General features: G+C 41.7%; 3 protein-coding genes and 1 long non-coding RNA gene across 9 annotated transcripts; all 4 read right to left on the minus strand.

Moving 5' to 3' along the window:
• Positions 1-11,505: 11,505 nt before the first annotated feature.
• On the minus strand, positions 11,506-14,432 carry LOC110498852. 2 transcript variants are annotated; one of them, XR_002469884.2, is made up of 4 exons: positions 14,175-14,432; positions 13,847-13,943; positions 13,518-13,756; positions 11,506-13,403 (listed from the first exon to the last, which is right to left on the minus strand). It is a non-coding gene; the product is annotated as an uncharacterized LOC110498852 (long non-coding RNA). The 2 variants fall into 2 exon arrangements; XR_002469883.2 differs by having other exon boundaries at positions 13,847-13,963.
• An 8,126-nt stretch (positions 14,433-22,558) lies between these two features.
• On the minus strand, positions 22,559-47,648 carry LOC110498853 (SUMO-conjugating enzyme UBC9-B). Of its 2 annotated transcripts, XM_021575512.2 has the most exons (8): positions 47,493-47,648; positions 43,293-43,532; positions 31,224-31,302; positions 24,506-24,589; positions 24,122-24,194; positions 23,867-23,976; positions 23,694-23,773; positions 22,559-23,406 (listed from the first exon to the last, which is right to left on the minus strand). In XM_021575512.2, the coding sequence occupies exons 3-8, from the start codon at positions 31,287-31,289 to the stop codon at positions 23,343-23,345; spliced, it is 477 nt and encodes a 158-aa protein (XP_021431187.1). In that variant the 5' UTR covers positions 31,290-31,302; positions 43,293-43,532; positions 47,493-47,648; the 3' UTR covers positions 22,559-23,342. The 2 variants fall into 2 exon arrangements, with proteins under 2 accessions (XP_021431187.1, XP_021431191.1); XM_021575516.2 differs by lacking the exon at positions 43,293-43,532 and having other exon boundaries at positions 47,493-47,635.
• A 692-nt stretch (positions 47,649-48,340) lies between these two features.
• LOC110498856 (BTB/POZ domain-containing protein KCTD5) lies at positions 48,341-92,364 on the minus strand. 3 transcript variants are annotated; one of them, XM_021575518.2, is made up of 6 exons: positions 92,039-92,358; positions 63,965-64,073; positions 63,722-63,813; positions 58,188-58,283; positions 55,422-55,547; positions 48,341-50,640 (listed from the first exon to the last, which is right to left on the minus strand). In XM_021575518.2, exons 1-6 carry the CDS (start codon positions 92,258-92,260, stop codon positions 50,611-50,613), a joined length of 675 nt encoding a protein of 224 aa, XP_021431193.1. In that variant the 5' UTR covers positions 92,261-92,358; the 3' UTR covers positions 48,341-50,610. The 3 variants fall into 3 exon arrangements, 2 of the variants coding, with proteins under 2 accessions (XP_021431193.1, XP_021431194.1); XR_005037914.1 differs by lacking the exon at positions 48,341-50,640 and adding an exon at positions 55,878-56,046 and having other exon boundaries at positions 92,039-92,363; XM_021575519.2 differs by lacking the exon at positions 48,341-50,640 and adding an exon at positions 57,920-58,011 and having other exon boundaries at positions 92,039-92,364.
• A 342-nt stretch (positions 92,365-92,706) lies between these two features.
• LOC110498855 (3-phosphoinositide-dependent protein kinase 1) lies at positions 92,707-102,481 on the minus strand. Of its 2 annotated transcripts, none has more exons than XM_021575517.2 (14): positions 102,289-102,481; positions 99,796-100,074; positions 98,041-98,083; positions 97,752-97,889; positions 97,463-97,607; positions 97,174-97,271; positions 96,940-97,015; positions 96,743-96,811; positions 96,473-96,569; positions 96,136-96,309; positions 95,730-95,953; positions 95,499-95,556; positions 95,071-95,223; positions 92,707-94,911 (listed from the first exon to the last, which is right to left on the minus strand). In XM_021575517.2, exons 1-14 carry the CDS (start codon positions 102,310-102,312, stop codon positions 94,798-94,800), a joined length of 1,692 nt encoding a protein of 563 aa, XP_021431192.1. In that variant the 5' UTR covers positions 102,313-102,481; the 3' UTR covers positions 92,707-94,797. The 2 variants fall into 2 exon arrangements, with proteins under 2 accessions (XP_021431192.1, XP_036811547.1); XM_036955652.1 differs by lacking the exon at positions 102,289-102,481 and adding an exon at positions 102,061-102,079.
• Between the last annotated feature and the right edge of the window lie 4,527 nt (positions 102,482-107,008).

The following is a 107,008-nucleotide window of genomic DNA, read 5'->3' on the forward strand; positions in this document are numbered from 1 at the left end:
GTAAGCTTTACAACACTCCAGCCGATGCTTGGCATTGCACATGGTGAACTTAGGCTTGTGGGCGGCCATGGAAACCCATTTCATTAAGCTCCTGACAGTTATTGTGCTGATGTTGGTTCCAGAGGCTGTTTGGAACTCTGTAATGAGTATCACAACCGAGGACAGATGATTTTTACGCGCTTCAGCCCCCGGCAGTACCGTTCTGTGAGCTTGTGTGGCCTACCCCTTTGTGGCTGAGCCGTTGTTGCTCCTAGACATTTACAAATTTCTGCCCTGCTAGAGCTGCCCTGGTCAAAGTTGACCGGGGCAGCTCTAGCAGGGCATAAATTTGACTTACTGACTTGTTGGAAAGGTGGCATCATATTACGGTGCCATGTTGAAAGTCACTGAGCTCTTCAGCAAGGCCATTCTACTGCCAATGTTTGTCTATATAGATTGCATGGCTGTGTGCTCGATTTTATACAACTGTCATCAACGGGTGTGGCTGAAATAGCCAAATCCACTAATTTGAAGGGGGTGTCCACATATATTATACTGTATATACAAAAGTGAGTTAGCCTGCCCCAGAGGAGATTAGTTCCGAATCATTCGTTGCCATAGAAATGTACCTGGTTAAAAGGTGAGCCATTTTCGTATAACCAAGTTGAACTTAGAGTTTACCAAAGTTACCCCGCTAACTCCTCAAATCTGCTTCGTAGGATACCCCTCTGTTCATCAATAACTATTCCCTGAGCATCCTGCCAGAGGTGGCTCATACAGACACGTTCTCTTATTGACTGGGCTTTGAGGCCACCATTTACTGGACAGGATTTGACGGGTGAGACCCCCACCATTTCATATTGCTGAAATTTGTGTACATTCAAAAAATGTATTAGTAAAGGGGTTCAACCTTTTTGGTTACTGTACTCCTAATCTATCCCCTACCGCATTTGCTCTGCCTGTAGTACCGCCTAAGTAACCCCTCGTGAATTTTACCAGTAGGTGTATGTTCTTATGAGTCTTCCCATATACCCCAGGTTGAGAATCACTGTGTTAGTACACAGTACATATCGAGGCAATGTGTACAATATATTTCAGAACTTTTAATTGATTCCTGCTTATGTTTTTTCCTGCTCACTTCTATTCATTACAGTGTGAAGTATGTGTGTGCTGAGGATAACAGATGGCTATTACTCCTGTTCATTGGACATACAGTGGGGGGGAACAAGTATTTGATACACTGCCGATTCTGCAGGTTTTCCTACTTACAAAGCATGTAGAGGTCTGTAATTTTTTTATCATAGGTACACTTCAGCTGTGAGAGACGGAATCTAAAACAAACATCCAGAAAATCACATTGTATGATTTGCATTTTATTGCATGACATAAGTATTTGATACATCAGAAAAGCAGAACTTAATATTTGGTACAGAAACCTTTGTTTGCAATTACAGAGATCATACGTTTCCTGTAGTTCTTGACCAGGTTTGCACACACTGCAGCAGGGATTTTGGCCCACTCCTCCATACAGACCTTCTCCAGATCCTTCAGGTTTCGGGGCTGTCGCTGGGCAATACGGACTTTCAGCTCTCTCCAAAGATGTTCTATTGGGTTCAGGTCTGGAGACTGGCTAGGCCACTCCAGGACCTTGAGATGCTTCTTACGGAGCCACTCCTTAGTTGCCCTGGCTGTGTTTCAGGCCGTTGTCATGCTGGAAGACCCAGCCACGACCCATCTTCAATGCTCTTACTGAGGGAAGGAGGTTGTTGGCCAAGATCACGCCCTGATACACAAAGGAGTGGTTCAACAATAAAAAGAGGGCCCTTAAAGCCTCCCGTTCTTCATTTCAGCATATACCATGGATATTCATACAACATACCAGGCCTCCGATACGTCATGGGGGCCAGACCCTAAGGACTCTATGCCTCGCAGCCCACCATTCTACTCCCCCCAGGCAAGACCCACGACACCCCCTACATGTACACATCCTGAGGATGTGTTTGATGGGGTGGTCAGTACTATTTTTGTGAACACCATCAAGTCCTCTGTAGCCAAACTTTTAGACAGTGTGATTGGAGAGTATATAAGAGAAAATTGGTTGTGAGTACAATCACCCCAGCCAGCGCCGTCATCCGTGCCTATACGAGCCCCCAAGATACTACTTCTTCAACCATTTTGAGGAGCTGGTGAAAAGACTGTGGTCCTGCAGGTTCATACCTTTGCTGGCCAGAGCCATGGAGTCAATGGGTCTTGTGCCGTCTATTCCCAGAGTTTACGGGCTAACCGAGGCTTTCCTACATGAACTGAAGGAGGCGATCTACATCCACGAGAAACTCAAAGAAATCCGACACACCCTGGTGGATGACAACACATACAGGGAAGCTGTGATGGCTGATGTGATGACTTTCTGTCTCAATAAACCCCAAGAGACTGAGTGACAATACATATTTGTTATTTAGATGTAAAGCAATTGGCAACTATATGCATACGATGTTAGAGAGAATAAATACATTTGTTATGCATCAAATGATTGAATATAAAGTGAACACACAACACACAATGCCTGGGCTAATGTAGAGCGTGTGCTACAAATGGAGCAAATCATCAATCATGTACGACATGCGGGCGAGAGTCTACAATGGACACAACTGGTATCCCGTCTTGTGGATGATTCTGAAGAACTAGAAACAACTTTGTCTAAGATTTTACTTTATTTGTTTGAAACACCATTTTATTGTAACATGTATCATATTTGTTGTTTATATACTTTTATAGCGGATGTGTGTGTTTTAAAAATTCAGCGACACAAGCCTGTAAATCTAAACCAAATATACAGGGTGTTGCAAGAAGGATGGTGGAGAAGATGTTGAAAAACATTTATTATACCCCCTCTAACCCCGGGTCTTATGGGGGTAAGGAGCGTTTACAGAGAGCTATAGCCGAAGAAACATGTAGCCGGTTAAGCGATGCTAAAGTGAATGAGTGGTCATCAGAGCAGGATGCAGAGCAGGATGCTCATACTCTACATGAACCTTTACGAAAACAATTTCCAATAAATAGTTTTTTCTATTCATCCCTTGTCCCAATTTCAGGCGGATCTATGTGACATGCAGGCCCTTGCAGATAAAAATTATGGAAATCACTACATGCTAACGGTTATAGATTTTTTTCTCTAAAATAGCATTTGTAAGTGTCTTAAAAAATAAGAGTGGTGCAGAGGTGACCCAGGCCTTTGACTCTATCTTGGTGACTTGGTGCTTATATCCAAGTTGAGGGGTGTTTTCGACAAAAAATGAGCAAGGTTACAGAGATGAGGTGTTCACCGTTACCGAATGTCTACCGCACATACCCCCTGTCAACAAGTTAAAAGATTGAGACGGGGAGCTTATAGAGGGATCTTTTTATGAGAAGGAATTACAGAAGGTTCAGTTGGGTAAAGACAAAGTCTTTCACGTGGAGGAGATTCTAGATCAAAAGAGAGAAAAGGGTAAAAATTGGGTGCTGGTCCGCTGGAAAAACTGGCCCCAAAAGTTCAACAGTTGGGTATTAGAGCAGGATGTGGTGGAGGCAGCGGGAGTTAACTTAAACCCTCATGTATGATAAATACATCATCATTCGCGTGTACACAGGAGTACATCATGGAACACAGCGGCTTCTACCTGACTCTCCCCAGTAATGCGTCTGCACATATCGTAATAACCAAAGTTCAAATTATACAACCAATTTTCCAAAGCCTATAGAGTTATCAGAGGCCTGGGAAGTAGGTCTCAGCGAGATTACATACCCCCATAGTTGGTATAATATCAAAAGATAAGGACCGTGATTTTTATTGCAAAGGGATATCGGAACCTGCAAAACTTATTAAGCTTAAAAAAGGGTTCTATAGAACCGTCGACAGGATCGTCTCAGAGTTGAATGAACTCCTAACCCAGAACAATATGGAAATACTCAATCTACAACCCTATACATAAACGTGTACAAATCTCAGGGGATGCTGACGGGGGTATAAAGACCAGCGGTAAGTTAGCCTACATGTTGGGGATGGGTCCCAATTCAATGGACGTATGTGAAAGATAAATTGTTTCCATTCCCCGCGGATATACATGCAGGATTTTACAACATATTTGTGTATACCGACATCATATCCTATCAAAGGGTCGGAGACAGTTGTGTGCCCCTCCTGAGAACAGTTCATATAGACTGAAAGGATGGCGATACAGACACTGACAACTATGACAAGCCACACTACGTACCTGTTCATATAGACTGAAAGGATGGTGATGTAGTCACTGTTAACTACTACAAGCCACACTACGTACCTGTAAGCAAGAAATATATTGAAAACATTCTGGTTGAGCTTAAAACGGATCATAACGAAAACATCGAAATTTACTTATGGTAAAACGATTGTAAAACTCCACTTTAGACCTACCAAAACCTACATGTATTATATATTTTTATAAACATAATACAAATAATTTAAAAGGGTTATGGACCACCAACATCTCGACCCTAACCGCTATGTCTCATACTATGTTGCTCAAGTGGGTAATGGGTTACCAGGCTATCATGGATCCCCGACCATGTACGGTTTGGGGATAGGAGGTATATTTCATAATCTCTTTAGGATGGTTTTACGTTTATGAAGAGAGGCCTCAGCATAGCCAAACCACATTTAAAATCAGCGGCTAAAAATATAGTAAGTGAGGTTGCAGCCAATGCTATGACCAGAAGGGCATCACCAGATGCCGAGCATCAAGAAGCCTCGGGGCTTATGATGTTGTCTCGAAGACCAAAAAAGAGACCTCCAGGTGTAAGGCGCAGGCCTGCCCCTAAAAAGCGGAGGTTAACCGTTAAAAGAAACTCAGTAAGTCAAAGACGTGGTAAAGTGAAGAGGTCTGGACCAAAAACGACAAAAATATCTAAAAGAACAAGCAACATGGCTCTTTTACACCGCATGTCCTCTTAAGCTATAAAGACAGAGCTCAATCTTTTCACGGCCCCCTTAACCCAACATTCAGTAGAGAGGTCCAGTTATGAGATAGCCCCACTCTCTGCCATTACAGACAACGGTCCCATAGAGTTTTTCATACCGGGCCACGGTGACAACTATCTGGACCTCAACAACACCTTGGTGCATTTACGTCTAAAAGTGACCAAAAGAGATGGTGCTGATATTGCACACAATGCTAAAGTGAGTCTCATTAATTACCCAGTGGCCACCATCTTCTCCCAAGTGGATGTGACTTTGGGTGAATGCCTAATCAGTCAGTGCCACATACCCTTATAGGGCCATCATGGAGTGTTTACTCAACTACTCCGAAGACACTCTCAAGACACAATTCAGCACCGGGCTGTTTAGCAAGGATACTGCAGGAGTCTCTATGGAAACGACAGACCCTTCCACCGGTGCAAACAAAGGACTGGAGGCACTTGCTCGCTACTGTGCCGAATCTCGAGAGTTTCATCTGCTAGGGCCTATACACTCTGAGATTAAATTCGGATTGATTTAAGACTAAAATTAACCAAGGCCAAGGATGAGTTTTGCCTGATGTCTGCCCAGGACGGGGACTTAGTTTTAAAGTGTTGGGGGCATCGCTTTTTATTAAAAAAGTGTCTATCTCCGGCAGTTCATCTGGGTCACTCACAGGCTTTGTTGAAAGGAAATGCCCTTTACCCTCTCCAAAGAATTACCATGAAAACCTTTAGCATACCTGTGGGCAGTAGAATCTGCAGTCGAGAAAACCTTTTTTCTAGGCCCTTTACCCCGATACATTGTTATAGGTTTGATTGATCACGCCTCTAATACGGGCAGCTTACATAAAAACCCATTTAATTTTCAACACTTCAATGCAGAGTATGTAGCTCTCTGTCAGGGCGGACATCAGGTCCCTGCTAAGGCTTTCCAACCGCAATTTAATAACATATCTGTGCAAGAATTTTACAATCTATTCCTGACTACCGGGAGGCATCTAAAAGATCTCTGTTTACCTATTGACAGAAATGATTTTGCAGAGGGTTATATGCTTTCAATTTAGCACCTGATGATGACACCTCAGGAAATCTGTCTGTGGTGTCCCAAGGTAACTTCAGGCTGGAAATGCGTTTCCGTACACATTTAGCCTGTACAGTTAGCATGATTGTTTATGCCTGCTCTGATTCAATCTTGGAGGTGAATAGCCGAAGACAGGTTTTAGTAGATTATTATTAAGGATTGTTGAGCAAAGACATGAATACCCAAGAGTTGGAAGTGCTCATGAGCCGATGGATTGGAAAACAATTTTGTCGAGTGTTGAGAAATGGCCGGAGCGGCCGGCCATGTTTATTGTCAATACCCATCCTAAACACATGCCGGGTGAACATTGGCTAGCTGTAACATTAGAAGACAAAGGAGGAAGAAAAATCAAAACTTTTTTTGGCCCCTACGGCTTTCCCCCCCAGTTTTTCACATTTCTCCAAATCTATTAAAGAATTTTTGACCAAAAACAGATCAAAGATATACTACAGCATCAAAGAAGTGCAAGATAACCTTTCCACTACATGCGGTCACCACTGTGTATTCTACCTATGCCAAAGAGCCCGGGGAGTTTCTTTTGAAGATGTTATGTCTCTTTATAATGATGATTTAAGAAGTAATGATAACGTTGTAACTTGTTTTGTTAGAAAATATTTTAAAAAAAGATTTCAAATATGTGTCCTTTAAGACTGTGTAATCAAGGCGTATGCTCATGTGAAATGTTTCAAGAATGCCACAAATGTTAAATTGCTTAATTTTTCAAATAAAATATATTGAATTTAAATCACAGTCATTCAAAAGTCTAACCACCCTGAGAGATCGGGATTAGGAAAAGGTCCGGAGACGTTCAGGGGGGTAAATGAGTTATCATCATCCCATTCATAGGGGGGAGGGGTTGTTGGGACATCTTTAGGGGTGCTGTAGCTCGTTGAAGGTTTTTGTTTTAAAGCTTGAATCTGTTGACGAAGCTTATAGTTGGGTACCCCTAAGAGGGGAATGTTGAGGATTGCCAGGGCCTTAAGAAACTGACGCCACCCGGGAGGTCTTCTGTCATCAGCAACCTTGTGGGCAGCCATGGTACTTTTTAAGCAAATCAAGCATATGTGAACCCCCGACAACAGAAGGATAAAGGATAAACTCTCCTTTGTCATTCCAAGTAGCGGTCCCCTTTGAATCTTTTATCTTGTTCATAATGTATCTAACATTTTTCCTGTTACGTGCCGGAACATGTGTCAACATGTCATGCATAACTGTATCTTCAACAGACATTTTGATCTTCAGCCGGTAAGATCGCAGGTACAGGCATTACAGAGGCTTGGCTCTCGCTAGGCTCGTCATCTTTTAAAGGGTCAGGTATGGAAAGCGTTAAATGGTTGGTCTCTCTCTCACTGTGTTTCACCAAGGCCAAATACCTTTGCAAGAGGTTTGTGTATTTTTGGACCTTATCATAGGGGTTCAATCCTTTTCGGGTCAAAATATCCTTCATGGCCGTATCCAAATCATTTCCCGCTTTTTGTCTGATATTTTCAGGACCCTGCATTTGTTTTTTAAGTCTATCCAACTCTTGTTGTGGCACCAGATACATTTTGTTGGCCATCACACTCTGTGTTCAATCCCCACGTCTGGCTGCAATAAGGCTGGGGATGAAGGGCACGGCTATACTTAGTAAAGGTAGAAGAAAGCATACAACAGTCTGGGGGTTATGTATTTTATTTTGAAGACGGGCCCTTTTATTGCCAAAGAGTTTGATCGCGGTCTTTTGTCTCTTTATTTTTTTCAATTGGGTCAGGGTGAGTGGAATGCGTCCTTTGAGAAGATTCAAAGCAATCTCACATAGGGATAATAAGAGATCTGAAGAACAGTGACCCAAGATGGCCTTCCGTTCATTAGCTGTAGCCCCACTAGGATTCTCAAGAGGGGCAGGTTTCTTTTTAAACGCAGAGACATAGCGATTACTTTTTAGGAATGTACGCAGCCGGCCACTCCCATGGTAACAGACCGGTTCGTAGCCTCAGGTGTTCTGGAGTATTTGCTTTTAAAATCCACGATTAAATAATAAAATAGCGCTTTGGTAGCATCCTCATAGCTCTCCATTAAGTAGGATTTCCTTCCTGGGTACATCTGCTGAGCTACAGTGTTAATTTGTAGTTTGTCTTTTTGAACAAAACCATTTAATTGGCGTTCAAACTAATGGTACGACTATTTTTACCTTGGTGAAACACATTCTGCACCAAGTAAAGCACGGACAGGTTTCTATGATGAGTATATTGGGTAAAAGCTTGTGCAATTTCGGGATGTTCGCTACCTGCAAATAGCACAATGTCCAAAACCAGCAGATTGTTTTTATGAGGAGGGAGAAGTTCATCATCAGACAGAGATTCAGGTATTCCTTCAACAAACTTGATTTTTATTTTCTTCAACAATTCATCATACAAAGGTTGATAACACGAATAACATCACACAATATTATCAGGCTTTTGAGATATCACATGTTCAGAATTCTCTAAAATACTTTTTACAAAACAAGTTTTACCACTATTAGAAGGCCCTGCGATTAAGGCCGAAAATGGTAGTTGCAACCGGGGGTCAAAACCTTCTACAGCAGTCATTATATCTTAAGCTTTAAGACACACTGGGACTTGTAGCACAAGTCAGTAGCCAAAGGACAATGTGGTCCCGTCAGGCAAAAGCAGTCTCTTGTCATAGACTACCCTGAATATTTTAGTAAGTGGGGCATTCCTTAGATGGAAGCACTTTTTATCCCTAACAATTTTTTTGTAGGAGCTCAATCTCCAAGTCACTATTCCGGTCGTTTATGAACCCCTTGACCAATCGTGTGATTGATTCCAAGTTTACATGCGGAGCATTTGCATAGTTTTGAGTCACGCCTTTGGCTTTCAACACCATGTGATTGTCTTTAGTCCTAAAGGCATAGCTTTTGAGACCACAGGAGGACCATTCTGTGACATGGTCACCATCTTCGAGTTCACTCGTTAAACCTCCCAGATAGTTGCTAAGTGGGGGGTTCCAATCACCCTGTTTGCTTATATAGACCACAGAGTCTGTGTCGTGGTAAAGAACCCGCCTCTGAAGCTGCTCCATGAGGGTGTACAGTTCAAGTTGGCCATAGGCCGTGGTAAATGCTGCAAGAAACATTTACATTACCCGGGGGTAGAACCCACTTCTTGTTACGTCGCCATTGCACCAGGGCAATGTCTTGACTCAAGACTGAAAAATGTGAAATTTTGTATTGGTCCGAAAAAACAAATTCCCAAAATTCTTTGGGTCTTTAATGATCGACGTTGTTAGCATATTGCATAATCTGCGAAAGCTTGCCCCAAAGCGAGTTCAAGTACAATTGACACATTTTTGGGGGTTTTGTTGACCTCTATTCTGTCAGGGTCAAGAAGTATACCTTCTCTGTCGTGATAGTCTTGAATTTACTTGTCTTTGCTCTCTTGATCTGTGACCGATGCAAGATAGCCTGAAGCCATTTGCTTGCATCTCAAGAAGGTCTTGATGTACTCTTTAAAAAGAGTGTCTGATTTCCTGGAAAAGTTCCACACTTCAAAGATTTTGGCCACACGATACCCCATCTCTAGAGCCTTAGAGAATTCAACTGTGACCCATACACCTGTCAGGGCTCTTTCTTGATCCGAGTGATCACAAGGGTTTCCTGGTTGTTGTTTTCACTGCAGGTGCGACAAAGGGGAAAGAAAAGTTTTCCTTGAGGTCCCCTTGTAAGGCAACACTGGTATAAACAAACCCCTAGGAGAGTTGATTTGATCAGACCAAAATAGTTTTGGGGTAAGTCAAAGTCGCGGTGAATAATTTCAAGATGCCCCATAGGATAGCATGAGGAACTCATGGAGGATAAAGGGATGTAAAATCTACATATCCTATTTTCTCGTCAGGTTGCGCTACATACCTCAATGTCAAAGCATTGGTACGGCCTCCTACAAGGCCTGTTGTGGTTCCAAGGGTTCTGGTGTGTCAAAGCTGGAAAGGAAGGCTTGAACATGAGGATCAGACTTTTTGAGTGCGGTCCACTCATGCTCCCACATCACATTCACTTTTAACCCGTAAGTAGCCTGTAAAGAATCAAATTTGTCTTGACACTCTTGGTACATTTCCCCAAAATTATTTTGGGTTAGGACACATGGCCTGGGGCACAAAGCAAGATTTACAACCATGGAAGAAACAACCGTTGTACTCAAACACGGTCTCAACCCCGTCAATCTGTGTGTATCCATCTACATGATAAGACCCACACGCCTTCTCATCCCTATTCAAAGCATGTTGAATAAAAATGTCTTTATCCTGGGCCAAGTACTCCAACCATTGAATGGACCCACTAGAGCAGGACTTGAATTGGCGTCGGTAGTTGTCAGGCGAGGGGATAGCTATAGATGCTGTAGGTAGAAAGTGTGTACAATAGGTTTTCATGCATGCCGATGCAATAGTTGTACAACTCCAGGGGTTAATGCCTGCATCTTTGATGACCTCTTCTCTGAATCTGAGGCATCCTTCACGAAGTATAACCACATCATTGTCACAGTATGATTCCATCTCTTTATGGAAATCAAAGGTGCTTTGTCTTACTGTCTCGTACCACGTCATGAATCTCTCACGCTCTTTGGGAGACATTTGATCACACCCGTACATTTCGGGGCTGGGATAAGATACAATATAATGTAGATTCTCCTCAGATGTGAAGAAGTGGGAAAAACAACCTTTCACAGTTTTCAAAACCCAAGGCCTCTGGCATTTGAGCCAATATCATGGGTAAGAAGCTTAAACTATCAATGTATCTCTGGTTGAAGGCGGGGTCTACAAAACACAAGATTTTACTACCTTGAAATATGACACTGGGTGCAACGCCTTGCTGTATCAAGGGGTTCAGAAGAAGGTAGGAGTCATAGGCTCTAGAATTGTGCGCTGTAAACGTGAAGTTTCTGTACTGGGGTTTTCTAAAGTGTTTTAGAAAGAGCAGTGCACAATTGGGGCCCTCTGCCGACCACTTATCACCCTTGAAAGTCATGGTAGATACAAAAATTGGCAAATGAACCCCTGATTGCTGATTTGTCTCAAAATCATAGAACACGTATTTCTCTGAATGTTCATCTTCAGCCAAGGGCTGAATATAACACTTGTGTGGCACTTCTTGAACCACATCAGCGTCTCTGTTTCTCAAAGGCCCTTTACAGTGTGGGCAATGTATGATTCCACACACAAGGTTTAGGGCTGTCTATTTTACGGTTGTAATTGCAATGGCATGTTGGATATTTCTTGTTAACGGGATTGATATGACAACAGCCAGTGAAAGTGCAGAGCGCCAAATTCAAACAACAGAAATCTCATAATTAAAATTCCTCAAACATATATGTATCTCAACCTCAGATTTCCCACTTCCTGTTTGGATTTCTTGTTCTCAGGTTTTGCCTGCCATATGAGTTTTGTTATACTCACAGACATCATTCAAACAGTTTTAGAAACTTCAGAGTGTTTTCTATCCAATACTAATAATAATATGCATATATTAGCAACTGGGACTGAGGAGCAGGCAGTTTACTCTGGGCACCTTTCATCCAAGCTACTCAATACTGCCCCTGCAGCCATAAGAAGTTAATGTCACAACTGCTTACAGATTTACAGGCCTTGGGGTGCCATGTTTCAATTTTGTGTTTTTAGTAACAGTAGGCCGAACGACATTTGCGGCGACAATCCCCACAGGGTGTCAGGTTTAAGGGCTGCATCGGACAATTTTCATCCAGACATACTGAACAGTTATAACACCTTTTGGGTGTAGCTGGTATGGCACGATGTACAGACATATGGTGCGTCTAAAAACACGGTGATGTTGGTAATAGCATAACAGTGGGCGTTTTGCACATAAAAGTACAGAATCTGAGGATGAGGGTTGTTTTGGAATTTCAAGAGAGCTGCATTAGCTCTACTGTGGTACAAAACCACAATCTTGATGTTCAGAAGGTTTTCAAACTTGACTATGTCCAAGAAAGCCACCGCATCCTGTATACCTAGACCCACGGCCGTTTGGAGCTCTCTAGCCTTGTGTAGTAACGCCGCTAGATCTGTACACCCAGGGTTGAGTAAATGTGCTAGGCCTATTGCAAAGCATAGCTTTTTACCAGGCAGGATTGTGAACGTTTATGAGATATTTCTGATTGCATTAGGCTATCTAGTTTCCTTCTCTGACCCTCGCCACCCAGGGGTTGACGTATTATTTGCACTACAAGCTCGAGGGTCCTATTGGCTATGACGGATGAATTTGACTGAACAAGTCGTTCCAGCAGGGCTATAAATTGTTCAAGATCTGCTTCGCCATTGGGTAAAATAAGAGATACCGTGTTATGCAAGCTATCTCCACAAATTTCCAACTGTAAGACATCACGAGGTTCGCCATAATCTCTTGCCCTGTCTAACAGATCGGTCAGAGTATCCAGTATCATCACATAAAACACTGCATAGTCAAGATTCTGATTCACCCATGTGAAATTGAAAAATTGTCGAATCTCTGTATTGCTGAATTTATTTTGGTACACAACCCGGACACTTCTATCAATACCATCTCCCTCCTGATTTATTAGACAATTTTGTAATTCCTCAAAAACATTGTATTGCGTTTCAGACTCTTCGGACATGGGCGTTAATGGCGGGGTTTGTGGGGTGTCCGGTGTAGAAGATCTTATGCTTTCATTCATCTGGTTAATTGACGATATGAGGAATTCAGTAATCTGGGATAACAGTTTTTCATTGGTCGTCCCTGACTCATTCATAGGATTAATTATTTCTATGAGTTCGGGGGTATTGGGGATAATATGTTTTCATCTATCGGTATTATGTCTGTTACCCAAGCCTCATTCATCTGGTTAATTATAGCTTGGGATAACAGGGTTTCAACTGTCTCAAGTATGTCTGTTGGCTCAGCCATTTGGATAATTAATTATGTGTGTTCTTGTGGTATTCTGGAAGGATACATGTTACATATGTTTCTAGCGCCTGTATTTGCGTTTTTTAAATCGGTTTTGCTGTTTAACAAACATGACATTGTTCTATGCCTGAAGGATAGATGCTGACGGTATTGTTGCTCGAGTAAAGCCCCCATTCGTTTGTGGAGCAAAACCTTTCGGGATATTAGAGCCCTGGAAAAGGCTGTGAAAAACCTAGCTTGTTCTATTTCAGGTTCGGGTGTTTCCACCAAAGAATTGGCTGAATCAAGAAGGTTGGCCGCCTCCCATAATAGCAGGTCGTCTACCTCTGAAATGTCATTTAAAACGATGAAATCCTCCGGTTTCGTTGTTTCATTTTGAACGTCTGGTGAGCCGAAATCCTCTTGCGTGCTCTAGGTGTGTGAGGTCTTCTGTGCCGTTATACGCCGGGGAGGAGTCTGAAAGAAAATAATATATACAAAATACGTTATTAAACATAAAATATGTTAGATATAAAAAAGTCATACATTTCAGGTATAATACTATATATTAACAATACATAATTAAATTACCTCAGCTTTTTTGACGAGGGCTGTTCTGACCGATCGCGGAAACCGGGGGCTCTTTCACCAGGTATTCCAGATTCTGCTGGGCATGTCTCGTCGTTTTAACATATCGACTCATCAAAACATGTAAAAAATAATAAAATATGTATAACTAATAATATATATATATATATAAATAAATAATTCTCCTCGGAAGTCGTTCAGGGTCCATAAGGAGGCCGTTATCCTTCTTGGTGGTATGTCAGCTGTAAACACAAAAATAGCTTTTAATATAGGGTGCACACTTTTTGTTTTTAATGTATAAATATTCTTATGTATTTTATTCTTGGACTTACGTCTACAATAATGTGATGGGGACTGGCTGCATGCGTTTTGCTCCTCTGAACCCCCTTCTAACGAAGGCTGTTCCAGATCATTTATTCCCCTGAGCAACTGCGTAAAGGATGGATACCCTACAAACGTTAGATAATATTAACATATATTTATCCGATATATATATATACATTTTAAATTATAAGAATACGTGCATTTGACATATTACCTAAACAATCATTGCCCCCCGTTTAAAAAAACATATCACGCCGGTTTAATATTACAATAATATCAATAATATCCATACCATTCCCCGCCTCCAAATCTAATATATTATTTTCACTAACTCACCTTCAGAAAGCTCCATTAGGACGGATTCACTGATTATCTTTGAGCTGTTCTGGGCTGTTGGCCAGGTGTCTGGCGCTTTTGGTCGTTCGTACAGAGGGGATAGTATCTGTTTCACTAGCCCTCGCTCCGCAGTCTTGGCTCAAAGGAGAGATATTCTGTAATGATCTTACAGCGCGGGGGTGATGTTTTTTCGGGCGGCAGGACCTCTGAATGTTCAGAGAACCCAAAACCACAGGTGGTTGTCTCGACATATTGTGTCTGCCAGTATTTCCTTTTGATTTCCTACAACATCATGGGTAGCAGCGTAGGGGGTGTCCGATATAAATTTATAGACCTGGGTGGAGGGGGACCGTTTGTGATTACAAATAACATATGTTTTAAACCGTAGGAGGTTGTCTAGACAAGATATATTCTGCCGGGGTTGTTTGACTTTTTAGCCCCCCACGTCCTTGGGGGTGAGATAAATACGTATTTGAAAGGCATGTGTTGTAAATGAATCGAAAGTGCCCATTTGAAGAGTCGCACAAAACACAGCCCCCATACAACCAAACACACTTTTTTGATTGGGGGTAGCCAGATATCTTGACAGAAAGAGAGAGATAGAGCCTTGAGTGCAAATTCCATGGCATTGTTGAACACACACCCCTCCCCTTTGTTTTTGAAACACACACACCTACACTCGCACGCACATGTCTTTCCGGAAAGCCTTTTTTCTCAGGGACAGATTGGGAGAGAGGGCGCGTGATATTCCTTTCGTTAAACCGTGAGATAACATTTAGTTAATTCATAATATTTAGTACAGACCTTTTTAAAACAATTTTACTGCGCAATATAAAAACATGCACATGTTTTATTTATAAACAGTGGTTGTACAACACTTACACTTACACCAGACAGTACTAAACTTGTATTAACCTTTAATGTTTATAACATAGCTTTGTAGGAAAGACTGTATTCGTATAAAATAAGACATTGCATTTCTCAGCGACAGACCGGGGCGAGAGAGAAAATACAGCTTCCCCGTTCGTTAAGGGTTAAGGGTTGAGATATAGCATTAATCCCCTTTAAATCTAAATATTTAGTACATACAGTTTAAAACATGTTATAATTAAACATTTTTACTATTAATTTATTACAGATAAAGGGCCTGGTTAGCCCCGACCCCCATCCGTCTCCAATTCACCCGCGTCAAGACAGGCTCTCTTGCTCGCAGGATATCCCACACATGCTCCGTCAAGGCTCCGTAAGTTTTCACTCCAGGGATAGATCAAACGTCAGGCATGTCGATCCTGGGTATGTCTTAAGGATATCAAATCAAATCAAATTTTATTTGTCACATACACATGGTTAGCAGATGTTAATGCGAGTGTAGCGAAATGCTTGTGCTTCTAGTTCCGACAATGCAGTAATAACCAACAAGTAATCTAGCTAACAATTCCAAAACTACTACCTTATAGACACAAGTGTAAGGGGATAAAGAATATGTACATAAAGATATATGAATGAGTGATGGTACAGAGCGGCATAGGCAAGATACAGTAGATGGTATTGAGTACAGTATATACATATGAGATGAGTATGTAAACAAAGTGGCATAGTTAAAGTGGCTAGTGATACATGTATATACGCGGCCAGCGACGTAATTGTTCATGATTTTGGAAAAGACTGTCCAGCTTATTCATCAGGGTTATGAATATAGGGTAATCAATCCATTTAAAGCTGAACACTGGCATAAAAAAAAGTTTACATCCTTGCAGGCTTTGGAAAATACATATGAACTGACAGACTTCGTCGCATTTGTACTATCAAATTGTTCACATGCTAAAATTGTCACTTTGGAGTCAGGGCTATACGCCATTGAAGCGATTCTTTAGGGCCTTCAAATCACTGCGCCGCACACAAGTTCTTCCATTGCATATCCTGGCAGGGTTGTACCACTCAGGGCCTGTTCAATTTGACAGAGCGCTAGCCTTATCTTAAGCCATTCTCTCATACGCAGCACAGGAGAAAAACTCCTGGGTTTTGCATGATAAAGGGGTTTGGGTCCGCTGTCTGTAAATATCTTAATAGTAGAATCCTCAGGTTGGAATATGTCAGACATATGTCCTTCACTTGTATCCAAAACTCCTTTAAAACATTCAGGGGCCTCACCCAAAACATCCCCGATGCTTTTATCATTGGGTTCGTGACAAGAGTGACGCATAGCACCCCAAGAATTGGCCTAGGAGACATCATTTTCTGTTCAACGTTCTGGGTTTTATTTTTAAAATCTTGTTTACTGTTCTGGGGCCGCATGTGTTGTTCTGGGCTTTATTTATAAGGCGTCTTCGCCAACACAATCCCCCCCGGACATTCCTGTTTCATAGACAACAACCCTAAGGGGCGATAAAATAGGGTGGGTGTGGGGTCATCCTCTTTGAAAATTTCAAACACCCACCCCCCAGTTCAACCAGGTCCCTACACATCAATCATTATGACAACTTCAAAGGAATAGATGCAATATAGATATAAAATAACACACGTGACAACACGAACAGGATATCCTGGCCGGATGCCCATATTTGGACATAGGGTCATAAATCAGACGTTTGACCCGCACCATCTACTTTATTGTCTATTGTAATTAGCCCAATGTTCCTTGTCCCCTGTTGCAGAATTTCCAATGAACACAACATTTTGTGCCATCTTATGTGTGCTGGTTCCAGTGCTGCTAATTCTGTGCTTACATTCCAATTGTAAGGTTAGTTTGGATTACCTTATTTTAGTGACAACATCTAGTGTGAGGTAGAAGAGATCATGTCATTCTTGGACTGTGGAAAATTAAAGTTACCTAATATAATCACAGTTCTTTGATAACATGAAAGGTCTCTCACTTTTGGGTAACGTCCCATTAGGGGCAGAGTCTAGGAAGATCCAATCACACAACGTCTGTCGTAGACAGACAGGAGCAACGGCCAATAGTGGACCTATCCACTTCCCATATAAGGGGAAGTTGTCCGCTCCCATCTTCACTTCTAAGTACAGTGCCTTGCGAAAGTATTCGGCCCCCTTGAACTTTGCGACCTTTTGCCACATTTCAGGCTTCAAACATAAAGATATAAAACTGTATTTTTTTGTGAAGAATCAACAACAAGTGGGACACAATCATGAAGTGGAATGACATTTATTGGATATTTCAAACTTTAACAAATCAAAAACTTTAAAATTGGGCGTGCAAAATTATTCAGCCCCCTTAAGTTAATACTTTGTAGCGCCACCTTTTGCTGCGATTACAGCTGTAAGTCGCTTGGGGTATGTCTCTATCAGTTTTGCACATCGAGAGACTGACATTTTTTCCCATTCCTCCTTGCAAAACAGCTCGAGCTCAGTGAGGTTGGATGGAGAGCATTTGTGAACAGCAGTTTTCAGTTCTTTCCACAGATTCTCGATTGGATTCAGGTCTGGACTTTGACTTGGCCATTCTAACACCTTGATATGTTTATTTTTGAACCATTCAATTGTAGATTTTGCTTTATGTTTTGGATCATTGTCTTGTTGGAAGACAAATCTCCGTCCCAGTCTCAGGTCTTTTGCAGACTCCATCAGGTTTTCTTCCAGAATGGTCCTGTATTTGGCTCCATCCATCTTCCCATCAATTTTAACCATCTTCCCTGTCCCTGCTGAAGAAAAGCAGGCCCAAACCATGATGCTGCCACCACCATGTTTGACAGTGGGGATGGTGTGTTCAGTGTGATGAGCTGTGTTGCTTTTACGCCAAACATAACGTTTTGCATTGTTGCCAAAAAGTTCAATTTTGGTTTCATCTGACCAGAGCACCTTCTTCCACATGTTTGGTGTGTCTCCCAGGTGGTGTTTAAACAACACTTTTTATGGATATCTTTAAGAAATGGCTTTCTTCTTGCCACTCTTCCATAAAGGCCAGATTTGTGCAATATACGACTGATTGTTGTCCTATGGACAGAGTCTCCCACCTCAGCTGTAGATCTCTGCAGTTCATCCAGAGTGATCATGGGCCTCTTGGCTGCATCTCTGATCAGTCTTCTCCTTGTATGAGCTGAAAGTTTAGAGGGACGGCCAGGTCTTGGTAGATTTGCAGTGGTCTGATACTCCTTCCATTTCAATATTATCGCTTGCACAGTGCTCCTTGGTATGTTTAAAGCTTGGGAAATCTGTTTGTATCCAAATCCGGCTTTAAACTTCTTCACAACAGTATCTCGGACCTGCCTGGTGTGTTTCTTGTTCTTCATGATGCTCTCTGCGCTTTTAACGGACCTCTGAGACTATCACAGTGCAGGTGCATTTATACGGAGACTTGATTACACACAGGTGGATTGTATTTATCATCATTAGTCATTTAGGTCAACATTGGATCATTCAGAGATCCTCACTGGACTTCTGGAGAGAGTTTGCTGCACTGAAAGTAAAGGGCCTGAATAATTTTGCACGCCCAATTTTTCAGTTTTTGATTTGTTAAAAAAGTTTGAAATATCCAATAAATGTCGTTCCACTTCATGATTGTGTCCCACTTGTTGTTGATTCTTCACAAAAAAATACAGTTTTATATCTTTATGTTTGAAGCCTGAAATGTGGCAAAAGGTCGCAAAGTTCAAGGGGGCCGAATACTTTCGCAAGGCACTGTACATCTTCCTTACGCACACCTTGAAGGGTAACATGGGGAGATCTGACTCGTAAGGTCATAGAACCGGGGCTACATTAGGTAGCTTTAAGTTCTATTTCAATTACCTGTTCGGTCTCTCACTTTGGGGAAATAGACAACTCCCGTAGCGCTTGTATACTATCCGAAGCCAAGTCTAGACCAATGACTGTATATACAGTTGAAGTCGGAAGTTTACATACATTTAGGTTGGAGTCATTAAAACTAGTTTTTCAACTACTCCACAAATTTCTTGTTAACAAACTATAGTTTTGGCAAGTCGGTTAGGACATCTACTTTGTGCATAACAGAAGTAATTTTTCTAACAATTGTTTACAGAAGGATTATTTCACTTCATTCACTGTATCACAATTCCAGTGGGTCAGAAGTGTACATACACTAAGTTGACTGTGCCTTTAAACAGCGTGGAAAATTCCAGAAAATTCAATTTTAAAAAGTTCTGAGGCTAATTGACATCATTTGAGTCAATTGGAGGTGTACTTGTGGATGTATTTCAAGGCCTACCTTCAAACTCAGTGACTCTTTGCTTGACATCATGGGAAAATCAAAAGAAATTAGGCAAGAACTCCAAAAATTATTTTGTAGACCTCCACAATTCAGGTTGGGAGCAATTTCCAAACGCCTGAAGGTACCATGTTCATCTGTACAAACAATAGAACGCAAGTATAAACACCATGGGTCCACGCAGCCGTCATACCGCTCAGGAAGGAGACGTGTTCTGTCCCCTAGTGATGAACGTACTCTGGTGCGAAAAGTGCAAATCAATCCCAGAACAATAGCAAAGGAGCTTGTGAAGATGCTGGTGGAAACAGGTACAAAAGTATCTCTATCCACAGTAAAACGAGTCCTATATCGACATAACCTGAAAGGCCACTTGGCAAGGAAGAAGCCATTGCTCCAAAACCTCCATAAAAAAGCCAGACTACGGTTTGCAACTGCACATGGGGACAAAGATAGTACTTTTTGGAGAAATGTCCTCTGGTCTGATGAAACAAAAATAGAACTGTTTGGCCACAATGACCATCGTTATGTTTGGAGGAAAAAGGGGGAGGCTTGCAAGCCGAAGAACACCATTCCAACCGTGAAGCACGGGGGTGGGACTGGTGCACTTCACAAAATAGATGGCATCATGAGGGGGTTAAATTCTGTGGATATATTGAAGCAACATCAAGACATCAGTCAGGAAGCTAAGGCTTTGTCACAAATGGGTCTTCCAAATGGACAATGACCCCAAGCATACTTCCAAAGTTGCAAAATGGCTTACGGCCAATAAAGTCAAGCTATTGCAGTGGCCATCACAATGCCCTGACCTCAATCCCATAGAACATTTGTAGGCAAAACTGAAAAAGCGTGTGTGAGCAAGGAGGCCTGCAAACCTGACTCAGTTACACCAGCTCTGTCAGGAGGAATGGGCCACAATTCACCCAACTTATTGTGGGAAGCTTGTGGAAGGCTACCCGAAATGTTTGACCCAAGTTAAACAATTTAAAGGTAAACTTCTGACCACTTGGGAATGTGGTGTAAGAAATAAAAGCTGAAAAATCAATCATTCTCAACTATTATTCTGACATTTCATTCTTAAAATAAAAGTGGTGATCCTAACTGACCTAAGACAGGGAATTTTTACTGTGATTAAATGTCAGGAATTGTGAAAAACTAAGTTTAAATGTATTTAGCTAAGGTGTATGTAAACTTCCGATTTCAACTGTACATACACACAGAGATTATTTATAAAGCCAGGCACAGTTAATAGTTAGGCTATTGATTATAGACCTAATAAAGTTGGTTCCCCTCTCCTCACTTTTCTTAAGACAATTAAGGTAAGGGCCGTTTGTCATCTTGTTCTCAACACCAATTTGCTGGTTAACTTTGCTATTAGGTACATAGCAACATGATCTAGGAAAAGGTGCCAATTCAACAGCGCACTGATGTGTTTCAGAACCGCCGACAGCGACCACTACCCAACGTGGGAGAATGCGTGTTAGTTATCAAATATTATTTGTGTTGCACCATTGTTCTTAAGTACTATAACCGTATACAATTTCACGCAATGGATCCATCGCCTCGGACAGGAATGAATCAGACAGGTGTCTTGAACGCCATTTATTTTTTTGTTGCTACTGCTTGACTAAAGAAATCAAGCAGTAGCTTGACCAACAGCCTATCGACCAAACTATTGACCAGTCGACTAAATGGGGTCAGCCCTTGTCCGGATTCCCTTCTGCAGCGTTATATTGAATGGTGGCCTACTGCAGTTAACCTCTAACTAGCCAGGAAGCAAATCTAAAAAGGAAATACAAACAGTTAAGCATAACAAAACAAATCCTAAACATTTTCCTTTTTCAATTTTCCTAATAAGCTACCTGGCTATGATTTATGAAGCCAGCAAACACATTCCTCACACACTAGGAAGACATTTCCTCAAACTCATACTGAAAAAAAAAGGTGCCTCTCACTCCCAAAACACGTGTTCTGGAAACGTGTGGGCAAAGTGCTGATGACTTCGCCCACTGTATGGATTTTCGGTTGCCTGACTGCGTCCCGACCTATATAACAAATACGCATTCTTCCGCGTTGGATAGTGGTCGCTGTCGGCGGTTCTGAAACACACCAGTGCGCTGTTGAACTGGCACCTTTTCCTAGCCAATGTTGCTATGTGCATAATAGCAAAGTTAACCAGCAAATTGGTGTTGAGAACAAGATGACAAATGGCCCTTGCCTTAATTGTCTTAAGGAACAATCTGCACACTGAGTTCCTGACCACCTCCTGAAGTTGTCAGCCAGATCTGAACACAATCCAACCACAATGCAACTTGTGTGTCTAGACCGGTCATTTCAATTAGATCTTCACAGTTTGATAGCAGAAGTCGCACGTGACATGGTAGACATTTAAAACGTAGGTTTATGTTCATGACGTGTCCGCAATTTCATGATCAGAATACTAAAGCTGCATGAACTGTCAAGTCTAGACACTGCCTCAGACACACTCTCCGGTGGGCCATCTGTGAGCCAGGAGCAGTGCCCCAGAAACGAGGCATAAGAAATTCCCAGGACAAGTGCATCAGATGCTGGGTTAGACAGGTTGTCTTTGGGGCCATCCTGGATCATGTGTACAGGGCAGTCGGAAAGTATTCAGACCTCCACTTTTTCCACACTTCTTACGTTACAGCCGTATTCTAAAAAAGTATTAAATCAAACAATTTCCTCAAATCGACACATAACACCCCAAAATGACAAAGTGAAAACTGAATTTTTGTCCCCTAGAATGGATAGGCATATTGTGCCCGACTTCCATTCCAACATATGAGGCTGGAAAACGGATTGTAAATAATCCGCATTTGCGCTTCATCTACAGAAAAAGTTATTAATTCTTACTCATATGGAATAATATCCTTAAATTGTTTTTCAAATGTTGTTTTTTTTAGTAAATAAGGGGCAAATATCCTTTATTATGACCATTGTTTTTCTTCTTCACTCTCAAAAGATGGAACTCAAATGTCTTACCAGTTGATAAAGCGAGCGGTCTTACTCTGTATCATGATGTGCAAACAAACATGTTTTAATATACTATTTGTACAAAATATGGTATATAGAAAGTGTCTTAAATAGAGTTTCATGGGGGGGACAGGGGTGTGTCAGCTATAGCTATTAGAACATTTCTATGCCAACATTTGTTAACCACTAGTTTTACTGCTCGAGACAGTAACAATGGCTTTATAGAAACAGTTTATTTACTCTAACACATACATGAACAAAGCACCATATAAACATAAAGACTGATACAGACGTAAGCCTACCTGCCTGGCGAGTCAATGTGGCCATTTTCTTTTTTCATAGCAAACACTCCAAATAACAAAAAGACAGCAGACTTTCTTATATTACAGCATGCCGAATAGAAAACCTGCATAAGAGAATCAGACAGAGCAAACTAGAGACAAATGTGAGATGACAGTATAAAAGTGCCATTCATTCATTATACAGCAGTTGAAATACTGACAATTAAGTAATTAGCACATTTTACATAATTAAAATCATGGAAATCTGAGAGGGGAGGGGTTTAAGGAATAGACCATATTTGAGAGCAAAAACAACCCAAAAAAACCTAAAGACAACTAAGACGTTCTCTTCCTTTAAAGAGGATGAAGATCGGATTATTTTTGAGTCGATGGTGTAACCGGTACTTTGCCGTGTCCCTCGCACCATAAGACAAGTAATACAGCTAAAAGGAAGCGGCCGGGGTGCTACGGCACCCATTTCCTCCTTGCCCCCGCCACACACCAGCCCAGCAGTTTAACAAAAAGGGGGGGGGGGGGGGGGGGGGGGGGGGGGGGGGGGTGGTCAGAGTAGAAGATGGCACAGAATGCCTGTCAAGAGTTTTAAATAGAAGTCCTTATAAGCGAGTCCCGATGTGAGAGGGGCACATTCATAGAGAAATAGGGGCGGTGATCCACGTTTGATCCATTCCTTCTGCCGAAGCCGAACTATCTTCACCCTTATGAAGGGGAGAATTTTTTGGCCTGTGCTCGAACTCTTTTTTCATATTCTACTCTGTTTTGGCTGGGGAAAAAAGAGGGGTTTAGTAAAACAACTGAATGATCGAAATATAGTGTTACATCCACCATATCCCTATCCAAAAACAAGACTGCAAACTGGAAGAAATTCCCTCGATTTTACTGCTGTGCTTTAATTAATTGTTACTTTTATTTCTTATTATTTTTTAGGGGTATTTTTAAAAAACGACATTGTTGATTAGGACTTGTAAGTAAGCATTTCACTGTAAGGTCTACCAGTTGTATTCAGCACATGTGACAAATACAATTAGATTTGATACTAGCAGGACTCACCAGTAAATTGTGTATGCCTCTGCTTGGGCTGGATCCTGGATATTGGGCTCATTTAAGAGTTCCTGTATTCCTAATAGGATCTGTAAGATATAAAAAATACATAAAGATCACGTTAGTTGGACATAGCCATTTGGTGCCCATAGTTTGTAAGTCAATCACCAGGATATCCTAACCTGCTTGATGGTGATGGCTGGTCGCCAGTCCTTGTCTTCCTCTAGAATGGATAGGCATACTGTGCCTGACGGATATACGTTAGGATGGAAGAGTGGAGGCTCAAATTTACCTAAAAATTTGAAAAACAAGAGGGAATCATTATGGGGAAAATAGGTGATGAGATAAGTTCTAAGTCCTGTTCCAACACATCCTTCGTACCTTTGATCACCAATTTCACCTGAAATTCCGAGGGGGAGAAAAAAAAACGAACGTACACTTTGGTGGCGAGGAAGGATAGTCATCCTTGAACAGCATCCGCAGTTTGAACAAGCCTCCTTCCCATGGGGTCTGGGGATGAGTCATAAGCATTTAAAATGTTTATTTATTTAACTAGGCAAGTCAGTTAAGAATAAATTCTTATTTAATAATGGATCACAAACGCTTGCGAACTATGTGAGGGTCAAGGATGAGCCATGACCCATCCTAGCAATCTTTGGTTTCATACAAGATATCCACTTTTCAGTGTTGGTGTATGAAACTACTACATATGCAGGTGCAAAACATTTCCTCTCAATGATCTACTACCAACTATGCACGTATGGAGTGCTATAAACAATGACTATTTTTAACTGCATGTGTAGAGAATTGGCTGTACCTACCCCCTTCTTCCCAGGAATAGCACATTCCCAGTTCATCAAGTTCATCGTTCCATCTGGGTTTTTCGTCGGCACAGCCACAAAGCCCTGAGAAAGAGGTGCATCAATCAGTAAAATGCTGAAACATGGAGGTGACGGCAGGTAAACGCACAACAAGGGGCCTCAGGATCACATCACAGTATCTCTGTGCATTTAAAAGTTCATCAATAAGATGCAATTGTGTTCGTTGTCCGTAGCTTATGCCTGCCCATACCATAACTCCACCACGAGGCACTCTGTTTACAACATTGACGTCAGCAAACTGCTCACCCACACGACGCCGGTTGGACATAGGGCTGTTTTACCCGCCACACCGGCGGTCAGGAGTTATGACCGCAGTCAAATTCCACGTGAATATTTAGTCATGGTAACCCTTTGGCCACAAAAGGCATGGATTTGTTTTAGGGGGCATTACGGCCACACAAGGGGGATGTTGCCGGGAAATTAGAGGCCTGGTGAGAATATTATCAAGTGCTTGTCAAAATGTGAATGAGAGACTGATAAAGTGTGTACAAGAAACAAAGCAGAGCTCATGCCTTTCATGCAACTTTTTTCAAATCATTGGTCGCATCATGCAGCCTTAAAATGGATTTTATTATAAAAATATAATCTAAAAATAGGGCCTCCTGAGTGGCACTGCATTCCTCAGTACGAAATCCTCATCGACCCACTGTACTGTCAGACTCAGCATGCTCATGGGGCTGACGTCGCTGGTCCAAATGTCAGCCGTGAAGCTAATAGCAGTGACGCCCATAGCAAATAGCTCATGGATGTGTATTTCAACAATACTGTGTAACTCCGGTAGGGCAACATCTGAAAAATAGCGCCTACTTGGTAGTGTGTACTAGTGCTTGACCAGTCGGCGAAAGCCACCATCATCCACGACAGAGAACAATTGATTTTGAAGGGCAATGAATTCCAATACCTTGGCATTAATGGATTTCGCCTTTGAGTTGTCTTGTTGAAAATGTCTTACTCTTTCAAATGACTGCTCGACTTGAACTTGTTTAGTTGGAAGTGCGCTTAGTGTTCTTCTGCTTTTGTTCTGTGTAGTGCCGTATTTTTCATGGCATCATCTGCAAACGTTATATTGGTATGCACGTCAGCTTTGATATCGGTTTTGCACATCGGAGTTAAACTAGACATTGGGCCGATGCTGATGTTGGCATTTTTTAGCTAATATCGGCCAATTACGATATGATCACCGATATATTGTGAATCCATAGTTACATCCTTCTTCTAAAATGTATTAAATAGCCCCTCCCCCAAATCTACACACAAAACACCCCATGACAAAACATGTTTGTTTTTTTGGCAAAATATTAATAGAACTGAAATATCACATTTACATAAGTATTCAGACAATTTACTCAGTAAGTTGTTGAAGCACCTTTGGCAGCAATAACAGCCTCAAGCCTTCTTGGGTAGGCCGCTATCAGCTTGGCACACCTCTATTTGGGGAGTTTCTCCCATTCTTTTCTGCAGATCCTCTCAAGCTCTGTCAGGTTGGATGTCGCTCCACAGCTATTTTCAGGTCTCTATTTTCATGTTTGATCGGGTTCAAGTTCAGGCTCTGGTTGGGCCACTCAAGGACATTCAGAGACTTGTTCCGAAGCCATTCCTGCTTTGTCTCGACTGTGTGCGTAGGATCGTTGTCCTGTTGGAAGGTGAACCTTCGCCCAAGTCTGGTCCTGAGCACGATGGAGCAGTTTTTCATCACGGATCTCTGTACTTTGCTCCGTTCATCTTTCCCTCGATCCTGACTAGTGTCCCAGTCCCTGCTGCAGAAGAACATCCCCACAGCATAATGCTCCCACCACCACGCTTCACCGTAGGGATGGTGCCAGGTTTCCTCCAGATGTGGTGCTTGGTCTTCAAGCCAAAGAGTTCTAGCTTGGTTTCATCAGACCAGAGAATCTTGTTTCAACTGGTCTGAGAGTCTTTTGGCAAACTCCAAGCGTGCTGTCATGTGAGGAGTGGCTTCTGTCTGGCCACTCTACCATAAAGGCCTGATTGGTAGAGTGCTGAGAGGTGGTTGTCTTTCTGGAAGGTTCTCCCATTTCCAGAGAGGAACTCTAGAGCTATTTCAGAGTGACCATTGGGTTCTTGGTCACATCCTTGACCAAGGCCCTTCTCCCCCGATTGCTCAGTTTGGCCAGGGCGGCCAGCTCTAGGAAGAGTCTTGGTGGTTCCAAACTTGTTTAATTTAAGAATGATGGAGGCCACTGTGTTCTTGGGGACCTTCAATGCTGTAGAAATGTTTTGGTACTCTTCCCCAGATCTGTGCCTCAACACAATCCTGTCTCGGAGCTCTATGGATAATTCATTCAACCTCATGACTTGGTTTTTGCTGACATGCACTGTCAACTGTGGGACCTTATCTAGAAAGATGTGTGCCTTTCCAAATCATGTCCAATCAACTTAATTTCTCACAGGTGGACAATCAAGTTGTAGAAACATTGAGGATGATCAATGGAAACAGGATGGACCTGAGCACAATTTAGAGTTTCATCGCAAAGGGTCTGAATACTTATGTCAATAAGGATTTTCAGTTTTTAATAAGTTTGCACAAATTTAAGAAAACTGTTTTTTTTCACTTTGTCATCGTGGGGTATTGTGTGTAGATTGAGTTTTTTTTTATTTATTTAATCAATTTTAGAATAAGGCTGTAATGTGGAAAAAGTCACGGTGTCTGAATACTTCCGAATGCATTGTTTCTGTACGTACATATGTATGTACGTATGTATGTATGTATGCATGTATGTACGTACGTACAGTGGGGAGAACAATTATTTGATACACTGCCAATTTTGCAGGTTTTCCTACTTACAAAGCATGTAGAGGTCTGTCATTTTTTATCATAGGTACACTTCAACTGTGAGAGACGGAATCTAAAACAAAAATCCAGAAAATCACATTGTATGATTTTTAACTAATTAATTTGCATTTTATTGCATGACATAAGTATTTGATCACCTACCAACCAGTAAGAATTCCGGCTCTCATAGACCTGTTAGTTTTTCTTTAAGAAGCCCTCCTGTTCTCCACTCATTACCTGTATTAACTGCACCTGTTTGAACTCGTTACCTGTATAAAAGACACCTGTCCACACACTCAATCAAACAGACTCCAACCGCTCCACAATGGCCAAGACCAGAGAGCTGTGTAAGGACATCAGGGATAAAATTGTAGACCTGCACAAGGCTGGGATGGGCTACAGGACCATAGGCAAGCAGCTTGGTGAGAAGGCAACAACTGTTGGCGCAATTATTAGAAAATGGAAGAAGTTCAAGATGACGGTCAATCACCCTCGGTCTGGGGCTCCATGCAAGATCTCACCTCGTGGGGCATCAATGATCATGAGGAAGGTGAGGGATCAGCCCAGAACTACATGGCAGGACCTGGTCAATGACCTGAAGAGAGCTGGGACCACAGTCTCAAAGAAAACCATTAGTAACACACTACGCCGTCATGGATTAAAATCCTGCAGCGCACGCAAGGTCCCCCTGCACAAGCCAGCATATGTCCAGGCCCGTCTGAAGTTTGCCAATGACCATCTGGATGATCCAGAGGAGGAATGGGAGAAGGTCATGTGGTCTGATGAGACAAAATAGAGCTTTTTGGTCTAAACTCCACTCGCCATGTTTGGAGGAAGAAGAAGGATGAGAACAACCCCAAGAACACCATCCCAACCGTGAAGCATGGAGGTGGAAACATCATTCTTTGGGGATGCTTTTCTGCAAAGGGGACAGGACGACTGCACCGTATTGAGGGGAGGATGGATGGGGCCATGTATCGCGAGATCTTGGCCAACAACCTCCTTCCCTCAGTAAGAGCATTGAAGATGGGTCGTGGCTGGGTCTTCCAGCATGACAACGACCCGAAACACAAAGCCAGGGCAACTAAGGAGTGGCTCCGTAAGAAGCATCTCAAGGTCCTGGAATAGCCTAGCCAGTCTCCAGACCTGAACCCAATAGAAAATCTTTGGAGGGAGCTGAAAGTCCCTATTGCCCAGCGACAGCCCCGAAACCTGAAGGATCTGGAGAAGGTCTGTATGGAGGAGTGGGCCAAAATCCCTGCTGCAGTGTGTGCAAACCTGGTCAAGAACTACAGGAAACGTATGGTTTCTGTGCCAAATATTAAGTTCTGCTTTTCTGATGTATCAAATACTTATGTCATGCAATAAAATGCTAATTGATTAGTTAAAAATCATACAATGTGATTTTCTGGATTTTTAGATTCCATCTCGCACAGTTGAAGTGTACCTATGATAAAATTTACAGACCTCTACATGCTTTGTAAGTAGGAAAACCTGCAAAATCAGCAGTGTATCAAATACTTGTTCTCCCCACTGTATGTATGTATGTATGTATGTATGTATGTATGTATGTATGTATGTATGTATGTACAGTGCCTTGCGAAAGTATTCGGCCCCCTTGAACTTTGCGACCTTTTGCCACATTTCAGGCTTCAAACATAAAGATATAAAATTGTATTTTTTTGTGAAGAATCAACAACAAGTGGGACACAATCATGAAGTGGAACGACATTTATTGGATATTTCAAACTTTTTTAACAAATCAAAAACTGAAAAATTGGGCGTGCAAAATTATTCAGCCCCTTTACTTTCAGTGCAGCAAACTCTCTCCAGAAATTCAGTGAGGATCTCTGAATGATCCAATGTTGACCTAAATGACTAATGATGATAAATACAATCCACCTGTGTGTAATCAAGTCTCTGTATAAATGCACCTGCACTGTGATAGTCTCAGAGGTCCGTTAAAAGCGCAGAGAGCATCATGAAGAACAAGGAACACACCAGGCAGGTCCGAGATACTGTTGTGAAGAAGTTTAAAGCCGGATTTGGATACAAAAAGATTTCCCAAGCTTTAAACATCCCAAGGAGCACTGTGCAAGCGATAATATTGAAATGGAAGGAGTATCAGACCACTGCAAATCTACCAAGACCTGGCCGTCCCTCTAAACTTTCAGCTCATACAAGGAGAAGACTGATCAGAGATGCAGCCAAGAGGCCCATGATCACTCTGGATGAACTGCAGAGATCTACAGCTGAGGTTGGAGACTCTGTCCATAGGACAACAATCAGTTGTATATTGCACAAATCTGGCCTTTATGGAAGAGTGGCAAGAAGAAAGCCATTTCTTAAAGATATCCATAAAAAGTGTTGTTTAAAGTTTGCCACAAGCCACCTGGGAGACACACCAAACATGTGGAAGAAGGTGCTCTGGTCAGATGAAACCAAAATTGAACTTTTTGGCAACAATGCAAAACGTTATGTTTGGCGTAAAAGCAACACAGCTGAACACACCATCCCCACTGTCAAACATGGTGGTGGCAGCATCATGGTTTGGGCCTGCTTTTCTTCAGCAGGGACAGGGAAGATGGTTACAATAGATGGGAAGATGGATGGAGCCAAATATAGGACCATTCTGGAAGAAAACCTGATGGAGTCTGCAAAAGACCTGAGACTGGGACGGAGATTTGTCTTCCAACAAGACAATGATCCAAAACATAAAGCAAAATCTACAATGGAATGGTTCAAAAATAAACATATCCAGGTGTTAGAATGGCCAAGTCAAAGTCCAGACCTGAATCCAATCGAGAATATGTGGAAAGAACTGAAAACTGCTGTTCACAAATGCTCTCCATCCAACCTCACTGAGCTCGAGCTGTTTTGCAAGGAGGAATGGGAAATAATTTCAGTCTCTCGATGTGCAAAACTGATAGAGACATACCCCAAGCGACTTACAGATGTAATCGCAGCAAAAGGTGGCGCTACAAAGTATTAGCTTAAGGGGGCTGAATAATTTTGCACGCCCAATTTTTCAGTTTTTGATTTGTTAAAAAAAATTGAAATATCCAATAAATGTCGTTCCACTTCATGATTGTGTCCCACTTGTTGATTCTTCACAAAAAAATACAGTTTTACATCTTTGTTTGAAGCCTGAAATGTGGCAAAAGGTCGCAAAGTTCATGGGGGCCGAATACTTTCGCAAGGCACTGTATGTATGTATGCACGCACACAGAGTGTAAAAAAACATTAGGAACACCTGCTTTTTCCATGACATACTGACCAGTTGAAAGCTATGATCCCTAATTGATGTCACTTGCTAAATCCATTTCAAACAGTTTAAATGAAGGGGCAGAGACAGGTTAAAGGGTTTTTAAGCCTTGAGACATGGGTTTTGTGCCATTCAGAGGGTGAATGGGCAAGACAACATATTTAAATGCCTTTGAACGAGGTATGGTAGTAGGTGCCAGGCGAACCGGTTTGTGTCAAGAACTGCAATGGGCTGGGTTTTTCCATGCTCAACAGTTTCCCGTGTGCATAAAAAATGGTCCACCACGCAAAGGACATCCAGCTAACTTGACAACTGTGGAAAGCATTGGAGTCAACATGGGCAGCATCCCTGTGGAATGGTTGACACCTTGCAGATTCCAGTCCCGACAAATTGAAGCTGTTCTGAGGGCAAAAGGGTGAAACTCAATATTAGGAAGGTGGTCTTAATGTTTTATACACTCAGTGTATATATATTTTTTACTAAAACCACCCATGGACCGGATTGGACCCCCTTGGTGCTGGATGTGGGCTGTATGTTCGACACCCCTGGTCCAGAACTACACACTGAAAATGTGACGCTTGACTGGCATAAATACTCACGAAAGGGTGGTCTTTCCGCCACGCTTTGCGCTCCTGAGCAAGCCGGCTCAATGCAATGCCAGACATGACTGGTGGGCTCCTGAAACAGCAGAAGTAACAAACAAGTGTGCTTTCAAAGACATGTAAATACAAAATCTAAGAAATTAGGTTAAATGTATCATTTTGTCAACCTACACAAAATACTCCAATGCCAAAGTAGAAGAAAACAAATGTTTTAAAGATAAAAAAATAAAACACCTTGATAAGACAACTATTCACCTTGAATCAATACATGTTAGAAACACCTTTGGCAGCGATTACAGCTATCAGTTCATGGGTAAGTCTAAAGGCGGCAGCATGCTTTAGTTTCGGACGGAGCCTAACCGAGAACCGAACAAATGTGCTTTTATACTCCCTTAAGACCTTCGGGGGAAAAAAGTGCCAACTGTACGGTTTGTCCACTTTGAGACGCCATAGCCAGTATATGCTAACAACATTTTTTTATAAAAAAATACTAAGATAACTCAAGAAATCTGTCATTAATTGACGTTTTTGCCGAGTTCTTAGTCGCCTAATTTGACATCTAACTAATATGTTGGAACAAAAACATGTTTGAACAAAAACATCAAAATGTAGTCATAATATATGCACAAACTCTCCCGAACTGTTTCGGCTGGGAAGCATGCAAACACCTTAAGAGCTTTGCACACCTAGATTGTGCAATATTTGCACATCATTCTTTTCAAAATTGTTTCAAGCACTTTCCAGGAACATTCAATGTGTTCTTGGTAATGTTCACTTTTATTCCCAACCATTCCCACACAGAGAGACGTGATCGCATACAAATGTAAGCAAGGTTTGAAATGATTATGTTTTAGTCAAAAAATATCTGCTTGGTGTTTTGCAATCAATTTGCAGTCTACAAATTGTTTGTAATTATAAACTTGGTGGTTCGAGCCCTGAATGATGATTGGCTGACAGCCATGGTATATCAGACCGTATATACCACAGGTATGACAACATGAATTGACTGCACTAATTACGATTATAATAACAATAAGGTACCTCGGAGGTTTGTGATATATGGCCAATAGAGTTGCAAAAGGTCGGAAACTTTCCTGATTTTTTCCGGAAATTTTCCATGGGATGTTAAGGCCGGGAATTGAGGAATTTTCCTTACATTTTTTTTTTTTTAAAGTTAGCTTATAACAGTGAATTTTTTTTGTGGGATACACAAGGAAATTCTACATTGTGGCATATTTTGGTTAAACTATCCCCAATTCAATGGAATTGCAACCTGCATGCACAGTGCATTCTTCCATCACATGTGCAGTGCACTCTTCCATCACATGTGCAGTGCACTCTTCCATCACATGTGCAGCAGATTCTCAAGATCTTGCACACTAATGAGATGCTATTGAGCCCACACTACTACACTGTATGAGCCAATACTGGGTGGGGTGAATATATTTTATAGGACATACATCATTTTTGGTTAACTAGTAAATAGTAACCTACAGCAAAGTGTGTTTAAATCATTTCTAATTTGTTAACAATTTCTGCTAGTTAGTTATTTCTACCATGTGGGTTTTAGCTTGCTTGAGCCTCCCAACTGAGGTGTGTAAACTGTTTCCATACATGTTTCATTTTAAAACATGTATCTTATCTAATTGCTTAACTATTTATCGGCACATGGAATTGTATTTTATTTTTTTCAAACAAATGTTTCTCATCTTTACAAGAAAATGCCACAGCCACTATCTGATGTGTGGAGACATTTCACTGCAGCTAATGTAGAAGGAAAAGCTGTGTACATTTGCAAATACTGTGCCAAATCATATGTGAAGAAAGCAACAAAGATGCAGAATCGTCTGGCCAAGTGCATAAAGTTCCCTCAGCCCTCTCAACAAGCAACCTCTGACAAAAGTTCCTCTACTTCTATTCAAGGTTAAACAAATGTATCTGACACCTCATCGATGACAACAGCTCATGGTCCTCCTGGAATCAGACACCTTATCGATAGCAACAGCTCATGGTCCTCCTGGAATCAGACACCTTATCGATAGCAACAGCTCATGGTCCTCCTGGAATCAGACACCTTATCGATAGCAACAGCTCATGTTCTCCTGGAATCAGACATTCTTTTGACTCAATGGAGGAACGTAGTCAGAGAAATGCTGATGAATGTCTTGCTCGAGCTGTGTATGCAACTGGTAACTGTGATGCTCACAGGCAATGTGTACTGGAAGAGATTTCTGAATAATCTTCACCCAGCATTCACCCCTCCAACCAGACATTACTCATTTGCTGGATGCATAGTTCAAGTGAAGGTCAAGCAAATCATTGAGAAAGCAGACTGTATTGCAGTCATTTCTGGTGGGTGGTCAAATGTTCCTGGGCAAGGAATAATTAACTACATCATCTCCACCCCGTAACCAGTATTCTACAAGAGCACAGACACAAGGGACATCAGACATACCCGTCTCTACATTGCAGATGAGCTGAAGGCAGTCAATGACCATGGACCACAGAAGATATTTGTACTGGTGACAGACAATGCTGAAAACATGATGGCTGCTTGGACAAAAGTGGGGGAATCTAACCCTCACATCACACCCATTGGCTGTGCTGCTCTTGCATTAAATCTGCTCCAAGAACATCGTGGCACTGAAAACAATGGATACACTCTACAAGAGAGCCAAGGAAATGGTTAGGTATGTGAAGGGTCATCAAGTTATAGCAGCAATCTACCTCACCAAGCAAAGTGAGAAGAGCACCACATTGAAGCTGCCCAGCAACACCCGTTGGGGTGGTGTTCTCGTCAAGTTTGACAGTCTCCTGGAGGGGAAGGAGTCTCTCCAAGAAATGGCCATATCACAGGCTGCCGATATGGACAGCCCCATCAAGAGGATACTCCTGGATGATGTATTTTGGGAGCGTGGTAAGCAGACAGAAACCTATAGCAGTAGCCATTGCATGGATTGAGGGAGACAATGCCATCCTGTCTGATGTTCAGACTGCTTGCAGATACAAGAGGAGAAATCCATACTGCCCTGCCCACTTCACTGTTGCGCCAAACTGAGAAAACTGCAGTTCTGAAATACCTCAAAAAGCGTGACGACATCTGCCTGAAGCCCACACAGAGATCAACAAGGCCTATGGTGTCATCACTATTGTGTCTCGCCACCTTGGCCTGGATGAGGGCAAGGTTCTTGCCTGTCTGGCAAAGTACACTTTCAAGCAAGGGCTTTGGGATGGAGATGCAATATGGCAGTCGTGCCAACATAGCTCATCAGCCACCTGGTGGAAGGGACTTTGTGGATCTGAGGCTCATTCCACTGTTGCCTCCATCATCCTCCAAATCCCACCAACATCAGCCCCCTCAGAGTGCAACTGGTCCTTGTTTGAGAACACACCAGGCTGACCAATACAAGGGTTGGCAAATTTGAGGCTTTTTGAGCCTGACAACGAGCAATCCTCAACAAGTTTGAAAAGTGACAGTGAAGATGAGGCCTCAGTCTGATGTTCAAGAGTTGGACATTGAGGAGAGGTCCAGGGAAAATACATGGAAGCCTGAGAGGAAGACAACCAAAGCTTTAGTTTCTAGACTATCATTTCACAGATGTATGCTGAAAATGTTTTTTGGAGATGCGATGGATCATTGGGGATCATTCCTTTTTGTTGTTCAGTCAAATCATCCCATGTGAAGAGTCAACTCATTTAATTAAAGTTCAATTCGTAGCTAAATCGTTTCCCCCCCCTATTGAAATATTTAATCATTTGTAATTATGTCTACTTATGATGAGGTAAAATGTTTGGTTTATGTTTCTGTCTCCATATGATATGGTAAATATATCCAATGCAAGAAACATCTACATTTAAATGGTATTAATATGCATATATTTCCATATACAGTTGAAGTCGGAAGTTTACATACACTTAGGTTGGAGTCATTAAAACTCGTTATTTCAACCACTACACAAAATGTATTGTTAACAAACTATAGTTTTGGCAAGTCGGTTAGGACATCTACTTTGTGCATGACAAGTAATTGTTCCTAAAATTGGTTTACAGACTGATTGTTTCACTTAACTTCTTGGTGACTGGGGGGCAGTATTGAGTAGCTTGGATGAATAAGGTGCCCAGAGTAAACGGCCTGCTACTCAGCCATAAAAGCTAGAATATGCATATAATTAGTTGGATAGATTTGGATAGAAAACACTCGGAAGTTTCTAAAACTGTTTGAATGATGTCTGTGTATAACAGAACTCATATGGCAGGCAAAACCCTGAGAAAAATCCAACCAGGAAGTGGGAAATCTGGTTTTCAACTCATAGCCTATCGAAGATACAGTGAGATACTGGTCATGTTGCAGTTCCTAAGGCTTCCACTAGATGTCAACAGTCTTTAGAACCTTGTTGGATGCTTCTACTGTGAAGGGGAGCCGAATGAGAGGGGATTGAGCCAGGTGTCTGGCAGATTGCCATGAGCTCGTGACGCGTGATGCAAAATCACCGCATGTTTTGGAACTACTGAACATAAAACGCCAATGTAAAATTAGATTTTTGGATATAAATATACACTTTATCGAACAAAACATACATGTATTGTGTAACATGAAGTCCTATGAGTGTCATCTGATAAAGATCATCAAAAAGGTTAGTGATTCATTTGATCTATTTCTGCTTTTTGTGACTCCTCTCTTTTGCTGGAAAAATGGCTGTGTTTTTCTGTGACTTGGTGGTGACCTAACATAATCGTTTGTGGTGCTTTCGCTGTAAAGCCTTTTTGAAATCAGACATGGTGGTTGGATTTATAAGAAGGGTATCTTTAAAATGGTGTAAAATACTTGTATGCTTGAGGAATTTTAATTCTGAGATTTTTATTGTTTTGAATTTGGCACCATGCGAGATTTGTCGCTAGCGTCCCACTTGTACCAGAGAGGTTAATTTCATGTAGCCTAGGCCTACTGATTGTATGAATTTGGGACTCATCATCCCACAACTGTCCCAGAGTGTTTGGAATAGGCTATTTCTTTTTCGACAAGCTGATCATCTTTAAAGCTTTTGAAAAGCTCTGGTCTTTGTAATCGAATCTGTGCTTAATATTCAACACTTGACAGAGACCGTACAAAAGTATTCAGACCGCTCGGATTTATTCACATTTTAATGTGTTACAAAAGTTAGATTAAAATGGGTTTAATTTCCATTTTTCCAACAATCTACATGAAATACTAAAATGTTAAAGTAATACACCTTTCGGCCTAAATGCAAAGCCTTAGAGTTGATGGATTTGACCCAACCAGGAGTAACTGCCTCCTTTTTAAGCATGGTGGTTACTGCATCAGGGTATGCTTCACAAAAGGCAAATACTGGGGAGTTTCAGGATAAAAATAAAATGGGATGAGCTACGCATAGGCAAAATCCTAGACGAAAGCCTGCTTTTACATCAGAGACTGGGAGAGGAAATGCACATTTCAGCAAGACAATATAACCTACAACACAAGGCCAAAATATACATTGAGTTGTGTACCAAGAAGACAGTGAATGTTCCTGAGTAGCCAAGTTAAAGTTGACTTAAATCTGCTTGAAAATCTATGGCAAGACTTGAAAATGGGCATCTAGCAATGTACCCCAACAGAGCTTGAATAATTACGAAAAAAAAGGCTAACATTGCACAATCCAGGTGTGCAAAGCTTACCCATAAGACTCGACTGTAATCGACACCAAAGCTGTTTCTAACATGCATTCCGCTCCCTGAGTCAATACAACTATTAAAAAAATAAAGTTACATTTTACTTCCACTTTGCCAAAGTATTTTGTGTAGATTGTTGACCAAGAAATTACAATGACATTTATTGTAATCCCACAGGGACAGATGAAGGGTTAGACATTCAAAAATCATGTTAACCCATATAATTTCACAGAGTGAGTCCATCTATCGTAAGTGACTTCCGCTAAATACTCCTAAACTAATTTAGGCTTGCCTTAACAATGGGCGTGAATACTTCTGAAACTATATTATAGTTTATTTGTATGAATTTGTCAACATTTATAGAACTCTTTTCACTTTGACAAAATGGAGTAGTTTTGTCTAGATCAACGATAAATAAAAATACAACTCAGTTAAATATATTTTAATGCAACAAAATAAAAAGATCCCAAGAGAGTTGAATACCTACTGTGTGTGTGTGTGTGTGTGTGTGTGTGTGTTACACAGGGGCAAGAAAAAGTACGTGAACCCTTTGGCAAGACCTGGGTTTCTGATAAATTGCTCATACAATTTGATCTGATCTTCATCTAGGTCACAACAGACAGTCTGCTTAAACCAATAACATACAAATAAACGTTTTCATGTCTTTATTGAACACACCATTCACAGTCCAGGGTGAGAAATGTAAACTCAGCAAAAAAAGAAACATCCTCACTGTCAACTGCATTTATTTTCAACAAACTTAACGTGTAAATATTTGTATGAACAAGACTCAACAACTGAGACAAGCTGAACAAGTTCCACAGACATGTGACTAACAGAAATTGAATAATGTGTCCAACAGAGATTGAATAATGGGGGGGGGGGGAACAGAACGAGCAGTATGCTGGAGGGTCATGTCAGGATGAGCCCGCAGGAAGGGTACCACATGAGGGAGAAGGATGTCTTCCCTGTAACGCACAGCGTTGAGATTGCCTGCATTGACAACAAGCTCAGTCCGATGATGCTGTGACACACCGCCCCAGACCATGACAAAACCGCGACGTCAGTGAAGAGCACTTATTTCCAGTCCTGTCTGGTCCAGCGACGGTGGGTTTGTGCCCATATGCGACGTTATTGCTGGTGATGTCTGGTGAGGACCTGTTTTACAACAGGCCTACAAGCCCTCAGTTCTGCCTCTCAGCCTATTGCGGACAGTCTGAGCACTGATGGAGGGATTGTGCATTCCTGATGTAACTCGGGCAGTTGTTGTTGTCATCCTGCAACTGTCCCACAGGTGTGATGTTTGGATGTACCGATCCTGTGCAGGTGTTGTCACATGTGGTCTGCCACTGCGAGGACGATCAGCTGTCCGTCCTGTCTCCTTGTAGCGCTGTCTTAGGCGTCTCACGGTACAGACATTGCAATTTATTGCCCTGGTCACATATGCAGTCCTCATGCCTCCTTGCAGCATGCCTAAGACACGTTCGCGCAGATGAGCAGGGACCCCGGGCATCTTTCTTTTGGTGTTTTTCAGAGTCAGTAGAAAGGCCTCTTTAGTGTCCTAAGTTTTCATAACTGTGCCCATAATTGCCTACCGTCTGTAAGCTGTTAGTGTCTTAACAACAGTTCCACAGGTGTATGTTCAGTAATTGTTTATGGTTCATTGAACAAGCATGGGAAACAGTGTTTAAACACTTTACAATGAAGATCTGTGACGTTAGTTGGATTTTTACAAATTATCTTTGAAAGACAGGATCCTGAAAAAGGGACGTTTCTATTTTTGCTGAATTTATGTGATCCCTTGGATTTAATAACTGGTTAACCCTCTCTTGGCAGCAATAACCTCAACCAAACATTTTATTTAGTTGTGGATCAGACCTGCACAACGGTCAGGAGAAATTTTGGACCATTCCTCTCCACAAAACTGTTTCAGTTCAGCAATATTCTTGGGATGTCTGGTGTGACCTGCTCTTGAGGTCATGCAACAGCATCTCAAATTGAGTTGAGGTCAAGACTCTGACTGGGCCACTCCAGAAGGCGTATTTTTTTTCTATTGAAGTTATTCGGTTGTTGATTTACTTCCGTCTTTTGGGTCATTGTCCTGCTGCATCACCCAACCGTTGAGCTTCATTTGGCGGACAGACATTCTCCTGCAAAATGTCTTGATAAACTTGGGAATTCATTTTTTCCAACGATGATAGCAAGCTGTCCAGGGCCTGAGGCAGCCCCAAACTATGATGCTCCCTCCACCATACTACCATAGAGTTGGGATGAGGTTTTGATGTTGCCGTGCTGCGCCTTTTTTCCCTCCACACGGTGTTGTGTGTTCCTTCCAAAGAACTCAACTTTAGTTTCATCTGTCCACAGAATATTTTGCCAGTAGCGCTGTGGAGCACTTTTGCAAACTTCAGATGTGCAGCAATGTTTTTTTGGACAGCAATGGCTTCTTCCGTGGTGTCCTTCATGAACACAGTTCTTGTTTAGTGTTTTACCTATTGTAGACTTGTCAACAGAGATGTTAGCATGTTCCAGAGCTTTCTGTAAGTCTTTAGCTGACACTAGGATTCTTCTTAACCTCATTGAGCATTCTGCGCTGTGCTCTTGCAGTCATCTTTGCAGGACAGCCACTCATAGGGAGAGTAGCAACAGTGCTGAACTTTCTCCATTTATAGACAATTTGTCTTACTGATGATGGTTTTTAGAGATACTTTTGTAACCCTTTCCAGCTTTATGCAAGTCAACTATTCTTAATCTTAGGTTTTCTGAGATCTCCTTTGTTTGAGGCATGGTTCACATCAGGTAATGTTTCTTGTGAATAGCAAACTCAAATGTTGTGAGTTTATGGGGCAAGGCAACTAACCAACATCTCCAATCTCGTCTCATTGATTGGACTTCATGTTGGCTGACTCCTGACTGCAATTAGCTTTCGGAAAAGCCATTAGCCTAGGGGTTCACATACTTTTTCCAACCTACACTGTGAGTGTTTAAATTATGTATTCAATACAGACAGGAAAAATAAACTAATATCACACAAATTATTGTAAGCACACTGTTTGTCTATTGTTGTGACTTAGATGACGATCTGATCAAATTTGATGACCAATTTATACAGAAATCCAGGTAATTCAAAAGGGTTCACCATACAGTGGCAAGAAAACGTATGTATGCATGCAAGCACACTACCGGTCAAAAGTTTGGGGTCACTTAGAAATGTACTTGTTTTCTTTAGAAAAGCAGCAAAAAAAAAAAAGTCAATTAAAATATTAAAATTGATCAGATATACAGTGTAGACATTGTTAATGTTGTAAATGACTATTGTAGCTGGAAATGGCTGATTTATGGAATACCTAGGTAGGCATACAGAGGCCCATTATCAGTAACCATCACTCCTGTGTCCAATGGCACGTTGTGTTAGCTAATCCAAGTTAATAATTTTAAAAAGGCTAATTGATCATTAAACAACCCCTTTGCAATTATGTTAGCACAGCTGAAAACTTGTCCCGATTAAAGAAGCAATAAAACTGTCCATCTTTAGACTAGTTCAGTATCTGGAGCATTTATGGGTTCGATTACAGACTCAAAATGGCAAGAAACAAAATAACTTTGTTCTGAAATTCATCGGTCTATTCTTGTTCTGAAAAATGAAGGCAATTCCATGCGAGAAATTGCCAAGAAACTGAAGATCTCGTTCAACGCTGTGTACTACTTCCTTCACAGAACAGCGCAAACTGGCTCTAACCAAAATAGAAAGAGGAGTGGGAGGCCCCAGTGCACAACTGAGCAAGAGGACAAGTACATTAGCGTGTCTAGTTTGAGAAACAGACGCCTCACAAGTCCTCAACTGGCAGCGTCATTAAATAGTACCCGCAAAACACCAGTCTCAACGTCAACAGTGAAGAGGCGACTCCGTGATGCTGGCCTTCTAGGCACAGTCTAGTGTCTGTGTTCTTTTGCCCATCTTAACCTTTTATTGGCTAGTCTGAGATATGGCTTTTTCTTTGCAACTTTGCCTCTTCACTGTTGACTTTGAGATTGGTGTTTTGCGGGTAGTCTTTAATGAAGCTGCCAGTTGAGGATTTGTGAGGCATCTGTTTCTCAAACTAGATACCTCTTGCTCAGTTGTACACAGGGGCCTCCCACTTTTTATATTCTGGTAAGAGCCAGTTTGAGCTGTTTTGTGAAGGGAGTTGTACGAGGTCTTTAGTTTCTTGGCATTTTCGCTTATGGAATTGCCTTCAGTACTCAGAACAAGAATAGACTGACGAGTTTCAGAAGAAAGTTCTATGTTTCTGGACATTTTTAGCCTGTAATCGAACCCACAATTGCTGATGCTCCAGATGCTCAACTAGTCTAAAGGCCAGTTTTATTGCTTCTTTAAAATCAGCACAGCCATTTTTAGCTGTGCTAACATAATTGCAAAAGGGTTTTCTAATGATCAATTAGCTTTTTTAAAATGATAAACTTGGATTAGCTAATACAACGTGCCATTGGAACACAGGAGTGATGGTTGCTGATAATGGGCCTCTGTAGATATTCCATAAATCAGCCGTTTCCAGCTACAATAGTCATTTACAACATTAACAATGTCTATAATGTATTTCCGATTAATTTTATTGGACAAAAATGTTTGCTTTTCTTTCAAAAACAAGGACACTTCTAAGTGACCCCAAACTTTTGAACGATAGTGTATATATACACACACACACACACAATGCCATCGGAAAGTATTCAGACCCCTTAACTTTTTCCACATTGATACATTACAGCCTTTTTCTAAAGTGTATTTAATTGCCCCCCCCCACATCTACACACAATACCCCATAATGACAAAGCAAAAACTGGTTCAGAACTTCTGAAAAAAATATATATATAAATCACCTTTACATAAGTATTCAGACCATTTACTCATTACTTTGATGAAGCACCTTAAGCAGCGATTACAGCTTGGCAGAGTTCCTCCCATTCTTCTCTGCAGATCCTCTCAAGCTCTGTCAGGTTGGAAGGGGAGCGTTGCTTCACAGCTATTTTCAGGTCTCTCCAGAGATGTCCGATCGGGTTCAAGTCCGGGCTCTGGCTGGGCCACTCAAGGACAATCAGAGACTTGACCCGAAGCCACTCCTGCGTTGTTTTGGCTGTTTGCTTAAGGTTGTTGTCCTGTTGGAAGGTGAACCTTCACCCTAGTCCGAGGTCCTGAGCGCCCTGGAGCAGGTTTTCATCAAAGAACTCTGTGTACTTCGCTCCTTCCATCTTTGCCTCGATTCTGACGAGTCTCCCAGTCCCTGCCGCTGATAAACATCCCCACAGCATGATGCTACCACCATGCTTCACTGTAGGGATGATGCCAGGTTTCCTCCAGATATGAACCTTGGCATTCAGGCCAAAGAGTTCAATCTTCGTTTCATCAGACAATCTTGTTTCTCATGGTCTGAGAGTCTGTAAGCGTCTTGACAAACTCCAAGTGTGCCGTCATGTGCCTTGTACTGAGGAGTGGTTTCCGTCTGGCCACTCTACCATAAAGGCCAGATTGATGGAGTGCTGCAGAGGTGGTTGTCCTTCTGGAAGGTTCTCCCATCTCCACAGTTGAATTCTGGAGCTCAGTCAGAGTGACCATTGGGTTCTTGGTCACCTCCCTGACCAAGGCCCTTCTCCCCCGATTGCTCAGTTTGGCCAGGCGGCCAGCTCTAGGAAGAGTCTTGGTGGTTCCAAACTTCTTCCATTTAAGAATGATTGAGGCCACTGTATTCTTGGGGACCTTCAATGCTGCAAACATTTTGGTACCTTTCCCCAGATCGGTGCCTCTGACACAATCCTGTCTCGGAGCTCCAAGGACAATTCCTTCGACCTCACAGCTTGGTTTTTGCTCTGACATGCACTGTCAACTGTGGGACCTTATATAGACAGTTGTGTGCCTTTCCAAATCATGTCCAATCAATTGAATTTACCACAGCTGGACTCCAATGAAGTTGTAGAAACATCTCAATGGTGATTCATGGAAACAGGATGCACTCAAGCTCAATTTTGAGTCTCATATCAAAGTGTCTGAATACTTATGTAAATAAGGCATCTTTTTTAATAAATGTCTAAAAACCTGTTTTTGCTTTGACATTATGGGGTATTGTGTGTAGATTGCTAAGGATTTTCTTTTTTTAATCCATTTTACAATAAAGGCTGTAATGTAACAAAATGTGGAAAAAGTGGTCTGAACATTTTTCGAAGGCACTTTATATAATTGAGCATAATGGCGCCGGAAGGGATAGCTGCCGTTTTACGGGCTCCTAACCAACTGTGCTATTTTGTGCGTTTTTGCATTGTTTAACTTATTTTGTACATAATGTTGCTGCTACTGTTTCTAATGACTGAAAATAACTTCTGGATATCAGATCAGCGATTACTCACCTTGAACTGGATGAAGATTTTTTCTTTAATGAGTCCGATGCGAAGGATATACTGCTTCTCCGAGACCAGGCCAAAATCCCCGTTGTTCGCGTGAAGAAAAGATGGAAATACAGGGGGCGGAGATCGGGGTGACTTGTTAGAATTCTTCGTCGAGTGGGTAACCCGCCTTTACCATCCGTTCTATTGGCCAACGTGCAATCACGGGGGGAAAAAAATGGATGATGTCCGTTCAAGACTATCCTACAAAAAGGAACATTGAAAACTGTAATATCTTATGTTTCACCGAGTCGTGGATGAACGACAACACAGACAATATACATTTGGCTGGGTTTTCCTTGCAACGGCAGGACAGAACAACCACATCTGGTAAGACGAGGGGTGGGGGTGTGTCCATTTGTCAATAACAGCTGGTAAGCAATGTCTAATATTGCTCACCTGAGGTAGAGTACCTGATGATAAACTATAGACCACACTGTCTATATTTTTCGTACCGTCTATTTACCACCAAAAACTGATGCTGGCACTAATGCTGCTCATTGAGTGCGGTCTAAGGCCATAAGCAGGCAAGAAAATGCTCATCTAGAAGCATAACTGCTAGTGGCCTGGGGATGTTAATGCAGGCAAATCCATTTGACCTAATTTCTACCAACGTCACATGAAAAAAAAAAACTATAAACCACCTTTATTCCACACACAGAGACACATACAAATAATGATATCCTCCTGATTCCTGCTAACAAGCAAAAACTAAAGCAAGAAGTACCAGTGACTCGCTCAATAGGGAAGTGGTTAGATGACGCGGATGCTACAGGACTGTTTTGCTAGCACAGACTGGAATATGTACCGGGATTCATGCAATGGCATTGAGGGGTATACCACCTAAGTCATCGGCTTCATCAATAAGTGCATCGACGACGTCGTCCCCACAGTGACCGTACGTACATATCCCAACCAGAAGCCATGGATTATAAGCAACATCCACACCGAGCTAAAGGCTAGATCTGCAGCTTTCAAGGAGTGGGACACTAATCCGGACGCTTATAAGAAATCCAGCTATGCCCTCAGATGAACTATCAAACAAGCAAAGCATCAATACAGGACTAAGATTGAATCCTACTACACCAGCTCTGACACTGATGTGTACCTACCAGACGAGCTAAATGGCCTTCATGCTCGCTTCGAGGCAAGCAACACTGATGCATGCATGAGAGCACCAGCTGTTCGGGACGACTGTGTGATCACGCTCTCCATAGCCAATGTGAGTAAAACATTTGCAAGACCGCTGGGCCAGACGGATTACCAGGACATGTACTCAGAGCATGCGCGGACCAACTGGCAAGTGTATTCCCTGACATTTCAACCTCTCCCTGACCGAGTCTGTAATACCTACATGTTTCAAATAGACCACCATAGTACCTGTGCCCGAGAAAGCAAAAAGGTAACCTGCCTAAATGACTACTGCCCCGTAGCACTCACGTCAGTAGCCATGAAGTGCTTTGAAAGGCTGGTCATGGCTCACATCAACACCATCATCCCGGAAACCCTAGACCCACTCCAATTTTCATGGTATCCCAACAGATCCACCGATGACGCGGTTGAGAATTTGTCACCTATGTGAGAATGCTGTTCATTGCCTACAGCAGTGTTCAACACCATAGTGCCCACAAAGCTCATCACTAAGCTAAGGACCCTGGGACTAAACACCTCCCTCTGCAACTGGATCCTGGACTTCCTGACAGGCTTCCTCTAGGTGCTAAGGGTAGGCAACAACGCATCTTCCATGTTGATCCTGAACACGGGGGGCCCTCAGGGGTGCGTGCTTAGTCCCCTCCTGTACTCCCTGTTCAGCCACAACTGCGTGGACAAGCACGACTCCGTGGACAAGCACGACTCCAACTACATTAAGTTTGCTGACGACACAATAGTGGATGCCTGATCACTGACAAGACAGCCTATAGGGAGGTCAGAGACCTGGCAGTGTGGTGCCAGGACAACAAACTCTCCTCTAACGTGAGCAAAAACAACAGAGCTGATCGTGGACTACAGGAAAAGAAGGGCCGAATACAGCCCCATTCACAAGGCTGTAGTGGGGCGGGTTGAGAGTTTCATGTTCCTTGGCGTTCACATCACCAACAAACTATCATGGGCCAAACACACCAAGACAGTCGTGAAGAAGGCACGACAACACCCTTCCTCCCTTAGGAGACTGAAAAAGATTTGGCATGGGTGCCCAGATCCTCATCTGAGCATCCTGATCAGTTGCGTCACCGCCTGGTATGGCAACTGCTCGGCATCCCAGTGCATCATTAGGGCCAAGCCATTCAGGACCTATATACTAGGCGGTGTCAGGGGAAGGCCCCAAAAAATTGTCAAAGACTCAAGTCACCCAAGTCGGACTGTTTTTCCTGCTACCGCATGGCAAGCAGTACCAGAGCGCCAAGTCCAGGTCCAAAAGGCTCCTTAACAGGTTCTACCCCCCAAGCCATAAGACTGCTGAACAATTAATCAAATGGTCACTGGACTATTTGCATTCACCCCCCCCCCCCCCCCCCTTTGTTTTTACACCGCTGCTACTCGCTGTTTATTATCTATGGATAGTCACTTTCTTACATTCATGTACAAATGATCTTGACTAACCTGTACCGCCACATATTGACTCGGTACCCACTGTACACAGCCTCGATACTGTTATTTTCTTGTTACTTTTTATTTTATTTAGTAAATATTTTCTTTACTATTTTTCTTTCACTGCATTAAGGGCTGTAAGTAAGCATGTCACAGTAACATCTACACCTGTTGTATTACACGCATGTGACAAATATCATTTTATTTGATCCTGTACACCGGGGTAAATACCTGGTTTACAAAGTCTAGCCTATATTAGTCAAAAGACAAAAACATGTATAAACAGTGGCCCTCAAAGATTAGAGTTTTACATTCATAGATAGCAACTTCTATTAATGATTTCTACCATGTTGACTTCCCTAGAAAAGGTCCTGGTGTGTACTGTAGGTTATGTATCCAAAATTTAGGGTGTCCACCAACTCTGCCTAGAGTGGGTAAAAACGCGCTATGGTGATGAAATATAACTTCCTTATGTTATTAAAAAAATACATTTTACCAAGACAAATATGATTTTTCATGTTCTGAAACGTTCAGTGGTCTCTAACATATCAACATTATATCCAGAAAGTGTTATTTCGTAACCTAATACATCCATAATAAGCACCTAACTGTTGACGTATCGGTGCAGGTTTCTCATAACTTTTAATAATTTTACATTTTGTGGTCGTCTTCAAGTGGTTTTCGCGGATCGCAAAAAGCTAAATTATCATGACACGAGCTGAATTCAAATGTAAAGGCTTTGAAAATAAAAAGCTTGGTATAGACTCATTTCTCCGTTGACATTTCAGAGATTTTTTGAGAAAGCTTACAAAAATAACAGTGATTTTGAATGAATATGAAAATCGTATATTAAAATATCTCAAACTCGATATCCCTCTAACCTCTATATTGCTTTATTCGTGAAGATGAGTTCAACAAGAAAATTAGCCAGCAGACTTAATTATTGCACAGAATCCAGCCGAATTGACGCGATTTTCCTGATAATTTGCCACTTTTGGGTTTGCCACTATGATATTGTCATAGACTGAGCACACAGCAATCATTATAGCTAGCTCGCATCATAACATCGGGCTGTTAATCTGCGCAGAAACTCCCAACATTTTTGCGCAAAATTCTGGTCCACTGTCTGCTCGTTAGCTGGTGGTAGCTATGCCAGCGACAATACAAATTACGTACGAAAGAAATTACTCATGCTGCAAATTCCAGGTCAGAAACTGGCCAACAACATGTTCGACTACCCTGGCCATATGTGGAGCGCGGTTGGCGAACGGAGTCTGCTTGAGCACTTGTCGTTGTTTTTTCGCATATTGTTGTGGCAACGAGACTCGTTCTTATCATCTGAAGCCCATAAATAGGTGATGCTATGTTTGTCCGCTTTCTTTAGTTTACAACAGAAACTCACAAATGTGTAATAATATCACCCATGACTGAGCAGGACAAAGGACCGAGGGCTTCCCAAACTGGCGCACATTTACGCATCAACCAACTAACGAAAATGGCGCAAACTCAGGCAGATTATATAACCTCGTATTACATAAATACATAATTGTAAGGACACGGGCGACATTCTCTTACCTTTCAATATGGCTATAACGACTCGTATTTTTTTAACTGGATGAATTAGTCGTGTTTAAATCGGGATAAAGCCCGGTGAAGTTTCCCTCCTGAAAAAACACCCGTTCCTGCCCAAGCCAAATAACAGGACCAGTAACATAGGCAATCTCCCAACCGCCTGAAAATAATTATAAATTAAGTGGGGGTTCTGCAGGGATCGACGTACCATAATCACGTTACTAGTTTGTGTTAATTGAAATAACTAACAATTAAGTGGTACAACGTTCATAATGTGGTCTGCATTGATTTGGGCACAATTTGCATTCGTAAGTGACAGCTGATGAAGATGGCCTTTTTACTATGTTATGCAATATGTGCATATCAATTAGATAATTTTAGACTTAGTCCCAAAAATTCAATAACAAATAAGCGCAAACCGGCAATTTCGTAGACCACTAAAGATTTAAAAGGTGCAGTACGGGCATTTTTTAATAAATAACACCAGAGGGCGCTATTTGTTTACGTTTATCAGTTCCATAAATTGACGCTTGATAAAACAAAATGTTCTTTCGAATCCATTGCTTATGTTTAGTCTACCACACAGGGTGCTATGACGTTTGTAGGTTACCTTCTTTCTTTCTCCATTTAAGACAGTCTTTTGTCACGAGTGAGTGTCCTACTTTCCTCAAGTTTTTGGACTTGTCTTTTTTATACCTCATCTCAACTGTGTATCTTTAAGTTACAATTGATCCTTTTATTGAAAAACTGATGTCTGCTGATGTGTAATTCAGACAATCGAACAAAACAAAATAAATCTCCTGAGTGCACTGCTACAAACTGCATTAAAATACACACACACATACCAAATGTGAAAGACAAACCATTTTATTGGACTTACCCTAAGCAAGACCATAAATCTATCCCAGTAACATTAGTTATTTTAAACATTGCATAAAACATGGTATTAGTCATAAGTGACTGATGTAGTGATGACATGATAATCTTTGATATCAACAGCGTCATCATTCTGATTAAGGAATAATAGACCTAAATGTGACCATCTTCAATCATGCATTGCAGTATTCTGTGATCAAATAACCAGCTGACTCATAATATACTGGGAACTTGACTGGATACTTTGGTGCACAAAATATAATGGTTATTTCTCCATGGCATGTAGTCTAGCAGTGAGGAGAAGGATGCTGCTGAGGAAGTAGTGCAGCCAGTTTATACAGGCCAGACCAAAGTACACAGACTGCTAAGGTTAAGATGGAACCAAGTAAACTAAACCAAAAAAAAGAATCTCACTGCAACAAAACTCATTAGACCAAAACTAGTCTCATCGAGCTGCCTGAACGTGTCACCATTCCACTTATAATCACCATCACAAAAAAAAAGTCTCAAATTAAAATCTCACATAATTTGGGCAGTACCATTTAAGTTTACATAGTCTGTCCTCAAGAGATTACTAGCACTTTGAAATGTAAACATAAATTAACAGTAACTATCAACATGTGTTTAAAATGTATCTGGAGTGGGGAGTGCTTGTTTTCTTTGTGCCAGTCAAAACAAGTCAGGATCTGTTAAGGTATGTGAGGGTGTGCAAGATATCTGGAAGGCTTCAGAATACTATAGCAAATGTAAACATAGCCAAGCGCCGGCAAAAACACCCACTCTTATTTGATTGGAAATTATGAAATCTGCAAAGAAGTTCACTTTATAAGCCCTTGTGTGTATATATAACAAAAATATGCATCCATCCAATAAACTTTAATTATATAGAATTATTACGTGAAAAGAGAGTGCGGGTGTGTGTGAGAGAGGAGTTGTGTCTGTGTCCTGCTGCACAGTGTGCCTGCAGCCAGAAATGTTGTTGTTTTCTTATCTCGACACTAAAAGTTAATGTGTAAGCTGCACATAAGACATTGTATTTGGTCGTCACTGCATGGGAAAAGGCAACACTATCAAAAGTTAGAAGTTCATGAAATATCGGACAGCACAATGCCACATCTCAGGCCAGAAACAACTCAGTGTGTGTGTGTATATATATATTTAAAAAAAATAAAAAGTCCTGAAATGCAGTATTTCCCCTTAACAGTGTTGCAGGATAAGGAAAGCATTGTGCACAGTGTTCCTCCTATTGTAGAGCTTGAAATGCTGTGTATGAAGTCTCCACAATACAAAATGCCTCAAAGAATGTGTAGATTTCCAAGACAAATACATCTTTGTACAACTTAACAGTCAACGTCTGAGCCAAGGTATATTTCCTCTTATTGGATATCAAAAAGACGTTCCAGGTGTGTTCTAACTAAAGCAGATATTGAGCATCAACAATTGAAATCCTGATTTACAAATCTTAATATGCAGAGACCTCTGTACAAACGTTGCAAAACTCGAGTCAACATAATTTAATTGTCAAGACTTTCTAGCTTGTAAGATCCAGTACAACAACGTACATTTGTAGTTGTGTTTAACTATACAGTGTACAAAACGTGCAGTTCGAGTTAAATATGAATATTGGAATTTTTAGATTATGTACATCAAAAAACCTAAGGATATTAAAATATATTCCTTCACCGTTAGTCCCCCAAAAATATTAGCACACCCCAACCTTTCCCTAAAATATCTTACCCCCAAATAGACTTTATTAAACTAAATGTACCCTCTAAAAATACAAAGGATAAACCAGTTAAGGAAGTATTAAACGTGTTTGAAACCTAAATGAATTTCTCAAAAAAATATTTTAATCTACTGACAGTACAGGTTTAAGCTTGATAATATAGATAGACCATCATGATCCCTTACAAGATTCCCTTGAGTTAGAAGGTGTAAGAAACTCAAAAGTAGCCCCTGAGTGAATCATTGGCCGTGTATGACCATGTTTTATAGCATAAAATATTTAAATGATTATAATTCATCATTTGTTGGAAAACTTGTCACTAATTTAAAAAAATCCAGTTTAACTGTACAGGCACAAAAAGTATGTAAACAGACTTATTTACATAATAAAATATAAAATGGAGTAAAAACAAACAAATGTAAGTCCCTCTCGACTAATGTCTTCTCTGTTGAGTGAAAGGTTCTTCCTCGTCAATGATATGTTTGCATCGTTATACCTGGAGCTCGTAATACTGATCCGTCACATTCGGGATCCCCTCTCCTGAAGAATCTGCAAAGGCAAAAGGCATTCAAATCAGTTAATGTTAAAATAAAATGTTATTCCTGCAATTACCTAACTGTAAATGAGAAACTATACTACACTACAACAGGCTCATATCTAAATATGACGGGCATACAGTATGTTAGAAGTAATGAGTGTGATCATTAAGTCTGGTATCTGTGAATGGGTCACACACACACAGCAGTAGAGGGAAAGGATATGTTTAGGGGTTTTCTAAGCTAACCACACCATCCAGGCCAGCATTATAAAGCAAATACACTGAGTGTACAAAACATTAAGGATACCTGCTCTTTCCATGACTGACCAGGTGAAAGCTATGATCCCTTATTTATGTCACTTGTTAAATCCACTTCAAATCAAAGTAGTTGAAGGGGAGTAGACGAGCTAAAGAAGGATTTAAGACAGGAGACATGGATTGTGTGCCATACAGAGGGTGACAAAAGATTTAAGTGCCTTTGAATGGGGTATGGTAGTAGGTGCCAGGTGCACCGGTTTGTGTCTAGAACTGCAACGCTGCTGGGTTTCACACTCAACAGTTTCCTATGTGTCTCAAGAACAGTCCACCACCCAAAGGACATCCAGCCAACTTGACACAACTGTGGGAAGCATTGGAGTCAACACGGGCCAGCATCCCTGTGGAACACTTTAGACACCTTGTAGAGTCAATGCCCCGACGAATTGAGGCCGTTCTGAGGGCAAAAAGGGCTGCAACTCAATATTAGGAAGGTGGTCCTAACGTTCGGTATGATCAGTGTATTTGCACATGCTAAATGAAAAGCTTGACAGGTGTAGTCAACCTTGGTCCTAAAGAGTGTGTTGAACCAGATGATGTCAGAGGAAGGCCCTAAAAATTGTCAAAGACTACAGCCACCCTAGTCAGACTGTTCTCTCTGCTACCGCACGGCAAGCGGTACCGGAGTGCCAAGTCGAGGTCCAAGAGGCTTCTAAACAGCTTCTACCCCAAGCTATAAGACTCCTGAACAGCTAATGAAATGGCTACCCAGACTATTTGCATTGCCTGCCCCCCCCCACCCCCCTACTCTGTTATTATCTATGCATAGTCACTTTAATAGCTCTACCTACATGTACATATTACCTCGACACCAGTGCCCCCACACAGACTCTGTACCCCCTGTATATAGCCCCGCTATTGTTATTTACTACTGCTCTTTAATTATTTGCAATTCTTCTTACTTTTTTTGTTGGTATTTTCTTAACTGCATTGTTGGTTAAGGGCTTGTAAGTAAACATTTCACTGTAAGGTTGTTGTAATCAGAGCAGGTGACAAATAACATTTGATTTGAAAGACGAAGTGACTGAAAGCCTGACAGGACCAAAATCCCAGACACAATCCTCTCATGGACCAGGGTTACAAGCACCAGGGCGAAGACACATGGTGGAGTTATGGAAAGAAAAACGTAAGAATACGAGAGTCGAAAGAAAGGAGGGGCAGGAGTTAGGAGGGCAGCAGAGCTGAGCTCTCACCGTTGAGTCATAAGTGCTCAACCCTAATCAGAGTCATTCATTTCATAATCCGTCTCTTCATCTTCACTCTGAGCAACATGCAGCATGCAAATGGCACAGGAAGAAGACAAGTCTTTACAAGAATGAAAATGAATGGGGAGAAAATGTCAAGGGTAAAGTGGGGTGGGGGGGGAACAACATATGGGGTTGTGTAAATGTTACAAAAAACATTCACCTTCCAACTAACTAACATCAGTCCAATGAAGACTCTCCGACTGGGGATGCATCACTAACCAGGTTTCCATCCAACCATTCCATGCAAATGAATTACCTGATGCATAAAAACTCACAACAGGACTGATGGAAACAGCAGATGTGTGTAAAAATGTCCCATTGCCGACAAAACATTCTAGACAAAGTGGGATCATTTTTTGGTCGGTGAATTCTTTTGTGACAATTCGATGGAAACTCCTTTATGTGCAAATATTGATATAAACTAAACCATCGTGTATAAGTAAACTTGGAGTCACGCAATTATATGTTAGGTTGTACTACCAATACCACATGGAAAAGCATTAAGAGTTCATATGCAGATGAAATAAGGTTTGATGAACTTCATGGTGGTTAAGTGATGGACAGTGATGAGCTTGATGCAAATGTTCTAATAAATATTGGAGGGTATTATTTGAATGCTGGTGACATGATCTGTTTGGCTGCCAATTACAAATGATACTGCTCTTATCCATCCCTCATCATATAACCTATCCTGTCCACTTTATCAGTTGAACTGTTGTCAAGAGCGCATACACCAATTTTTTAATGCAAATTTTGCACTAAAATCTGTCACCAATTGGATAGAAACCTAGCTGACTACTATTACACCTCTTGGACTTGATTCTCAAAAGTGCTAGCCTCCAACACTCTACTCAACAAATTGGATGCAGTCTATCGCAGTGCCATCCGTGTTGTCACCAAAGCCCCATACACTACCCACCACTGCGACCTGTACGCTCTCGTTGGTTGGCCCTCGCTTCATACTCGTCGCTAAACCCACTGGCTACAGGTTATCTACAAGTCTAGGTAAAGCCCCGCCTTATCTCAGCTCACTGGTCACCATAGCAGCACCCACTCGTAGCACGCACTCCAGCAGGTGTATCTCACCTGGGCACCCCCAAAGCCAATTCCCCCTTTGGTCGCCTTTTCTTCCAGTTCTCTGCTGCCAATGACTGGAACGAACTGCAAAAATCACTGAAGCTGGAGACTCATGTCTCCCTCACCAGCTTTAAGCACCAGTTGTCAGAGCATCTCACAGATCACTGCACCTGTACATAGCCCATCTATCTACCTCATCCCCATTCTGTATTTATTTATCTATCTTGCTCCTTTGCACCCCAGTATCTCTACTTGCACATTCATCTTCTGCACATCTACCATTCCAGTGTTTAATTGGTATATTGTAATACTTCGCCACCATGGCCTATTTATTGCCTTAACTCCCTTATCTTACCTCATTTGCACACACTGTATATAGACTTTTTTATTTTTTTTTTACTGTATTATTGACTGTATGTTTTGTTTATTCCATGTGTAACTCTGTGTTGGTGTGTGTCGAATTGCTATGCTTGATCTTGGCCAGGTCGCAGTTGCAAATAAGAACTTGTTCTCAACTAGCCTACATGGTTAAATAAAGGTGAAATAAAAATGTAGCAAATATATATATATATATATATATATATATATAATCCTTTTTTACATTTAAAAATATTTTTTAATCATTTGGACATTGACGGGTCGGAGGGAAGGCTACTTTCACATCTAGTAAGATTCACTTGCAATCGAGCTGATATGCCCTCTCTTAAGCGGTCTCTGTGATTGCTTTGCTCCGTACCAAAGTGACATATAAATCTGATTTAATCTAAGACTTCTTGGGGGCTTTCACACCAAATTGTTTTGGAGCAATTTCCCCCTTAGTTTGGTTCGTTTGGACTGGTGCGAACACTATCCGGAGTGCACTAAACAATGCACCGTGGTTCATACAAAAATGGAGGTCTTGGTCAGATTCCATTTGCACCATGGTACGGTTGGCTGCAGGTGTGAATGCAGTCCGGACCAAACAGAGGAAAATAACCAGAGGCGTGCAGTAGGCCGATTATTGGTTGTTTGACTGTAAGCTTTTGATGAAATGCAAGCAGAAGCCTATCATAACTTAATATTCCTGAAACATTGTAAGTAGCACTGCATTTATGGGCACATCTGATGCAGATTAGGGAAGACTGCAAGTGAATCTTACTTGAAGGCTATATCTCCAATCGAGCCGATATGCCTTCTCTCATTGCCTGCCTGCCTGCCCACCTCCCCAACCCCCATTTACCTTGTGCCATTATCTCCCACATGTTGTTGGAAGACCAAAGCGAAAGACATATGACGTTTGGGACACACAAGTTATGCTTCTTGATAGTCAGATGGATTTAACGTTAGAATTTTTCCCCAATAAACAAATTACTTGCATGAACACGTGTTTTTTGGTGGGGCATTTTAGTTTGTTTGACATTTGGCAATATGAAACCAAATGAACCAAAATGAAAAAAATACAACACAACAAATAATCCAACTGATTCAAACTATAGCTCAAAACTGTGTGTGAAAACACCCTTAAATCGCAGCCTATTTGCAACAATTCAATAGAATGACCAAATCTGGGACTAGAAGGAGCCTGATGAAAATAAGTGAGTGAAGCATGCCCTGGAGGACTGGGCACCTGCAGATGGGACTAGTAATTCCCACAGCTAGGCCTGCTAATTTGATCCAAAAGCCCTCAGAGAATGAACTTCCCCACTAATAGTCCCAGTAATCCTCAAGCCCATGTTCAAGGTCCTACTAACATGGATATTTGATTTTTTGGGGGGGGAGGGTGTAGTCTGACTGATAGCTTTACACTAACAGAACTGTCCTTTTTATTTAGACACCAAATTGTTGAAAGTAAATGTTAACTGCTATGAAAAAGGACTTGATTCAATGAAGGCTAATTCAATCGCTAACCTAACTAATTGACCAATGTTTTATACTTTTCAGAAAATACAAAATTCGCATTTATCAATTAATTACTCTGTGCAGCAGTCCAAACCCATCTTCTTTAAAATTGACTCCTCTATGAGCGTTTACGTCAGCAAACCAGGGCCATTTATCACTGTCCCATAGAAGCAAGGTTAGTAAATGTGGTACATTCAGACATCCAGAACAAGCCACTATTCAGACAAGCTTGTCATGGAATTCTCACTTGCCTGACTGCCGGTGTTCACACTCACCTTGGCTTTCTCACTGGGCTCACTGTTTGTGCCGTATGATTGGTTGTGCAGCTCCTTGGAGACCACACAAAGGAACTCAGATTGGTCTTCGTTTCCGTAGTTATAAGAGGAGCCAATGCTGACCAGCTGGGGGGGTGAGAGGAGAGAGAGAGAGAGAACCGAAATAATTAGCTTCAGAGACAAAATGAGGACAGAAAGTGGGTTACAGTGTACTTAGATAACAGAAATGTGATGAGTTTGAACAGTAATAAAAAGCATTAGATAATAGGTAGAAAACATGAGCTTGAAACAGTTCAGAACACAATGTGAATTGGCTATAGGCGTCGGTAATATACCGTACACCGGGGTATTTGAAATTAGCCACTAGATGGTTTTCCAATACCGTCAAAACTACTACTAATTACGTTTATTTAGAATAATAAAAGTTCATATTTATAGCTACATTCAAGTAAATACCTGCAGTCAACTTGTGTGATACGTAAGGAGATAAAGATTGCGTTCTTCATTTCACCAGTCACAACTTTTCATTATGAAGCTTACAGGTAGTCCCCAATCACACGGAGTTTGTTTACAAGCACGACGAGACCAGAGCCTTGAGTCACTCACTGCTGTGCAGCCAGGTGATCTAGTTACAGTATGGAATGCACAACTAAAATGTCAGAGTGCACCAAACAGACCAACTCGTCACCTAATGTATTTACTATTAAGTGAGAGTGCTGTATTTATACCTGGAATATCAGTTTTCAACAGGAAACGTTCACAAATAGCTGGAGTGGGTCTTTAAAGGGTTAACTTTTTAAGGACAAATAACACAACTTAGACAGGGACAACAGATTGTTAAACAAACATGCAGACGGTGGTGATGTCATGCAAATTAACGCGGAGTACTTCGGCCTACAAAATACATATGACATGTTCCTCCTCTTAGTCGAATGCGTTTAACGTGTGTTCAGCCAGTCAGTATGTGTACAGTACAGAGTACTCTGTGGGTGTGCATGTCTCGACATGCCCGGACTCATTAGCCACTTCTGCAGGAGCCGTGTTGTTCCCAAGAGACGTCTCACACAGGAGGCAAGAGTATTTTGCTACTCTATATTGATTGCTAAATGTTATAGCTACCAGCTACTGTACCAAGTACAACCAGTGTCAGTTCTCACCCATGGCGATACCCATTCAAGTCCAACGATATGGTCAAAACCTCAACTGAACCCAAATGTGTCTTCAAGTGCAGTCAACTTGCAGATCACTTGTTTTCTGAGGTAACTCTGAATAAGCATTCATACACCACACCCCGCTGCACCACTCGGCAGCCTAAGGCACTGCATCTCAGTACTAGAGGCGTCATTACAGATCCTGGTTCGACTACAGGCGCAATTGCAACTGGCCGTGATTGGGAGTCTCATAGGGCGGCACACAATTGGCCCAGCGTCGTTCGGGTTTGCTCGGGGTAGGCCGTCATTGTAAATCATTTTTTGTTCTTAACCGACTTGCCTAGTTAAAAAAATAAAAAAATAAACCTGAAGGCAGCCCAGGATCGGGTTCAGTAGCACAAATTGAAGAAAAATATCAGAAAAGGGTGTGAAACTGGGCAGTACTCTCTGAACTTCTCCAATAAAAAAACGTCTACATTTTCTGTTGGAAAACGTGCCCTAATGAACAACCCAGGACTGAGTGGCTCTGAATGAGGAGTAATTGGTTACATATCCCCAGACGACTAGACTCACTGCTGCTGAGCCTTAAGCTAAGGTCAAGTATGTGTTTTAAGGTGTTTCCCGTCTGACCCTTGTAAGACTATTAGTGACATTCCAGCTGTCTGGGAGATCCAGTGATCCTCTCCCCACAGGGACAGTGGGGCCAGGGGAGACTCAATACTCTTGGGATCTGTAATGCAGCAGAAATGTTTTGATGAATGTACCACAGGTGGACTCCAATCAAGTTGTAGAAACATCAAGGATGATCAATGGAAATAGGATTCGCCTGAGCTCAATTTCAAGTCTCATAGCAAAGTGTTTGAATACTAAGGTAAATAAGGTATGTCAATTTTTTATGAATAAAAAAACATTTTGCTTTGTCATTATGGGGTATTGTGTGTAGATTGAGGATTTATTATTAATTTATTTTTACTTAATCCATTTTAGAATACAGCTATAACGTAACAAAATGTGGACAAAAATCAAGGGGTCTGAATACTTTGAATGCACTGTATGTTAAAGATTAAACATGGTCCCAAAAATGTCCTCTTAAGACAATACATTGTCAAGAAAAACATGTAAATAACAAGGAGTATTACCAGAAAACTGACAACATAGTCAAACAGACACAAAGGGTGCAGTGTTCATTTGGGTCTTGGTTGGACAAACAGTACACATCTTAAAATCAACTCAAAATGGCCACCTTGTGTGCATAAAGCTGGGATACACAGAGGCCAAAAGGGTTATGAATGGGTACATAGGAGACATGCAGTCACCAGCCCAAGGACAGAACATTGTGGGACACACCTTTCCACTGTGGTTTGGGAAAGTAGACTCCTCCCCTTTCACAATTCAGCAGAAACTGACTTCTGGGCCCACCCATAACCTATACTGACAAGCTACAACAACCAATCAGAGCAGAGGGATGCCTAGATTACATATAAGACACTGAAGAAAAAAGAAAAAAGAAAAAAAAAAGACTTTCAAATTAATGGATTGTATTGGTTTGGGTGATAGGGTGAGGGAAGTACAAATAAAATAACATTTTTCTCCTTGTGATGGGAGTCAGCGTTACCTGCTCAAACTTCCAGCCGTCTGACATTGTGGACACCATCTGGGTGAGCTCCTCCTCTTGGCACTGCAGCACCCGGTACACATGCTTCACTGGAGCCTGGGGAAAGAGTGGGAGCTTTACCCGACCCATATGCATTGGGTGTATAACCCATTAGGACGTCCACTCACGTTGCTCAAAATGACAAAATAAACATTTCGATAATGCATCGAAACAGAACATGCAACTTAAGTAACGAAGCAGCCAATAAAAAGTTATATTCGAAAATTTGCCAACATGCACCTCGACACTGGTGCCCCCGCACATTGACTCTGACCGGGTACCCCCTGCTATTGTTATTTACTGCTGCTCTTTAATTATTTGTTATTCTTATCGCTTACTCTTTTTTTTCTCTTTTTATTCGGTGCATGTGACAAATAACATTTGATTTTGATTTGAAAACTCCATTCTAAACAGGCAACTGGATATCGGTTCCATATGCAACAACTAGGATGGGTTGCTAATATGACTAGGATTGTGCCTTTGGCTTCTGGACAATGAAATAAAGTTGATATGAAAACCAATAGAACAGGATATAAATGGCATAGCGGTGAGTCCATTAGGGAAGTAAAGGTACATCTGTCTACACAGAAATATAATCATTCAAAATACTGAAACAGAAAGCATGACTGCCACAAAAAAAATTGCTGTGGATTGTTTCAAATCACAATAGACCTAGCTGATTATTCAGTTGCAGCTGTCAGTGAAAAGCATCTAAGATGTGTCTTGATTCTAATTTAAAGTGTTGAGAGAAAAAGGGGAGGGGTGTGTGGCGAAGATATAGACGAGTCTCTCTCCAGAATGGGTCAGCTGTCTCCCACCAATTCTTGCACATTCATTGGGCGACTCGTATACCCTTGGATGATTTGCCATTTTTGGAGTGGAAACATTATTTGCAGAGTTCACAACCTGCTACACTTGTGAGAGAAACAAGTTTTGGTTTAGTTCATAACCATTTACCAGATTTGTCTTTTGTTTGGAGTGCTTCATGTGAGCAATGAGAATGTCTGCTTTCTATGTCCTGATAATGTTGAGGGAGCATGCGTGCCTGAGCACGCATAGAAGTACCTGGCCTGCTACACGGAAATGTAGGAAAGTGTTTTTTTAACATCCATTGCGAACAATATTAAAAAAAGATATAGTTCCTGGGCCTCCCAAGTGTCACAGCGGTCTAAGGCACTGCATCGCAGTGCTAGATTCGTTACAACAGCCCCGGGTTCATTCCCAGGGGGTGCCACAACCGGCCGTGGCTGGGAGTCCCATAGGACGGCACACAATTTGCCCAGCATCGTCCGGGTTAAGGGAGGGCTTTACTTGGCTCATCGCTCCCTAGCAACTCCTTGTGATGGGCCGGGTGCCTGCAGGCTGAACGGTGTTTCCTCCGACACATTGGTGCGGCTGACTTCCGGGTTAAGCTGGTGGCTGTTAAGGAGTGTGGTTAGGCGAACGCATGACTCCACCTTCGCCTCTCCTGAGCCCGTTGGGGAGTTGCAGCGATCAGACAAGATGGAGAAAAAGGGTGGTAAAATACAATACACACAGTCAAGTCTGGACACCTACTCATTAAAAGGTTTCAATTTATTTCCACTATTTTCTACAATGTAGAATAATAGTGAAGACATCCACACTATGAAATAACACATATGGAATCATGTACTAAGCAAAACAAGTGCTCTTCAAAGTAACCACCCTTTGCACACTCTTGGCACTCTCAACCAGCTTCACCTGGAATGCTTTTCCAACGGTCTTAAAGGAGTTCCAACATATGTAAAGCACTTGTTGGCTACATTTCCTTCACTCTGCAGTCCAACTCATCCCAAACCATCTCAATTGGTTTGAGATTAGGTGATTGTGGAGGCCAGGTCATCTGATGCAGCACTCCATCACTCTTCTTGGTCAAATAGCCCGTACACAGCCTGGAGGTGTCTTGGCTCAATGTCCTTTTAGAAATAATTGATTGTCCCACTAAGCGCAAACCAGATGGGATGGCGTATCGCTGCAGAATGCTGTGGTAGCGATGCTGGTTAAGTGTGCCTTGAATTCTAAACAAATCCCTGGCAGGGTCACTAGCAAAGCACCGCCACACCACCTCCTCCATGCTTCACGATGGGAACCACACGTGGAGATAATCCATTCACCTACTCTGTGTTACATAGACACGGCGGTTGGAACCAAAAATCTCAAATTTGGACTCATCAGACCAAAAGGACAGATTTCCACCGGTCTAATGTCCATTGCTCATGTTTCTTGGCCCAAGCAAGTCTCCTCTTCTTATTAGTGTCCTTTAGTAGTGGTTTCTTTGCAGCAATTTGACCATGAAGTCCTGCAGTCTTCTCTGAACAGTTGATGTCTGTTACTTGAACTCTGAAGCATTTATTTGGGCTGCAATTTCTGAGGCTGGTTATTCGAATGAACTTATCCTCTGAAGCAGAGGTAACTCTGGGTCTTCGTTTCCAGTGGCGGTCCTCTTGAGAGACAGTTTCATCATAGCGCTTGATGGTTCCACAAATTGACTTTTAACAAGGCACACCTAATTGAAGTTAGGTTAATGGAAATGCATTTTAGGTGACTAAATCATGAAGCTGGTTGAGAGAATGCCAAGTGTGCAATGCTGTCATCAAGGCAAAGGGTGTCTACTTTGAAGAATCTAAAATGTATTTTGATTTGTTTAACACCTTATTGGTGACTGCATGATTCCATGTGTTATTTCATAGTTTTGATGCCTTCACTACTATTCTTCAATGTAGAAAATAGTAAAAATAAAGAAAAACCCTTGAATGAGTAGGTCTGTCCAAACTTTTGACTGGCACACACACACACTTGAAGTCGGCAATTTACATACACTTAGGTTGGAGTCATTAAAACTTGTTTTTCAACTACTACAAATTTTTCTTGTTAATAACAAACTATCATTTTGGTAAGTCAGTTAGGACATCTACTTTGTGCATGACAAGTATTTTTATTTTTTTTATCTCAAAAAGAAAATAAGCCAAAACTGCAGAAAAAAAATTGTAGACCTCCACAAGTCTGGTTCATCCTTGGGAGCAATTTCCAAATGCCTGAAGGCACCACGTTCATCTGTACAAACAATAGTATGCAAGTATAAACACCATGGGACCACGCAGCCGTCATACCCCTCAGGAAGGAGATGTGTTCTGTCTCCTAGAGATGAATGTACTTGTGCGAAAAGTACAAATCAATCCCAAAAATAGAACTGTTTGGCCATAATGACCATCGTTATGTCTGGAGGAAAAAGGGGGAGGCATGCAAGCTGAAGAACATCATCCCAACCGTGTGCTTGGCAGCATCATGTTGTGGGGGTGCTTTGCTGCAGGAGGGACTGGTGCATTTCACAAAATAGATGGCATCATGCGGTAGGAAAATGATGTGAATATATTGAAGCAACATCAAGACATCAGTCAGGAAGTGAAAGCTTGGTCGCAAATGGATCTTCCAAATGGACAATGACCACAAGCATACTTCCAAAGTTATGGCTTAAGGACAACAAAGTCAAGGTATTGGAGTGGCCATCACAAAGCCCCGACCTCAATCCCATAGAAAATGTGTGGGCAGAACTGAAACAGCATGCGCGAGCAAGGAGGCCTACAAACCTGACTCAGTTACACCAGCTCTGTCAGGAGGAATGGGCCAAAATTCACCCAACTTATTATGGGAAGCTTGTGGAAGGCTAGCCGAAACCTTTGACCCAAATGAAACAATTTAAAGGCAATGCTACCAAATACTAATTGAGTGTATGTAAACTTCTGACCCACTGGGAATGTGGTGAAAGAAATAAAAGCTGAAATAAATCAATTTCACATTCTTAAAATACAGCGGTGATCCTAACTGACCTAAGACAATGAATTTTCACTGGGATTAAATGTCAGGAATTGTGAAAAATATACGTTTAAATGTATTTGGCTAAAGTGTATGTAAACTTCCGACTTCAACTGTATATGTCTTTATTTTAGTTTGAAAAATCTGTCCAACAATCTCACACTTGATAATCACCAGTCCTCAGTGTGAAAGAGCAATGATAGTTATAGGCCTACTGCTGCATTGGCCTACAGTCTGAGTTCCATGCGCTCATTTCTTTAGCCACCAATGGATCAGTGTATCAATGTTAACTGAGCTTTTTGTAATTCTGATTTCTATGATAAACTACATGACAATGAATTTGCGAAACGAAAACGTTACTATTGAAATGAAACTGTTCCACGAAAATGGGCACATGAAAATCATAACTGGCACGCATAACGGTAGGATAAATTGTAAGCTTCCCCAAACTTGAAACTCATGAGCCGCCTATGAAGTTTTTGCCTATAGGCTACTTTGACGGGAGGTAAGACATGACTCATAATATGAAATAAAACATTCAGGTCTAAGTAGTTTTCAAAACGCACACTGCCTCCAACTCACATTGTAAAGTGGTGGGTGACACGCTGGTAGGCTGCTTCCTGCAATTGAATGGGAGGCGTGCTTCAATTACCAGTTGAGAATTAAAAACAGTAGCTCTTCTTTATCACGCACCAAAACGTTTAACACACGATTTCATTTAAAAATGGTTGCACAATGAATGTGCTTATAAAAGCACACGTTTTACTCCAGCAGCAACCAGCTGAGGCACTGCAGGAGAAATCCTGCTCAAAATAGGCTCGGTATGCTGTGCGGGTGTGACAGTTGTGTTGGATAAATAAGGTACACACGAAAATACAGGCCAAATTAATTCAACTAATGATGCAAATTAACCTATAAACCAATAAGCATGATGGTCAAATGTATTTCCATCGACTGGTATTGCCATCAATTAATAAAAAGCATTATTTAGCAATGGGATTTATTTTCTCCCGGCCCTTTTGGCCTACAGTTTTATTTATCGGCTTTTTTTTGTTGCTAGCAATTGAAAGTCAACGGAAAGTCAACAGACAGACATGTGCACAGAGACAGAGGCACAGAGAAGAGGCACAGAGACAGAGGCACAGAGACAGAGGCACAGAGACAGAGGCACAGAGACAGAGGCACAGAGACAGAGGCACAGAGACAGAGGCACAGAGACAGAGGCACAGAGACAGAGGCACAGAGACAGAGGCACAGAGACAGAAGCACACAGACACAGGCACACAGGCACAGGCACACAGACACAGACACAGGCACAGACAAAGTCACACAGACACAGGCACACAGACACAGGTACACAGGCAGAGAGATACTGAAGCATGGGATAGAGCAGGTGCATTTACTCTAACAGTGGACTCAGCCAAGGCCAGGAACCCCCAAAGTGATAAAAAAATCACAAGATGGCGCCGAAAGATAGGAGCTAGAAGCAGAACTGCCCTAAGCAACTTTGCAAGATTTTGTTTTTTTGTGCACAAGCATTTCACTACACCCGCAAAACATTTGCTAAACATGTGTATGTGACAAATAAAATTGATACGGGTTTAAAATAAATGAATATAAAATCAATAGAGCACAATGTGTCAATTGAGAAGTTCACCTACCTGTAATGTTTTGCAGTCACGTTCCCTGATCTTGTCCTTGAGGAGCTTTATTAATGATGTGATATTGTAGAATTCGGCTTCCTCCAAGACACCTTCAAAAACACACATTTAGAATCTATCCTGGCAAGAATGATCAACATACTGAATGGACTGCTACGGAGAATACTTGAAAGCTGACATTGGAAACCAACTGCTTCACTGTGCACCTTGGCAGTAATATGCATATCACATGCCCAGTCTTACCTTCCTCAGCCAGGTCCCTGTTGAGCACCAGCTTGCCATGCCTCAGGTAGTTCAGCACCGGCCCAAAGTATGTGGGGTCTCGGTCTATAAGATATGCACCAGTGTCATCCTGAAAATGGAACAGAAAGAAAATAAAATGTAGTCAAGACTCACAATTCACCGTTGTTGGACGATGAAGACCAAGTTGAGTAAAGAAAGGAAATCCACTGGCCAGCTGTTAATAGAATACATAAAACCACACCAAGTATATCAGGAAACAGAAGCCCTAACATCAGCCCATATAAATGAAGAAAGCGCCTGGGATCATAATCCCTGCATGGGTTGAACTTGTCACAAACGCTGTGGCCTTCCACAGTCGATTCTAGCCTATATTCCCACAAGGACTTGGGGTTTGAGCCTCATGCGCTCAAACAGCGAGCAATCCCATATTCCTGTAAGTACTGTGATTAGAACAGCATTATCTCCTTGGGGAATAGGAGGTTAAAACAATTAGAGCAGAACAGAATGAGATTTGGAACAGGAGGCCGAATCCAGAGGGGACCAAGAGGAAAACACTACTGCACCCTCTTCAATGCAAAACAATTACGACTGCAGAGTGCAACACAATCTTACATACTGTAGGCCTACAAGACGTAACAAATTACACAACAAATTACACAACTTCGTTCCATTAAAACACAGAAATCATTGAGACAGTTTGTCAGCAACCTGCAAGTAACACCTGTCCCCTGAGAAGAGAATAAAAAGATAATTCAAGTAAGGATTAAATGGAAATGGTGTATGGATGTCATTTACAAAAACAAACTTGGTGGGTGGGGGGTGAAACACAAAACAAATGTTGTGCAAATCCACTTAATACAACAGGATGTGTGAGTTTGCATGAAGTTGAGTATTTGACTTCAGGAGTGATCTAGACAAATTGTCTGAGGCACTAGAACACACACTTCATTTTCATACTTTCCAGGCCTTGGTCACAGCCTAACAAACCTAGGCAAACTCCAACTGACACACATGCATCTATTCACAGCTACCGTCACCAGATAGACGGTCACCAAATGTTGTGAAACCCAATTAGTCTTTCCTATAATGAGAAACTGTCTCAAAGCATTCTCTATAGTGCTGAACCGGAACCTTTTTGGCTGACTGGCCTCCTTTCCATGGCAAAAATACCCCAGTGGAGCCCATGGGTTATGAACTAGCCTAAATGCTCAGAGTCAGTTTCTTACTCTTCTGCAGGCACTAAAGTTTAACCACAGGTACACTACCGTTCAAAAGTTAGGTGTCACTTAGAAATGTCCTCATTTTTGAAAGCAATAAAACTGGCCTTCTTAAGACTAGCCTTCACTTCTCAGAAGAATAGACTGCTGAGTTTCAGAAGAAAGTGCTTAGTTTCTGGCCATTTTGAGCCTGTAATCGAACCTGCTGATGCTCCAGACACTCAACTAGTCTAAAGGCCAGTTTTATTGCTTCTTTAAATCAGCACAACAGTGTTCAGATGTGCTAACATAATTGCAAAAGGGTTTTCTAATGATCAATTAGCCTTTTTAAAATGATAAACTTGGATTAGCTAACACAACGTGCCATTGGAACACAGGAGTGATGGTTGCTGATAATGGGCCTCTGTAGATATTCCATAAATCAGCCGTTTCCAGCTACAATAGTCATTTACAACATTAACAATGTCTACACTGCATTTCTGATCAATTTTCTGATCCATTTGATGTAATTTTAAATGGACAAGAACTGTTGTTTCCTTTAAGTTAAAAAATGAGGACTTTTCTAAAATGACCAAACTTATTAATGGTAGTGTATATGTGGAGAGTACAGGAGAACAGAAATAGGTCAGTTAAGACTTCCATCTTCTGGTGTAGAGGCACCTCCACAACACTTACTGACTAAAGTGCTGAGCCAGGTCCATAGTGAATACATCTATTGCCATGTTTGTACTTTGTCAACGTTCAACAATGAGGGGCCATATAAAGTTTCAGTACAGACATGCCACCTAGATGTATATGCCTCAGTGATGCCATATCTGTACATTGTCTCTTGTCGGTGTGTCAGCTCTAAGCTGCACATCTGCAAATGAGGTGAACTCCACAGTCCTCTTTCTGTCTAATCCTTTGCCGGGACCCCCTTGAGTTGGTTCATTTGGGCTGGGATCTCTGGGTGCTCATGGCCCTGTGGTTGAGTCCCCACTTGAAGTAACCCTGTTTTTGGGAGAGTGGTGATGAGAGGAGCAGTGGCTCGTGATTGATGTGGACCAACACACAAAGGGCACAGTGTTTTAATGAAAAACAAGAGCCTCCCTCTGGGGGAGCACCGGTCAACAAAACACAGGGAAGTGGACGAAAGGACAAGGGAGAAAACCATAGGGAAATCGAGAGAGGGAGTAACAGAGTAGACAAGTAGTGATATAGAATGGGATAGGAGAGTAAGAAAGGGGAAACAAATTGAATCAGCTAAATTAAGTGATCACAAGTGGAGGTTGTTGTAAGACTAAGATGCTGATGGGGAGCATCCAAGAATGTTCGCGAGGGATACCATAAAAGTCACTTATGATATTTGAATGAGCTCAGGTGGAAGACACACAAGGATATTCAAAGAAAGACTGACAAGTCTAATGAATAATGCAACATGCCATTGTGGGAGAAACTTAAAACTCCCATCAAACCTTCTTGAAGGACAGAAAACATCATTAATTTATGCCCAGTCCATTTGAGGTCCCCAATGGCTGCACTGTCATCTAAGGCCAGATATAAAGCTAGAACCACAGGGATAGCTAGGTAAAGACTAGGTAAAGCCTACAGCAGCTAGATCAGCAAAGTGAACATACTGTGGTTGTAACGATATGCGCTGAGAGTCGGGAAGCAAGTGTTTTAATAAAATAAACAATCCAAAGCAAGAAACACGGACGCACAGACAGGAAACTGAAACAATAATGCCTGGGGAAGAAACCAAAGGGAGTGACATATATAGGGACGGTAATCAAGGAGGTGATGGAGTCCAGGTGAGTCTGATGACGCGCAGCTGCGCGTAACGATGGTGACAGGTGTGCGCCATAACGAGCAGCCTGGTGACCTAGAGGCCGCACACATGACAGTGGTGAATATAAAATCGACAGTGGATGGAAAATGCCAAACCCTACACCGAAGATGGAAAAATTGCTCTTAGTTCATGAGCAAGATATTGGCAGCAAGATATACGGTCTGTTGCCAGATACATTAGCTGGGGCTGTGGCAGTCATGAAATTTGTCAGCCGGTTATTGTCATGAAAAAGACTGCCAGTCTCACAGTAAGTGACCGTTAATTAACAAACACATTAGAATCTTCAGGCCTCCACACATACAAGCCTGATGCGTGCCTTTGAAACATCTACATTTTCTATGAATACATTTGATTTAATATAATATATTGTACACCATCACAGTAAATCCATTAGTCATGTCTAAAGAAACATTTAAATTAAGAACATTTCAGAAGAACACAATGAGCTGGCCTATGTTATAGGCTTGTTAATTTAGCTGACAAGATATGCCATTTGTCCCTTGACATTTTATAGTAGGTAGAATTGAACTTGTCAGCTTGAATAAAATGATATTTTTCCCCATTAGGCCTAATGTGCAAGTGAGCATATTAAGTGGCTATTTTGAGCTTAAGTGAACATTTAAAACAATAATAAAATCGATTAAAAACTGGTCCTATATGCTAGTTTTAGGAGTTATTTGGCAACTTTAGATGTCCCGATACAAATCTCGTCTTAACAAATATCCAAACATGAGCAGCATGGTGCGACTACAGGCTATTGATTAGAGAAAGTAGAGAGAAAAAAGCTTGGGCTCTGTTCCTTGCCTCAGGCTGCACTCTCATCAGTGAACATATTTTCACCCATCACACTATTCTCTTTCCTGAATATGTACTATTTGTTAAGATTTAGAATGGACTATTATCAAATGGGCAGGAACAGAGGCGGGGGGGGGGGGGGGGGGTATACATGACATCTGTATGCACAGATGTCTGGAGGCCATGCGTTCCCAGCCGGTCCGTTTTTTAGGCTACTTCGGGTTTATAGCAGAGCATGTGCATAATGAGCAGCTGAGAAATAAATGACACTTATTTCTCTCCACATATCAACCACTGTGTGAGATGCATGCTCTTGCTGCCAGACACGTGATATTCCGCCCAAACTCTGAACGCCATGGGCTCTCCAACCTTGTTCCTGGAGCTACCCCGTGCTTAAATTTGGGAACCAAGTGAAATCTGTTCGGGAACATCGATAGTAACATGTATTCGCAACTAAACATATTTCACAAAACTGTTGACAGCCTTTCTGCGTGCTCGAGAAAGTTCTAAAAGAGAGATGGAAACGCAAGGTGTGGAAATATTTTGTATAACTGAAGGTAATTAATTATGAAAATATAAAATCCTCTTATTATGCTATTCAAATTTTTTTTTTAAATCACTAAATATAGGCTAATTGTAAGCCTCCCTGCAAAACAACCAACAGCATTGCCCAGGCTATACGTTCTCTCCCAGACTCATGGATAATTTAAAAATATATATATATATATATATATATATATATATATATATATATATATATATACACACACATTTGAGCGTAGCATAAGGTAACCAGTCCATCCAGTATGCATAATAATAAAGTCCACGCTCAAAGGCGATTGCTCAAATTTAAATTCATGTTGGAGTAAAGGCTTGTTCAATTATGTACCAAAATACATCTTAAAATCAGTTTTGTTTTAGGTTTTTCCTGCCATGGGTAATAATTACAGTGTTTATTTTTTCCCCCACAGGTTTGGGCTAATAGGTCTACACATAAGACCTATGGGTCTTAGAGGGACAAGAGCCCTGAGTACCAGTCCATTAGGACCTTATGGTAGTTGGGTACTACCAAAGCATGTCCAGAGTAGAGGTCGACCAATTAAAATCGGAATGACTGATTAATTAGGGCTGATTTCAAGTTATAACAAATCGGTAATCGGCATTTTTGGACACCGATCATGGTCGATTAACATTGCACTCCGAGGACACTGCATGGCAGGACCTGTTATGCGAGTGCAGCAAGGAGCTAGCTAGCATTAAACGTATCTTATTAAAAAAAACTATCAATCTTAACATAATCACTAAGCATGATTGATAATATTACTAGTTTATCTAGCTTGTCCTGCATTGCGTATAAATCGATGCAGTGCCTGTTAATTTATCATTGAATCACAGCCTACTTCGCCAAACGGGTGATTTAAAAAGCGCATTCGCGAAAAAAGCACCGTCGTTGCACCAATGTGAACCTAACCATAAACATCAACACCTTTCTTAAAATCAATACACAGAAGTATATATTTTTAAACCTGCATATTTAGTTAATATTGCCTGCTAACATGAATTTCTTTTAACTAGGGAAATTGTGTCACTTCTCTTGCATTCTGGGCAACAGAGTCAGGGTCTATGCAGCAGTTTGGGCCGCCTGGCTCGTTGCGAACTGCATGAAGACCATTTCTTCAAAACAATTACAGCCAACTCACCAAACGAGGGATGATTTAACAAAAGCGCATTCGTTGCACGAATGTACGTAACCATAAACCTCAATGTCTTTCTTAAAATCAATACAGAGGTATTTTTTTAAACCTGCATATTTAGTTAAGAAATTCATGTTAGCAGGCAATATTAAACTAGGGAAATTGTGTCACTTCTCTTGCGTTCATTGCACGCAGAGTCAGGGTATATGCAACATTTTGGGCTGCCTGGCTCGTTGAGAACTAATTTGCCAGAATTTTACATAATTATGACATAACATTGAAGGTTGTGCAATGTAACAACAATATTTAGACTTATGGATGCCACCCGTTAGATAAAATACAGAACGGTTCCGTATTTCACTGAAAGAGTAAATGTTTTGTTTTCGAAATTATATGGTCAAATCCAGAAACTAAGGCTCGTATTTCTGTGTGTTATTATATTATAATTAAGTCTATGATTTGATAGAGCAGTCTGACAGAGGTGGTAGGCAGCAGCAGGCTCGTAAGCATTCAAACAGCACTTTCCTGCGTTTGCCAGCAGCTCTTCGCAATGCTTCAAGCATTGCGCTGTTTATGACTTCAAGCCTATCAACTCCCGAGATTAGGCTGGTAATACTATAGTGCCTATAATAACAGCCAATAGTCAAAAGGTATACGAAATACAAATGGTATAGAGATAAATAATTCTAGAATAACTACAACCTAAAACTTCTTACCCGGGAATATTGAAGACTCATGTTAAAAGGAACCACCAACTTTCATATGTTCTTATGTTCTGAGCAAGGAACTTAAACGTTAGCTTTTTTACATGGCAAAAAATTGTACTTTTACTTTTAAAAAATTGCATTATTTAAACCAAATTGAACATGTTTAATTATTTATTTGGAGACTAAATTCATTTTATTGATGTTTTATATTAAGTTAAAATAAGTGTTAATTGTTCATTCAGTATTGTTGTAATTGTCATTAATATACACACATATATACAAATATAGTCTGATTAAATCGGTATTGCTTTTTTTTGTTGTCCTCCAATAATGGGTATCGGTGTTGAAAAATCATAAATCGGTCGACCTCTAGTCCGGAGTCCATAAAAGCAGATTAGTGGCTCAGTCAAGTGGAATTTTACTGCGGTCATGACTCACGACTGCCGGTGTGGCAGTAATATAGTCACCGCAACAGGCATACCCATAGAACTATACGGCCAAGCACTGACAAAGTCTCTTCAACAACTGTTGGAACAACTTCCATTGCGTCATAGTGGATGAACTATATTGAACAAAATTATAAAAATGCAACATGTAAAAGTGTTGGTCCCATGTTTCATGAGTGAAAATAAAAAGATCCCAGAAATGTTCCATAAGCACATGAAGCTTATTTCTCTAAAATGTTGTGCACAAACTTGTTTACATCCCTGATAGTGAGCATTTCTCCTTTCCCAGATAATCCATCCACCTGACGGTGTATAATAATGTATAATAATCAAGAAGCTGATTAAACAGCAGGATCATTACACAGGGGCACCTTGTGCTGGGGACACACAAAAAAAAGACTACTACAATGGGCAGTTTTGTCACAACACAATGCCACAGATGTCTTAAATTGAGGGAGCATGCATTTGGCATGCCGACTGCATGAATGTCCACCAGAGCTGTTGCCAGAGGATTGAATGTTCAGTTCTACCGTAAACCACATCCAACGTTGTTCTAGAGAATTTGTCAGTAAGCTCAACCAGCCTCAACTGAAGACCACATGTAACCACGCCAGCCCAGGACCTACAAATCCAGCTTCTTCATCTGCATAATCATCTGAGACCAGCCACCCCTCGCACATTTGCTGAAACTGGGTTTGCACACCCAAAGAATTTTCACACAAACTGTCAGAAAGTCTCGGGGAAGCTCATCTGGGTGCTTGTCGTCCTCACCAGGCTCTTGGCCTGACTGCAGTTCGCCGTCATAACCGACTTCAGTGGGAAAATGCCCACCTTCAATGGCCACTGCCACACTGGAGAAGTGTGCTTGTCACGGATGAATCCCGGTTTTAAAAAATTAACCGGGCAGGTGACTGACAGTGTATGGAGTCGTGTGGGTGAGTGGTTTGCTGATGTCAACATAAGCTACAGAAAACTAACACAATCACATTTCATCAATGGCAATTTGAATGCACAGAGATACCGTGACGAGATCCTGGAAGCACATTATCGCACTATTCATCCACCTCCATCACCTCCTTTTTCAGCGTGATATGACATGGGGCTGTGCATTAAGGTTCTGTAGACAATTCCTGGAAGCTGAAAATGTCCCAGTTCTTCCATGGCCTGCATACTCAACATACCTGTCATCCATTGAGCATGTTAGGGATGCTCTGGATCAACGTGTACGAGAGATAGTGTTCCAGTTCCCTCCAATATCTAGCAACTTCGCACAGCCATTAAAGGAGTGGGACAACATTCCACAATCAACAGCATGATCAACTCTATGTGAAGATGTATAGCACTTCATGAGGCAAATAGTGGTCACACTGGTTCTGATCCATGCCTCTACTTGCCTCTGATCCATGCCTCTAAAAAAAAGGTTATGTGACCAACAGGTGCATATCTATATTCCCAGTCATGTAAAATCCATAGATTAGTGCCTAATTAATGTATTTCCTTATATGAACTGTAACGCAGTAAAATGTTTTAAAACTGTTGCATTTATATTTTTGTTCTGTGTAGTAGACCAAAGTGCTTAACAAAAACCCAAATACATGAGGGTAAACAAGGTGTAATTAGAAGGGGGAATACACATCTGAGAGGGGAAAGCCTTAAAGCGTTCCCTAATCGTTCTCCCATACACAATACAAATCCTCCTGCAGGAAATACCACGGTGGCCCACCCTTCAACGACATGAAAGTCAAACGTTTGCTGGAGCTTGAAAATGCCTAGCACTTGAAAGCTCAAAGTAGAGGTTCAAATTTCACTCCAACATTTTAAGCATTAGTTGTAAAAAAAAAAATGTTTTTAAAGGGTAGCTAGGGAACTTGAATTTGAGTAAGCAGCTATAGATAACAGAATTGAACAGAGGAATAGACCTTCCAGAAGTCAAAAGACTGAAACTAGCACTTAGTGGAAGTCTGATCATTGTAGGGTTGGAGCAGATGCCCCTTAGTTGTACACCTAAGAACACACTGTCAAATATAACTGCTAAATAATCCACACCCATCTTATTTTTGTTTTACTACATTGATATTGATCAAAGCATCATTGGGTTTAGAGCTTGCAAGAAAGACTTCACTGTACTTGTGCAAGTGACATTAAAACTTTGTGGAACCGTCGCAATTTTCAAAACCATTAAAAACTGTGTCGTTTTTTTTTTGTGGGTCTGACCTTTCCTCTGGGTTTTTTCCCCCTCTGCTTTCCTTGACCATTTTCAAGGTACAGATCATTCACCAGGTTCATTCACAATGTTTCAAATTAACAGCTCCTTTTAGAAACCCCTGAAAGCTTTCCCATCATAAGAGGCCGTTAGAGTTTCATCACTGCTGGGCTGGCAAAGGGGAAATCACTGCTGTCCAGAGCACTCTAGGTGGGGAAGAGTACTGTATCGAGGAAGAGAAAGCAGCACAATGTAAAATATTTACCATCAGTCGACAGGGAGACGGTAACAGCTGACACTGCTTCTCTATCACGTGACCAACTGAGCTGGATAACTTTCGGAGCGTTACATCACCGGGCCAACATGGCATGTTCAGTCATCCATAATTATTGTTTTTTTGTAAGTTGCCAGTGTGTAGTGTGCCATCACCACAGAAGTGGTGCTGACTTTTAACTCGTTCTGTCAGTGACAGCAGCACTGTGGCATTGTGTTGAGCGGTGGCAGTTTGAAGGCAGAAGTGGAGGAACAGGGAGATGATAATGTTAAATATTTACCCAGCTTCCCTCACGCAGTGTGCTCAGGTGTGGAAAAAGCATGAACCCAGCACTAAATGCGCACCATGCTTCTCACACACTGTGACAAGGGCCTTCTCAGCCAGCAAATGGAGAGGAATATGAAAATAATTAGATGTGAAAAGAACAATAATTTTATGCCATGTAATTCTTTAAATATTGATGTTTGATCAAAACCAGAGAACTGGAACTTAATTTGAGTGGTCCTGCATTTGGTTGAGAGGAGTAGCCTGTTCTTACATTAACAAAGGTAGAAGTGATAAGGTCCTGTAAGCTTGTTATGGTCCTAAAGTCATTAGACAGCAGACCATCCACAGATCGGGTGCACAAATCTCAAGAGATGTATGTAGGTGTAATAACATTAATTTAAGAGAAATAAACAGGAATAAATGTCACACAAATAAAAAATTGCATATATTATTACACACGCAAATATTTGGCCCCTTTCTTGCATGTTTTTTTATATACTGAATGTTATCAGCTCTTCAACCAAAACCTAAATATTAGATAAAGGAAACCGAGTTCTCAAAAATTAAAAAGGATGCTTATTTAATTAACAAAGTTATGCAACACCCAATTATCCTGTGTGAAAAAGTAATTGCCCCCTTACACTGAATAATTGGTTGTGCCACGTTTAGCTGCAATGAGCTGGAAGGTAGACCATTCCATTCTTGTGGGCCGGCCAACGAGTATTGGTGTCTGAGGGGTCTTTAGCCTGATTTGCTAACGAAGGGAGTACCCCAAGGCTTAATCCTAGCTCCCACGCTCTTCTTGATTTACATCAACAACATAGCTCAGGCAGTAGGAAGCCCTCTCATCCATTTATATGCAGATGATACAGTCTTATACTCAGCTGGCCCCTCCCTGGATTTTGTGTTAAATGCTCTACAACAAAGTTCTCTTAGTGTCCAACAAGCTTTCACTACCCTTAACTTTGTTCTGAACACTTCCAAAACAAAGGTCATGTGGTTTGGTAAGAAGAATGCCCCTCTCCCCACAGGTGTGATTACTAGCTCGGCGGGTTTAGAGCTTGAGGTAGTCACCTCATACAAGTACTTGGGGGTATGGCTAGACGGTACACTGTCCTTCTCTCAGCACATATCAAAGCAGCAGGCTAAAGTTAGAGGAAACCATGGCTAGATTTATCGTAGTCACTCTTCTTTCACCCCAGATGCCAAACTAACCCTGATTCAGATGACCATCCTACCCATGCTAGATTACTCTTGAGCAGCTAGATGTTCTTTACCAGTCAGCCATCAGATTTGCCACCAATGCTCCTTATAGGATACATCATTGCACTCTATACTACTCTGTAAACTGGTCATCTCTGTACACCCGTCACAAGACCCACTGGTTGATGCTTATTTATAAAAACACTCTTATGCCTCACTCCCCCCTATCGGAGATATCTACTGCAGCCCTCATCCTCCACCCGTCCTGCCAGTCACATTCTGTTAAAGGTCCCCAAAGCACACATCCCTGGGTCGCTCCTCTTTTCAGTTCGCTGCAGCTAGCGACTGGAACGAGCTGCAACAAAACACTCAAACCGGACCGTTTTTTATCTCAATCTCTTCATTCAATGACTCAATCATGGACACTTACTGTCAGCTGTGGCTGCTTTGTATGATGATGTATTGTTGTCTCTACCTTCTCAACCTTTGTGCTGTTGACTTTGCACCATGTTTTTGTACTGTTACCATGTGTTGCTACTATGTTGACGTGTTGCTACCATGCTATGTTGTCATGTTTTGCTGTTGTCGTCTTAGGTCTCTCTTTATGTAGTGTTGGGTCGCTCATTGTGATGTGTGTTTTGTCCTATATTTATATTGCATTTATTTTTTTAATCCCCGGCCCCCGCAGGAGACCTTTTGGTAGACCGTCATTGTAAATAAGAATTTGTTAACTAACTTACCTAGTTAAATAAAAGGTTAAATAAATAAATAAATAAATACCGCAACCAAATGCTTCCTGTAGTCTCTCACGTCGCGGTGGAGGAATTTTGGCTCACTAATGCATGCAGAACTATTTTTAACGGAGCGACATTTGTGGGGTTTTAAGCATGAACTGCTCATTTCAAGTCCTGTCGCAACATCTCAATTGGGATTATTTCTGGACTTTGACCAGGCCATCTGGGAATTTGACATGGTCTGCCAAGAGTGTGCAAAGCTGTAATCAAGGCAGAGGTGGCTATTTGAAGAAGGTAAAATATATTGATTTGTTTAAAACTTTTTTGGTTTCTACATGATTCCATGTGTGTCATTTCATAGTTGTGATGTCGTCACTATTATTCTACAATGTAGAAAATAGTAAAAATAAAGAAAAACCCTTGAATGAGTCAGTGTCCAAACTTTTGACTGGTACTGTAACACACTTTGCTGGCTCAATCCCTCTGGAAACAAGAATCTGGGAGTATCTGTCAGTTGTCCTGACTGCATGAGTGTACAACTCCCCCCTCCAAGCAATCTGTCCCTGGTTTACCCCAGTCTCGCCAACAACATGAATAATGCAGATCTCATCCTGAAGCAAGTGAGCCTGCGTGACTGAAGACCAAGCAACTCATTTCCTGAGGTGGGAAACACTACTGCTTCGGCCAAAAAACAGAGCACTTGAATTAGCCATCAATCTTTGGCACTTCCTATTCAGGGTTGGGTTGTGTAACGTGACAGAAACACATGCCTCACACTAATTCATGTATTAACATTTTTAAAAAGGTGTTGGCTATAGGCTGACTATGGTTGTCCAGAATAGATATTTTTATATCGAAGGCGACTATTAGTCAAACCTGCCGCCAGACAGATATCTAGAGCATTAGCGTAAGAGCCCAATCTGCATTTAGGCAGGGGATTGGGCCGGGCAGGTCCCTTTATGATCAGCTGTTCACGTTTGGGTAAACCACACCGATTTAGGCTATTGAGAGATTAGGAGATTTGGATGAATACATATAAATATGAAAGGAACTGAGACAACAGCAAATCCAGGGAATGTAGGGTAATGATAGAGATTAACAGTGCTAGTAGGCTAGATGAGAGCAGTGGACTGTGATGGAGCAGTAAGAGAAACACACAAGGATGCTTTTAAAAACAGACAAAGCAGTGCTGGGAGAAGTGAAACACACATGGTAAAAGGCTGGAACACTAAGCCAGCAGGACTAAGCCAGTTTTTACAGGCTGCTCCTTACAGACCAGACACACAGCCAGAGGGTAAAAGGGACTGAGGATGGTGGTAATTGTATACGTACGAGAGCTAAAGTGGTAGAAAGGATAAAAGACAGTCACATAGATATGGTGGCCCAGTGCAGGCAAAAACATGATTTTCCTGTGATTTCCCTCCCCCACTACTGTGAAGATTAAAGCCCTTTTAGTGTACCTGCTGTTTGAAAAGACTGAAATTTCAGCCTGTTTTGGTGAGATGGAGTGTTGGTGACATTAATAGACAAATAAATAATTTAGTGAACAGCTAGTTTTCCCCTCCCCACTCAGACAGACCAACAGGTAATAAGCTGTTTCTTTTTGACCACTTTAATTGAAAACTATCACAGCAGGGTACTAATTGTTACCAGGAAATTATTTGATTGAGATAAAAATAGCGGCATTGGACATTTAACTCAAGTTAACCTCGAAAAACAGTTAAATCATCATCATCATCATCATCATCATCATCAGTAGTATCACACTAACTGGTGCTGCCCATGTACACAATTGCCCAACGGATTAATAGGAAATTCACAGCACTTGCCCAGAATTTTCATTCATGTAAGCTCTCAAAAACTAAAGTCTATCATCAGGTTGGCTGACAAGGTCACGAAAATGATGCACACTCGATGAGGCAGATGGCCTTATAGCGTTATGGTTCTGAACGGTCAGATAGAGGCAATAAAAAAAAGTAAATGGAACTCAACCAACAACTGAAACAAGATGCTGTGGCCCAGCAAAATTAGCCTATGTTTAGGCTGTTTTTATGTTGAGACAAAAATGGGAGTGTAATGCTTGTATGGATGTCAACCCCAATACATGTTCATGCCATCGTCACTAATCAACAGCAGTTAAAACGACTGACTACTACCACAGATTTCTGTACGCTAGCTATGCTACCAGCTTACAGTGCATTCAGAAAGTATTCAGACCTAGACTTTTTCCACATTTGTTTACATTACAGCCTTATTCTAAAATTGATTAAATTGTTCCCCCCCCCCCCATCCATCTACACAAAACATTTAAATATCACATTTACATAAGTATTTCAGCCCCTTTACTCAGTACTTTGATGAAACACCTTTGGCAGTGAATACAGCCTCAGGTCTTCTTGGGTATGACGCTACAAGCTTGGCACACCTGTATTTGGGGAGTTTCTCCCATTCTTCTCAAGCACTGTTAGGTTGATGGGGATCGTCGCTACACAGCTATTTTCAGGTCTCTCCAGGCTGGGCCACTCAAGGACATTCATGGTCACAAAGCCACTCCTGCGTTGTCTGGCAGTTTGCTTGGTCGTTGTCCTGTTGGAAGGTGAACCTTGCCATAGTCAGGGGGCAGTTAATCTTTCCCTTGATCTTGACTAGTCTCCCAGGCCCTGCCGCTGAAAAATATCCCCACAGCATGATGCTGCCTCCACCACGCTTCACTGTAGGGATGGTGCCAGCTTTTCCTCCAGATGTGACGCTTGGCATTCAGGCCAAAGAGTTCAATCTTGGTTTCAGACCAGACAATCTTGTTTCTAAATGGTCAGAGTCCATTAGGTGCCTTTCGGAAAACCAAGCGGGCTGTCAAGTGCCTTTTACTGAGGAGTGGTTTCCGTCTGGCCACTCTACCATAAAGGCCTGATTGATAGTGTTCTGCAGAGGTGGTTGTCCTTCTGGAAGTTTCCCCCATCTCCACAGAGGAACTCTGGTTCTTGGTCACCTCCCTGACCAAGGCCATTCTCTCCCGATTGCTCACTTTGGCCGGGCAGCCAGCTCTAGGAAGAGTCTTGGTGGTTCCAAACTTCTTTCATTTAAGAATGATGGCACCCACTGTGTTCTTGGGCACCTTAAATGTTTTGGTACCCTTCCCCAGATGTGTGCCTCGACAGAATCCTGTCTCAGAGCTCTACGGACAACTCCTTCGACTTCAGGACTTGGTTTTAGCTCTGACATGCACGGTCAACTGTGAGACCTTATATAGACAGGTGTGTACTTTTCCAAATCATGTCCAATCAAATGAATTTACCACAGGTGGACTCCAATCAAGTTGTAGAAACATCTCAAGGATGATCAATGGAAACAGAACACACCTGAGCTAAAACTTCAAGTCTCATAGCAAAGAGTCTGTATATTTATGTAAATAAGGTTACTTTTTATTTCAGATACAGTGCCTTGCGAAAGTATTCGGCCCCCTTGAACTTTGCGACCTTTTGCCACATTACAGGCTTCAAACATAAAGATATAAAACTGTATTTTTTTGTGAAGAATCAACAACAAGTGGGACACAATCATGAAGTGGAACGACATTTATTGGATATTTCAAACTTTTTTAACAAATCAAAAACTGAAAAATTGGGCGTGCAAAATTATTCAGCCCCCTTAAGTTAATACTTTGTAGCGCCACCTTTTGCTGCGATTACAGCTGTAAGTCGCTTGGGGTATGTCTATCAGTTTTGCACATCGAGAGACTGAAATGTTTTCCCATTCCTCCTTGCAAAACAGCTCGAGCTCAGTGAAGTTGGATGGAGAGCATTTGTGAACAGCAGTTTTCAGTTCTTTCCACAGATTCTCGATTGGATTCAGGTCTGGACTTTGACTTGGCCATTCTAACACCTGGATATTTTTATTTTTGAACCATTCCATTGTAGATTTTGCTTTATGTTTTGGATCATTGTCTTGTTGGAAGACAAATCTCCGTCCCAGTCTCAGGTCTTTTGCAGACTCCCTCAGGTTTTCTTCCAGAATGGTCCTGTATTTGGCTCCATCCATCTTCCCATCAATTTTAACCATCTTCCCTGTCCCTGCTGAAGAAAAGCAGGCCCAAACCATGATGCTGCCACCACCATGTTTGACAGTGGGGATGGTGTGTTCAGCTGTGTTGCTTTTACGCCAAACATAACGTTTTGCATTGTTGCCAAAAAGTTCAATTTTGGTTTCATCTGACCAGAGCACCTTCTTCCACATGTTTGGTGTGTCTCCCAGGTGGCTTGTGGCAAACTTTAAACAACACTTTTTATGGATATCTTTAAGAAATGGCTTTCTTCTTGCCACTCTTCCATAAAGGCCAGATTTGTGCAATATACGACTGATTGTTGTCCTGTGGACAGTCTCCCACCTCAGCTGTAGATCTCTGCAGTTCATCCAGAGTGATCATGGGCCTCTTGGCTGCATCTCTGATCAGTCTTCTCCTTGTATGAGCTGAAAGTTTAGAGAGACGGCCAGGTCTTGGTAGATTTGCAGTGGTCTGATACTCCTTCCATTTCAATATTATCGCTTGCACAGTGCTCCTTGGGATGTTTAAAGCTTGGGAAATCTTTTTGTGTCCAAATCCAGCTTTAAACTTCTTCACAACAGTATCTCGGACCTGCCTGGTGTGTTCCTTGTTCTTCATGATGCTCTCTGCGCTTTTAACGGACCTCTGAGACTATCACAGTGCAGGTGCATTTATACGGAGACTTGATTACACACAGGTGGATTGTATTTATCATCATTAGTCATTTAGGTCAACATTGGATCATTCAGAGATCCTCACTGAACTTCTGGAGAGAGTTTGCTGCACTGAAAGTAAAGGGGCTGAATAATATTGCACGCCCAATTTTTCAGTTTTTGATTTGTTAAAAAGGTTTGAAATATCCAATAAATGTCGTTCCACTTCATGATTGTGTCCCACTTGTTGTTGATTCTTCACAAAAAAATACAGTTTTATATCTTTATGTTTGAAGCCTGAAATGTGGCAAAAGGTCGCAAAGTTCAAGGGGGCCGAATACTTTCGCAAGGCACTGTAGCGTGTCCTGCGTTGCACATAATCAATGAGGTGCCTGTTCATTTATCATCGATTCACAGCCTACTTCAACTTCGCCAAACAAGTGATGACTTAAAAGCGCATTTGCGAAAAAAGCATAATCGTTGCACAAATGTACCTAACCATAAACATCAATGCCGGTCTTAAAATCAATACACAGAAGTATATATTTTTAAACCTGCATATTTAGTTAAGATACTCATGTTAGCAGGCAATATTAACTAGGGAAATTGTGTCACTTCTCTTGCGTTCAGTGCAAGAAGAGTCAGGGTATATGCAGCAGTTTGGGCCGCCTGGCTTGTTGCGAACTGTGTCAAGACCATTTCTTCCTAACAAAAAGCGTAATTAATTTTCCAGAATTGTACATAATTATGACATAACATTGAAGGTTGTGCAATGTAACAGCAGTATTTAGACTTCGGGTAACCACCCTTTCAATAAAATACAGAACGGTTCCGTATTTCACTAAAAGAATAAACGTTTTGTTTTCGAAATGATCGTTTCCGGATTTGACCATATTAATGACCTAAGTATTTCTGTGTGTTTATTATAATAAGTCTATGATTTGATATTTTATAGAGCAGTCTGACTGAGCGGTGATAGGCAGCAGCAGGCTCGTAAGCATTCAATCAAACAGCACTTTTCTGTCAAATGGTAGAGAAATAGTTAATGCGTCATAATTCCTATAATAACTACAATAACTGGGAATATTGAAGACTCGTGTTAAAGGAACCACCAGTTTTCATATGTTCATGTTCTGAGCAAGAAATTTAAAAATGTGCTTTTACTATTTTTTTTTTTACATGGCACATATTGCACTTACTTTCTCCAACACTTTTTGCATTATTTAAACCAAATTGAACATGTTTCATTATTTATTTGAGACTAAATTGATTTTATGTATAAAGTTAAAATAAGTGTTCATTCAGTATTGTTGTAATTACCCATACACAATTATAAATTTTTATTTTTTTAATCGCTATTGGTTTTATATGGTCCTCCAATAAAAAATAAATTAAAAAAACAACGGGATCGGCATTGAAAAATCGTTACAAAATTATTTTTTTTTAAATCGGTCGACCTCTAATCTCTGGATTACATCTTCAAACTAAGGACAACAGTGGTATGGCATTCCTGACGGAGACGCGTCCATGACGACGTATGCAGGTAAGATAAGGTAATGTGAGCTAGCTATCGCTAGACTATCATATCAGACTAGCAAAATTATTCATCCCCCTTGGCATTTTTCCTATTTTGTTGCATTACAACCTGTAATTTAAAATGGATTTTTATTTGGATTTCATTGATTGGACATACACAAAATAGTCCAAATTGGTGAAGTGAAAAAAAAAAAAAAACTGTTTCAAGAAAAAAAAGAAACAAAAAAGGGAAAAGTGGTGCGTGCATATGTATTCACCCCCTTTGCTATTAGCAACCTAAATACGATCTGGTGCAACCAATTACCTTCCGAAGTCACATAATTAGTTAAAGTACACCTGTGTGCAATCTAAGTGTCACATGATCTGTCACAATCTCACTATACACACACACACACACACACCTGTTCTGAAAGGCCCCAGAGTCTGCAACACCACCAAGCAAGCAACACCATGAAGACCAAGGAGCTCTTGGGTATTAATCAGAGGCAACAAAGAGACCAAAGATAAGCCTAAAGGAGCTGCAAAGCTCCACAGCGGAGATTGGAGTATCTGTCCATGGGACCACTAAGCCATACACTTCAGAGCTGGGATTTACGGAAGTGTGGCCAGAAGAAAATAAGCAAACATGTTTGGTGTTCGCCAAAAGGCTTGTGGGAGACTGCCCAAACATTTGTCAGATGACTAAAATTTAGCTTTTGGCCATCAAAGAAAAAACTATGTCTGGTGCAAACCCAACAGCTCTCATCACCCCGAGAACAACATCCCCACAGTAAAGCATGGTGGGTGCAGCATCATGCTGTGGGGATGTGTAGCCATCGGGAGGAACTGGGAAACTGGTCAGAATTGAAGGAATGATGGATGGCGCTAAAAACAGGGGATTTCTTGAGGGAAACCTGTTTCAGTCTTCCAGAGATTTGGGACTGGGACAGAGGTTCACCTTCCAGCAGGACTGCTAAAGCAACACGAGAATCTGTGGTATGACTTAAGGATTTCTGTACACCAGCGGAACTCATCCAACTTGATATTTTATTAGGATCCCCATTAGCTGTTGCAAAAGCAGCAGCTACTGTTCCTGGGGTCCACACAAAACATAATTTCATTAGACAAGAACAGCTCAAGGCCAGAACGACATACCTTCCTAAAAAGGCACAAGTAGCCTACATATCAATGCATACACAAACTATCTAGGTCAAATAGGAGAGGTGTTGTGCCACGAGGTGTTGCTTTATCTGTTTTTTGACACCAGGTTTCTGTTTATTTGAGCAAAATGAGATTGAAGGAAGTTCAATGCAATAAGGGCTCTAAATAATACTGCACGTTTTCTTGAATTTGTTCTGGATTTGGGGATGTGAAAAGACCTCTGGTGGCATGTCTGGTGGGATAAGTGTGTGTGTCAGGGCTGTGTATAAGCTGACTATGCAAACAATTTAGGATTTAACACAATGTTTCTGATTTTTTTTTTTAAAGTTGTGATGCAGTCAAGTCGCTCCTCAACTCTTAGCCAAGAGACTGGCATGAATAGTATTTATCAGCCCTCTGATTACAATTAAGAGCAGAACGTGCCGTACTATTCTGGGCCTATTCTGCAGCTTAACTAGGTCTTTCCTTGCAGCACTGGACTAGAGCCTGCAGAACTTGCTTTTTGGAGTGTGGAGTCAAAAAAGCAGAGTATCTATTATGGCTAGACCTCTTCCCATCTTTGTAACCATTGAATCTATATGTTTTGACCGTGACAGTTTACGATCTAAGGTAAAGCCAAGTAATTTAGTCTCCTCAACTTGTTCAACCGCCACCCCATTCATTAACAGAGTCAGCTGAGGTCTAGCACTTAAGGAATTATTTGTACCAAAATACAATGCTGTTAGTTTTAGAGATGTTCAGGACCAGTTTATTACTGGCCACCCATTCCAAAACAGACTGCAACTCTAAGGGTTTCAGTGACTTCATTAGCTGTGGTTGCTGATGAACGACATGAAAGGTGCATTCCACGAGCCGCTAGCGGAGTGGAACTAACCTTCAACTGAGTTGCATTATTTTTCAGAGAACGCAGAGCCCCGAATTGATTATCCCTTTCATGCCATGACTATAATTGAACACATTTGCCAATGGAAATGTGTTCAACATCCACTGAAGTAGCTAGCACATTTACTAGATCACTACAGTAGTAGTAGTATGAACGCTCCAGATCAAAACTCTAAACCTACAACCTAATTTTGATAAAAAAAATTGACCAGAGAGATTGTGGCCATGGTTCTTTTTCCAAGCTATACGAAGGGTGCTCTAGCAAACAAACAGACTTGGAGGACACCAGGCAACTGAGTGAGTAGTGTTTGGTCTCATGCTATTTTGAAAGCCTAGAAGAAAAATTAAGTACATTAAAATGATATAATTTTAAATGGGGACTGAATGCAGAGTTAAGGCTCCCAGGCTTGCAAGGACAGACAAAATACAAATGAAATTAGCAAAGGTGTGAAGTAAACAGTGTCGAGGCCTTTGGGCCCAACAAGTGGCAGGTGGCTGAAGCATCCTCTGAAGCCCCCTCCTGCTGTTCAAAGACCATTCACTGGCATTTTCTACAAGAAATCTCTCCAGAAATAAAAGTTTCTCCCAAGTGGGTGTGACACCTAGTCCCGTTGCCTGCTGCACTGCTGCTTGGATTACACCTGGCGATCTGTTCACCATCTGCCCTGGCCTGTCTCCCCTGTCTCGTACAGGTAACCCCACCACACTCGCCCCTCTCTCCCAGGCTTTCGCTCACCTCCAGAACTCAGGCACTGTTGGGGCGAGTGACTCTGAACTTACAATGGCTAGCCCCAAGTCGTTATATATTTTTATTGTGCATTTTGCCTCATGACTCCTACTTAGCTGACTATGAACTTTCTTTACCCAGCCATGGGACAGACTGTTCACAGACTTTTGGCCTCCCGTCCTAAAAACCTCACAGGCTATGTTTTCAAATCAAATGTTATTAGTCACATGCGGCAAATACAACAGGTGTCGACCTTACAGTGAAATTCTTACAGTGAGCCCCTAACCAACAATGCAGTTTCAAAAAATACAGATAAGAATTAGAGAGAAAATTGACAAGTAATTAAAGAGCAGCAGTAAAAAAATATATATACAGGGGGTGCTGGTACAGGGTCAATGTGCGGGGCCACCGTTTAGTTGAGGTAGTATGTACATGTAGGTAGAGTTAATTAAAGTGACTATGCATTAGAGGTCGACCGATAATTAGGGCCGATTTCAAGTTTTCATAATCGGAAATAATAATAAATAATAATCTGTATTTTTTATATAAAAAAGGTTATACCTTTATTTAACTAGGCAAGTCAGTTAAGAACACATTCTTATTTTCAATGACGACCTAGGAACGGTGGGTTAACTGCCTTGTTCAGGGGCAGAACGACAGATTTTCACCTTGTCAATTCGGGGGATCCAATCTTGCAACCTCACAGTTAACTAGTCCAACGCAATGCCTCTCTCTTGTTGCACTCCACAAGGGGACTGCCACTTACGCGAATGCAGTAAGCCAAGGTAAGTTGCAAGCTAGCATTAAACTTATCTTATAAAAAACAATCAATCCTAATCACTAGTTAACTACACATGGTTGATGATATTACTAGATATTATCTAGCGTTGCATATAATCTGACTGAGCATACAAGCATACAAGTATTTAAGTATCTGACTGAGCGGTGGTAGGCAGAAGCAGACCGTAAACATTCAAACAGCACTTTCTTTGCGTTTTGCCAGCAACTCTTCATTGTGTGTCAAGCATTGAGACGTTTATGACTTCAAGACTATCAACTCCCGAGATGAGACTGGTGTAACCGAAGTGAAATGGCTAGCTAGTTAGCGCGCGCTAATAGCGTTTCAAACATCACTCGCTCTGAGCCTTCTAGTAGTTGTTCCCCTTGCTCTGCTCTGTTCTGAGCAAGGAACCTGAAACGTTAGCTTTACATAGCACATATTGCACTTTTACTTTCTTCCCCAACACTTTGTTTTTGGATTATTTAAACCAAATTGAACATGTTTCATTATTTACTTAGTATAATATCTCAATAAAATCAAATTAGCCTAAGTTAAAATAAGTGTTCATTCAGTATTGTTGTAATTGTCATTATTACAAAGAAATAAAAATCGGCCGATTAATCGGTATCGGCCTTTTTGGTCCTCCAATAAATCGGTATCGGCGTTGAAAGATCATACTCGGTCGACCTCTACTATGCATAGATGACAGAGTGTGGCAGTGGTGAGGGGGGCAATGCAAATAGTCTGGGTAGCCATTTCACTAGATGTTCAGGAGTCTTATGGCTTGGGGTTAGAAGCGGTTTAGAAGTCTCTTGGATCTAGACTTGGTACCGCTTGCCGTGCGGTAGCAGAGAGAACAGTCTATGACTAGGGTGGCTGGGGTCTTTTTAGGGCCTTCCTCTGACACCACCTGGTACAGAGGTCCTGGATGGCAGGAAGCTTGGCCCCAGTGATGTACTGGGCCGTTTGCACTACCCTCTGTAGCGCCTTGCGGTCGGAGGCAGAGCATTTGCCATAACAGCCAGTCAGGATGCTCTCGATGGTGTAGCTGTAGAACATTGAGGATCTGAGGACCCATGCCAAATCTTTTCAGTCTTCTGAGGGGGAAAAGGTTTTGTCGTGCCTGCTTCACAACTGTCATGGTGTGCTTGGACCATGTTAGTTTGTTGGTGATGTGGATACCAAGGAGCTTGAAGCGCTCAACCTCCTCCACAGTAGCCCCGTCGATGAGGGGGGTGCTCGGTCCTCTCTTTCCTGTAGTCCACAATCATCTCCTTTGTCTTGATCACATTGAGGGAGAGTTTGTTGTCTTGGCACCACACGGCCAGGTCTCTGACCTCCTCCCTACAGGCCGTCTCATCATTGTTGGTGGTGTCATCGGCAAATGTAATGATGGTGTTGGAGTCGTGCCTGGTTGTGCAGTCATGAGTGAACAGGGAGTACAGGAGGGGGCTGAGCACGCACCCCTGAGGGGCCCCTGTGTTGAGGATCAGCGTGGCGGATGTGTTGTTACCTACCCTTACCACCTGGGGGCGGCCCGTCAGGAAGTCCAGGATCCAGTTGCAGAGGGAGGTGTTTAGTCCCAGGTTCCTACGCTTAATGATGAGCTTTGAGGGCACTATAGTGTTGAACGCTGAGCTGTTGTCAATAAACAGCATTCTCACATGGGTGTTTATTTTGTCCAGGTGGGAAAGGGCAGTGTGGAGTGCAAGAGAGACCGCATCATCTGTGGATCTGTTGGGGCGGAATGCAAATTGGAGCGGGTTTAGGGTTTCTGGGATGATGGTGTTGATGTGAGCCATGACCAGCCTTTCAAAGCACTTCACGGCTACAGACGTGAGTGCTACAGGTCGGTAGTCATTAGGCAGGTTACCTTAGTGTTCTTGGGCACAGGCACTATGGTGGTCTGCTTAAAACATGTTGGTATTACAGACTGACAGGGAGAGGTTGAAAATGTTACTGAAGACACTTGCTAGTTGGTCAGCGCATGCTCGCAGTACACGTCCTGGTAATCCGGCTGGCCCTGCGGCCTTGTGAATGTCGACCTGTCTAAAGGTCTTACATCGGCTGCGGAGAGTGTGATCACGCAATCATCCGGTACAGCTGGTACCCTCATGCATGTTTCAGTGTTATTTGCCTCGAAGCAAGCATAGAAGTAGTTTAGCTCGTCTGGTAGGCTCGTGTCACTGGGCAGCTCTTGGCTGTGCTTCCCTTTGTAGTCTGTAATGGTTTCCAGGCCCTGCCACATCAGTGCCGGTGTAGTATGACTCGATCTTAGTCCTGTATTGATGCTTTGCCTGTTTGATGGTTTGTCGGAGGGCATATTGGGATTTCTTATAAGCTTCCGGGTTAGTGTCTCGCTGCTTGAAAGCAGCAGCTCTACCCTTTAGCTAAGTGTGAATGTTGTCTGTAATCCACGGCTTCTGGTTGGGGTATGTACGTACAGTCACTGGTCATTACTGAGATGTGGTTAAGGAAGAGTGTTTTGAATACTGATGTTAACCTTTCTGGCTATAACCTTTTTCAGCAAGACAGATCTTCCAAAGGTGGGGGAGTGGCAATATTTACCAAGGATCACCTTCAGTGCTCGGTTGTCTCCACCAAGTCTGTCCCCAAACAATTTGATTTGCTGGTTTTAAGCATTAAACTATCAAATAGCTCTTCATTGACTGTTGCAGGGTGCTACCGTCCTCCATCAGTACCAGCCTGTACCCTACCTGCCCTAAGCGCTCTCCTAGCCCCTTAGACAAGGTACATTTGTCCTGCTTGGTGACATAAATTGGGCCATGCTTAAACCACCTGACCAAGTCCTAAAGCAATGGGACTTCTAAATATTTCTCAGATTATCACCAATCCCACAAGGTATGACTACAAAACACCCAGAAAAGCATATCAAGGAGAGTAGCCTCACAAATAATGCTGATAACATCAGACTAGTACCTTTCTGTAATGACCTTAGAGATCACGGTTTTACAGCCTGTGTTCGAAATGGCTGATCAGTGAAACAACCCGTCCTGATTTGTCATAGACGCTTTCTAAAAAACTTTAATGAGCAAGCCTTCCTTCATGACCCCGGCCGCTGCAAATTGGTATAGAATCAGCTTGATCAGCTAACCCCAAAAAGTTCTGGAAAACAGTTAAAGACCTGGAGAATAAACTAACCTCCTCACAGCTGCCCATGTCCCTTAATGTTGATGTGCTTCTTGACAGTAACAACCACATGGCTGAGCAGTTCAATCACCACTTCATTAAGTCAGGATTCCTATTTGACTCAGCCATTCCTCCTTGGCCATCCAACATTTCCTAATCTCCCACCCCTTCTAATGCAACTATCCCCAATGTTTCTCCCTCTTTTTCCCCTACAAAGTTTCTTCCTGCAGGCAGTCACTGAATCCATGCTAAAGGAGCTCCTTAAACTTGACACCAAAAAAACATCTGGGTCAGATGGTTTAGACCCTTTCTTCTTTAACGTTGCTGCCCTATCATCGCCAAACCTGTCTCTCCTTTCTGGGGAGGTTCCCATTGCTTGGAAGGCAGCCGCCGTTCATCCTTTACTTAAAGGGGGAGATCAAGCTAATCCTAACCTTTATAGGCCTATTTCAATTTTGCCCCGTGTATCAAAAGTGTTGGAAAACTTGTCAATAATAAACTGACTGGCTTGCTTGATGTCTATAGTATTCTCTCTGGTATGCAATCTGGTTTCCGCTCAGGTTATGGATGTGTCACTGCAACCTTAAAGGTCCTCAATGATGTCACCATTGCCCATGATTCTAAGCAATATTGTGCTGCAATTTTTGACTTGGCCAAAGCATTCGATACCGTAGACCATTCCATTCTTGTGGGCCGGAAAAGGAGTATTGGTGTCTCTGAGGGGTCTTTGGCCGGGTTTGCTAACTACCCCTCTCAAAGAGTGCAGTGTATAAAGTCAGGAAATCTGCTGTCTCAGCCACTGCCTGTCACGAAGAGAGTGCCCAAAGGCTTAATCCTAGCCCCCACGCTCTTCTCGATTTACATCAACATAGCTCAGGCAGTAGGAAGCCCTCTCAACCATTTATATGCAGATGATACAGTCTTATACTCAGCTGGCCCCTCCCTGGATTTTGTGTTAAATGCCCTACAACAAAGCTTTCTTAGTGTCCAACAAGCTTTCTCTACCCTTAACCGTGTTCTGAACACCTCCAAAACAAAGGTCATGTGGTTTGGTAAGAAGAATGCCCCTCTCCCCACAGGTGTGATTACTAACTCTGAGGCTTTAGAGCTTGAGGTAGTCACCTCATACAAGTACTTGGGGGTATGGCTAGACGGTACACTGTCCTTCTCTCAGCACATATCAAAGCAGCAGGCTAAAGTTACATCTATCCTTGGTTTCCTCTATCGTAATCGCTCCTCTTTCACCCCAGCTGCCAAACTAACCCTGATTCAGATGACCATCCTACCCATGCTAGATTACTCTCGAGCAGCTAGATGTTCTTTACCAGTCGGCCATCAGATTTGCCACCAATGCTCCTTATAGGATACATCATTGCACTCTATACTACTCTGTAAACTGGTCATCTCTGTACACCTGTCGCAAGACCCACTGGTTGATGCTTAATTATAAAACCCTCTTATGCCTCACTCCCCCCTATCAGAGATATCTACTACTGCTCTCATCTCCACCCGTCCTGCCAGTCACAATCTGTTAAAGGTCCCCAAAGCACACACATCCCTGGGTCGCTCCTCTTTTCAGTTCGCTGCAGCTAGCGACTGGAATGAACTGCAACAAACTCAAACCGGACCATTTTTATCTCAATCTCTTCATTCAAAGAATAAATCATGGACACTGACAGTTGTGGCTGCTTTGTATGACGTATTGTTGTGTCTACCTTCTTGCCCTTTGTGCAGTTGTTTGTACCATGTTTTGTGCTGCTACCATGTTGTTATGCTTCGTTGTCATGCGTTGCTATGTTGTCGTCGTCGGTATCTCTTTATGTAGTGTTGCCTCTCGTTGTGATGTGTGTTTTGTCCTATATTTATATTGTATTTATTTTCAGTCCCAGGCCCCTCGTCCCCGCAGGAGGCCTTTTGGTAGGCCGTTATTGTAAATAAGTTGTTCTTAACTGGCTTGCCTAGTTAAATAAAATAAAAGTAGTTGCCTTTGTAACCAAACAAACAGACTTGCTAATTTAGCTAATCATCAGTCCAAGCTTGTCATTATGAAAATCGAATAATAATATTTTCAATTCAAAAGCAGCTCAATAGAAAATCTATTTTAGACATTGAATTCTACCCTTCTGATACACTGTGCTATTTAGCAATATTTTTTTTAAATCTAACTGGGCAAGTCAGTTAAGAACAAATTCTTATTTACAATGACTGCCTACACCGGCCAAACCCGGACGACGCTGAGCCAATTGTGCGCCGCTCTATGGAACTCCCAATCACGGCTGGTTGAACCAGGGAGTCTGTAGTCGTCAAGATGCAGTGCCTTAGCCCGCTGCGCCACTCGGGAGCACGATATAGGGTCAATATACCACAGCTAAGGGCTGTTCTTATATGACACATCAAAGAGTGCCTGGATACAGCCTTTAGCAGTGGTCAATTGGCAATATACCACAAACCCGGAGGTGCCTTATTGTTATTATAAACTGATTACCAATGTAATTAGACCAGTAACAATAACTTGTCATACGTGCAGGATACGGTCTGATATACCACAGCTTTCAGCCAATCCGCAGTCGGGGCTTAAACCACCCAGTTTATAAAGGGAAATAATGCACTTCAATCAAATCAGAAACAAGTATTCAACAAAGCCGTGGTACTCAGAACGCACACTGGACGCTCTAGCCGAGAAGTAGAGTTTATCCGAGCGTTCTGACCTCAACTGCAGTCAAGCACTCAAGCTAACTGGCTAACATTGGCTAGCTACTTCCAGACAAAATGAGAACACCTCTAGCAGAGCTGGTTAGGCTGTTTTCATATTATCCAGAGCGTTGGTGATTAACTGTGCTGCTGGCAACAATTATATTACGCTATTTTTGCCGACGTTTACTGACACTCGCCATATTCAACGAGTGTTGAGCCTTCATAAATGAATCAGTTATTCTGCGCTCTGACGAGTGCTCTGAAATCGGAGCAGTTAGCCAGAGCGAATTTACATATTCACCAATGTAAAAGTGTATTACTTGGCAGCGTTTGCCGGTATAGCTAGCTAACATAAAATTATTTAGAAAACATTAGCAAGAATTGACATTGCCATCAAACGGAGAATGTGTTCAGCAGACATAAATATACACAATATGTAAAAAACAGTTCCTCGAAAGGTCGATCTCAAACTAAAGCAGAGATAGGTGGTGGGCCATAGCAAGCTATTACCAGACTTGGTCTGAATCCCCCAGTATTCTCAATACAAACTGATCATGGTCACAGAGAAAACAGGGACACATTTAATTTTGCCACTGAAAATACATGGTTCAAGAAGTTAACGTTATTTACCTATTTGGAGTTGAAAATGTGATATTTACGTTTCCCTGTGATACAACGTCGTTGTATAACGCTAGAAGCAACCAATTCTTTACAATGTGGTGCTATCTGCACTAGCTAGCTAACGTAACCAACCGTACTTACTAGTGGACCGGGGTATCTGGGCCCGGTTACCCAGAAACATATTACGGGTAAGATCTTAGCTTTAAAATACTTTTGTGTAAACGGGCCCAGATCTGTTGCTGGTTACCTAACAGGCTACTACAGTAACTAGCTAGCAGTACGTCGTTTGACATCTGTCGTGTCGGCATCGGGGATTAGTAAACTAACTAGCAGTTTTATAGTTGGTCTTAAAATATAACTTTTTTATCGCACTATATAGCTACTTACATTTGCTTTGAAGACACCCTATGCGAACCCACACTGACATATTCACACACGAGACCCGGAGAAGGCTAGCACGGCTAACATTAACTTAGCTACCTTATCAGAGTCGAGTTCGGGGTCAGCCTGGCTCAGTCGGTACAGAAATGATTTCGGATCTCGGCACAGCGTCTGTCGTGTTGTTAAGAAATAGGTTCCCCCCACGTTCAAGCGAACCCATTTGGAAGCCCCGTTACTGGGTGACTGGGGTTTTTCCCAGGGAGAATGAGTCAAACAGCTCCGATAAACGGAACCACAAGTATCGGCGCTGTTTTCTGCCATCCCCTCTTCTCTGCCCTCCGGTATGACTGAGGCTGTTGACAGGAAGCCTCTCCTCTCGAGTTAAGTAGGCTGTCTCCACTCCATCTACAGGCGATACCACTCCTTTCCCTCCACCTACTAGCTGTCTACCACTCCACTTTATCAACAACAACAGAATATGCATTGGGCCAAAAGCAGAATTATTTCAGAAATATAAAATATGACATAACGCATACAATCCCTATCATATTAAAAAAAATGTTTACACATTAAAATCAGGTGGATACAGTATAACTTGTTATGATTGACCAGCTAGTCCTGTTGGAATGGTAATGTACACTTTCTTACAAGCCTCTTATATTGTATAAATGTAACACTATGCAGAAAACTGATGGAAATATACATTTGTAATGTTTCAGCAGTCATGTATTATGTCAGGTTGTAACAGAAGACATGAGGCATGGTATTATTGTATGCCTAAATCCCTACATGCTTTAATTACTGGACTACCAAGCATTACGTGGAAAATTCATCATTCAACAACTACTGACCTAGCGCACAAACAATCAGAGAGAATGAACAGAATCATTAAATTATCAGAAATATGATTAAATCACTGAGCAAATAGAAAATGTATATGATATAGTAAGAAAAAAGCTGTAAAATATAGTTTACAATAATTATTCACATTCAAAGGCTTTACATCTCAATACATACACAACATGGCCCCTGAACATGACTTCAATCCAAATATGATTCATATATTAGAATTTAAATAACACAGAATGAACTAGAGGCTAAACAATAGCCATCAAATAACCTTATACAAGAATAAAAATACAAAAACTGTATCCTAATATCATTGCATTACTTGCTTCAGATTTCAATAATACATCGTCTGTACATCACAGTTCTAGTCGGTTACAAACCAGGTAGAGTATTACATACACAATGTAACCGACTTGCCGCCCAACTTGATTTAAAAAAAATTCTAACAAGAGAAGCAAACACTTTCTATAGTGTTTCCTTACTTTAGAGACAGATACAGCAATTTCATCTTATTTGGATCAGATACCCTTTAGTTGATGTTCAAGCAAGTTCAGCCAAGCCAGAGGCTATTATTCACCTGCTCCAGTCGCACACACAGACTAAGAGCTGGAGGAATATCTCTCCAGAGGACCTTAAGGTAATGTCAGAATTTAAAGTATTACTATTATACATCTCTCTTAAAAAGAAAAAAAAAGAGCAAAAGTCAAATCGATCGATACATATTGGGCCAGGTGTCATGTTGTAAAAAAATGACAGGGACATTCCTAATGAACCTTGATAACCCAACGAGGCAAAGCTGACAACTTTCCCTGGGACTACAGCTGTACTGATTGCTTCCAAGAAATGATAGTATTGTGGATGTAACTCTTGAAGCTTTCATTATCGCCAAAGATGTTTATAATGGGGTGGTCAGCATTCTGTTGTTTTAAACAGGACACACTGAAGATTAACCATCAATCCAACCAAATAAAACAAAAATTATTCAAACCACAAAGAAATAGCCAGTGAATGGTAAAGAACAGCCAAATAATTCAATATTATTATCTATGGTTGCCAATGCAATCAAAATACCCACCTTAGCTTTAATAAAACTATATCTCCAGTGCCCTGGGAGAGAAGCAGACAATGCTATGCTAAAAAATGTCCGTGCAGGAAAGCTAAGCGAGTCTTATGATAAGAGTACACGCTAGTGGCATGTTCACCCCCCCTATTTGCAATGTAATGGTTTACTATTAGGGACTGTCCTCACAGTCTCAGTGTATGGAGAACCACGCTGAAGCAATTGAGTGCTTTTCATATCTATGCCTCACTTTGGGGACCAGCGCTCAGCCCTGAAACATTAACATACAGACCCAAACCGGACTGCAAACAGTAAGTACCAAGAGCGTTGAGAACCAATTCATATATACACTATGTGGACAATGGGGGTCTGACAAAAATATACTTTATTGGGTAAGCGCCTAGTTGCAGTGTGATACTGAACCAGGCACTAGTCTATAGTTCGTGTGTCGAGTTCAGGTAAAATTACAGAGGGATACAATGTTGGATTAGGATCTGGATTGAGTATCATACTGTATTGGGATAAACTCTAGTGTACAAGCAATGCTGGATTGTGTTTTGTTATGGTTGAAGAAGGAAACCAGCCCTTGCACTGAGATGGTCTTAATGGTACCTACACCAGTGAAATTCTACAAAGCCTATCCTCTCTCTTACCCCTGCAGAATGTATAAAATGCCGATGTGCATGGAAGCAGTAATCATCCACATGAAAAAAAAATCATTAAAAGCCACACAGAGCACAAAGAACAAGCAAAGCAACCCTGAATCCCATGGTCTTTTTTTCCTATTGGTTCTGCTCATTTCAGAAAAGGAATATAAACAAGGTCTAGATGCCAGCGTCTCTAAAAGAGTTTGTTTACATTGCGGTGATGAAGGGCCCTAAAGAGGATGTTACTCTGCGATTGGCCTCAGAGCTTGGAGGAAGGAGTGGCTGCAGGAGTAACTGCTCTCCTATAGGCCAGGATTCTGGTGCTTGTGGTAGATCTTTCTCCACACTTCCTGGATCTTCTTACACCACTTGTCAGCGTTTCCACTGGGATCCATCAGATAGTATGTTCGATTGGGCTGTAAACAAATCACAACAAAGATGAAATAAAAACATCCAAAGCTGAGACAAAGTCAATATTGTTTGACAAGAAACCTGAGGTTATGTAATAATGTTAGTTTGAAATATGATTCAGCCATTAGTGTCATCAAAAAGCGTTAATTGCAGTTCACAATTACCGTGTGGACAAAGAAGGTCTTGAAGTTCTTGGCCTCTGGGCGCAGCTCAGGGGACCAGGGGATCTCCCCCTTCAGGACCTTGTTGACAGGGTCCACGTAGTACAGGTGTGGCCCTTCAGTAAGGAGCAGCTGCCTCCGCCGAGCAAACAGACCCTGCAATGGAGTCATGAGACGTGGCATGAGATGAGCACCAGAGGGAGCTAGTGCCAGGCATAATGTTCCACACCAGAGGTGGAATTAGCTGCTGACCTAGGATCAGCTTTCTTCAACTCTAACAAGTGAAACTATATACAAACATTGCTCCTCATTGTCAACAACTAACAATTAGGTAAGTTGAAAAAGACTACTTTTATGAACTTATTTACTTTGAGTTAAAGACTAAAATGTGGTGTAAAATATTCAATACCACTGGTTTGGCTTCCACTCACCTTCCGTTTATCCACTGGGCCCATTTTCAGGATCAAATTATTCTCAACAAACTGGTGCCTGTGTAAGTCAGTGTAAGGGTTACGAGCAAGTACTTCCAAGCAAATAAAAGCAAAGTGATGTAAACAAAGTCTTTACAAAACGCTCAAAATACCAATTCAACATCAAATTCTCATTGTCAATGCAAATGAAACCAATGTGAATAGGAGAGAGTGTTTCAGAGTGGGGCTTACCAGGGGTTCCTACTTGTCTGTTTTTCCAGCAGCAGCTGCTTCTCCTCCTCAGAGAACAGCAGGTCCAGCTCAAACGAGTTGTTGTCCAGGTCATGGATGTACTGCTCGATGTTGCTGCTGGACCTCTGTGGCGCTGGGGGAATGGTCTCGGGCGTGGAGAGCGAGTGGGACGAGCTGGACTGGGCCACCTGCATGCTGCTAAACTGGCTCAGGAGGTCATCGTACTGGGGAAAGACAGGAGATGTGGGCAGATGGTAGTAAAGTTGGTTCAAAGCATGGGCTTTTGCATGGCACAAAGATATGGATCCCTTGATGAACAGCATTCTTGAAAAATCATCACAAACCACAATGACATGGAGGCCCGTTTCATTTTGCCACGTTCAATGTATGTGTGGAAGAGTCTCACGTTTCCATAGCAGTCCTCGTCATCCTCGGACATGGCTGGCAGGTATGGAGTGAGCTTGGGGGGCGTCTGCACATGGAGGTCTCCCCAAGAGATGGTCTCGAAGAACGGGTGTCCCCTCAGGGGTTCGTACCCTCCCATATCCTCGCAACCAATTCTCTTGGAGGGGTCCAGCGACTGAGAAACAGAATCACGTTCACTGACCCAAAGCCCTCAACTCTTACTACAACTAACTAAACCAGTGTGTGGATGATTGAGAGATACACCATAATATGTATCCTCATCTGCAGTGCTGATATTACAGAATTACACTGAGTTTATTGATGAAAACATGACCTACCAAAAGCTGTTCAACGAGATCCTTAGCTTTGGGAAAGAACTTCTCAGGGAATTCATACTCCAGCTTGATTATCTTCTGGAATATTAGGTACTCGTTTCTGGTCCAAAGTAAGCACAGAAGTCATGAGGGGGGGAAGGAATCCAGAGAAAGGACAGTGAGTGAAGTGGAGGTAAGAGCTACCCCATAAAACATAATATCCAGATGAGCCTATCACAGAAGCTAAAACAAAAAGGTGAAAGAGGCCAAGAGCAGCCATCATGCTCTACTTACCCAGCTCTGAAGGGTGGTAGCCCAGCCACTAGCTGATAAATTATGCATCCCAATGCCCAGAGGTCAGAGCTGAAATACACAACCAGTTGATATCAATATAATATCCTATCAGAGAACGACAGACATTCACTAAGTGCATGGGCAAATAATGCATTGGCACAACACTCAAAGGTTCTCAATTGTAGAGTCCCAGTTACCTCTTGCAGGCCGATTTCTCTGTCAGCAGCTCTGGAGACACGTACTGCGCAGTTCCTACAAAGGAGTTTGCTCTTGCTGCAAAACAACAAGAAGGGTATTAACATGACAACACACTCAACTTGAGACTGATCAAATGTGTGTATTAAAAGTAAGAACATCATAGAATTGTGGAATGTTTAGGTAGAAATAAATCGCAATGAATGCTTCATGTTGATAAAAGTCTATACATGTACCTTGTTTGCCATCTGAAGATAACTGCTTTGCTGTTCCAAAGTCTGTTATTTGGATGTGCATGTCTTCGCTCAGTAAAATATTCTCAGGTTTAAGGTCTCTGAAAGACAAAAAAGGAACTTAGTCAACCTACATTTTCAAAAAGGGATAATTTGTGTAAAAAGTGGCAGCAAGTTTAAGTCACTTAATTTATACAAATGTACATTTATAAAAATTGATAACCAGGATATAAATTTTAACTATGATAACTTGTCATATCATTACAGATATACCGGTTCTGACATTACTTACCTGTGAATTATCCCCTTCTCGTGCAAATATTCTAGTGCACAAACAATTTCCGCCGAGTAGAATCTAGTGCAGGTCTCATCAAAAGAACCGATTTTGCGAATATATTTCAAAAGCTCTCCATTCTTAGCATAGCTAAGGCCAAAATCTGATAGCAAGTTAAGGAAAACTACTCATCTCAAAGGAATTAATAAACAAGAAAACATGTTCACCATACAACCAAGACACGTTGCTAAACAAGTTGGTGATCCAGTCATGCTCCAAGTCATCATGGTCTGTTTTTAAAGGATACACAACTTTTCATCATCTTGAAATGTAAAGTACAGTTTGACGAAGAACGGATGATCTAGGTTCGACATCACATCCCGTTCTCTTTTCACGTACTGCGCCTTGTTCTCCTTCATAATATACCGCTTCTCCAAAATTTTTACTGGAAAAGAAAAATTACAAGTAAAGTTGAGGGTAAATACTGCACAAAACACAAAGAATGGATCAACAGCAACTTCACACTTATGACAATCCGTAAAAACAAGTATGACACATGGAAGCCAAGTTCTTTTAATGCCGAAATTACAACTTACTTGCATATTCTTTTGCCGTTGCACGTTCTCTTGCAAGGACAACCTATAAAACATTTTTTTTTTAATAGACTTCATTCAGAAATATCCAGACCTTGAATTTTCCCACATTTTGTTATGTTACAGCCTTACTGTAAAATGTATTCAAATGCCCCCCCAATCTATACACAATAACCCATAAAGACAAAGCAACAACAAGTTTAGAAGTCTTTGCAAATGTATAACAAAAAAACAAACAGAAATATGACATTTACATAAGTATTCAGACCGTTTACTCAGTACTTTGTTGAAGCACCTTAGGCAGCGATTACAGCTGAGTCTTCTTAGGTATGATGCTACAAGCTTGGCACAACTGTATTTGGGGAGTTTCTTCCATTCTTCTCAAGCGCTGTCAGGTTGGATGGGGAGCGTCGCTGCACAGCTATTTTCAGGTCTCTCCAGAGATGTTCGATTGGGTTCAAGTCCGGGCTCTGGCTGGCCAGTCAATGACATTGAGACTTGTCCCAAAGCCACTGCTGCATTGTCTTGGCTGTTTGCTTAGGGTCATTGTCCTGTTGGAAGATGAACATTCACTTCAGTCTGAGGTCCGTAGCAGGTTTTCAACAAGGATCTCTCTGTACTTTGCGCCGTTTATCTTTCCCTTGATCCTGGCTAGTCTCCCAGTCCTTCCACTGAAAAACATCCCCACAGCAGGATTGTGGCAGGTTTCCTCCAGATGTGATGCTTTCATTGGGCCAGAGAATCTTGTTTCTCAAGGTCAGAGTCCTTTTGGCAAACTCCAAGCGGGCTGTCATGCGCCTTTTACTGAGGAGTGGCTTCCGTCTGGCCACTAACATAAAGGCCTGAAAGGTGGAGTGCTGCAGAGATGGTTGTCCTTCTGGAAGGTACTCCCATCTCCACATAGGAACTCTAGAGCTTTGTCAGATTGACCATTGGGTTCTTGGTCCCCTCCCTGACCAAGGCCCTTCTCCCCCGATTGCTCAGTTTGGCCGGGCGGCCAGCTCTAGGAAGAGTCTTGGTGGTTCCAAACTTCTTCAACTTAAGAATTATGGAGGCCACTGTGTTCTTGGGGACCTTCAATGTTGCATAAATGTTTTTGTACCCTTCCCCAGATCTGTGCCTCATCACAATCCTGTATCGGCGCTCTCCGGACAATTCCTTCAAGCTCATGGCTTGGTTTTTGCTCTGACATGCACGTTCAACTGTGGGACCTTATATAGAAAGGTGTGTGCCTTTCCAAATCATATACAATCAATTGAATTTACCGCAGGTGGACTCCAATCAAGTTGAAGAGACATCTGAAGGATGATCAATTGAAACAGGATGCACCTGAGCTCAATTTCATGTCTCATAGCAAAGGGTGCGAATAGGTATGTAAATAAAGCATTTTTATTAAATTATACATTTGCAAAAATTCCAAAATGTCTATTGTGTGTAGATTGATGATATTTTAAGTCAATTATAGAATTAGGCTGTAACAAAAATGTGTAAAAAGTCAAGGGGTCTGAATACTTTCGAATGCACTGTACATTGTTATTAGAAAATATATTTCTACAACTCACTCAGTAGACCACTTCATTCCCAGAGTAAATGATGTGCCAGGTTAACTTAAATTCCATTGAAACTACTCAGTCATTCCTGATCAACTAGCAAGAATTGAAGATGAGTCACTGGAGTATATGACCACAAGAATGCTTACATGTAACAACACCTATCTAGGGCTAATTCATAACTGAAATGGAATGCTGGTCTGCTTACGGTTGAGAAGGAGCCCTCTCCCAGTATCTTCCCGAATTTGAAGTCCTCTGGCCTCTTCTTGCGCGACTGAGGGGCCTGCTGTGCCCGGAGCTCGGCGCCCAGGCTGGCAGGTTTTCCCGGGGCCCGGGACTCTGAGGTTGGGCCCTCCATGCTGGTACAGTGGCTGCTACTTGCGCCTGGGATGGCAAGTGGCGAGCAGGAGTCAGGCTGATTTCTTACCATTGATGGATGTGGACAGGAACAGATGACCACGCTGGATTGAATGGGCACAACATCATACTGTATGGGAGAGGTGGGGGCATTAGGTGACATTACTACTAAAAGATGAAGGTGAACATGTTGAGGAACGTACTGGGTACAATTGTCTAGACTTGTCTTGTCTTCATTTAACCTTAGGTTGTCATTCTGGCATTACCCTGTCCCCAAACTCTGGGTACTTTGAAAAAACATTGAGGAAACATCTAGGCTATGCCATGTTCAGTCACAGACAGTCCTTTAAGAATGTAGGTGTGAACAAAAAGTTAATGCTCTGCTCTCTGGAGGGACTGAGGGCCCCATGAGGAGGCAGGCTAACTCAAGCTACACATGTGCAGGAAATGCAGAACACATTTTGTTTGAATGCATTCAGTTGTGTAACTGACTAGGTATCCCCTTTCCCCCCTACCAAACCGTCAACATGTGCATGAGGGAATATAATAAAGACATGTTCTCTCGCATAGTCTAAACTACTTTAATCCCCACTGCCAGGGGATACAATTCCCATAGCACCTTTGAGTCATCCTCACTGCCCCTCTCTTGCCAATAACTGGCAGGGCTCCCAGCCCAAGTAAGAACAGCACATGTTTGGAGAATTCAGATGGGAAGTTAAGGTGAAAGAATAGTTGTGGGGGGCTTGGGCATATCTTTAAGCTGACTGAATATTATATTCTATGTACAACCTATGGCATGTTCCACTCCAGACAATATATGCTTAGTTGAGGATGAGGCAAAACGTCAACGTGTTAATTTAACGATGTGGACATTCAGCCTTGAAACTAGCTATTTAAGTTCAATCATGACCAGTAAGTGAACTCATACCCTATGTTCACTATTGAGCAATTTAACAACTCAGTGTGGAGATGAATCTTGTGGACAAAAAAAACGTGAAGTAGATTTTAAAAAAAATGCAGAACCCAAACCTTTCCCTGGATGAAAAATCCAATTTAAGTCCTCCAATCAGACACCAAATACTCAAGTTTGACGATGCATTTTTTAAAATAAATTACAGACAGATTAACAAAGTTGATTGACTGGTAAACAAAAATAAAATATTATGTGGTGCATTTTCGCTAGCAAGTAACGACATCGTTAACTAACTAATGCTAAAAGCTTGTGAATGTGAGTAAGGACGCCAACGCAAAAATAGGTGGTTTCTTTTAGTGAGCAGCAAGCGTCACGAATTGTTATCAAGCCAGTCCCTTTTAAAAATTACATTAAAACATACAAGTACGATTTAAAACACCAACCACCGGCCAAAGGAAAAGCTTTCAATTCTGAATCCACTGCCAAAATATTCAACTGAGTTAGTTAACTAACGTTAGCTGGCTACCGTCATAGGCCTGGGAAATTAGAAGCTAGGTAGCTACCTAGCGTAGGTCTGTAGCTAGCCAGTTTGGGAAACGGGATTGTTTGTCAAACAAGGTCAGGTGAAATCTCGAGTTAGCCAAAGGTAGTCATCCACGAGTAATTGTTATCGGTAAACTAGCTAACGTTAGCTTGCTTACGTTACATCATGTTGATTAGGACATGTAAGCTAGCTGGGGATGCAACTTCACGGGAAAGTATCAGCAGTCTGCTAGCAACTAACGTTGTCTTGTTAGCATCCTCGGCTAATTCTATAGCTGAAGCGTCAGGTACTGTATTATTAAACAAGTTAGCTTGCTAAAGTAGCTAATGATGATTGTAAGTTGACACAGCTAACTTACAAGTCCTAATAGTAGTAATTTAGTACAATAGACAAGTACTAACAGTAGCTACCTAGATATGAAGTTACTAGCCAAATACCTAGATAGTGTATAATGTAAATAACGTTAATGAATACATTAATTTGTTCGCAATCCATTATCACAGGGTAGCGACGAATATTATTAGCTAGTTAACGTAACGTCGACGCTAGTTAGAAACTTTAACTACGTTAGGAGTAACCGCCAAGTTGGCTTGCTGGCTAGCCAGTTGACGTTACATTAGCTAGTTAACGTGAATTAATTACCAGGAATTTCAACTCACGTTAGCGAGCTAGCATGCTACCTGTTTGCTAGATAACTTAATCGACAGACTTTGCGCGTTGCTAACGTTAAGCTAGGTAGCTAATGCGTTAGTCAGAGGTCCTCTTACCGCTGTTTGGAAATGAGGGCCCAACAGTAACACATCTAAAATGTTGTCTAACTGCCGCCATACAATACATATTGGGCAACGGCTTCACATTGACATGTGGATGAACGTTGCAATACTCACAATTTGACTTGTGGCCCTTGCCATGGAAGTTTCCCTCGATTATTTATTTGGAATAAAATAATTACTGAACCTCCAATAATGGCTGCCTCTGCGCCTTCATTTTCCAACTGTGACGTCGTTCCACAACAATGTTACCAAAGACAGTCCAGTATGAAGATATGCAGAAACTGCTTCTCCAATAGAAATCCCTCATCAAACGTGTAGGCGATGTCATTGCGACGTTAGCTAGCATGGCTCATGCGCAATAAAACGTCACCGGGGCTAACGGTCGTGTCGCGCCTAACTGCGCATCTGCAGGCCGTCCGAAAGGTGCTCCTTGGATATAAAGTGTATTTTTCGTGAATAATTAAAACGTGTCAGTTTGTTACTTTCACGAGGTTGTAGTGATGACAGGTTCAACTGTTTAAGAGATTTTCTCTAATCTAGGTTTTGCCTTTAGAATTTGAGAACGACTTTTCACTTCTCCCTTTGCATTGCAAAACCCGAGTCTTGGTCTGTTGAGTTTGCTTTTCGAAGCGTTACTGTAAATATCGCGATGTTTCGCCTGAGTTTGAAACGTATGTGACGTTCCTCAAGATGTGTATAACTAATCCCGCAAAAAAAGGAGAGGATCGGAGAGGTCGGTTGTCCTCAAAACCGCTAACGGGACAGAGGTAGAAATTGGGTTGGACGGAGAGCGAGGACACCTCAGCGGAAATGGAGTCCCTAGAGAAAGCAAGAACAAGATGGTTGTCAGGAGTAGCACAGTATTATCATAAGAACATGTATACTTGGAAAAAGGAGGATGAATGGAGGGAAAAGAGAGGGAGAGGAGGTCTAAGAGAGAAAGGGAAGACGAGGGTGAGCTTGAGTCTGATAAAAATAGTGGGGGGAAAGAGATGGTTTGTTAAAGAAGAATGGTAGAAAGTGTAAGCAGAGAGAGATGAAGACAGGAGGAGAAATGGAAGTGACTGAGGGGGAAGTATCGGAGATCGAGGTATGCACAGAGGGTCAGGATAAAGATGAGTCTGTGACAGTAGGAGTGAAGTTAATAGAAAAAGTGGACTCTTGCCTTTGTCTGATCCATTTGTGGTTTCAAGGTGGGTGAAAATAGAGTTGGGTAATGTGGATTCGGTGAAGGTAACCAGAAGGGGTCTAGTGATAATTGTTTGTGTTTCTGTTGGTCAGAGGGAGAATGCACTTGGAGTAAAACAAATGGGGTAAGAAAAGTGTATTGTTTCACTCTCAAGAAAAATGCACCAATGAAAGGAGTGAAAACTGGGGTAGCAGCAAATATAAAAGTTGACCAACTGAGGGGAAAGATTCCCGGTGTATGTGATGCTCGTCGCATCATGCAGACAGGGTGGCGAGAGTGGAGAAACAGAAGAGTCATTGTCTGTTCTTTTGAGTTTTGAAGTTGAGTCTTTGCCCGACAAAGTGAAGTTAGGATATATAAGTTATCCTGTAAGAGCATATGTGCCGAATACATTATGATTTTACAGGTGTCAAGCTTACGGGCATGTGGCAGCAGTGTGTAGGAGGGAGGGTCCAAGGTGTGGGAAGTGTGCAGAAGGGCATGAGACAAAGAAATGTGTAGTATTGGGGAAAGTAGCGGAATGTGTTAATTGTAGGAGTGCCCATGGGGCTGGGGATCAGAAATGTCCTGTGCGAGAGTGGCAGGTTGAGGTTTCCAGGGTTAGAGTAGTGCAGAAGTTGCAGAAAATTTAGATTGTGGTGGTAGCTGCAGGGAGGTATTTGGGTGTGCGAGACTAGACATCAGAAGAGTTACAGGGTGTGTCAAGTGGTGATGTCCCATCCTTTCAGGATGATGGCATGAGGTAGGAATAAATACATTTAATTAGATGGTAGGGTATTTATTTAGTACATTTTTATTTTTCAAGCAAAGTGTGAGGGAGTTGTACTCCAGTCTAGTAGTTGGCGGTAATGCAGCAAATTGGATGCCAACTGCCGTTAAACCTCAGAAGAAGGAGAGGGTCTACTTCGTGTATCCACCCTTCTTTGGGTCTCAACAGAACTTTATAAAAATGTAGACCGTGACGGTCGTTTTAGGAAAGGTCATCAATGTCGTACAAACCCTGTTTCAAAGTGCCTTTGCATTGCATAACTTTTATTTTGTCCTGTGCCATGATTGCGTCTTAATTGCAGTTCCATGTCGGCAGGCAACAGTATACCAAACATTAGGACCACCTTCCTAATATTGAATTGCACCCAACCTTTTGACCTCAGAACAGCCTCAAGTCATCGTGTCTTGGGAGTCTACAAGGTGTCGAAAGTGTTCCACAGGGATTCTAACCCATGTTGACTCCAATGTTTTCCACAGTTGTGTTAAGTTGGCTGGATGCCCTTTGGGTGGTGGACCATTCTTGATACACACGGGAAACTGTTGAGTGTGGAAAAACCCAGCAGTGTTGCAGTTCTTGACAAACCGGTGCTTCTGACACCTACTGTCATACCTTGTTCAAAGGCACTTCAATCTTTTTTCTTGCCCATCGCCCTCAGAATGCCACACACACATACACAATCCATGACGCAATGGTCTCAAGGCGGTCTCCTTCCTTTCATCTGCACTGGTTTAAGTGGATTTAACAAGTAACATCAATAAGGGATCATAGCTTTCACCTGGATTCATGTGGTCAGTCTGTCATGGAAAGAGCAGGTGTCCTTAGTGTTTTCTACACTCAGTGTACATTCATTATCATTGAGTATCAGCAGGATACAAAAAAACTTTGTTTCAAGAATAATAGGCCAATACTGTATACTATTCACACTGTACATACTCCATGTCATGATCTTCTCTTGTTTACCTTAAAAAGGATGACATTTTAGCAATGAAGTATTTTCTGCAACTTACTCAAGAGTCAGATGAACTCATGGATACCATTTCTGTGTACGGTTTGAAGGGAGCTTCTGGAACCATTGCTAACTAGCATTATGACTGGAAGTCTACAGGAGTAGCTAGCGTGCAATCTAAAACTATCCCTTTTATAAGTAGGTCAAAGTACATCGCATGTTCAAATATATTTTCTACCATCCACACACAATTTTCATGCTAAATCTCTTCTTTTTGCTCTTGATGCCTGCCATTCATTTTCTATTTAATGAGGCAAGTCAGTTAAGAACAAATTCTTATTTACAATAACGGCTTACCAAAAGGCCTCCAAATTATAATTATTGATACAGTGCCTTGCGAAAGTATTCGGCCCCCTTGAACTTTGCGACCTTTTGCCACATTTCAGGCTTTAAACATAAAGATATAAAACTGTATTTTTTTTGTGAAGAATCAACAACAAGTGGGACACAATCATGAAGTGGAACGACATTTATTGGATATTTCTAACTTTTTTAACAAATCAAAAACTGAAAAATTGGGCGTGCAAAATTATTCAGCCCCTTTACTTTCAGTGCAGCAAACTCTCTCCAGAAGTTCAGTGAGGATCTCTGAATGATCCAATGTTGACTTAAATGACTAATGATGATAAATACAATCCACCTGTGTGTAATCAAGTCTCCGTATAAATGCACCTGCACTGTGATTGTCTCAGAGGTCCTTTAAAAGCGCAGAGAGCATCATGAAGAACAAGGAACACACCAGGCAGGTCCGAGATACTGTTGTGAAGAAGTTTAAAGCCGGAATTGGATACAAAAAGATTTCCCAAGCTTTAAACATCCCAAGGAGCACTGTGCAAGCGCTAATATTGAAATGGAAGGAATATCAGACCACTGCAAATCTACCAAGACCTGGCCGTCCCTCTAAACTTTCAGCTCATACAAGGAGAAGACTGATCAGAGATGCAGCCAAGAGGCCCATGATCACTCTGGATTAACTGCAGAGATCTACAGCTGAGGTGGGAGACTCTGTCCATAGGACAACAATCAGTCGTATATTGCACAAATCTGGCCTTTATGGAAGAGTGGCAAGAAGAAAGCCATTTCTTAAAGATATCCATAAAAAGTGTTGGTTAAAGTTTGCCACAAGCCACCTGGGAGACACACCAAACATGTGGAAGAAGGTGCTCTGGTCAGATGAAACCAAAATTGAACTTTTTGGCAACAATGCAAAACGTTATGTTTGGCGTAAAAGCAACACAGCTCATCACCCTGAACACACCATCCCCACTGTCAAACATGGTGGTGGCAGCATCATGGTTTGGGCCTGCTTTTCTTCAGCAGGGACAGGGAAGATGGTTAAAATTGATGGGAAGATGGATGGAGCCAAATACAGGACCATTCTGGAAGAAAACCTGATGGAGTCTGCAAAAGACCTGAGACTGGGACGGAGATTTGTCTTCCAACAAGACAATGATCCAAAACATAAAGCAAAATCTACAATGGAATGGTTCAAAAATAAACATATCCAGGTGTTAGAATGGCCAAGTCAAAGTCCAGACCTGAATCCAATCGAGAATCTGTGGAAAGAACTGAAAACTGCTGTTCACATGCTTTCCATCCAACCTCACTGAGCTCGAGCTGTTTTGCAAGGAGGAATGGGAAAACATTTCAGTCTCTCGATGTGCAAAACTGATAGAGACATACCCCAAGCGACTTACAGCTGTAATCGTAAGCACCCACGCTGCTTGCGCGCACCAACGAGCATCTGCGTTGCCAAGGGCTAAAATAGAAGTCAATTCTATTTCTGACGCAGATCGCGCTGCAAGTCCTGCCTCTCCCATCTCTTCATTGGTTTATAGAAGCAGGTACCCACGTGCCATCTCCTCATTGG

This window comes from Oncorhynchus mykiss, chromosome 20, assembly GCF_013265735.2.
Source record: "Oncorhynchus mykiss isolate Arlee chromosome 20, USDA_OmykA_1.1, whole genome shotgun sequence".
Taxonomy (NCBI): domain Eukaryota; kingdom Metazoa; phylum Chordata; class Actinopteri; order Salmoniformes; family Salmonidae; genus Oncorhynchus; species Oncorhynchus mykiss.

Bases quoted from the DNA above. Each gene is read 5' to 3' on its own strand.
- LOC110498855 (XM_021575517.2), bottom strand. From the start codon at position 102,312: ATGGCAAGGGCCACAAGTCAAATT. The intron at 100,075-102,288 runs GTGAGTATTGCA...TCTCCCATACAG, and splicing joins CAAGGGCCACAAGTCAAATT to TATGATGTTGTGCCCATTCA. The intron at 95,224-95,498 runs GTGAGTGGAAGC...ACTCCATTGCAG, and splicing joins GCCCAGTGGATAAACGGAAG to GGTCTGTTTGCTCGGCGGAG.
- LOC110498853 (XM_021575512.2), bottom strand. From the start codon at position 31,289: ATGTCTGGCATTGCATTGAGCCGGCTTGCTCAGGAGCGCAAAGCGTGG. The intron at 23,774-23,866 runs GTTAGGATATCC...TATATCTTACAG, and splicing joins CAGCCATCACCATCAAGCAG to ATCCTATTAGGAATACAGGA. The intron at 23,407-23,693 runs GTGAGTCCTGCT...TTTTTTCCCCAG, and splicing joins GAGGCATACACAATTTACTG to CCAAAACAGAGTAGAATATG.
- LOC110498856 (XM_021575518.2), bottom strand. From the start codon at position 92,260: ATGGCAGAAAACAGCGCCGATACTTGTGGTTCCGTTTATCGGAGCTGT. The intron at 64,074-92,038 runs GTAGCTAAGTTA...TTCCATTTTCAG, and splicing joins CCGAACTCGACTCTGATAAG to GATGACACTGGTGCATATCT. The intron at 55,548-58,187 runs GTAACGCTGACT...TCACCCCCCCAG, and splicing joins ACGGCTGGAAGTTTGAGCAG to CTGGTCAGCATTGGCTCCTC.